Genomic DNA, 137,580 nt, shown 5'->3' on the forward strand with positions numbered 1-137,580 from the left:
CGTGGTATTGCAAGTAGCCGCACGTCTGTGTATAACGCACCCGGTAATGGTCAGTGCGAGCGTTACAATGGAATTGTTTGGTCTGCAATCAAGTTAGCTTTAAAGTCTCGAAAATTGGATACTCGTCAGTGGGAGTTAGTGCTTCCTGATGCTCTTCATTCAATCCGATCACTTCTTTGTACTGCGACCAATCAAACCCCACACGAACGTTTATTCAATTACAAACGTAAATCTTCGTTTGGAACGTCTGTGCCTACATGGTTGAGTAGTCCAGGATCTGCTTATCAGAAACGTCATGTCCGAAACAGCAAATACGATCCGTTAGTAGACGAGGTTAATGTGGTGCACACTACACCGAATTATGCCGTGGTCCGTTTGCCAAGTGGACGGGAAACAACTGTTTCTTTACGTGACATCGCTCCGAGAATGGAAAAAGAACCTGCTCTGAATGAAATAACTAACCCCAGCGGTATGAGTATTGGTCAAAGTACGAGTGTTGACAACGGCCCTACCGAAGAGCACCCAAATGCTTTAGACGAACCGGCAGATCAACCCTCCAATAATCCTCTGCCGGCATGCTCCGAAGGATTTATTCAAGAACCGCGTCGATCTACTACAGTTCGAAGCAGCAGCCTTCCAGTGTAGTCCGGGAACATCGTGAATCTGGGGTGGTAAAAGGATAGACCCTCGGCCCCAGAAGCTCAGACGACGACGACAGTTCGAAAAGGAGTAGATCGATATGGAGTTGTACCTTATATGTAAATGCTTAGTTATACTTCTGTAATTCTGTATATGCTCTCATTTTGTTGTAGGGAAGAATGTCGTAAAATTGCGTACTATTATTGCTACTGTGTTTCCTTTACTTTGCTTCTGGCTGATTAATTGCTGCGTGACTCCGCTTACTCGATGAGTTGCCACTCACATTGTAGTGCAGTGGCTGGGAAGCTTGCATGCTGTTTAGTTTGAGCGCGTCTTTTTATTATCGTTATTTTATGTTCCATAGAGTTAAGTTTACAACCAGTTAATTAAAGCCTTACAAAGGTCAAAGTAAATTAATGTGTTTTAGTGCACCCATGTATTTACATGCAAACTTGCACCCATGTTTTAGTGCACACCGAGAACGCACAAGATCTTGAAGACTTAATCATCAAAGTGAAAAAGGAAAGTAAAAGGGCTGGATTGAAACTCAACATCAAAAAAACAAAAATTATAACAACTTACTGGTAAAGCAGATAACATAAACATCAAGATCGAAAATCAAGAAATTGAAACAGTGAATGAATTCATATTTTTTGGCTCAAAAATAAGCTGGGATTCTAATAACTCACCAGAGATAAGGAGAAGAATAGCGCTGGGAAGAAATGCATTTGTTGGAATGAATAGCATTTGGAAGAGCAAGGATATAAAATTAGAAACAAAAAAGAAGTTGATCAAAACTATAATATTCCCAATTGCAACTTACGGATGCGAAACATGGACAATGAACAAAACAGACAGAAGAAAGATTGACGCATTTGAATTGTGGTGTTGGAGAAGGTTACTGCGTGTTCCTTGGACAGCCAAAATAACAAATGAGAAAATTCTTGAACAAATTAAACCGGACATATCCCTAGAAGCTAGAATCGTCAGGCAGAAACTTTCATATTTTGGCCACATAATGAGAAGCAAATCAATGGAAAAAGACATCATGCTTGGTTTGGTGAGCGGAGGAAGAGGAAGGGGGCGCCCGAAAACAAGATGGCTTGACACGATTGTAAATGACAGTGGCATGGGAGTGCATGAATTGAAGGAGGCTGCGTGGGATCGAGAGATGTGGAGAAAGATGACGTATAGAGTGACCGAAAGTCGTAAACGACTGAACGGATGATGATGATGCACCCATGTAGATGCAAGCAAGATTTCTCATATCAAACTTTTCTGAGCCGTTTCCGAAGCAGCACATTAAATGGAAAATAAAACAATAAATACAATTAACACTACAAAAGTGTTCAATGCCAAGCAAAAAGCCAAGTAGAACAAACTACATCAAATATAGTTATTACTTTTTAAAACCTCTACTACAGCCTGTTTTACCCTAAAAGGGCGATCATCAGAAGGTCCTTATTCAAATAGGAAAATATGTTTGTTACTAGAGCTTAATCATCTGCGTGCGAGTCATAAAATAATGATGGTTGTTTGTCTTTGCACGTTTTTTTCGTCATATTAATAGTTTCACTTTCTTATCGTTCTATTTTTCTAAGAATAAGCAAAGTTTGTTTGACCGATGGACCGAGCTTTAATGACGTCAGGCTTGTCTGTGGTTATGATTATTGAATTTGCTCAACCCAGGAAAATGGTCCAGCAGCAAGTAGCCTTAGGATATGGGTAAGAGAGGGGTGGGAACGAATTTAAAAAGCGCAACGATGTATAGGTCCACATTACCCTGACCTTTCAAATACACCGTGAGTAAAGTTACTTTTCTGTGTTTTAAGGGGGGGAGGGGGGCAATCGCTCCAATCACCCTCCATCTCCTGGATTTGCCACTGGCTCAACTAAGCTTTCAATAAAAGCATCGTGCATTACATTATTGATAAGTTAAATTGTTTTTTTACAATTAACAGTACAGCGCTTTAGGGACATACAGACAAGTGATTAAAATTGACATTTGCTGTCCGCCCACTGGCTTGAAAAACAAGCAATGTGATGATGACGTAGCAACCTGCGTTCGATACAACTCCATACATGAAGTGCTACCAGTGGTGTAGCGTGAAAATATTTCTTGGGTGTTCGCTTTTTCAGTAAACTTTAAGCATGTAGTCTACTTTTGTTAAAACAAAAAACGAAACAGTGGAGCTGCTCAGTTGATTCGCACCCAGGGATTATTTAAATTACAAGCAGACTAAAGTTTTCTGGAAAGAGAAAACACCCAAAAAATGGTCACGCCATACCGCTGAGTGCTGCTTGATATTTGCGACAAGCAATTAGAGTACTTCCTATTTTGAAGCACAGTTATGGCCTTTTTTGGTGACCACAATACTTTCCAGCATTTTTGTCATAAATATCACAAATATCAAAATTTTCAAAGCAAAATTGTGTTGTCAGAAAAAAGAGCATCATTATTTCGCCACGCTAGCTTTCCAATATTTAATGACTAAATAGACAAAAACTCTGAAGCTTTAAATGATTTAGTCACAACTGAGAGCAAGGATGGAGTAAAAGAAACTGTTTTCAATTGGTAGCAGCAAAGCTGATGTAAACAACAGGTGAAAAAACGAAAAAGCGAAGTACGAAAATTCTATACATTGCATCGATAACAAAAAAAAAAGAGACGAGGAAAAAGCAAAGTACTTTGCTGGAAACGTTCGAACTTGGTTTATTATATTGTAAACATAACCAAAAGCCAGAAGAGATTGTAAACATATCAGTGACTGACCTAGAAAGACAACTTTAGGAAGGCAAAGCAACGGTAGAAGGGAAAAATATCGTTCAATACGAATTATACCATTATTAATACGAAAATTATACGAAATGTTATTGAAATGTTAAACCATAATTAAAAAAGGTTGGGAACCCCTGCTCTACAAGTATGCGAAACTGCCAGAATTAATCTTTCAAAGAAGCTTTCCCAATCCGAGGATAATAATCAAATCAAGCAACTAAATCAAGGCAAAGCGTCGTATAGCGTAAAAGATACAATGCACGTATGACGAAGCTTTTTGTTCAACGTTACAAACCGTGGTCAGCACGAAAAAATAAAGGAAGAAGTCGTGTAACAATTAGGATGAAACTGTTACTTCAAAGGTTACAAATGATGTTCAGATTGATCCTCTAATCTTTTATTTACAGAAAATCGTAAACCATACCATTACTTTGTCAAATAAAACATATTTATATATTTTTCAAGACCTTCACAATGAAGTATTACATTTTCTACACTTTATTGATGGTCATCTGCGGTCATTATGGTTCAGAATCTATCACTGGTAAGAACAGCAATAACGTACCTAAAGGTTTGGTTTGTGACGCGTCAGGTACGCTTAAATGACACAATGACCAATATACGGTATAAGCGGTAATTGACAACGGGCTAGAACAACTCGCTCTTTTTTTCAGAACTAGTTAGCCAGTTTCAATAAGTTTTTCTTCCCGCCTAAAACCTTTAGCTAGCTTGCAAATTGTTAAAAAACAAAAGCTTAAAGTGCTTAGTTATTATTTCACCCAGCACTATTACATTTTTTATATATCTATCCCATCGCCACCTTGTTACGTACCCTTGGTAAAATGTTTGACAATGGTCATGATCGTAGCAAAACTTTTTTGATCAGATTTCAAATCCAATAATTTAGCAGAACATCAAATCTATTGTTTTTTAAAAGGTAACTTTTTGTAGCATTAAGGTAACTTTTTAACTAATTAATTTTGTAAATTAAGGTAACTTTTTGTAGCATTAACAAGTTTGATCAGGAAGATGCGGTTAAAAAATAATGATAAAAGGATGAAAACAAATGACAGCTTAAAACAATTATACAGTTTATACAAAGTATGTTTTAAGTGTGTGTTGATTGATTGTGGGTGTCTTTTCCAACGCTCTGAAGAAGTGTCTTCGGAAACATAATCCTGGCATAAGCCGTGAACTGCTGGCGCACGATTAGTGAGATTAAAATAAAGTTTAAGAAGTTTCGATCTTATGTTGGTTTTGTCAAACCATGGCCACCTAAAGATAGCTACCTAAACTCCAGGTGGCCATAATCAAACGCACACCAAAGTTTCTATTTAACGTTTTGCTTTTCTTTAGAAAAAGTGGAAACATTTCCGAATGGTTTGGATACACAAGCAATGAAAATTGATATTGTAGCTACAACACCACTTTCAACTAGACCTCTTTCTACAACAGCAAATACTTTTGAATCTACAGTCTCTGCGACAATGGCAGCAAAGTATCCTATAACTACAAGGCCTTCAACTACTGCAGAAACAACTACAGCTGATAAGAAACCTAAAAAAACAAACGTCAGTGGATTAAATTACTTTCATTATTTATTTAGAATAGGCTAGTTATCTTTAAAATTAGTAAGTATGGTAGAATTTTAGCAGTGAGTTTTATCTTGTCTTACTCCAAACGTATAAAAAAAAGCAGCAGCAAGTGATTTAAGGTTATTAGAAATAAAAATACTCATACGTTTTTTGGCTTGCGTTAAAATTAAATTTCGCTTCGTAAAACCATTGCACCCAAAGCGTTTGGAAGTAAACACTTGCTGTAACCTACAATAGCAAGGAGCAAAGAAAAGTGAAAGCAATCTTCCTGACAAGTTCAAGTAATAGCCATTACACCATCTTACAGATCCATATCAACATAGTACAGTGCAACGGTGGGCGAACTGCGGCTTGCGAGCAGCATACGTATCTCCGACATATTTTTGTGGCTCTCCTAGCTGTAGTAATATCTCAAATAGAGAAAGTGCTGTTACCTCATAACTTAAAAGTTTATATCAGACACGTCTCAAACAGTTTTAAGTTTTCGAAACAAAGTCAAAGTTTTTTAAAGAAACATAATGTTAAAAACATTTTATCATTTTCCTTGTGTCAGAATTAGAACCAACGCTCTGCTGAAGAGGCAAGTTCAGATCCAAAATGGCAAAAATACAAAACTAAATTGCATGGAGTTACAAGCCAGATTTGCAAGAGCTGAAGCCATGCTACTGATACTGTGTTACGGTAGTTGTTTCAGAACGCTTGCATTTTACCTAATTTACTGACACTACACATTTTGCGGCTTGAGGGTGTTAGTAGTTTTCGGCTAGTAACTCTTTTAATGAACAAGCTTACCCACTTCCTGGTAAGCTATAGTGATAACTTTGCCTAGCTAAAATAATGCTGCCATAACAGCATTTAATTTCAGCAGATGCATGAACCAAATAGCATTTGAGCAACTACTGTATACCTTTCCAAAACAAAACTTCGTTATTAAGTTTTTCATCAAATCTTTTTATGATTGAACTAGAGATTTAAATAATGATCCAAAGGAATGCGTGATGTGGTAAGATATTTAAAACAAAAGTACTGTATCAACTTAAATCAGAAAAATTTGTTTTAGTGATGCAGCTTTCGCCACACAAGTGTTGCTTCTTCAGTATATTCTTATTCAAATAGAATGATAATTATATTCTGTCTAATGATAATTACAATGATAATTATATAATATATTTAAACAATAAATGCTATTAATGCTACAAAAAGTTCTCAATGCCAAGCAAAAAAGCTAAGCAGAGCAAATTATACATCAAATATAGTTACTACTTTCTAGAACCTCTACAGCCTTTTTCACCCTAAAAGGGGGATCATCAGAAGGTCCTTATTAAAATGAAATCTTCAAGTAGTCTATTTAAATAAAACTATACTGAAGAAGCCACTCTTGTGTGGCAAAAACGCTATCAATAAAACAAGTATTTCTGATTTAGTGTGATACTGTCTACTTCGACTGGTATATCTGGCTGCAATGCTGCTCACGTGAAACCCTTTAAACTCACAAAAACCGAGTTGAAGAGCATTGGTGTAAGACAACGCAACAGTGTTATATTTGCTTCAAATTAGCAAACGGTATGCTATTTCAATCATAAACGTTTTATGTTGAAAATGTTTGAATTTGATTTACATTGCCTAACTTGAAATTTAACTAACACGTCGATTCCTTACTCTACAAAAATCAATCGTTCTTAATCATTGCTACTGACGTTACCTGACGTCAAGCCGACGATTTTGACATTGTTAATGATGTTACTGACGTCATCAATCAAACAGACGCTTCAGTTATTTGTTAATTATTTTGGGAAGGAAGAAAAGTGGTTTCCCAAGCCCCATCCTCTCAGTGACATCTGCAAGTAAGCAATTGAGAAATGAAATGTGCCAATAAAGAGCCTACACTCGGATGACACAGCTGCAGGAGGCAATGGAAAGCAGAAGTAATGTTTCTGACAAGTTTAGATGCCCCACCATCCTGCAGCTCAACATAGAAAGCTAGGTAACAAGTGAGATCAAAGTTGTGAAGCAGCTTGCCCAATGCCCATACCATCCAGGCACTCGTCACCCTTTTCCAGGAGACCCACTCTGACTACAACATCGTCAATATCTACAGGCCCCCACTCTTGTGAATGTTGCCATCATCTCTTCTAATGTTCTCCTTCCCCAGTCTATACGCTTGACACTTCAACTGCCAGCACACTGACTCAGGCAACAACATAAACAGCGATGGAGAACTGCTAGCTGACTGGGCCACTACAAACCATTTTGTCCTCCTACTCAACCCAAAGGTATCAGCCAATTTTCATTCAGGCCACTAGGAAACAGGGAGAAACCCTGATTTGACCTTCTCGAGTTTCTTTACGCCAAGGTTAAACGCCCAGCTCAAGATCACGCGGCGCTGGTTCAACTCTCAGGGTGTGCGCTTGAGCAACGCATTTCAAGACAGCTCTTCATTCAGCGGCACCTAGTGAATGGAATAATTCCCCGGCAACAATACTTCAACAATCGGAAAACTTCACTTTGCTAATCTCGGTATCCGGCCCTGTGTCAAGAGCCTCTACAAGTATGCAAAACTACCAGGAATAACCAATCAAGGTTTTTCCAAGGTTGAGGATAAAGATTCAAAACCAAATCAACCAAAGTCTTTGCTTCTTCAAACGAGCGCTCCGTTGACTGAAATCAACGCTCATACGTGCCAGCTGCTCAAATTCTGTTTGATTAAGTTGATAAACAAAACATCTCTATGGCTAATAGGACGGACCATAAAAGGAAATGTGAATGGCAGTCAAATACCATCAGACTCCGTTTGTCCATCACAACGCCGACATACGCCCCATCAACCTGCCCCTTTCTAGACAGGCATGGGTGCTCCTTAATCGTGTACTCTCGGGCGTCGGGATTTATCAATCAACCATGCTCCAGTTGGGAATGGTCTCTTCTTCTTTTTGCAAATGTGGTCCTGTGGAACAGACCATGAACCACATCATCAACGACTGTACCATCTTCGGCCCACTTGGAGGAGTGGGGACTGTGTGTCCTAGATAATGGAACTTGAGACTGGCTACTCTTTAGTAACAGTTCAGTGTAGTCCAGGAATATCGTGTACCTGCTGTGGCAAAATAATAGACCCTCGGCTCCAGAAGTCTATACGAAGAAGGAGTTGTTTGTTCTTTCGCTTATTGCAGCGGTACTCAAATTAAGATCAGCAGACCAATTGGGGTTCATAGAGGTTATTGAAATTTTAAAGGGTCCACAATTTCGAAATTGTATGCAGTTATCCACAACGGCCACCACAAAAACTTTAAACAGTTATTATGTTATGAACGAGTCTAGTTCGTTATAATGCAATTAATTATTGTCTTTTGAGCTTATATTAGGCTACAGTCTAGCTGAGAGCTAAAAATCCAGTTGAAACAATAGGAACGGCTAAGGTTTTTGCGTTTATTGTATAACCTACATATTAGTAAATGCTTTGTTAGCCTGTTGTTAATGTTCAGGGTTAATTGTATTACTGATTAATAACTAGGCTTAGGGTATAATTATGAAAGTATAATTATTTTCAATTGATGGCTATCAATGGAAAAATGAACAGATTTAGCGCTTTTTTAAATAAAAAATTCTTCTCTCTTGTATCTATAAATCTGGGCACCTGTTGGGTGCCTGGTGCTTGTCAGGTGACCTATAAAATATCACAAATTGCCTAGTGTGATCGTCAATGGAAACCAGGCCTTTTATACAATGTGGTGGTTTGTACAACGGGAAGTTCTAAATTATGTGGGGTGTCCTCTGGCTTTTGTTTGTCGTTTTACTAGCTGCCTTTCCAGGTTTTGTTCCCTTTCCTTTCTAGGGGCTAGGTGCTTCTCGGGTTTGAAAAGAGTGAACAAAATATGCCTGGCCCCATGGCGTTTGATTAATATTATTTTGAAAAAACATTGACAACCCTGTCAGAAACCAACCGGTATTCAAAAGATTGTTATTTAAATTTTTAATTGTTATTTTTCATTCCAGCCTGTTTTGTAAACTCTTTTACAGGAACTTGCTTACTCTGTCGCCATGGCTTGAGGTGCGCCCTTCACATCACACGACCACTATTCAATTGAAATGTCATTTTTGACTTTAGTATGGTATACAAAATACACCATTAATACAATACGTCGTATCAATGTAATATTGCAATGGACTGTAAACTAAATTGCGTTTTTTTGTATTCGTCTTGTTGAACTGTTGTAATTACTTGACGATAATGTTCATGTATTTCTTGAATTTTGTATACTAGTATATTGTTGGAAATCGTGGCAGAACACCAGTTTAAGATTAAGACTTGCAGCTTTTGAATTTAATTTTATGTAACCATTTATTTAAAATAGAATTTTTATGCGTGTTGATAATATCGGAATTTGCTTTATTTCTTCATTTTATGTAATTTTCAAATTTTCTTTTTTACATGTTCTAGCTCAGGGATTCCCAACCTGGAGGCCATGGCCCTTTAGTCGGCCATGAGCCTTTTTCAGGGGGGCCATGGAAAAATTTGAAAAATGATATTTTTCTAATTTATCATCTCTGTCCACTCCAACACTATATAACAAAAGAAATAAATTAAAATTTACTAAAAATACTAGTACATTTTTCCCAAATCTCCATGAAATGGTCTTTACCGGTTGCTGTATAGGCTTAAACAAGTTTTTTTAATTAAAAAGACGTTTCTTAATTTTTCCAAAAGGTTGAAAAAAATAAGGGAGCCATTGATTTTTTAAAATTTTCAAAGGGGGCCCACGGTGTAAAAAAAGGTTGGGAGCTCCTGTTCCAGCTGAAGATGCTATTACTATAGCGAAATTGATTCTTAATAAATTACACTAAGAGGTTAGATTGTTGTGCAAATGCCAGCATTTGATAAATGCGAAATAGCAGTATCACTCATACAATAAAAACTATCAACACTACAAAAATAGTGCTCGATGCCAAACAATAATGCCAAGCAAACTAAAGTAAAGCAAATGTAGTTACATCTTGGAAACTTTGCATACCAGAGGCAGTCAATGCTTGGAATCAAGTTCGACAATGAAAGAAAAAGAATTGATACTCTCCTGAAAACCCAGTCTGTTTCAAACTTGCTGGAAACTAACTTAGATGTCTAATTCGATGAATTAGAGCAAATTGTCAATAATTATAATTCTGATCTAATTTGGTAAAAACTTATTCACTCTAATTGTAGTTCTAATCTAATCTCTGGTTTTGCAAACAATTCTAGTTTGTCCAACAGTATTTTTCAGAAAATGAAAGGAAACTGCGTTCTTATCAACCTCATGGATGGAAAATGCAACAAAACAATCAATATGAAATTATTATGCTGTCATTCCATCGCTTAAGAAAATTACAATTATAGCCCCTAAGTCATACTGCCTTTAACTAAGTCATATTTCCTTTGCACTTGGTACGCTAAATGTTTTTAGTCAATGTGCATTTCCTCTTCGTATGATGCTACTATTTACCAATTTTCTATTTGTGGCTGTATGGGGCTGTGATCTTTTCAAGGGCTCGGTAACTTGAAGAAACCATTAAGTATAGTGCGCTTTTTATAGAAATGTATTGAAATGATTGGCCCAAAAATCTCACTAATATCGGGCCCAAATTATCCTTCCCATGGCCCCAAATTGTCCTTTCCATGGCCCCGAATTATGCTTCTCATGACCCTACATGATCAAATTTTACCTACAACTTTGATTAGTTAACTATATACCAGCAATGGGAATTAAAGCCGCGACAAGTGACGCTTCTGAAAGTTAGTACAAGAAGGGCAGACAGACAAAACTAAGATAGACTTTCATCTTGCTCACATTGAGGCTTATTTACCAGAAACGCTTTGCTTCCACTGCGTCATGATGGAGCAGTTCCAAACAACACACGTTTGTTTCGACTGAAAATTATTTTTCTTGATTTCATTTGTGATGAACTTTTTTGTTGAAGATTTTTCTTTCGACTCAAAAAAGGTGGTTTCAAACAACCTTACCTCTTATCAACAGTATCACTATGAATCAGAACACATTACTAACGATTGCACCATATTCAAGTCACCTAATGGAGTGGAAGGTCTGTATGTCTTGAATGATGAAACTAAAGACTATAGCTACTCTGCAGTAGCCTTCCAGCGTAGTCCGGGAACATCGTGAATCAAGTGGTAAAATGATAGGCACTGGGCACCAGAGGCTCACACGATGACGATTATGAGGTATGCCAGCTGCATAATCAAGTGGTGAAAGCACTGACTCGACGTTCGAAAGGGCGCAGGTTCTACACCGCTAAAGAGCACCTGTCTGTGTCTTTGGTAGGACATTTAAAGACACTAACTAAAGGTGGACACGAAGATTGGCTCCCTTGCCTTCCAGTCCACGTAGTATAAATTTTGATTGGTTAGTTTTTGAATCTTATTCCTCGTACTGACAAAACCCTGATAGGTTATTCCTGGTAGTTTCGCACACTTGTAGACTGCAGAGGCTTTTGACGTAGGGTCGGTTACAGAAATTAGCAGAGCGAAGTTTATGGTTGTTGAAATGTTGTTACCAGAGAATTATTCCATCCATTAGGTGCCGCTGAATGGAAAGCAGTCGTTAGAATTCTTCAAACGCACACACCGAGAGTCGAACCAGTGGCGCTTGATCACGTGCTAACCAATTGAGCTATTCAGGCGGACTAATCTTAAATCTAAAATCTTCAACACTCCTGCTACGACTCAGGTTTTGATTGACAAGTAGCCACTTTAACATAAAATAAGTTGCTGCGTTAAAGTGGGTATTTGATTGACAAATGGTGTTTGAAAGGAAAGTAATAGGCAGTGCCGGTCTTAGGGTATTTCGGGCCCTGTGCGAAATATTCTTTGCGGCCCAAATGAGAATGATCCAATTCAGTAGCGTAGCTAGGTATTTTGAAAGGGAGGAAGGTTTGACGCCGTCGGGCGAAACCTGACGGCGTGTTCGCTGAAGGCGGCACCCAGCGGCGGGGGTCTGAAAGGGCCTTCCCCAGAAAATTTGTAAAAATTACTTTGAATTTGATGCATTCTGAGAGCATGTTCAACAAAAATTTGGGTATGGAAAGTGGAATGGAAAAAATTTGTTTTTTTCCCATTGGAAATGACAAAATTTAACTTACTGCATTTTCTGAGTAAATTGCGGGCCCCCTAATTTGCGGGTCCTGTGCGATCGCACGGTTTGCACGCCCCAAAGACCGGCACTGCTAATAGGTTACCATGGTCGATATTTGTAGAGGAACCAACTCACATCACATAACGCTTTATTTCTAATGTTTGTTACGTCAGTATTTCGCAAGCATATCCTACAAAAGTTGTGATACATTCACGGTAACAAAGCGATATGCAAACTGTAAACAATGAATATCCTGTGAAGGTATCTCACGACTATCGTCTTTCTTAATGTTATTATTAAGACATAAAGCTTGTTATTACTAATACGGAGTTAATAAAAATTTTCTTTTTGGCGGAAGTTATTCCGCTAAAGCAACAGCAGCGAAAACATCGAGCTCTTACATTTGATGAAAGTTTGGTAAAGAGCTTAGCCTACCTTGGTGTGCAGCAAACATACAAATCTGTCCTTTTTTCTTATCAGAACACAATGATGTGTCAGAAACTTTGATATATAGTTTTTAGTTTATTTTTTGTGAGATTAGAATTAATATGCTGAATCATAGATTTGATTATCTCATTGTTTTATTTCCTTGTACATCAAAAAATCAGGGCTCGTTTGGCACGAGCTAACTATAGGCCCATGTTTGAAAACAACTTCGTTATGTTCATTTTGTACCCATTGAAATATAATACAAAAAGTAAGAGATAATTCAGTTTGTTTTAATTCCTGACCATCATAGCAAAAACACTATATGCCTAACATATAGAGGAGGATTAGAAAAAGGTAGAAGCGACAAACTGCAAACGTTCCAACGCGTTTCAGACCGAGTAAAATGATCAGTTTAAACTTTTTGCATGGTCCAAACACTTTGTATAGACTACAGGTAAGAAGAAAATAAGCCGTTGTGCTCCGGTGTTTTGTTTGTAGAAAACAGAACAGTTTGTTGATGGTTGGACAAGTTTAAATAAAAAATTCCTTTTTCTTTTTCAAAATATTATTTGCAATAGGTTTTGTTGCTTGATTGAGGGAAGACAGTTGTAAGTTTGACTGGAAACAGTTTACAATGAAACTCCATGTCATATGTACTTTCTTACTGGTTATGCATATGTACAGCGGTGCAGAAGCCTTAAATGGTAAGTTTTAATAGTAAGACTGTTTAAAAGGAGTTTTTTAGTTAACTTATATAGGTTTTTTCAAAATCAATATTTTTATTGTTATTTGCTTTTGATCATGATAGTGTACTTTTTACACTTAAAGCTTCAATAGTTGAAAAACCAAATATAGCCTAAGATATAAGTGGTCTACTTTCATTTCGTAATAATGACAATACGCAATACAGGCTGTAGCCTGTAGCTGAGTTGCAAGAACAATGGTTAGACGTTCGAAAGGGCGCTGGTTCGACACCGATCCAGAGCATATGCTTTTGGCAACACACTTAAAGGCATACCATCGATTGCGAAGTGACGTCCCCTTGACTACAGCATAGCTCCTACAGGGTGACCCAAAAAAACGGCCCCAAATCTAATTAGGCCCCGTTTCTTAGTGTTTTGTCCGAATGAAATGAAACTTTGGTTATAACTAGTTTATTATGTTGAAAACATCACATCAAAACACTAAGGTCTTTGGCCTTTTTTTCTTTGTTCTACAGCATGTGTTCTAGATGGCCTCCATTTACCTCCGTGCATTTGTTGAGGCGCAGCATGAAGTTGTCCATGACGTTCTTACAGATTGACTTGGGAATGGCTTTCATGTCCTCCCTGATGGCTTCCTTGAGTTCCGTGATGGTTCTGGGTTCCCTGCGTACACTGTCCTTAAGATAGCCCCAAAGGAAAAAATCTGGGGGGTTTAGGTCCGGGCTATGGGGTGCCCACTCAAAATCAGTCTTGAGACTGATCACTCGGCTTCCGAAGTTCTCTTTCAGCCAATCTCGGGACTGGTTTGAGGTGTGAGAACTTGCCCCGTCTTGCTGGAACCCGAACTTGCTCATGAGCGACGGGTAGAGGGTCTGGAGCTCACTCTTGAAGGTTATGAGGACCTCCACATACCGCTCCTTGTTGACTGTCACTGCTGTGCCAGATTCTTCGATGAAGATTGGTCCGATGATGCCTCTGACTGAGATTACAGCCCACACTGTGCACTGAGGAGAGTGCAGAAGCTTGGTGGCTACTTCAGTGGGTCTGGAGGACCCCCAGAAGACATTTGTCTTGGAGTTCGCTTTTCCGTCAAGATGGAAGTGGGCTTCACCTGAGGTCCAAAGGAGGTTAAGGCAGCCTGGTGTCCCCTCGATCTTCTCGAGCATCTTGACTGCCATAGCGCTCCTCTGCTTCTTGTCTGAGGCTGTAAGGATCTGCATCGTCTGTATTCTGTATGGGTGGCAAGCCCTGATTCGTTCACCAGCACTATCCTGCAAGTCTCACAGGACATACCGAGAGACTGACTTCGTTTACGCACAGAGCGTTTCGGACTCTGCTGGAGAGACTCCCTCACACTTTCGACCAACTCGGCTGTCCGCTTCTTGGGACGTCCCGAGTGGCCTGGACGGTTCTCACTGGCAGTGTTGAGGTTCTCCACGGTCCCATACTTCTCGAAGTGGTCCACCCAGTTCTGAATTCTGCGTTTGGATGGAGCATTTTCACATTCGAACTGATGCATGAAATTGTGCTGGGTTTTCTTAAACGAGCTTGTTTTGCAGTAAAATTTAACACAGTGTATTCTTTGTCCCAACTCCCACTGGGGTCTTGGTGTACTTACGGTCGTTGATTCTGCCATGCCCTATAAAATAAGGGCAATCGGTGAAGAAATAAAGGAGATATGGCATAAAGTGTACGCGAGGCCCGTTTTTTTGGGTCACCCTATTTCTTCTCCTGGTTATGAGCAGTAAGCTGCTCGAGAGAGAAATGCCTACGGCCCTTATTATGGCTAAGGCCTACTGAACTGAATAATGACAAAACAGAATACCCTTTCTTTTTTAATGAAGTAAAACTGAGATAAATTGAAACTTTCTTGTTTTCTCAGTTTGTTTCTCATGTCGAACAACCAAAGTGATTATTTAAAAAATAAAATAGTGCAGCATCTTCCAAAGTTTTCAATTGAAATTCAACAAGAGAAGCTTGGTCGTTTCGATTGATTTGCTTCACTTAGTATTTTTGATGTTTTACCGATTCTTGATGCTTTGGTGGGGTATACATTATCAACAATTTTTCAAAAAAATTATTACGTAGACAACAAATCAGTCCTTTTATTCTTTAATTGAAAGTCTGGAACAACATTTTTGTGCCAGAGGTCTTAATGCATACTGTCGTATTCTAAAATCAGGGCTAAAATTAATATTTCCGACCCCCCTTATTTATACAGTACGTTAATTTAACAACTAGTTACAAGAGCAATATTTTTTTGCTTTACCAGCTTACAAGTACAAGCTTTACAAGTTACAAATTCTTGAGGTTGGGTTAACATACAGTAGCCTACTATACTGTAGCCTACAAAAATGGGGTCACTTTAAAAGAGTATCATAGGCATACAAAGAGTAACATAATCAAATTTAACATAATCACTAATCAGGTTTATTTTAAACATTTACAGAATACAAAAAGTACATTGAAATAAATTACTCGTCTTCGTGTGTTTAGGGTACAACAAACTCACTGTCAAGCTCTGTCAGTTAAAAGAGAGTGTATGAATTGCAACTAACGAAACTTTTCTTGCTTATTATCAGATGAGTTTTTCGAGGCCATTAGAAAAGCTTTGGTTCTTCGAGGATTAATGAGGCCAAGGTCTACTACACCTGGGATGCCTGCGCGGGTAACTATAAAAACAAAAGCAATTCTACTGCATCACAATCAGGGATTGATAGAAGTGCTACTATGAAGGGTCCCTGTCTGACAATACTGCATGTTATTGCAAATCAAGATTGAATGATTACATTGGTAATGACTAGGGCGATTTTTTAGTAACCTAAAAAATTCAAAAAAGTGACTTTATTTTTGCAAAAAAGTAACCAAAAAGTAACTTTATTCAACGAAAACAAGAAAACGAAAGAAAAAGAAGCAATTCAACATAAAAAAAACATTTAAATTAGCTTCAATTTGTGCTCAAATTATAGTTGCACATTCAAATTACACATATGTAATGTTTTACATTCTCTGGCAGAAAGTTTCTGTCAATCAAACACTTTAGCTGTTGCAGGGAAAACAAGTGGTTAAATATAGTTAACACAATTTGTTTCATCGAAAAAAATTACTTTACGAGTTTTCGGGAATACACGCGATACCTAAAATCCGTAACATGGTAGAAGATATATTAAAAGTCTTGGCATTAGGCCTACATAGAATGTAAATTCATCTCTCCAGTAGCAATAAAAGATAAATAAACAAGGAAATTAGGCAAAAAAGTATGCAAAATAAAGTGACCTAACAAATGAAAAGTAACCTAAAACCACAAAAAGTGACTTTTGGTAACTTTATTACTTCTTAAATATTGACCCCACAACCATGAAATTTCGGTTCTACATGTCTTTTGTTAATTGGTACAACTAAAAGAAAAGTAACTTTAGTAGTAAAAAAATCACCCTAGCAATGACGTAAATGTGACCACAAGACCATTTTATGATGTGGGGTAATCGTAATCGGTAATGGTAATAATTTAACTCATCGATTATATTGTTTCACGTAAGTTTTCTGCAAACCAGAGTTTATGAAAATAAACACAAGAATCATCATCAAAGTTTTATTTCAGGACAAACCTTTATGGCCAGGTCTAAATTAAATCCATTTGATCTTAATGGAAGTGATTCCTTCTTCTACTAATTTGATTTTCTCTGAAAGGCAAACCGTCTAATCTATTTCCGGCCTAAATTGTATTTTCCAGTTGAGGACTAAAATATAGTTATTAATATTATTATTATTATAGTTATTTTCAGAATTATTCCATTGTAATATTTATTATTTGTTTTTTCAGTTGTATCGACTTTGTCAGTTGTATTGCTTGAGAAACTCAAGCGGAAGATACACAGTGTCACCGCGTTGTGGACGTATCACTCATACACCTCGCAGAAGTAGGCAAAAACTAAACTTTGTTGGTGGTGGGAAAGTTACTCGAATGAATGAAGTTATATAAGATAATTTTACTATAACTGAAAATTAAACAAAACTGTTCTTTAGGTTAGGGAACGTTCAAATATTACGTAACGCTTTTTTTCCGAATTTTTGACCCCCCCTCCCCCATGTAACGCCAACGTAACGCTTTTTTCAATCCCCCCCTCCCCCATGTAACGCTTTTTCACTACGAATTCAGCACAAAAAACTACCATTCCGTGGTCGAAAGCGTTACGTAACGTTTTGCTTGAACCCCCTCCCCACGATGTGACGCTAACGTAACGTTTTGCATAAACCCCCCCTCCCCCTCGAAGGCGTTACGTAATATTTGAACGTTCCCTTAGGGTTAATTATATTAATAGTAGTGGTGGGGAATTTTTTGATAAATGGAAATCATTGATCTTGGCGAGGAATCAAAGATATTTGACATATTTATGATATTATACACGTTTACGTATTAGTCTACCAAGGGATGGAATTACAAAAAGAAATCGTCTTTCAGCAGTTTAAATTGGTATTTATTTGTTCTTAAAATGTGCTTTACTTATAAAACAAAACAGTGGTTTTTAGTAGGTTTACCATTAGAAAAGGGAGCTTTACTTGTTAGAGTTACATTAAGTTTTTTCAGCGTGCTGTGCGATTTGTTTTTCAGGGGCCTGCATAATGTGTCGTGTTGCATGGGAGTGTACACTTTTCGTACACAGAGCATCTCCTTTCTCATAATGCTAATTCTACAGAAATCAAAACGCTTTCGTCGACTTTACTATTCATGCTTCTATAGTCTTTAGCTCAAAACCCAACAGAGTGTATTCAACTTTTTTCTCAGTGATTGATTCCATTCATTCAAAACGATCATCAATCCAAAGAGCTGCTACTTTTCTAAAAGAAACGAAGATTTTAGAAAAACTAGTCGTATAGTGTATGTTTGAAATTTAGTGCTTAGATTTTCTAACATTGTTTTGAACCTGTGCATTCACTTTCCTTTTTAAACGTTCCACGGACCCCTCTTAGGTCAGTAGATCCCAAGTTGAAACCCCTTTGACTTAATATATACAGTACATCTACTGTATTACATTATACCTGGTATTGCCATGTTACAGCTGTTTTCAACCTTGCAGTTGCTAGAAGTGTTTTCTGGAGTATTTTTAACATTATATAAAGACAAAAGAGAATAGTTGAAAGTAACTTGCTGAAAACTTTGTTCAATTTTTGTGTTGTTTTTAAGGTAACTTTGTGTGTCGTTGTGCCATTGGCGTGCTTCCGTTTGCGCGATGTTCAGCAACGAGATATTATTCAACTTGTAAACGTGTGACAATTCGGATAGTATGTATACTGTATGTATTTGTTCAGCAGTAGCGCTACGTTTCTTTGTTTCGTAAAGCCTCCAATACATTTATCAATCTGTTTCTCTTTCATGTTGCACCATAATGTTAGCTTGTGCGTCTTGCTAGTGCTATGGTTTTCAAACTATGCGTCCGGACGCACTGAGCCCCTGATGCGATGTTTGAAACTTCAAAGGACTTTGTACAAAGGTTCAGTTTCCTAACTACAAAAATTCTTATTCTGTACAAAAAGCTAATTCTTTTCATAAGGATTTGTATGTTCAACTTAATTGTTTTTAGGCAGCAGGTTGTTAACCAATGCTTAATTTAGAAATGTAAACGTTAGTCAGGAGTCTATTAACCCATATCCTCCTACCGTCAGTTTAAACTGACAGCGCATTTAGATGGTTTCTAGATTACAAACCGTTTTGTCGAAACCCAGTTAGTATGTTATGAGGTTCGTAAGGTCTGTACCTAACACTATAGTACATTTAGTGAAATTCTGTTTATCCTTCGACTGGATATAACGGATCAAATTTCCAAAATGGATATTTTTTGTTGTTCGTAATTATACCGGTGTCAATTTTTACTGGATCGCGTTATAATGACATAAACCATGAAATTAGATAGAACTAACATTGTTGTATCCATATTTTGCATACTTAGAAAAAATTAATTGTTTGTTTAAGTTTTGTACCATTTCCGCTTCCGTCAGTTTAAACTGACGCTAGGGGCAGAAGGGAGCATGTAAATTGTAAATGATAATTGTAAAAAGGGAGCATGTAAATTGTAAATGATTTTACAAATTATGAGCAGAATAGTTGAGTTTAGGGGTTATTTTGCAAACATTTTGATTCTCAAGCAAAACGTTGATATATTAGCAAATGAAAACTTAATCTAGGTCAATTGGTGAACATAATATGGTATAACTGTTTCATTTTGAAGTTAAAAGCAGTGATATATCATACATCTTTTGATTTCATACAGCATAGCAATGGCGAAACATTTGCATGATAGCAACAAATTGACAGTTTTTGAAGCATTGGAAGCTCTTGAAAGGTTAGAAACTGATGAAGAATCAATATCAGAAGTCGTGTCTAAAGAAAATTTAGTTATATTTCCTCCTGAAGATGATGGCATGGATACAGATGAAGATGATGGTGGTGAAATAGATTGTATTCCAGACAATCTATGTGGTAGACAGTTGTTGGCTAATGCTGAATTGGATCTCGTACTCTTCCAGATGGAATCAAATAAGTATGCCAGGCAAAAAGGCAATCACACATTTACAATGACGTTAAAAAAGTTGAAATCATTTATAGCGATCCCTCTGTTAAGCGGATATAATCAAATGTCACGACAAGAGATGTATTGGCAGAGGCGAAAGGATTCCAACAACCAAATGGTAACTGAACTGATGACAAAAAATGAATTTGAAGAATGTAAGCAATTTCTTCATCTCTCTGACAAACAGCAATTAGACAAAAGTGACAAATTTTCCAAACTCCGGCCATTCTTTGCTGCAGTGAACAAACAATGCCTTGCAAACTACAAACCTGAACAACATGTGAGTGTGGATGAAAGCATGGTACCATACTTTGGGAAACATGGCGCAAAACAATACATTCATGGAAAGTCTATAAAGTTTGGCCATGAGCTGTGGGTGCTAGCGAAGCCGTTAGACTACTGCGTACAATTCCGCCCTTATGCAGGAAAAGACTCCCAGCTGGAAGAGTACGAGGATATTGGATTTGGAATGGGTGCTGCAGTAGTAGCTCATTTGATGCAACATCTACCTCCACAAAGCGAGTCCAGTTCCAACTATCATGTGGTTATGGACAACGTTTTCACAAGTCCGGGACTTCTGCGATACCTTCGTGAAAAGTCTATTGCAACTACAGGAACAGCCAGAGTTAACCGCATGGAAAATCCTCCCCTCAAGGGAGTTAATGAAGTTGACAAGTTACACAGAGGTACCTCGGATGTTGCTGTGGAGACATCACATAACATTGCTGCTATCCGATGGAAAGACAGAAAAGTAGTAAATGTTCTGTCAACCTTTGCAGGAAAAGACCCACTGCAAAAAGCGAAGCGATATAGTAAGCAAGAGAGAAAAAAGATTGATATTCAGCAGCCAAATGTAATACACGTTTACAACCAACACATGGGTGGTGTTGACCGTTTGGATCAAAATGTTTCAAAGTATATGATCAACTTGAGAAGCAAAAAATGGTGGTGGCCATTATTTCGTTTTTGTATTGATATGGCAGTCAACAATGCTTTTCAAATATATCGCCATTGCAAAACCGATGCTGGTCAAATTCGTTTAGATGCTCTGGGCTTCAGAAGAGCAGTTGTTGAAAGTTACCACCAGCTTTATCGAAAAGATGTTTCAGATATACTGTTTCCAGACCCAGGGCATCTCCGCAACCCCATATAAAATACAGCACTGCCCAACACTGGATCATAAAAGGGAAGCAACGCCGCTGCGCCAAACCAGGATGTTCTGGAATATCCCTTTGATTTTGGGAAACCTGCAATGTTGGCCTACATCCACAGTGTTTTAAGGAGTACCACGTGAAATAGATGATGCCAGAATTGGGCTCTTTCAGCTGAACTCAAGCCGGGTGAACATGTGAGACGAAATGGTTTCAAGCCAATATAAAGTACATTTTTACGATAAATCAATATCGCCAGACGTTGAATCAACCAAGAACATTCCTATCTTTTGATACTGTGACATTTATTTCATTCGTTAACATGTAGTGATATCTTGACTTTTTTGTCCTTTTCCATTATTGCTTTGGTTGAATACGCATTAGACTAAACACTGACCGAGAAAACGTTTTCGTATTTATTTTATATGCCCCCTCCTGCTCCTAACGTCAGTTTAAACTGACAGGCCAAAAATTGTTGATAATTGTCCCCACCAATTTTTTTTTTCAAAAATATTGTTCAATTTGGTTAAGATACCTTAAAAATAATATACATACAAAAAATTGCAAAAAAATTTTGATTCAGGAGGATATGGGTTACTCATGGTTTTACCATGATTGTAATTACAACAAAAAATTTATTACAGATAAAAAGAGTGAGAAATTCTTTGTAAAAGCCACAAAAATTCTGTTAATTTTTGACACAATTCATAGAAAAATAAAAATGGGCATACAGATCACTGATTTTTGAACCTTGGGTCCACATTAAGCTTATAACATAAATTCGTCACCACATTCCTCCATGGTTATAAGTGGTCGCGAATTCAACGAATTCTAACTTTTCTGGAAACAACCAGAAAGCTTGATTGACATGTAAAATAAACTATTTTGTGTTTACCGGAAGCCATAACTCTGGCTTAGACTGTTAACGATAAATATCTGCTAAAAGGAAACGTTTCCACATAGTTTGAGATGGCTAAGATCTGATTAAAATCCTTGTAAGTTTAAAAATAGACTTCATAATTTTCAGAAAAAAAAACTACTCAGCGGGTTTTTCCAGAGTACATGAGTTGTTTGCTACTGTTATTTGCTTTTTTGCTGTAATGCCCGGGGAAAATTTCCATGTTAATCTCTAACTTCCAGTTCAGAATCTACGATCTCACTTTGTTTGTGTGGTAACTCTAGTTTCAACAATATCTTAAAAAGGCGCAGATACAAAAAGCAATAAAACTAGTACAAAAATTGGTATGAAAAGTACAGTAAAATTACATGAATAAGAGAGCAAGCTTTGGATTTGCAGTTTGTATCATAACGTAAATTGCAGCGGATCTAAAACAGAATTTGGGTTGCAAGAGTTCCAGGTCTCTACGACTATGCTTTAAAGTCTTTAACTATCTAAGACTTTTGTGATTAAGGTTCCAAAAAAGCTTTCTTAGTCCGAGAATAATGATAGTCCATCTACAATCTAATCCAAAGAACGAAAATTCTAAGAAAAAATGAAAATGTAAAAATTATAGCCCTAAAAGGCAAATAGCTCAGTAAAGAGATTAGTTAGAGGGTTGGATCTTTACAAAATTTTGACAATGTTTGCTTGAATTTGGTCCGATCTTATAGTCCAGTAATGTTGTATTTTTGTTGAAGGTTCCCGTGTGTGTTTGACCATACAGACAGGCTACATCAAATCAAAACTACATTTATGTACAAGTTGGTGTTTACAAGGTTTGCAAAAAAATAAAGTTTTTCCATAGCTATAGAAGGATATAAATAGTTTAGCCTATGTGAATATATAGGTTATATACTTTTGATAAAAGTTTGTGTAGTGCTTCAGTACAGTTTTACAAACACGTCTTAGTAGTTAGGCTACCACCTTTCTTTACAGTCTTTACTGACCACCGGAATAAGTTAATCTGATTGTTAACCGTATCAGCGAACAAAACAATGTATGTTACTTTGGAATATCGCATGGTTTTCTTAGTTTTTGAGAAGCTTGTGACCCAATCCCATTCCTTAAGCCATTAATTTAAACAAGTCTCCCACAAGTCAGCAGTTGTAAATTGAGCAAATGGCAGTTAAGCAAGTAACAACTGAGCTAGGTCGGCTGCATAGCCGAGTGGTGAGAGCCTTGGAACGGCAATCGTAAGGGCGCCGGTTCGACACCCGCTCAAGAGCATGCGGCTGTGTCTTTGGCAGGACACTTAAAGGCATGCCTGAAGGTGGACACGAAGATTGGCTTCCTTGCCTTCCCGTCCACTTAATCTAAATCTTCAATCACCGGGTGTAAGCCTGGATACGACAAAACTGAGCTAGCAACATTTCAGCAAGTGGCTGAAGTTGGTAATTGATGAAACTGAGCAAGTTAGACCTGAGAAAGCTGAAAACTGGCATGTAAAAAGTCAGCAAATTCAGTTTAGCAAGCAATGACCAAGCAAGTCCGGATTGGGCATTGAACAAGCTTGAAGTACTTGCTGAGTTGTCTGCCGACCAATTTCAACACGCGTGTCTTAGGCAACAGGTTACGAGCGAGGAAAGCGGAATGATTAAATAAGCGTTATTTTGAAAAAAAAAACATAACAAAGTTGCATTAGTAGGGAGATAGCCCAACAGTGCCCAGTTTTTCTGAGTATTTGAAATTTTTCCTCAAAAGCTTGTCAATAATATTGATTTTTCTACGCTATGTCTTAGTAGCCTACTATCTTTTCACTATTTATTGATAGTTTAATGTAAATTCTACGATAAGTAGTATTTGCATAATGGTATAATATAAAAATGCTTAAAAAAAGTGGGCACTGCAGGACACGAATGCCTAACACTGCCCATGTAGGGTTCCCACAGTGCCCACTTCCTGTAAACACATTGAAGAACACTGTAACAATTCCAATATTGTCGAAACCGATCTTTCTTTTTGTGAGCAGTCTACTAACTACTAACTAGCATGAAAAGCCGGAAGCATTTCTTTCCAGAAGTTTTATTTGCGTTCCAACATTTCGGTATTTTTTTATTGTATTTTACAGCAAGTTCGAATGCCAGTATGAGTATTCTAGCTATCTTGATCGTGTAGCTAAAGTGATGCTTTGCTGCATCTTGAAGATATTCACAAAGCTCCATCTCTTCTTCGTTGGAGAATATTCTGTTAACAGTATCCTATAGGCCAGTGGTTCCCAACCTTTTTTGGTGTCGGGGCCAAATTTCAAACTTCAGACTACGTATGGAGCCGCATGAAAACACTCAAGTAATTATAACGAAAATTTTAAAGCATGAAAGCATGTACCAACGAATAGCAACACCAACAAGAAAAATAACACAAATCAATTTAATGTCCAACTTGGCATTGGCTTTGAGCTTTAACAAGTTTGTCAAAGCGAGGCGCAATTGCAGAGGATGCAGTAGCTGCTTGAGGTGGTGATCGGTCAACCGATTGCGATATTTATTTTTGAGTGTGATCATTTTGCTGAAAAGTGCTTCACATACGTAAGTTGATCCAACTACAGAGGCGTTTTTCTGGGCATTGGTTTTCAAGTTGGGATACTTTCCCTCTGGAACTCAACTCCAAAATTCAAGTAGGCCTTTATTTTGAAATAATTGTTTGAGCTCGATATTTGCCTAGCAACTCCAATTGAAAATTATCAGGAGCAGTGGCCACATTAACTGCAATAGGATTTGCAAACATGTTCATCATTGGAAAATATTAACGGAATGAATTTATTTTGATGAGTTCAACCGCCGCATTAACATTAACGGTAACGGGAAATGTGTTGTAATACCACCTGCAAGCTGCGTTTTCCAAAGACAAAGCTTGTTAACAAAAGCAATTGCTGTACAAATTGTGACAAAACTTGCTATTGCCTTGTAGAGTTCGATTTAGAGTAGAAAGGTGTGTAGTGAATCTAGTGATATCAACAAAAAACGCCAAATCAGCAATCCAAACTTTATCGCCAAGCTGAAAACTGTTAAACCGCGTGCTTTATGCTAATTGGTATTGGTTGCAAATTATTGGGCTTGTTTTTGTGTTAATTTGCCTGTTTTGGGCTTGTTTTTTAGATTCACTTGCTTGTTTTCAAAAAACAACCTGGCATCACTGTGTAAAATGAAAGGTTCACTGACAGTGCAATCTCTACGACACAACGACAATGCACTTTGTAAACAATTTTGACTTTGTAAACAATTTTGACAAGTCAAAAAATAGCCCTAATTATTATAAATACATTTTTTGTGGGATTTTCAGGGGTCAATGAGAGCCGCAAGAAGGCTAGCTTGGAGCCGCATGCGGCTCTAAGAGCCGCGGTTGGGAATCACTGCTATAGGCCTAGTTAGGTTGAAAGTTTTTCGGTGCTAAAGTTTCTAACTCATTGTTGGTGCACTTTTGTAAATAACGCCTCAGTGTCTACGAGGAATGTCCAATTCTTTGGAAACAGAATTGAGACTTTCTATTGGTACGGACTTCTTTGCAAGCTCTTTTCATGATTTTCGGAGAATTTTTGACCATCTTCTTAGCCATTTTTCTAATTAAGATCACTTTGCAACAATAGGCAATTAAGCTACAGGTATGCACTTATGTAGTCAAGGGAGAAAACTGAAAGTGGAGAACCGTAAAAACGTTTGATGATGTAGTTTTGATCAACCTAATACGGACCATATATCATACCGAGTTGTCAGTTGACAAATTTATTCTGCAAGGTTGTAACAGTGCCCATCCTGAGCACTGTTGGAACTATCGTTGGTGGGCACTGTTGGCACCGACACCATTTTGAACAAAGCAAGCTGTAACTTCCTAATTGCTGCAGTTATGTCTATAGCCAAAACGTAACATATAAGACTATAGCCTAGGCTACCTATTCACAATGGCAGTGCTAATTATCTGATATAGTTAATGAAGAGTTGACGAGCACGGTTTTCCTTTTTACGTAAAATAATAATAATTTCCTTCAAATTTGACATCCTTTTGCAGCTAGCTGCCTGTCTTTAGCTAAGCCTTCAAGTTGTGACTCGGATATCATTGGTCACGTGGCAATACTGTACCTCAAACTCGTTAAAGCGTTAAATCAGAATGCATTGTCGCCAAAAACAGAGGTTGAGCACTGTAGGACACGGGGCACTGTTGGAGGATCTCCCCTATTCCCATTTTCTTGTGTGTGTGTTTCTTTTTGCTTTTTTTGTTTGTTTGGAGAGGATGTAGCCTACATAACCCACTAACCCAGGGTTTCTTTTGATTTCGCTACTAACAGCAGAGCTATATCACTAAAAATTTTCAAATTGAATGCAAAATAAATTCTATAACAAGTTTAGGATTGCAATGAGTCGTTTCAATTCCATAGAACTTCAATCTTCATATTTTTATCTTGTGTCAACCGTATTGACCATTATAAATGATACTATCTCCTTTGAATCTTGAGTTTTTTGGCCAACCGTTACATGGAAAACATTAAAACATCGTCAGCCCCGTTAGCTCAGTGGTTACGCTCACGGCTCAAGATCAAGCGACGCTGGTTCGACTCTCGGGGTGTGCACTTGAGCAACGCACGTTAAGGACTGCTCCCCATTCATCGGAATAATGGATGGAATAATTTCCCGGCAACAACACTTCAACAATAGGAAAAACTTCACTCTGCCAATCTCGGTAACCGGCCCTGCGTCAAGAGAGCCTCTACAACATATGTGTCAAACTCCCGGCCCGCGATGCAAAATTTTTTGGCCCGCAGGATGCTAAATTCCTTTTTAACCTGGCCCCATCCTATGCTGCATCATAAACAACTTCAAGTTTTAATCAATAATAAACTTACGTAACTAAAATAAACAATAATGAAGTAATACGTGATTAAAACTTAATAAATGTTTAGTTTATAAGTACTGTACAGTGCATATTTGCACGAACCAAAATCTTCAATATGCTTCATCAAGTTAATGTTAAGACAACAATTTATTGTTTACGTAATAATCGATCGAAAGACATTCTGGGTAGATTCCATGGTTGCCATATTGATGAATTTATGGCCAAAATTCAGAAATCTGGCGATATTTGAAGACGTTTGCCTTCATATTTATGGTTTGGCGATTTAGCTCTTTTTTGGCGAATTTTGAGAACTGATTTGGCTAAATTAATTCCTTTTGGCGATTAATCAATATGCTAAAACGTGCTTGAATGCTCGGGAATTTTACACTTGCACCTAAAATTATGTCGTTAACTCACCTACTGACCTTTTTTTTATTTTAATTTTTTTTAGTCACACTAGCCAACAGTGTTGGAAAGACTTGATTTTTCTGCGTAATTTCCGTGGAGTTTAGGTAGTTTTATGTCTGAGTCGCAAAACTTTTTTCAACCAATATGCTCAAAATCGTTGGCCAAACCACCTATTATTGTTGCAAAGTCGGAAGTTCCTTGAAATATACTTTGCAATAAATATTGAACTATAGTCTGGCCTGCGACTTGTACTGACTTTTTAATTTTTGCCTGGGTGTATTTAAGTTTGACACCCCTGCTCTACAAGTATGCGAAACTACCAGGAATAACCTATCAAGGCTTTGTCAGTCCAAGGATAAAGATTCAAAACCAACCAACCAAACCAACCATCATCGGAACAGTAGACGCACAACTACATAGTTGCAATACTTGCAAGTTTAGTTTTGTAAACTCATCTTTCGTGATAGGTGAATTTACTCAAGTGTCAAAGTCTCCCAGACAATTATTACCAAAAGTTTAACCAGGGAATCGTGGAATAACAGGATGATCACCTCGGCTGCGATATCTGACAAGTGAAGGTAAAAGTGCTGCCAGATATTTTTTTTAATTTATGGAAAAAATATTTTTTTGGCATTTTTAAAGTAGTGGTCGACTATTAAAAAAAACTTGAAAAAAACTAAACAAACTAAAAAAAATTTAAAAATAACGTTAAAAAACTAACCTGGAGTTTAAAGTAGCACAAGAATGAGTTCAAGCAATTGGTAGTTGTGTTACTTTGCAATAAGAATGTGAATGTATGTACAAAACATAAATGTACAGTACAAAACATAAAAGCTTCATGTTTTAAGCGTTGAAGCCTATAATTATTTTTAAGGTAATAAGTTACGTTTAATGCCCAGGAGAGGTTAAGTTTGCAAAAGTTATGATAGTTTGATAAGTGAATGATAAAATCATTTTATATTAGTTTAAGAATAGTTTTTACTGACAAGTTTTGGATGACCACTGCTTTAAAAATGCCAAAATAATATATTTTTTAAATTTGAAAAATAACTGGCAACACTTTTGTTTCCACTTGTCAGATATCGCAGCCGGTTTGGCGATGTCTTACTTCTATGAATCTCTGAGTTTAACAAACAAGTTACAACATTATTGAGTCCTGTACAGGGTGAAATGGGATTGCAAAATTTACAGTTTAAGTATGACAAATTGTAGTTACTCGAAAAAGCAACAAATTGTATTGTGGTTTAGCTGACTTAATCCACACCAAACCATCGATAAATTAGCAAAACTGCAAGAGTAGCCTATGTTGGTTTCAATATCTTCAAGTTTTCAAAAAACAAGTTCTACTTTTACAGTTGCTATACAACTGTATTTCTAACTGCTATAGTGTACATTTTATATTAGCTTATGATTATTAGCTATAAAAAAAGTTGTGGGTTCCCTAACTTATTCAAAAAGAAATGATTTATTTCCGTGGTTTGTTCTGTAAAATAAATACGGAGATTTGAAGATGAAACGTATGTCTGAAACTATGCGCCACCTGTGCCAGTTTCTCTGAGATAGAACCAAGAGAGTGTGAATGGATACGTGAAAACGAACAGAAGTGTTGAAGTTCGGATAAGGATTTGTTACTTCTAGGAAGGACGGCTGTTTTAGGTTTGATTTAAACATTTTACAATGAAACTGCAACTTTTCTATATTTTCTTGGTGGTTTCCTGCGTTTACAGTGGCACAGAAGCCTTAAGTCGTAAGTGTTGATTTTTCGTAAAAAATAAGAGTTGTAATAGAAATTCTAACGTTTTTCAACTATTCTAACAAATAAATGTGTCATGTATCGTTTCCATCAGATTATCTTTTTGAAACTTGTTTGTTGCAATTTCTATTCTGCTGTAACTTTGTTGTGAGAGTGTAGTTTGAAATCTACCATGAATCCAGGGATACCTAAACATTCAGGGATGCGAAACTACAAATACGAGGCGCCAACTGAAGGTACGACGTTGTCGCGATAAAAGCCATTGCTTTTCTAAGCTATTTGCAAAGCTTTACAAAGCCTGCAGTTACCATATAAGCACAATGATGATTAACGTTTTGCAATATACAAGTGACTGACATCTTCTCTGTTTTATTTCCAACGTTTCGCATGTGTAAACGACTTGCATCTTCAGTTACGTTGTTAAAAAACAATTGTAAAATCAAGAAATATGTAAAGTTCTATGATAAAATAACGCCAGCACATTAAATACAACGCATATCGACCAAATAAATTAGTTATTTCTAACGTTATGCAAATGCAAACGATTTCTATCTTTTCAATTACTTTGTCAAAATTAACTGCAAACAACAAGGAATAAGTAGGAGCTTGCTAGTGTAATGTTACACAGACTTCGACAACTACAACATGACTCCGACACTAAGTCGATTAAACTTATAATTATAATGACGTAATAAATGTCAGAATGTAAAAAGAATGGTGCAACACTGTCAAGGAAGCCTATTTAAAGGCGACCAATTATGACGTCATGAAAAGCGCGCAAAGTAAAATGCGAGACACTGGTAAGGGCGAATTCCCACACAATTATGAGTGCAACGGTGCGGTTCCAATACATTACATCCCCCTTTGTCTGAAGAAAGAAAGGAACTATCTGACGATACACAAACAGATTAAAATTATAGAGGGGGGTACACTATTAACTGCAGATGCAATAACGAGGTCACGTTTACTACACAATTTTCCAGTGACTCAAAGTGAACAGCAAGCATTAAACTTATAGTTCGTATACTCTCGTTGTGCAAACTCCGACAACAGCACAAGTCTACATTGTATGCATGATGCACAACACGAAATCTCCACGTATCACTATACAAAACGATTCAAGTTACACAAACACCATATCTATCAGGCGGCTTCACTATCCGGCCAGAACGGGTAGTACACGGTGCTGGCATATTATTTTTACATGGCACATTGGGCTCGTCGTTAAAATCATCTACAGCAACATTTTCGTTAGCAAAAAGTTTTCATCAGCATTCAGCAATAACGTTTTCATCAGCAGCAACGCTTTTATCAGCAATAACGTTTTTATCAGCAATAACGTTTTTATCAGCAGCAACGCTTTCATCAGCAATAACGTTTTCATCAGCAGCAACAAGTAGCTGCATTTTTCTAGATTTGACTGCGGGTATAATGGCCTAGACGATCGGTGATTAGTTTTCCTACTATCACAAAAATTCGCAAATTCGAACGTTAACTCGACAATCTGCCTCCACTTTTTAAAATTATCTGCAACATTTCCTTGTTGGAAATTCATCTCTGACTTTGTTGCTTGCATCGAATCCATCTCTGACACCATGTAATGTTGCACAGACTTCGACAACTACAACATGACTCCGACACTAAGTCGATTGAACTTATAATTGTAATAATGTAATAAATGTCAGAATGTAAGAAGAAATAGCACAACACTGTCAAGGAAGCCTAAAGGCGACCAATTATGACGTCATGAAAAGGGGTCCACGTCTTTTAGGCGCAGACAGTTAGGCGCCTGTTAAATAGGCGCGCACACTGTGGCGTCTGGATATTTAGGTGCGGAGCACTGTGGCGTCCGTTCATTTAGGTGCTATTCCTAGTAAAGTTTGCAGATTGTATCAGCTTGGCATGTAGGGCAATGCTTTTCACATAAAATGTTACATTGGTCAGAAACATATGTTGCATTAAAAAACATTATGTTTTTCTGTTCAATACAACATTTTGTGTGAAAAGCATTGCCCTACATGCCAAGCTGATACAATCTGCAGACTTTACTAAGAATAGCACCTAAATGAACGGGCGCCACAGTGCTCCGCACCTACATATCCAGACGCCACAGTGTGCGCGCCTATTTGACTGGCGCCTAACTGTCTGCGCCTAAAAGACTTGCTCCCATGAAAAGCGCATAAAGCAAAACGCGAGACACTGGTAAGGGCAAATTCTCACACAAAATTAAGAGTGCAACGGTGCGGTTCCAATACATTACAACTAGTACCGGTAAAATAACCATAGACGTAGCAGGGGGGCTAAAGGGTCCGTGGCTTTCCTAAATTTCTAATTAATTTAAGTCATGATGCAGTTTTTGTACCACTGCCACTGGTAAGTTTTCGTACTTTCCGGGCCGTTTTCTCTGGTTCCTCACGTCCAGGTGCATTAAAACGTTTCAACTCATTTTTAGCAAAACAATTAAATGCTGTTTGAAGAATGAGTTCGAAATTTGAGTGGCCTGCAGAACACATCTGTTTGAATGCACCTCTGTAAACGTTCGACGCCTCCACTATCTTTTTCAGGGCTCGTATAAACACGGAGCGCTGGTTTGGTGCAGTCCACAACTTCTCTTTTGCATTATAATCAGATATCACTGCACTGTAATAGTGAACAGCCAATGTTGTTGCAGAAAAACAAAATTCTGTTGGGACAGACAGACCACCTCGATTGGCAATTTCAAACAATTTCACATGCTCTTCAGATTCACATGTTGGGGCTGGGCAGTCATCACTTTTTACCAACAGAACTTTACAGGGCGAACACCGTCGTCTTCGGGATATACTTCTTGCAATGTAGCCACTCACAAAATATGCCACATTTGCATCTGTCTCCGACAAATCATCAAGTGTTACCTCTGAGAAAAACCTCTCGAGCCAAGAAACAATGGAGCTGTCTGCATTAATAAGCTTTCCGCTTCCCAGAGAAATAGAGTCAAGCAAACATAATTTGGATGCAGCCAGTATGCCATGTTGTTGAAGCAAACTCAACTTGCGTATTTTCTTTTCTGCCTCAAGCAGTTGCTTTATGGACATAAAAAAGTTTCCTCCACTAACCTGGCGGTACCACCCGAAACGGCCTTCGATTGGATCAGAGGTAAATTTTCCCGGTAACACATACTTCAATCCAATCTTGTCGTGCAAGTACTGAGCAAGTTCAGGCATTGCAGACATGGTTTGAATGCATGCTAGGAATGTTTGGTCTGTAAGCCCAGAAGTGCCGGATTGCTGCCATTTCACTAAAATATCCTTTGCTGACTTAAGAAAGCGTAAATTTGCAGGTTTTTCTTCTTCCGTTGAAGTAAACTTCATTGGCATGCACATCTCATAATTTTTTGTCATGCCTGAAATATATATATAAAAGCTGTTAAAAATAGTGAAGGCTGGTTAGAGTTCTAAAGTAAAGGTTCCCTGTATACCAAGTGCAAGGCCGTGTGCATCTTTGCATCTTTTAGTCTCAAAATTCAAAACATAATCAGATTGATTTTTCAATGAGCTTCTAAACTTACTCTGTAAGTAACAACTAGGTCATTTGTACACAAAAATAATAAAATTCTAGGAAAAAATCCAAATGTTTTACTTCAATTGCAAAAAATCTTTGTGCAGTTTTCTAAAAAGTTGTGCATAAACTGTACAGAAAATATGCCCAGAGAAAACTAGTAACATGTGCCGACGTGCCGTAACGACTGGCTATATTTAAAAATATTAATCACACTTGGAAAATATATATACCTTTGAATGGTGTTTTGACAGACATCACCTTCCAAACATTGCAGATGAATTGGAGAAATTTGGCAGTTTCCTTAAAGCCCGGATTGGTGTCAGCATACATAAGAAGTCCATTTACGGTGGATTCACTAAACACACCTGCAAGCGAAAAACCAAAACTATATATATATATGAATTGCAACTGCTGCAATCAATTTCTGGATTATATATATATACAATAAATATATATCATAATGTAATTTTCTTATACAAACTAAAACAAGTTAGATGACTAAATAATGTGAAAATGTAGCCTGCATAGGGTTGAAGGATCAACTGAAGATCCCGTGACCATTTTCTGGGGGAGAGGGAAGTTAAGTTTGAGTCAACCTTTGTAGGGGCGATCATCACCACTCCAAAGCACCGGGGAGGATCTTCATTTGAGCCCTGCTTACAAAAGCTACTGTACTTACTTAAAGCGTGTAAAGGTGAGGTGCGTGCAATATTGCTTGGGTTAAGTGATGCCTTCTTCAGTGCAAATGCTACTTTCAGAGGTTTATGCTCTTCAAGAGTGTACAAGCGCTTTATATGTGCAAATTCAGCTGTGCATTGCTCTCCCAAAATATGTTCAGCACCAGAAATATGAGGAATGTGGAATCGCTTCTTATTCACAAAATTGTTAAAAATGTTTTTAAAGTTGTGGGTGAAGTCAAACAAGAGAAATAAACGCTCTCCATTCCTTGAAGGATGTGCAATGCTGTTTGAGAGCTTATTGCTTCCACATAAATCCATAAACAACTTCCTGAAAATGCATAACCCATTATAAATCACACATAAATTTTAGCATGTAATATTAAACCAGTTTCATTCAATAGACAAGATGTTTCAAAAAACGTGACAGCATTTCTTTCAATCAAGGTTGTTTCAGTTTTGTCAGCCAAAAAAAACTGGCGAAAAACACTTTGCAATAAACTTGTAACTTTTCTCCATATTGGGACTTTAGTGCAGAAATTGTTTGCATAAAAACTATTACATTTTAACCATTTGCAGTCCAATTTTTTTGCAAAAAATTTTCAGATATCATAAAACCGGTTGGACTTTGATTGAATGTGAAAACAATAGCCTAATGCTTTAGCATGTTATTATAAAATGATAATCAAGGTGGAACAACAACTCTGAACTGCATTTCTTCTATTTTCACATTTTTAAAAATTCTGTTTTATGGACGGGTTGTGAAAAACAATATTGAAATAGGATTAAAATATAATACGTGACAGGGTGTTTAAAAAAATTTGACACCATTTACCTTTGAAATGTATTGAAATCATTGTTGTAAAAAAACCCATAAACATAGGATTTTTCACAACCTTGATTTTAATATATACATATTAAAGGTTAATGGTGTTAAATTTTTGAAACACCATGTAATCCTATTAAATTTGCTATAGATAGTTGTCATCAAGCACATTATAAGCTTACCTGTTGCACACATGATTGTCAACAGATATAGCAACAACAAAGAAAATTTCATCTAGAGATTGCATCACTTTGTTAAAGAAGGTTCGAAGCAGCTGTGTACTTATCTTTTCAATTGGCACCAGGCACACAACATCTTTATATTTTTTACATACTGATTGCACCATAAATGTCAACACGGTTTTCGCTCGTTGGCCTTCCTCTGTTAATCCAATGAAAGCGCCATTGCAATATTCAACCCTTTGTGCAGTGTATACCTCATCAATAAGCAAGGTTACCATTTTTTCTCCTTCAGATAAGTCGACAGTTCGTTGCTTCAGGTATTGCAAATCTATAGATTTAGTCTCTACATTACAATCACTCGAAACTTGCTGGAGTCTTCTGACTGATGGCAGTATAAAAAACTCACTAAGCTTTTTGTATAGTGAGTTGCTAGTGAGCTGCCACAGAAACGACATGGTTAGTAACCTGGGTGAATACCGTCGGCCATTTTTATCTATGTACAACAACTGAAGTTGCTCGGACACAAATTGAATTAGGGGTAAACCTTCATCTTGGCTTTCGTTTTCTTCCAGGTTTGCTTTGCATTGCTCAAGCGCTGCAACAGCCGACTTGGCAAAAGTCTTACTATTGTTACCACTTGGTGATTCTATAAGGTTTTTGCAGAATGCCAGAATATTGCAAAGCTCTGATACTTTGCTTAATGAATCGGAGCTCATCAGATGCTGAAATGTTTCTTGTGGCACAGAAATAGAACATACAAATGCATGCACATCTAAAGTTTCCCCTACCACCAAAGATGCCATTAACTTAGGAGAAATGTGGCTGCCATTGTTATATGTTATAAAGTGGAATTCCAAAGAAGATTCTTTTAACAATTTGATATATCCAGAAGGAATAACCACTTCATTGAGTTTATCTTTTAAAGAACCCAAATCACAACAAGAGTCTTGCAACAAAAATTCTTCATTTTGATCTTGAAGTTTAGCTTTGTCTTTTTTCAGTCTTTCTGTGGCAGTTGCAGGTTGCAGCAGAAGTTGAGCGCCTTACTGGAGCCGGTTTTGTCAGATAGTGAGGCAGGCCAGCAAAAATGCGAGGCACAGCTGATGGCTTCAACCGTGGCTGATTAAGTTTCGCAGACTCTCTGCGTTGTTGGCGATCTAAGTGGCTATCGATTGATGTTGTTGCAAAATCATCTCCGTAGAAATGCTTACCACAAATTCTTGTGTGTGGTGTCACAGTTAAATTTTCCCTGGATACTGCTCTAATCCAAGCCTTACGCAATTCAGGATCTGCTGGAAATCGAAACATTGAAACTTTTTCTCCAGTTCTTTTAAACGCACGATTACCAACTTTGCACCCTGGAGCACAACAATAGTATCCCATATTGCATAAAAAATCTTATAATACTGGAGCAGAATTTCACCTTGAACTGTAATATTGTACAAGTAGAAAAGCTATAAATAAACAGAATTACTGTTTTAGGGAGTTACTGTACCGTACAATAGGGTAAGCAAAATTGTAATGTTGCAAAATTGTAATGTTGCAAAATTGTATGTTTTGGTTAATAAATAGGCTGTGGCTATATTTACACTATATAGTGTAATAATAGCCTTAATAGTGTTGCCAGATAAATAATTCTGCCCTAATTTGAAAAAAGTTTAAAGCTGTTGAAAACAAAAACTTGTATTTTGGAATTTTTTTAAGTCCTAGGCAAGATCAAAACCCTAATCTTATTTCTCACTCTAACCCTTACCTTAACCCTTCCTAACTTTAATCCTAACTCTGGCAACACCTGATTGTAACCATGGCATTAGGTGTGGAAAAATAGCCACTTCCTAATAAATAGCATTAATAATTTCTATTCTACAGCACATGACATAAATGTGTTTTGCAAAGAATGCAACCTATTTCGTCCCTGAACAATTCGTACTCTGATTTCGTCCTCTGAAATCGGGGTACGAAGTGTTCAAGGGACGAAATAGGTTGCACCCTTTTGCAAAGCTCTATATTTGGTTAGTTAGGCTATAGTATATAGGCCTACAGTATTACATAATGATTAAAATACAGTAGGCAATCATTTTTTAATACCAGATTAACCTCAATGTCTCTTTGCAAAATTGGACAGTTAGGCCTGACACCACTACACATCTGTTTTCATGTGCCACTTATCAGTAACTTTTAGAAAGGGTTAGGCTTCATGCATAAAAAGGTCAGTTAGAGTCAGGTAATCTACTCCTTCTTGAATAATACTAATTTTAACACTAACCACACAGTGAACACCCTTATGATATAAACCCATTGTAACATTAAAGTATATTTCTACTCACGGCTGCAATGTCTTTGTAAATTGGCTTTACAATTAAACTAAAATATACAGTAGCCCACAGATCAGGTTAATCACCGATAACCGTAGACTATTGATTTCCTGTGATCACTGACTGCTGAGTGCTTAGTACTGTGCTAATGTGCCATCACTCATCACTGCCATGTGTGAGTGACTGAGTGTACCGTCAGTTGGCGTCAAAAATGATCACTAGGGGCGTAGTTGCGCATCCCGTACTGTTAAGGTATCCCTGCATGAATCATTTTCAATATATAAATCGCTTTTTTTTGTCTGAAACTAATGTTTGCTTCAAATAAAGCAGGTGATATACTTTTTTAAAAAGTTTTGAAATTTAAAGATGTCCGTTTGTGCAAAGAAGCATACTTTCATTTCTAGAAGATTTAATCAAAATTAAGAGTCAAGACTCCTGAAGCTAACAATTTTTTGTATCATTTTTTCAGCTGAACTGTTAGAAGCAATCCGAAGAGCTTTAGTGATTCAAGGTCTACTCCCAGAGGAACCTACGACAACACCAAATACAACAGTGCCAACAACAACTACAACAGTAGCTACAACAACTACAACAGTGCCAACAACTACTACAACTGTAGCTACAACAACTCGGGGTGCTTCTTTGCCATCTGTAAGCAATCATTGGCAACTTTAAGTTAAGATGTTCTGCTTTTTCAAGCTGTCAGCACAAAGCAAATCACCCATGCAACATGTCAGCATACATTGTCGGCTGCATAGCTGAATTGTGAAGCCTTAGCACAACGCTTAAAAGGGCACCAGTTTGACACTGCTCAAGTCAAGAGCATGTGGTTATGTCTTTGGCAACACACTTTAAGGAATATCTGAAGATAAACACAAAGTTGATTTTTTTGCCTTCTTGTTTGGTTAATCTAAATCTTCAAACACCAGGTGTAAAAATGGACACAAAAAATGGGCATTGCGTGGTCTCACTGTGCCAACCCAGCCAGCAAAATCCGTCCTTTTTACATTGACTTAACGTCTATAGATGTTAGAAGCAATTATGCTAGCTGGGAATGAGATTCGACCCTGGTTGCCAAAAGGACAGAAAGGAGAGGAAACCAATCTTTGTGCCCACCTTCAAGCATGTCAATAAATATTGTCAAGACACAACCGCATGCTCTCAATCAGTGTCGAACCCACGCCCTTCGAGAGTCGTGCAGAGGCTCTCACCACTGGGCTACGCAGCCAATACGTGTGCATGACTAGCGTTTCAGTTATGCTGCCAGCAAAAATACCTCTGTGGAATTTTTCTTGCGTTATGGGCTTTGCAGATTTAGTAAAGATTTCTAGTAGCTTACCAAACTAAATGTTTGTTTTATTACTTTTGCAGATAGACAGGCTTTGTCGCAACTTATGCTTTAGAAGAAGCAATGAGGATTTTGCTTTGTTTTCTTCCGGGTGTGGAGAAATAAGCGATAATAGGCAGAGAGGTAAAAGTTTTTTGATTTCCTTCAGTGGTTGCCAACAATTGTGTTGACAAGACAAAATAAGATAATTATGTAAAACAATACAATACTAGCAAAATACAATACTATACACTACAACAAAACAATACAATACAATACAACAATACAACAATGCAATACAACAATGCAATACAACAATGCAATACAACAATGCAATACAACAATGCAATACAACAATGCAATGCAACAATGCAATACACCAATGCAATACAACAACGCAATACAACAATGCAAAACAACAATGCAATACAACAATACAATACAACAATGCAAAACAACAATACAATACAACAATGCAATATAAATAAAATTAAACAAAACTATTCTTTAGGTTATGATAAATTATTAACAGTTGTGGTGGGGAATTTTTGATAAATGACAATCATTGATCTTGGCGAGAAGTCAAAGATATTGACATGACATTGATATTGACAAAGATATTGACATCAATTATACACTTTTACCTATTAGACTACCAAGGGATGGAATTAGAAAAAGAAATCGTCTTCATCAGTTTAAATTGTTATTCATATGTTTTTAAAATGTGCTTTACTTATGAAATAAAACAAACAGTGGTTTTTGGTAGGTCTACCATTAGAAAAGGGAGCTTTACTTGTTAGAGCTACATTTAATTTTTTCTGCATGTTGTGCGATTTTTTTTTTCAGAGGCCTGCATAACGTGTCGTGTTACATTGGAGTGTAACCTTTTCATACACAGAGTATCTCCTTTCCAATAATGCTAATTCTACAGAAATCAAAACGCTTTCGTCGACTTCACTATTCATGCTTCTATAGTCTCTAGCACAAAACCCAACAGAGTGTATTCAACCTCTTTCGCAGTGATTGATTCAATTCAAAACGATCATCAATCCAAAGAATAAAAGAAATGAACATTTTTGAAAGACTCGTCGTATAGTGTATGTGTGAAATTTAGTGCTTAGATTTTCAAACTTGTGCATTCACTTTCCTTTATAAACGTTCCACGGACCCCCTTGGTGCAGTGGATTTCAATTTGAAACCCCTTTGACTTAATATATACAGTACATCTACTGCATTACATTATCCCTGGTATTGCCGTATTACAGCAGTTTTCAACCCTGCAGTTGCTAGAAGTATTTTCTGGAGTATTTCCGCCCCGATAGCTCACTTGGTTAGCACGTCACTTCTGGAACGAAGAAGATTCAAGATCAAGCTACGCTGGTTCGACTCTCGGGGTGTGCGCTTGAGCAACGCACGTTAAGGACTGCTCTTCATTCAGCGGCATCTAAGGGATGAAATAACTCCCCGGCAACAAGACTTCAACAATCGGAAACTTCACTCTGTCAATCTCGGTGACCGGCCTGGGTCAGTGATTCAAAGTTTCTACAAGTATGCGAAACTGCCAGGATTATGATCTGCAAGAAGCATTCCCAGTCCGAGGATAAACATTCAATCAATCAATCAACATTTATATTATAACAAAAAAGAATAGTTGAAAGTAACTTGTTGAAAACTTTGTTTAATTTTTGTGTTGTTTTCAAGATAACTTTGTGTGACGCTGTACCATTGGCGTGCTTGCGTTTGCGCGACGTTCAGCAACGAGGTATTATTCAACTTGTAAAAGTGTGACAATTCGGATAGTAACTGTATGTATTTGTTCAGCAGCAGCGCTACGTTTCTTTGTTTCGTAAAGCCTCCAATGCATTTACCAGTCTTAATCTTTCATGTTGCACCTTAGTGTTAGCTTGTTCGTCTTGCTAGTGCTATGGTTCTCAAACTATGCGTCCGGACGCCCTGATGTAATGTTTGAAATTTCAAAGGACCTTGTACAAAGGTTCGGTTTCCTAACTAAAACAATTCATATTCTGTATAAAAAGCTAGGCCTAATTCTTTTTATAAGGCTATGTTGAACTTAATTGTTTTAAGGCAGCAGGTTGTTAACCAATGCTTAACTTAGAAATGCAAACGTTAGTCAGGTGTCTATTAATACTCATGGTTTTACCATGATTGTAATTACAACAAAAAATTTATTACAGATAAAAAGAGTGAGAAATTCTTTGTAAAAGCCACAAAAATTCTGTTAATTTTAGATAAAATTTACAGAAAAATAAAAATGGGCATACAGATCATTGATTTTTGAACCTTGGGTCCACATTAAGCTTATAACATAAATTTGTCACCACATTTCTCCATGGTTATAGTGTTCGTGGTCGCGAATTCAACAAATTCTAACAAAACAATTTTCGAACAGCCCCATACCTCTTATCAACAGTATCACAATGAGGCATGTTAGCTGCATCGCCGATAAGTGAAAACACTCACTCGATGTTCGAAAAATCGTCGTTTCCACACTGCTCAAAAGCACGTGCCTGAGTCTTTGGCAGGACGCTTAAAAACACCGGATGAGGATGGATAAAAGACTGGCTCACTTGCATACCCGTCCATGTAAATTTTTAAAAACCAGGTGTAAGCCTGGATACGACGATTGTGAGTTATTTCATTGACAAGTGGTGTTTGAAAGGAAACCAATAAACGTCCATGGTAGAAATTTGTAGAGGAACCAAACTCATTTCACAAAACGCTTGCTTCTAATGTTTTTGCGTCAGTATTTCGCAAGCATAATATGCTAAAAAAGTTGTGATTCATTCACGGTAACAAAGCGATATGCAAACTGTAAACAATGAATATCCTGCAAAGGTATCTCACAGCTATCGTCTTTCTTAATGTTATTATTAAGACATAAAGCTTGTTATTACTAATACGAAGTTAATAAAAGCTCCGGAAGTTATCCCGCCAAAGAAACAGCAGCGAAAACATCGAACTCTTACATTTAATGAAGGTTTTATAAAGAGCGTAGGCTACCTTGGTGTGCTGCAAACATAGAAATCTGTCCTTTTTCCTCATCAGAACACAATGATGATGTCCGAAACTTTGATATATAGTTTTTAGTTTATTTTTTTGAGATGAGTATTAATATGCTGAATCATAGATTTGGTTATTTCATTGTTTTAGTTCCTTAAAGTGAGAGTTCATTCAGCTTGTGATTTCTGGCCATCATAACAAAAACATAGGCTATGCCTAACATATAGCGGAGGTTTAGAAAAAGGTAGAAGCGACAAACTGCAAATGTTCAGACGTGCTTGAGATCGAATGGGATAATCAGTTTAAAATTTTTGCACAGTCTCACACACTTTGTTTACACGTACAGGAGCAAGCAAGCATCCGGCATCTTGTTTATAGGAAACAGAATATATTGTTGATAGTTGGACAAGTTGATTGATTCAATCGTTATCCTCGGACTGAGAAACTTCTTTAAGAAGTTCATTCTGGCAGTTTCACATACTTGTAGAGGCTCGGTGACCGGAATCACTGACGCAGGCCATGTCACCGAGATTAGCAGAGAAAAGTTTCCGATTGTTGAAGTCTTGTTACCGGGATCTATTCCATCCATTAGATGCCAATAAATGGAAAGTAGTACTGAACGTGTGTTGCTCAAGCGCACACCCCAAGAGTCGAACTAGCGCTGTGCGCGAACAGGCTACTTGTTCACTTTTCTTTCTTCGGTCTCAGTTTTCAACGCCTTGCAAAATGAAGAAAAACAATATTTGTGCACTTTTGTTTTATTAATTCAGTTTCTTCTCTCTAGTGATAAGCAAAAAAAATAAATAACCGTCCTGTAACTCAACCAACTCAAAACTGATGAATTTTGCTCAACGTAGTCAAAAAATGAAACGTGTAACTTACAAAAAATGTGAGATCATCTGAAGGCAAGCGCGAGACTAATTTAGTTTCTCGCGCGGGCTTGCGGTGATCGAAGCCAAACGTCACACCAGCCCTCCCCCAGATGAACCATGTGATATGGCAAACAAAAATGGTGAATCGACAAAACATAAATGATGTACACAAAAAAATAATGCAATGTATAAGAAACCGACAATAACATAACTGATCTGCTCACTTAAACGATGTTCAAACTATCAACAGTTGCAGAAACCAATTCCTAACTACAATCTATGATAAGGAGTAAGCTGTGGGTTACTAAACTCAGACGGCAAAAATCGAATTCGACAATTGATAACAACTTCATGAGGCATTAGTAAGCTTGTATCTTTTGAAATTGATGCAAATCGAGCGAACTGAGAGCATGGTTTCACCTTTACAAGTGCGAACACAAAATATATCACGCAGACACAATAACAAAATGATTAGTTTGATCAGGGCTACAAGAAGCAAAACAATCTTAAATTAATAGTTAAACTAAACATCATGCCGGACAGACCATTTGCAGTGTTCAGCAACGTGTAATGAAGGGTTGCAAAGTGTGGATCTGGTGTGCTGTGTGTACAAAGGGCAAGTACGTAATCGACGCGAGTTGATGACTTGCGCCTACTATAGGAATTCCTCGTTCGAGGGAAACAATTGCAATTCCCTATCCCGAGCACGGTCGGGGTTACCAGGATCTCGAGTGAAGAGGCTCCGGCTGATCCGACCAGTGTAGGGCGCGTGCGCCCCCGAACATCTAAAGGCATCACAGACCTGTTATTGCTCATCTCGTGCGCTGAATGCCGCCTGTCCCTCTAAGAGCGCCGGCAATCGTTCTTTTGTGGCGCCGCCGCCGCAACGGCGTCGCCAGTCAGCGAGCGGCAGGGTATTTATCAGGTCAGAGTTTCGTTCGTTATCGGGGTTTACCAGACAAATTGATCCACCAACTAAGAACGGCCATGCAACTTTCCTGCAGAAAGAGAAATTATTATTCAGGATAACATACAAATAGATTAACGTTTGTATCTTGACGGCGGTACAGCCACGCGGCCAGCACGCGTTTGCACAAAAGCCTGCCAACTATCCTCTTCCAGAGAGCCTGGGATTGTTTGAGCATTGTTGCCGTCCTGCCCGTTGCTGACATTCCGCTCTGGTTCATCTGGTTCATCGGTTGGTTTATAAAAAACTTTCAGTCTGTCGACAGAAACTGACTTTTCTTTGCCGTTTATCGAAAGTATAAAATATTTTTCGTTGCGTTTGATTACTTCGTATGGTCCGCTGAATCGGGGACGTAGTGGGGCCTGTTGGTGGTCGTTTCTAACTACAACATACTTGCAAGTCCAGAGGTTTTTGTCCACATATGAAGTTACTTCACTGTGAACGCGAGGAGGTGTAGGGCGGATGCTGGCGAAGTATTCTTTTAGTTTGCGAACGAATTGGTGAGTATCCACAATCTGATTCGGGGATTCCCTAAATTCTTGAGGCAACTTCAGTGTTTCACCATAAACAAGTTCTGCAGGTGAGCATTCTAATTCTTCCTTCAGAGTGGTACGTATCGTTACTAGAACGAGAGGTAGATTTTGATGCCAAGTGTCTGGATTCTTTTGCATACGAAGGGCATCTTTAAGTCTTCTATGGACAATTTCGACGATTCCGTTGCTTTGAGGATGGAAGCTTGTTGACGTAATATGCTTTATTCCCAGGAATTTCATAGTGTCATGCCACAGTTGACTGATAAACTGGCCACCACGATCTGAGGTTATGGATGACGGCACCCCATAATATTGGATCCAGCCATGTAGAAATGCTTCGACGGTTGATTCCGCTGTAATGTCTTTCATCGGTGTAGCTGTGTACCAACGAGTGAATCGATCGATAACCGTAAGCAAGTATCGGTAACCGTTGCTGGGTGGAAGTGGACCAACAATATCGATATGAATATTGGAAAATCTACGAGACGGTAAGGTAAATTGTTGAAGCTTTGCTTTATTATGTCTAATGATTTTTCCTTTTTGACATGTGGGGCCTGTTTTAACCCAAAAGGCGATCTCTTTCTTCATGAGGTTCCATACAAATCGTTGTTGAATTAACGATCGAGTTGCGTTCACACCAGGATGTGATAGGTTATGAATCTTGTCGAAAACAAGTCTTTGAAAATCGAGAGGAATAATCGGTCTTACTTTTGGCATAGATGTATCGCAGATCAAGGCCACATCGCAGTTCTCAAGTGGAAATTCCTTCAGTTTCAGGTTGGACTTTTGTGGGTTGTTTAGCACTTCACGAATATAGGCGTCTTTTGTTTGAGCTTTCGCAATCGCAGCATAGTCAATTCCTTCCTGTCTACATATAACATTGTTAATTTCAATTCGTGACAGAGCGTCTGCAGTAAAATTAGCTTCTCCTTTTATATGCCGGACATCATTCGTGAACTCCGCAATGAAACTCATTTGTCGTGCGCGCCTTGCAATTATTGGGTCAGATCTGGAGTAAAATGCAGCGACTAGTGGCTTGTGGTCAGTGAATAAGGTGAACGTCTTACCTTCCACCAAGTGATAGAAGTGCTGCACGGATAAATAAGAAGCCAGAAGCTCCCTATCAAAAGTAGAGTACCTTTTTTGTGTGTCATCTAGTTTCCTGGAGAAGAAAGCAATTGGTTTCCAGGTTTCATCATGTTTTTGTTGTAGAACTCCACCTATGGCAACGTCACTTGCATCCACCTGAATACTTGTTGGCAAATTATTGTCAGGATACACTAGTAGTGCTGCATTTGCTAACAACTCTTTACTGTTTTCAAAACATTCTTTAGTTTCGTCAGACCAAGAAACAAGATCCTGGTTTTTGTTTTTGGGCTTCTTCAGCAAGTCGTATAACGGGAATAAATATTTTGACAAATTCTCCACAAATCTGTGATAGTAGTTAATAAATCCAAGATATGAACGCAATTGCTTACATTTTTGAGGACGAGGATAATCTTTGACCACCTTTACACGCTCTTCTAAGGGAAGAATTCCGTCCGGTGTTACGATATGTCCAAGAAAGTTGAGACGTTGCAAACCGAATTCCGACTTTGATGGATTAATGGCTACTCCAAATCGGTCTAAGCGTTGGAAAAGTTCTTCAAGATGACGTTTGTGATCTACTGCAGAAGAGGAAAATATTATTAAATCGTCTATGTAAGCCATTACATTGGTTAAGCCTTGCAAAACATGATCGATGAGTTGAAATGTAGCACCCGAGTTTTTAAGACCAAAGGGCATGGACAAGTATTCGAAAAGGCCGAACGGGGTTGTAACTGCAGTCATCGGAATAGATTCCTCCTCCAGCGGAATCTGATGGTATGCCTTAACCAGGTCGATCTTTGAAAATATTGTTGAGCCTTGTAACCTGTGAAACAAAGTTTGAATTTTTGGGACCGGATATTTGTCTTCTACTGTCATTTTGTTTAACTGTCTGTAATCACCACACATCCTGTAAGTAAACCCATTTTTGCTTGATTTAGGGACCATACGTAGAGGACTAGCAAAAGGTGAATCGGACCTTCGTATAATGCCGGCTTCCATCAGATCATCGATTTCCTTCTGAGCATGACGAAACTTCTCGGGAGTTAGAGGGCGTGGTCGAGCAGAACAGGGGTACCCACTAATCACTATTTTATGCTTAATTCTATGCTTCGGTGGGTCTTTGCGGTTTGGAGGTCTGGTTAGATCAGGGTACTTAGCCAAAATCTTCATAAAGTCGTTTTGTGGAACAAATGGTCGTGGAGCTTGAATGCTGCATATCATCTTTTCCACCAGATATCCGAAACACTGTTGCTCTTGATCTCTCAAGCATTTTCGATCGAAGTCCAGCGATAAGGAAAAGTGAGCCAAAAAATCCACACCAATAATATTATGGGACACATCTGCAATCATAAAAATCCATTTAAATGGTTTAGTAGTACCGATCTCTATTGTCATGGAACGGTACCCGTAGGTTGCGATGGGGGAACCATTGGCAGCCGCCAAAGTACGATCAGTGATTTTATACTTCCGCTCAGTTTTACTCGGTTTCACCACTGAAATTTCAGCACCCGTGTCGATAAGAAATAGAGTTCCGGTACGTTGATCTCGAACATGAGGAAGTGGGCTTCTGTCTTGATTCTCCACATCCGCCACTATTGACGTGGATTCCATCCGTTTCCCTGGTTAAATGCTCTTGGACGCCATTCGCATGGTGCTGTGCATCGGAATGCTCTATTGCCGAATCTCTGATGATAAAAACATAATTGATTAAGATTTTGCCTTCCTCGTGACTGAGGATGGTTGTGCTGGTTAAATCTAGGTGGGCGAAAATTGCTCGAGTCCGAATATCTATGATGAGGTGATTGGCATTCAGAGGTTGAAGGCTTATTAGAAGGTGAAGGTTGGTTTAGAAGAGTTTCCATTTTCTCCTCCAAGTGACTAAGACGAGCTTGAAGGGTTCTTCGTTCGTTTTTAGCTATGGATTCGCTCAAAGCCGTATTTCCTGTAGAAGCGGAGGAAATATTATGAATTCCGGGTGATGGAGAGATTACAACCATTTTATCCGCGGCTTCCGCTAGCTGTTCCACGGAGGATTCAGTCATGGTGCACAACGAGAGGCGAATGCTTTCTGGCATGCGTAGTATGAACATTTCTTTTAGCATGCGAGGGGAGATATCTTTTCGCGCTAGAGTTGCCTTTAAGTGTATTAATAAGTCTGAAGGCCGTCTGTCACCCAAGTGTGTTGGATTGAATAATTCTGCCACCCTGCTACTCATTGAGGGTTCAAACCTGTTTAACAAACGAGATTTAATGGAATCGTAGGTAGGCTCTTCAAACAGTAAATCCTGGATAACTAATAAAGGTTCCTCAGTTAGATGTGTTACTAATATATCTGCGCGGATATTTTCGTTTGTAATGTTCCAGAATTTTAGCCTGAGTTCCAATGCGGCAAACCAGATGGAAGGATGTTGTTTATTAAAATCTATTAAAATCTTTCTTCCTGGTTGGTAACTCAAGGAGGGAGTTTGTTGTTGAGATGCTACAGGTTGAAATTGGTCAAATGTGAATGGATCAGTAGCGGGATTGTTTGATTTGAAGGGAATCTTTTGAGTCAAAGGGGGATGCGAAAAATTGTAATCTGGTATGAGTGGTAGGTTACCTGGTGTTGTCGATTTTGATGAGTTGAAGTTACCGGACTGGTGGCGGTGGTTGGAAGGGTGGATGGACATCTGATCCTCCGGCTTGAAGTCCTTGAACCTACTAGGCACGTGCGGCGTAGTCCTTGCTTCTTGAAATGTTAAGTGCATATCATCGGCCAGCTCCTTGTCCATCTCGCTTCCCATTGTGAGTCTACCTCGAAGAATACTCGTGGGGTCGGTTATGTTGAGAGGCTTACTGCCAGGTAACTTTAAAAGTTTTGCTCGTGACCTAGTGACCATCTGATGTGACGCCGCCAGGGTTGCTGTTCCTTCCTTCCTGCCAGTATATCGTAATCGATCGCAATCCTGTTATAAACTGAACTGTCGGGGTCACCAATGTGCGCGAACGGGCTACTTGTTCACTTTTCTTTCTTCGGTCTCAGTTTTCAACGCCTTGCAAAATGAAGAAAAACAATATTTGTGCACTTTTGTTTTATTAATTCAGTTTCTTCTCTCTAGTGATAAGCAAAAAAAATAAATAACCGTCCTGTAACTCAACCAACTCAAAACTGATGAATTTTGCTCAACGTAGTCAAAAAATGAAACGTCTAACTTACAAAAAATGTGAGATCATCTGAAGGCAAGCGCGAGACTAATTTAGTTTCTCGCGCGGGCTTGCGGTGATCGAAGCCAAACGTCACAGCGCCACTTGATTTTGAAACTTCTTTATTAACCAAGTCAGGCGTTAACCAACTGAACTATCGGAGCGGAGTTCAAATAAAAATTGCCTTATTCAAAACATAAGTTGCAATAGGTTTTGTTGTTTGATTGAAGGAAGATAGTTGTAAGTTTGATTGGAAATATTTTACAATGAAACTCCGTCTAATAAGTACTTTCTTACTGGTTATGCAAATGTACAGCGGTACAGAAGCCTTAAATGGTAAGTGTTAATTGCATGACTGCTTAAATAAGAGCTGCCCAAAGTTTTTTGGCCACAAGCAACATTTGCCTATTTGCGAGTCTTGGCGGACAACATTAAATTTTTTACTCAATTTTTTAGTCAGTAACAATGCGTAAGCTGCATAGCCGAGTGGGAAGAACAACGGCTAGACGTTCGACAGGGCGCTGGTTCGACATCGATCCAGAGCATGGGTTTTTGGCAACACACTTAAACACATGTCATCGATTGCGGAGTGGCGTCCCTTCGCCTTTAGCACTTGTTTTCTCTCGTGATTATGAGCAGTAACCTGCTTTAGATAGAAGTGCCTATACAGCCCTTGTTAGGGCTATGACCTGCTGACTGCTGAACTACATAATAACAAAGCAGAGTATTATTTATTTTTTGATGAAATAAAACTATAATAAATCAACATTTTCTTACTTAGAACAACCAAAGTGATTATCTAATAAAATAGCGCAACATGTTCCAAAGTTTTAAAGTGAAATCTCTCAAGAGAAGCTTGATCGTTTTCATAGATTTGCTGGACTTTGAATTTTTGATATTTTACCGATTCTTGATGCTTTGATGGGATATTCACCATCAACAATTTTGCCAAGTCCATTTATACTTGATTCGACGTCTGCAACATTGAATAGTAATAGAAATAGTGGTTGTATTTACATAGCGCTGTATCCATCGCAGAATGCGTTGCTCCTCAGAGCTTTACGGCTGCATAGCCGAGTGGTGAGAGCCCTGGAACGGCAATCAAAAGTCGCCGGTTCGACACCACTCAAGAGCATGTGGCTGTGTCTCTGGCAGGACACTTGAAGGCATGCCTGAAGATGGATACGAAGATTGGCTTCCTTGCCTTCCCGTTCACTTAATCTAAATCAGGGGTGTCCAACCTTTTTGGCCAAAGGGCCACATGTAGTTTACGAATGATTGCGCGGGCCACTTGAGTATTTACTGCTAATTTGTAATCTTAAAAATGACTATCTGATAAATTCTAATTAAAACTCTCACACCCAAATTCTAATCTAAGGGTCGAATGCAGAAAGGTAGCTCAAAACTAGTTTTAAGCAAGCCGGGCTTAAATAGTGGCTTGAGCCTAGTTTTGCGCTGCAGAAACTATTCTTACTTTAAGCTTAGCTTAAAACTCGTTTCATTTCAGGTTTTGAGCCACCAATTTAAGTCGCCAAAAATGGCGACTTAACAGCGGCAGATCTTGACTTAAGCATTTTTGCAAACTGGATTTCAAAGGATTCCGGTGAAGTTGTGTGTTCGGTGGAAGTTCCTGGCCATGATGCGAAAATATTTGTAATGCGTAATTCTGCATCAACAATGCACTGGGTATTTATTGAGAAATAGTCTTTCCTGTTCCAGAAAATTTCAGCGTTTTCACCAATTGCATCTATCACACAAGGAAAATAGGCAATAGGCTACCATAAAACTTCTGTTTGGTATTTAGAATTTCTGCTGGCGATGATGGAAACTTTATGTATGTGTTTTTCTTTGCAACAATGTACGCTGAAACTTTTTTTACTGTACGCAGAGCCGTAGCCAGACTGCAGAGCAAGGGGGGCCCAAATTTTTTTAGGGGGGGGCGAAAAAATTTAAATGGGCAAAGTCATTATATCTGTAGCTGTTGCTCGAGAATGTTTGGATTTTGCCAGGGGGGCAAGGCCCCCCTGGCCCCCGGCTGGCTACGGGCCTGACTGTACGGCATACAGTCGTTTGGTGACATTGAATCAAGTCACCATCACTCAGTTTAAAATGTCCAGTTGCATAGAATCTTAAGGTAACAAGCAACTGTAGCATTGGTGAGAGGGATTGACTTCGCTCTGTGAAACTATCGGATAGTTGCTGGCACAGTTCTACTACAGCAGCTTTGCTAAATCTGTAGCGTGCATGAAGCTGGTCATCATCGTAATAATCAAATGGATTTTGTGCATCCCTAATCATCCTGCGTGATAAGTTAACCGTTGGTTCTTCATCTTCAATGAATCTTTCAAGCAAGTCTAATGTAGCCTATCCATAAAGTACCGTATGTTATTGCTAAAAAGTAAACCGTTTTTTGGTAAAAAATAAACAAACGTTTGTTATCCTCCTCTTGCTAGAAAACAAAATATTGGATGCATGATTAACCAATGCTTATCACTTCGGCAATTTTATGTTTTTGTTGTAAAAACTATTTCCGAAGTATAGGCTACCTGCAGAGGCTGTAGTACAGCATGCAGGTAAGCTATTTTATGGCTATACATTCAGTAAGATGAGGCTCTGCCTTTCTACAACCATTTTTTATCAACGAAGTTCTGTAGATATAAAAGAAAAAACTCTACAGTACTTGTACAAGTTGCTGTTTGTTCATACTTGCTAGTTGATTTTTTGGCTCTCATAAAGAATCATCTCTCTCTCGCCATTTTGTAGACTTCAATAATACTTTTAATTTTTATTAATAGCCTACCCCTCCCTATTTAGCCCCTTGACAAACCTCCAGATAGTTTTGGTTCACTGCTATTTTTTGGTTACAATGTTGTTAAAAAACAACTGCTACTTGTAGCCTACAAATTGTTGTCTACCACTACATGCTTGCTAGTTGCTGTCAACATGCTTTGTCAAAAATCACCATGGCAAGTCGCGTGACGTCACACTTTGCGCCAAATAGTGGCTTAAAACCAGTTTTATTATGAAGCGCAGCTCAAAGAGTGGCTTGGCCAAGCGACCTTGCAAATTAGTTTCTGCATCGCGCTCAAGTTTTAAACCGAGCTTGACTAAAACTCCGCTTGCCTGAGAAGAGCTTGGCGTTAAGCTAGGCTTATTTTGAGCTACCTTTCTGCATTCGACCCTTAGAAATGTGTTTGTACATTTTATGGGTTATATAAGAAGAGTGAAGTTGGTTTTAAAGTGGTTTAAGGTTTTTAGTTGAAAGCAAGCCAGCAGCAAAGCGTAAAAAATGTCAAATTGGCAATTGACCCTTCTGATGTTGCCGGAACAGTGGAGTTGCGCGACCCGTAATGTATTGTCCGGCTGTCCCAAGGTTCATCCACGAAAAACTTGCTCGCACAAGTAAGTGCTGCCGAATAATGATGCCACGAAAACTGCCAATCTATGAATCCTCTGATATTTTTGTTAAGAAACAATTATTTTTGTAAAATTCTACAATAGAAAGTTTTGAACTTTTCTCGGTAAAAGTAAGAAATATTGCTGATTGACTGACTCTTGAAGCACAAGTACTGTTGTGTGGAAAAGGGTGGACGTAACAATGTAGAAAATGTGATGCGTAACAATGTGCATTGTGATACAATAAAATTAACTTGAACAGTTGCGCACCCCATGCACTAGGGATTATAGAGTAGTAGAGAAAGAAAGCAAACAATAACTGCCAATTTATCGGAATGTAAGTTCGCCATAAATTACGTTGGCGACTGAGTTGATTATATAATATATGTCACTTCGACAAATATCACGCGGGCCACATGTGGCCCGCGGGCCACGGGTTGGACGCCCCTGATCTAAATCTTCAACCACCGGGTGTAAGCCTGGGTACGACAAACAAACAAGCGCTTTACAAAGTATAGACAGTGTCAATGCGGCCGTATAGAGGCGCAACTGAGTACATTATTCCCAGATCCATTGCTCAGTGCTAAGCAGGAATTAGCATTATTATCATTTTTAAAAAGTCTTTGATTTGACCCGACAAGGCATCGAACCCTTGCCCAACGATTCAGAGGCGGACGTACTAACCACTAAGCCACCGACCTGGTTTGAATAAAAAAAGATTGATTTTAGTCTAAGATAAGTTCTTATTTTGAGGATGAAAATTTGTGAGGAACAACTTTTGCTTTCGATTGCAAGCAATGCAACAATTTCATAAGGTAAGGCTGACTCCAACAAATGCAAACATAAGATCGGTTAAAAAAGTTCTATGAAAGGCAGCTAACAGTTAAAACTTTTCTATTTATTTTCAGCTGAGTTTTTGGGAGCGATTGGAAATATTTTTGCTTTTCATGGATTAATCGCGGAAAGTCCTACAACAACTACAACAACAGCTGCAACAACAACAACAACAGCTAGGTCATCAGCGCAGGTAACTATAAAAACAAAAGCAGCGCTATTTCATCACAATCAGGAATTCATAGAAGCTTTACTATGAATCCCTGTCTGATAATGCTGCATGTTGTTGTAAATCAAGATTGAATGATTCGATTGCTAATGACGTAAATATAGCAGAAAGCCCATTCTATGACATGGATTAATCGCATTCGGTACGTTAGTCCCAATCATTACAATATTTCGCGTAATGTTTCGGTGAGCTGTTAACTGACTCAAGGTGTAAAGCAGTGGTTCTCAACGGGGGCGGTACCGCCCCCCGGGGGGCGTTTTGATTTTGCAGGGGGGCGGTATGATTACCTCGGCTTAAGGGGGGCGTTCTGGTTTAACCCATCTACCGACCAGCGTAACGATTTCGTCACATCATTGTAAATGGATAATTTACTCTACATGCTCGCACTATAGCCAAACAATTTCTCTTACACCATCGTCGTATTTATTTGACCAATCGTTTTGTTTACAAACGCTATCTATTTAAAATTTAAATTCAGTAATTTTTCAGTATATCACAAAATCTGGTGAGTTCCATCATGACGCAACCACTACTACCAGTATACTGTTTAATCTTTCTTTATTACAAAACGGATAAGGCGTTGGTTTTCCAATTATGCAAACCTGCTTCGACTCCCGGCTTATGCTGGTTGTTGACAAAGGGAACGTTCAAATATTACGTAACGCCTTCGAAGGGAAGGGGGGGGAGGGTTTATGCAAAGCGTTACGTTAGCGTCACATCGGGGGGAGGGGGTTCAAGCAAAACGTTACGTAACGCTTTCGAGTACGGAATGGTAGTTTTTTGTGCTGAATTCCTAGTGAAAAAGCGTTACATGGGGGAGGGGGGGATTGAAAAAATCGTTACGTTGGCGTTACATGGGGGAGGGGGCGGGGTCAAAAATTCGGAAAAAAAGCGTTACGTAATATTTGAACGTTCCCAAACACTGCTCACCTCTACCCACAGCAGGGTGTAATAAATTGGGTGGGCGTAGTTGCTGAAGTAAAGGCGGCCTAGAGAAAGGAACTGGCCACTCTACTCTCGTTAGTGCCGAAGGCTTAATACAATGAGAACCTTATCTTCTCATCCTCCGATGCTTGAATCAAGTATGGGACCCACCTTTACCTTTTATTACAAAAATACACGGAAAATCAGCAGAGCTCTATTGGCATTTGCATTTCGCTCTACTACTGTAGAGCATCATTAGTGCCTTATTCAAATAGAATACTGTTCATGCTCACAAAAATATATTTGCTTTTTTAATTAATCGTTTTTGTTGGGGGCGGTTAAATTTCGCCAGTTTATAAAGGGGGCGTTGGGCCAAAAAAGGTTGAGAAACACTGGTGTAAAGTGTTGTCCGTCGTCAAGCCATAAGCTTTGCAGAGTTTTATTAAAATAAACACAAGGTAGGTTGTCATCATCCTTAAGGCTAAAATTCGAGACAGGATCTTTGGGCTAACTTGGCTAACCATTTACCAAGCCAACTTTGATTTAAATACTTTTGATCTTCAAAGAAGTGATATTAGATTTTTCTAACAACTGATTATTATTGTTGGAAGTGAAAATATCTGAGGCCTATTTTGGACCAAAATTCTATTTTCTAATTTCGATCTAAAATATAGTAGGCCATTGCTAACTTCGCGTAATCATCCTCATTATAATGACCGGCTCGTTGGCTTACTCACTAGTGGTTAATGTGTCGGTCTCTGACTTAGTAGGCATAGGCTCGATCGATACCCTATCGGTGTCAGCCTGGTTGGCACTTAACAATGGAATGGATTTACTCAGTTGCGCCTCCATACTGCTGCACTGACACTGTTTCTTTGCAAAGCGCTAAGTAACAACGCATATATGCCACGGATATGAACGCCATATAAAAACACACATTTTTAACTGGTACAATATAAATTTATTTCAGCTGAAGGAAATCTGTAGGTTGTTCTGTTTGAGAAGCACAAATGGAGACTTCACGATGTCGTCGGGTTGCGGAGATTTCATCGATGAAAGTTTGCAAAGTAAAACAAAAATATTGTTGGTGGTGGTGGTGAAATTAAGCGACAAAAGCTGCATAAGATAATTTTGATTTAGCTTATGATTCAACAAAACTGCTTTTGAGGTCACAGTTATAGCCTAAATAGTTGTGACTGTAACTTTCTGGTAAATGGCGACCACTGAGCTGGCATTCCAGTCAAAGATATTTTCATAACTTAATTGTGATGTTTTAAACGTTTACGCATTATAGGCTACCAACAGATGGAATAGGAAACAACAACGGTAATTATCTCCAGCGGTTCAAATTTTTAATTGTTTGTTCTTGTTTTTAAAATATGTTCAGGGGCGTAGTCAAGGGGAAAAGGGGGCAATTGCTTCTCTCCCCAAAATATTTTAACTAAAATTGTTTCGCTCTGTTACAGCATCACTACCATTAATTTAAGCAGAAAGTACTATTAGAATGCCAAATTTTAAGTTTTTTTTTAAGGGAGGCCCCTCAGATTCCTTTGTGAGTGCTCCGCCTTCACTGACTCGTTGCTTGCATGTGCATAAATACTTATTTGCCCCTTCCCGACATTTTAAGCTGCTTACGCTCCTGAATATGTTTTACTTGATATACTTGATATACTTGATACTTGATATACTTGATACTTGATATTTACATGTTGTGCGAACTGTTTTTCAGGAATCTGCAGAACCTGTCGTATTGAACGAAAGTGTCGCATTCATATACCACGACCGATTTCAGTATTTAATTTCGATTAATGCTAAATCTATAGAAATAAAAATAGCATCTTCTATAATCTATATTCTCTTAATAAGGCGGTTCCAATCTTTTACGGAGTGACTCATGCGTTTTAAACAATCCAACCAAAAAACTGCTACATTTCTGAGCAGATAGGACATTTTTGAAAGATTTGCCTGTATGTGTATGTAAGATGTGCAACATGTAAGTGTGAATTTTAATACTTAAATTGTATAACCTTTTCTAAAAACCAAACCATTCAAGCCTCTTTTTAAACGTTCCACGGACCCCTCTTGGGTCAGTAGACCCCAAGTTGAAACCCCTTTGACTGAATATACACAGTACATCTACTGCATTACATTTTATCTGGTATTGACATATTATAGCTGTTTTCAACATTGCAGTTGCAAGAAGTGTTTTCTGAAGAATTTTTAACATTTATACAATGGAAAAGGAGAATAGTTGAAATTAACCTGTTCAAGACTTTGTTCAATTTTTGTGTTGATAACTTTGTGTGACGCTATACCATTGGCTCCCTCACCGGGATGCGAGTGTGGCGCCACAGACCAGACAGTAGATCATGTCGTCCATGACTGCCCAATCCATCAACCACCACATGGAACGCTTGGACTGAAGACCCTGGATGACGAGACTGTAGAGTGGCTGATGACATCATGCCCAAACATATAGTCCCGAAGAACAGCTCATACGACGAAGAAGAATTGGCGTGGTTCTCGTACGTACTCTGTATTGTCACATGTCAACAACTAAAGCAAATGTTCAAACCTATCACACAAATAAACCACAAACGACGTTTGAATGTCGTAGTTAATCAATCATACTGCAAATTCATAAAAGTTTCATAGACCCCCTGAAAGCGCTCCAAGGGCCCCCGATTGAGAACCGCTGGCTTAAAGTTTCTGTTCTAGTAACTGACTGAAGAGTTGTATAAAATTTTAAAGAAATAAAATTTCAAACTTTGTTGTTTTTGTTTTTAACTGTCTATCTGGATGTAGGCTAAGGTTATAGCCTTGTCTGTCAACCTTGATTCTTCACACGATTTGGTAGCATCTGGACAAGCATTTTCCACTTTTTTTCAGTTCCTGGTTTCTATAGGAAAGTAAAATTATGGTCTCATGAGGTTGGTTTTTGTAGTACCTTTGATATTTTGCAAACCAACTTAACCAAAAGGTATCCATTGAGTTCAGGTCATAGGCGTAGCCAGGAGGGCGAAAGGGGCCATGCCCCTCCCAAAAATTTTCAAAGTTTGGATTCCGAAGTTGAACCTTTTGTTGAAAATATAATGTGATTTGTATAAATTTATATCGTTTTCCAAGACATCTAGCTATTAATACTCCCCCAGGACTTGTTTTAGACACACAGAAAGACACCAATAAATTTTGCAAATCGTAAATCGCGCAAAGTTTACGCGATTTACGCTTCTTTTAACTAATCTGTGGAAGCAATTTCAGAATCGCTTACTCTGTTGGGTTTTTGTGTAGTTGAATTTTTCGTGTTCTCTAATTTTAGCCGCAGTTTTTGCCCGTGCGTGTGTAACAGCTACCTTTAATTAGTTAATAGCTGTTTATCTGCTAATAACTTTCATACAAATATTACCCTGAAAGTGTTTCCAGAAAGCGCTATAATCCATTATTTGAGTGTAATTTTGCAACAATTTTCCGGGGGAGCATGCCCCTGGACCCCTCTAGAATACGCGTGCCTTCGGCACGCTCTAACCCCCCACCACCTTTTATGCTTCCCTTGCTTAACCCACCAGGATACGCCACTGCACAGTGCACATCAGGTGTCGATGTCTTAAATCAAACACTTTGTCGTTCTCTTCAATTCATCAAGTATTTGGCCCTTCCCAAATTTTTTTCTGGATACGCCACTGGTTCAGGCAGGAGGTTTCCTGGTCAATGAAAACGTATATCTTGATTTTATTTTAAGAAAAAAATTCATATGCTAGACGAATGACATGAAGCGACAGTTTGCTCAAATAAACCTTACTTTCCTTAAAAACATTTTGCACGTCATCTGATCAATTCTGTGTAGCAAGCTAAGTTCCTCATTTCCTCACTTACAGTAGGGGTAATGGTCCAACACCTTAAAAGCAAAAAAATCCATATTTTTATTTGTGTGGTTCACCGTTTGTTAAAGTGCAATAGATGCAACCTCTTTTCCTTAATATTGAAAAGTTTGGGTGTTCATCAGGACAATTCTTTTCCTTACATATTATTCCAGATTTGCTTTGCCATCTCTGCACGAAGAAATGCATTTGATCTAAAATAAAAACTTTTGGTTGTGTTTTTTGTCCAGTCCGAACGTTATTGCTTTATTTTTAATGAAAAGCTGTTTCTTCAAGGTTTTTAAACTGTTTTTTTTTAGACGTCTGGAAATCTACCACTCAAAGTAGCAGCACTTGCTTGCACCCAGTAATGAGAGTAAGCTAGAACGGTTCGGAAACATCGTTCCAGTAAAATTAAGTCTTGTTAGATCGAAAGCTACTCGTTTTTGAAACAAACTTTCTGTTTTTGACAAGAACAAGGTCGTCTTTTGATGACGCTAATCGTGTTCTTTCACACTTTGACAAGAAGAGCCCATTCCTGTTTGTTTTATAATTTTTCGAGATTTCTACTTTTGGCGCACTCTGACTTAGTTCGCAATATTTATGTGAGTATTTTGTATGTTCAGCAAGTAAACGGTTATAAAATGGCCACTTGTCCACAGTCACATCAAAGAATAAATTTTCTAGCAATAGTTGCAACGTTCATCTGATGAATGCGAAAGTAAAAGCATATACGTTGATTTATTGCTTCACTGACGTTTCGCGCACTATGACAATATGCGCATCCTCAGAGCGAATGACCTACAGAATATTGCTATAGTGCGCGAAACGTCAGAGAAGCAATGAAGCAATTGCAGTAATTCTCCATATTTTCACTGTACAGTACAATACGTATTTGACTAACTTCGCGTTTAAAAAAAATCGGTTAACTTTTTAAAGAAAACCCTGTTTGTAAACAAAGATTTTATGTTTTTTTTGTTTAACTTTTTTTTATTAATTGCAAAGAAAGTGAGGTCAACTTTTCAAAATCTGATAAATATAGTTCAGTTTAATGATGGTCATTTTTTTGTGCATACCCTTTCTTCTCTGTTTTCACACTAAATGAGGCTACTTATAGTTTTGTGCAAATTAAACTGCTTTTTTTCCACTCAACAAAATTTAACTTTTTTTGTATTTGCACATCTGGATACTTTAAAGTCACGTAACAAGCAACATTTGCTAGATGTTTTTGAAAGAAAACCATATAGTCTCATTTTGTTTTTGGTACCGGCCAAGACTACTTTCGTTAACACTAGAACGGCCGAGGTTTCGAAATCGACATTTTTAGAAATTTAGTTCACTATTTTGGGCCTTAATTGTTATCGTAACGTTTTCAAACTTTCAGTAGCTTCCCAATAAGCTATGCTTAAATTTCATAGTTCAGTATTATTTTTCTAAAAAATCTTTTTATGTTATCTACAATGTGCGGATATACCTCCAACGGCCGAGGTGTCGAAATCGACACCTCATACAAATTTAATAAAATTTGTAAAGTATAAAAGATTTTCTGTGTGAAAAAAAACTATTTCAATAGTTTTCTCAATTACTTATAGCGTTTCTCGTGGTATAATTGTCCAACGCTCGGCTTGATGTGTGTTATCGCTCGACTTGATTTTAGGTCATCCTACTGAGTTTAAAAATACCTTCCACAAATCTATCAGCGATTTGCAACAGATAAGTTTATTCATATTCGAGAGCCACTGGAAGGACTTGTTGCTAATTGCATCAACAATTACACTCCGGATTGGAGCCTACCAATCGATGAAAAGCTATTTCCAATGGAAAACAGATGTCCTTTTATCGTGTTCATGCCAAACAAACCAGACAAGTTTGGCATGAAATTGTGGGTATTAGCCGAGGTTCATTCAAAATACGTATGCAATACCGTACCGCACATATCGTACCTCGGAACTATTGAAAGAAAGTAACGAAATGGGAGGCTTCTCCCCAACGATGTAGTTATTAAGATCACCACCAATTTACACAGACAAAGCGGGTACAACGTCACAACTGTTAACTTCTTTACTAGGGTAAACCTTGCTGGTTTGCTACATAGGAAAGAAATATAACCATTGTTGGAACTGTTCGAGCTAACAGTAAAGGACTGACAAAGGAGATAACCAAGGGTGATTTTTTGGTGACAAGGGTGACAGAAAGATTTTTCAGTAAATTCTTCTACACTTCAACGAACAGCTGCATGCTTGTAAACTATCAGTGCAAAAGAAATGCACGTGTCCTTTCCACTATGCATGACAGCCCCAGTATTGATGCAACAGAGAAAAAGAAACCTCTGTGATCCATTTTATTAGTAGCAGTTGATGTGTTTGACCAAATGGCAAGAAAATACATTACACATGCAGCAAGCAAAAGATGGCCTCTTGCAATTTAGACAAATATGCTAGATGTTGCAGCTTTGAGCTCTTGGATTATATTTAGAAAACATTCCGGCAGCAACATCAGCCGACGTGATTTTATCCTCCAGATTGAGAGCTTGAGAACTGCTCATGTGCTGAAACGAAAGCCGACACTGCAGAGAGAAGAAGAGCAGGGACCACCATCTAGAAAACGCGGAAAATGTGCTGGATATTATTGCAAAAACAATACAGTTACCATTTGCGGCCACTGTCGAAAAGTGGGGAGTGTGATAATGGTGACTGGAAAGTTATAGAGTGCAAAGGCTGCACTGCGTAAAGTGTTTATTGGTTTGTTTGATTTTTTTTTCTCCTGAATAAGAAAACTTTGTGCTATTTTTATGATAATTATGTCTTCGCTCTGTTGAATTTTTAGATCATCGTACAGAGTCAAGATACAGATAGGCCTACAGTCAAGCTTCGAACTGATCAAAACTTGATAGCATACGTCATAATTTTCGTCTAAAACCAACAAATGAACACCGCAAATAGGTGACAAAACTAACAAGTACTTCAGATAGTTTTATCACTGTAAAATAAAACGAACTCTTACTGTTAATTTTGCGAAAAAATAAAGTTTTTGTGAAAAGCGTCGATTTCGACACCAGCGGCCATTGGAGGTAGGCTATACTTTTTTTCGGCCGTTCTAGTGTTAAGCAATGCAAAAAATTAATCCTCTCAAAAATGAAACAACTAAAATAATCAGACTGTTGCTATAGGTAGTTGTTGCAACAAAGTATACAACCCTTGGCTTCCAGCAGCATATTATACTTGATAACCTATTGTGTGGGTTCATGGCTTTCAGGTAGCCAGCACGGTAAAATATACCAAGGTAGTTTGAGTGATATTTACTTAAACAATTACCTTGTACTTTATTTTTTTGTTTTTATTCTTATTTTATTGCTATTGCTTACCAAAACACTTTGCGTCGGAATTAAATGATTGTATTTCGAAGAGCTCAACTAAATGTACCTACAAGGATGAAATGAAATCTACACACTCTGTATGCAAACGAGGAAGGAAAAGCGGACTGGCTTGCACAATGGAACTAGCAACTGCAGTCGCACGTAAATCGTAACAAAGTGAAATGTGATGTTGAATGTCTGACCACGATCAGGAAATCAAGACGATTAGGAAGTCTTTGTGAAGCCGTTCAATGATGGAAGACATTTCTTGAGGTTCAATGAAAAGATACCTCACAGGACATCAAGTTTATAAAAAACTTTAATAATCTTTTTAGAAAATAATGTTACTTGCAGTTTTGTCAGAGAACGCTTTACACTCATAAAGTGAAAGACTAAGAGCACTGAACTAATAGAATGAGGTTTGGAAAGTTGAATAAACATATTTTTTTTAACCTAGATTAGTTTTTATCAAACTGCACAAGCCAGCAGCTGACTGGATGGCGAAGGTCTTTCGCTACTCCTGAGCATACTTTAGCGATTCTCTATGTTAGTGAATTGTATTTTATTGTGATAAAAGCATATTGCGTAACATTATAGAATCTGAGTGACAAATAAAGTTATTCCTTTCCCTCACGCTCTCTCTCGCTCCTCCCTCACAATCGATAAAACATATTTTTACGCCACGTGTTCCCAGGTTGAACTCTGGTTTGCCGTACTACATGAAGGCACTACGTCTATGTTACGTTTCATAAAGTTTATTCAAGGTCCATCATTGTAACCAGTATAAGATATTCTTGCGCTGTCAATATGAAGATAGTAATGATAATGTTGATTGTGACGTACAGCTACGTCAGCTACTATGACACGGTTGATGCTATGATTGTCCCAGGTGAGAAAATCAATGTTGTATTTTTTCATAATAATAACGAAGTGGTATGGAGTCCAAATGGTTGGGACGTCTGGTTAATTTTATCAAAAAATAAAGAGCCGAAAATGTAGATACTATACAGTACTCATGTTCAGCAAACGTTTCGAAAACTATATTGTCGTCATCTTCAGTGCTATAAATGTGTGCATCTTGTGGCATTGAAGATGAAGACAGTATAGTTTTCGAAACATTTGCTGAACATGAGGTTAAAATGATAACAAAACATATTTTTTATGATTAAAATCTGAAACTGTTACAGTTCAACTTTTTCTTAAATGAGACAATTTTTAACGTTTTTTTAACAGATTCTCTGAGCAACAGTATGAACGAAAAACTTGTTGTCAGTAGATCAAAAAGGTCTCGAGTAAGTTGGAAAAGTTTAACTACTGTATATGTGTGTTGTGTTGTTTGGTTTTGAATCTTTATCCTCGGACTGACAAAACCTTTATAGGTTATTCCTGGTAGTTTCGCATACTTGCAGAGGCTCTTGACACAGGGCCGGTTACCGAAATTGGCAGAGTGAAGTTTTCCGATTGTTCGTGTTGTTGCTAGGGAATTATTCCATTCACTAGGTGCCGCTGAATGGAGAGCAGTCCTTTAAATGCGTTGCTCAAGCGCACACCCCGAGAGTCAAACTTGCGCCGCGTGATCTTGAGCCGGGCGCGTAACCAGCACTGAGCTAACGGGGCGTGTGTATACAGTAGTTTGACTTGATTTGAACAAATGCCTGCACGTAGCATCCAGACTGCAAAATCCGTCTTTTTTACACTGAGTAAAAATGATGATTTCAACTGTCTGGGATTGCGCAAATGCGAAAAGACCTGTCGAGACCGAGGCTACACCAAGACCGAGGCTACACCAGGACAACACAGCAACAGTGGGCGAAGGAAAATGGAGCGAACACTTTTGACAACACAGACAACCAGTGGCGTATATTCAGGGTGTTCAAGGTGTGCACTGCACACCCCAAGAAATCCAGAAAAAAAGAAAATTTCCATCGGTTGTCGATGTTCTTTACTTTCATGATATTCTAACATCTTGCTGCATGCTGATTGCTTTCTTTTCAATTGCAAAACTCGTCCCCTTCTAATTTTAATACTCCAACGTTTGAGGTCATTGCCTTTAATTTTTTTCGGTCATTGCCTTTAAGCTGGGTGTGCACTGACAGCTTGGCGAGTGCTATTTAAAATAAACAATTAAGAAAAATGACGTCACAAGGCAGCGAAAACAGCAATGGTTTTAGGTCAGCCAGGCTGTGCACTAGGGTGGCTCATTTTCCTTGATGTTCTTTAAAATTTTTGTCAGTTTGGAAAAATGTTCCATTTTGCTCACTGATATTTGTAAACCAAAAATTTTTGTTGGGTTTTGACCTTTGACCCTGGTTCACCCAAGGAGAAATTCTGAATTTTTCTGAAAAATTAGTAAATTTCGAAGTGGTTTAGAAGTATCTCAAAAGAGGATTTCTCAAAATTTGACCACGTGATTTTGACGTCACTTCCTCTGTTAACTTCCACGTGGAACATCTTCACCCTACTCCAAGTCTGAGAGTCACTAATAGCGCATGCTTTTAGTGTCATTTTAGTTGATTTTACAGCCTTTTTGCAGTCAGTGAATCTATAACGTCGTAGACCAACAAAAAAATTTGGCATAAAAGATGAGAGTCATTTTAGAGTATTTCAGGGCCCCTGATTCCGAAAATGCACTTAGTTTTTTCGAATTGCGTCTAGTTTTCGAGATATTCGACAATGAAAATATTTTTGAAATCGTTTCTCAAAAGCATTCAATTAGCAAATTACTTATTTTCAGCCCTGTTTACCATTATGATGTCATAATTGCACTTGTCTAGTTCAATTGGTTCATATTGCACGAAAGTTCAAAACGCAAGCAAAGGTTGAAATGAACTGTGTTTAACGTAAGGGAGACATAATACTCAATGAAAACAGTTGTGACTCAGTAGGCCTACATCACAAGAAAAATATTCCGAAAGTCATGTGTTTATGAATGCAGCTTTATATTGAAAAGGTAGGCCTACTGAAATGGATACTTGTAGGCTACAAATGAAGTTTTATTCCAAGCCTTTGCTAAGGCCAAGTCTTTGCTGCAAGAAGTTTTTTTCTGGTCTATAGGCTAAATAAATGGCATATAGGCTAATAAAATATGCCATTGACAAGTAGGATGCTGTACAAACAACCCAGATATGTTTTGCTGCATGAAGCAACGCAGAGGACCAACACATTTTGCGATAGATACAGCGCTATATAAAAACAAGCATTATTATTATTACTTTGACATGAAGCTGGGTGATCAAGATAAGTCCTGGGTTCCTCCTAAAGTATGCAAACATTGCACTCAAACCCGTTTCTGGGCTCAAGGCTAAGAAGTTCAGAGTGCCATGACATGAAGAGAGCCGTGGAATCACCATGAAAATTGATACTTCTGCACGGTGAGGATGTTCGAAGGAAGTTGGAACATCATGTTTACATGGAGTGTGCAAGGCAGTCATTGCATGGACGTTGCTATTTCTGTTTTTTGTTTGCCCTCTCTATAGTTTCAAGTGGTGATTTGCTTGAAACAATAGGAAAACGGGCATGACTGAGAGTAACCTCAATACCTTCAGTAATGTTTTGTAGCAAGGTCAAGTTTTTTTCTCAAAACCATTTCTACCACCTACTGTGGTAGTTAAAGATTTAGTTATCAAAAGTGGTAGCTGCAATCTTGGCTCCTCATCTCGATCAACATGGCATTCTTGACTCCAAGGCCAAGATTACGTTCTTCCGCAGCAAGGATAAATGCAGCTACTTTACTGAAGAACATAACTTTGTATTCTGTAATTATATAAATGGCCTTCGTACCTTGATGGGTGTTGCTCAGGAGGCCAATCATAATAAAGAGTTGCGTTTGTTCATCGATAGCTTTGTTTTGTTCATTTGTCTAGTTTGTTAAGCAAAACAATTAAACAATGTATGCATTTTGTTTGTACTTAGTAGCTTACTTATTAAGTCTGAGACTGTTGAAATGAACAAATATATTAATGCAAAACGCAAGTTATATATTCTACATCTTGTATCCTCAGGCTTACTTCGCATCATATTTTGATTGTTACTAGGCCAGTAAACGTTAAATAGCTGTTTGTTTGGGTTGTAATCAACGTGATTGGTTCCAAATAGCGTTTATACAACTCAGAAATGTGCCTGGGATTACTTCCAGTTTTGTCTATGTAGTAAACGACACGACCTTAAATCTATAGGGGCTCAAAATTGCGAAAAAAATGTTTTTGCTGTAACTCAAAAACTAAAGCCAATTCGAGAAAACTTAGTGCATTTTTAGAATTAGGGGCCTCGAAATACCTTAAAATGACTCTCACATGTCTTTATATAAAAAAAAGTTTTGTTGGCCTGTGAAAATCGATAAACATCGTCAAATGATTCAAGAAACTGAAAGCAGTAGATATTTACTACGTGAAGAGTGCACAAAGAAAATCATGTCTGAAATGTGGTAGAATTCGACATTTTGAGAGTAATACATGTGTCAGTGTTCATGGAATTGATAATTAAACTACTTTGCTTGCTACAAGTTTGTGTTACTGCCTCTTATTGTGTCCATTAAGATGCTAGAGTGCATTAGAAGATAGCGAGTGAGCAGTTTCAGGGATAAGCGAAAATTCGATATTTTGAGAAAAATTCAAACCAGGTGAACCAGGGTCAAACGTTAATATTTTTTTGTAAAATTTGGTGTAGGAGATACCTTTACCAAAAGGAACAATATTCCAAACTGACGAAAAATTTAAAAGAAAAAAATTTTTTTTTGGAGATTTTGCGCCAGCCTACTGTGCACTCGCTGATCTGCACACCTTGGCGCGTCATTGGGGGAATCCCAGGCAATAGCAAGTTTTAGCTTGTTGGATTAGAGTTTGAGGTGATCAGCGCTGGAAACAACTTTTGCTAGAACTGAAGCAAAAGCAAGCTTTCTACGACGATGTAATTCAAAAATTTATTGCACAAACAAGAAGAATCGAATTATGCTATAGATGAATTTTCCTTCTGTAGTCGAGGTGTTAAACATTTTCGTTTTTACTTTATCGAGTTGCTTTGCTATTGTTTTTTGTTTTAACTTTCACCTGTTTGTTTTTAATTCGCTTGTACATTTCTCAAGGTGTTGCGACCGTGCCTAATCCTTGCATGAAGTAAATCATTTCCATCTCGAGCACGCTTTAACTTTCGCGTTTTTTTCAGACTCCTGCTGTGTTATGGCAAGTAATATTGTTCGTTTTGATGGTCGGAAATAAAAAGTGAACTGAAGTATGTGACTTTAGAAATGCAACTAAATGTTTGATATTATTAAGTCTTTCCTTCAATGCGCTGTCAAATAAATATCTATTTTGTATTCTTCTCCATTCCGACAACATTATTTTTGTCAGTTCTGTTCATGTTCAGAATTTGTGCTGAAAATGCTCTCTGAACGCACCAAATTCAATGTTAATTTTAAAAATTTTCTAGGGGAGGCCCCCCAGACCCCCCGCTGTTGCTTTGCCGTCACTGAACACCCTGTCAAAGTGGTCACGGTACGCCACTGCAGACAACAACCGCTATCTCTCAGCTACACACAAAAACATTATGGTGCCAACTTAGTTTAGTTAAAACTTAAAATAATGGAATTAGATATGAACAGCACAACCAGAAAAACCATTGGGTAATCCCCAGTGACGTAGCTACAAAGACAAATTTAGTGGGGCAAAAGCAATTGTAGGGGGAGGCATACGTTTTTATATTAAATATTGAGTTTGCTTAAAAATAGAGGTATGGAAGGCAGCGAACTTTGTATGAAACATTATTCAATATTCAATTTTGGTAAAGAGGTTCGGCTTTGCTAATAAAATCATGCAATCCTCGCCTCAATACGCAGTTGTTTGCCCCACGTGCTTCTTGTTTACTCAACGTCTTTTCTTAATTCATCATATGATGCATGCTGGCCTCGCGGAATTAACCGCCATGTGATGTGCCTTTCTCCTCTGCTTTGCCATTTCATTCTTAGGCATTTCGTTTTCAATTCATTGTGCAGATTAGTTATTTATTTCAATGAAGATGTAAAATCAGTTATTTTTTCGTTACTTGAAAAGAGCAAACATGTGTATGGCCGAAAACGTTCGTAGTTTATAGTTTATGTTCAGTTTAATATATAATGGTAAATGCCGTATGGTTGCTTGGTTTTATCTGTTTATTATTCAATATGTAATACAATATCCATAGCATTAAAACCCCATTTAGGGAAAGAAACAAAAAAATTGGTGGCGCAATTGCTCCCCTAACGCCCCCGCTACATCCTTGGTAATCATAGCTGGCTACAAAGTTTCTTATATGTGAAGACGGTGAAGTTTGAGTAATTTGTAAAGTAATGAGTAATTTTTGAAACAATTATCATTTGAATTCTGTACAACGTAGATTCAATAAAAAAAGTGAGTCCCAATACATGTCCAAGCATCGGAGGATGAGAAGATAAGGTTCTCATAGTACCAAGCTTTCGGCACTAACTAGAGTAGGGTTGCCAGTTCCTTTCTCTCGGCCGCCTTCCCTTCAGTAACTACGCCCACCCAATTTATTACTCCCTGGGTAGAGGTGAGCGGTGTTTTTCAACAACCAGCTTAAGCCGGGAGTCGAACCAGGATTGCATGATTGGAAAGCGAGCGCCTTATCCGCTGCGCCATCCCACAGCTAGATAAATAAATAGATGTAATTGATTAAATAAATAATGTAATTGTGGCATCTCAACATTTCTTGTTTTAGCCGAAAGAATTTTGTGACGATTTCTGCAGAACAGATAGAAGAGGAAGACGCGTTCATCCGGGACATTGTGGTGAAGTTTATGGCCGATTTTCAAAAAGTAAGTTAGCGTTTTTACATTTTTTTGTCATCACGTGGTAAAGTTTAAAGCTTGTGTCTGGAGTCAAGACCAGGGGTCACCAAAATTTTTTCTCTGAGGGCCGGACTGCTGCGAGATTAACAGTTGCGGGCCGGATGCAAATTGCGAAAAGATTTAGGCTACAACTATTTAGAATCTTCATTGACTTGAATTGAGCACAATAAATAACAAAGTCAGGAATGGAGTAGCGATTAAAGTTGTGATGAAAATCGAAAGGTTGCTGGAAAAGTTATCCCCTGCTGTGATACACTACAGGGCATCATGCTCTTGAAAAAACCTTACACTGATGAAACATTGGTGTTTTGAACAACAAAGTTTGTGATGTCATCAGAAGAAACAATATGGAAAAATCATTAGCAGGTTGCGTGTAGCTCAACAGCAACATCAGTCCTTTACAAAAACTTTGGTAACTATTTCCCTTAACGGTTGTAGTGCAGCTGTTATTTCCGCAGCACGTGACGGGCCGGATGAAATCAGTTCGCGGGCCGGTTCCGGCCCGCGGGCCGTAGTTTGGTGACCCCTGGTCTAGACAAATTGTTAAGTTTTTATCATACTTAGCTTTAAGTAATAATGAAACTTGGGTGGCCAGTCCCGTTCTTTTGGCCACCTTTACTTCAGCTACTACCTCCACTGAACTTATTATACCCTCGATAGTGGTAAGCGATGTGTTTAATACCTAGGCTATGTAGGAAATCTGTCACGATTTTTTTCTATCTCTTACCAGGAAAAAAACTTGGAAAGGTTCAATGACGTAGTTTAATGGGTTAAACCGAAAAGCAGTCAATTAAATTCACGGATAGTTCCACTAGTGAAATGATATATATGAAAACGCTTGAAGGACTCCAACGAATGGTTCACCACTTCCAGCAATTAATCAAAGTAACAGTAAACAGCAATAGATTCCAACGCTTGCGACTTTTGATCGAGTTTAACGTGATCCACTCACAGCTTCTCATACGATTCTAATTTCAATCAGAAATTATACTGTATTAGCATCAACTTTGCTTTACTCGTATTCAATACTTCAACTCTCGATCACCAATAATCCTTGCGTCTATTAACAGCTGCTACTACTACAACAATAATCTCTCATCACCAACTCATAATAATAACCAACTCATCATAATTTCATCATAATAAACATTACGCAAATTACACCACTATTTATAGAAGGTTTCTCGGTATAGCAACTTCGAGAAGGTTACGCAATGTTACATCACTCATTGTTCTGTCAAGTTGCATTAAATGTAAACAAGCAGAAGCTCAAAGAAGTTCAAAGAATGTCACGTAGGGTAGAGGATTCTTACATAATACATATTTCGCAATCGGACATCTACTAGTAAACATCCTTATGACATCATGACAAACGATATTTAGTGATTGAGAAAACAACAGAATCTTCGACGTCGCATCTTACAGAATGGTCCAGAACTACGTTACATAACCAAGATTCGCAATCAGAGGTTACTTCAGGTCATAACCGATAATAACACATCGCACCAGAATTTTACAATCAAAACAATACGCTCGTTGAAGACACAAAGCAGTCCATCGCGAGGCATTGCACATTGATAATGACATACGCCCCCCCCTTAGAATATTGTTGCAAACAATATAACAACACAATCAACACAATACACATTACAAAACAACTAGTTACTCGATAAATCAATTCTCATAAGTTATCTTCAACGACTCATTAGTCCATCGTTGCATAAACTACCAAGGACGGCGTTTTTCAAAACAATAATTACGTTTTCTGCGAAAGTTTCCAACGTCCTCAACAACTTCAGTGCATCGGCGAGCGAGATGACCCATCTTCTTACATCGGAAACACTTCCTCTCCGGACAGTCCTTGGCCAGATGACCTTCTCTGTGACTGTTGTAGCAAGCCTTTTCATCACAAGGGCAGCTCCTGGCTATGTGTCCAATCTCCCCACATCGGTAGCAATGGTTGTCACGGCAACGTCTGTTTTCTGAATGTCCGCCGTCAGCAACGCATTCCCTGGCGAGGTGTCCGCGTCTACCGCATCTATAGCAAACTCCAAATGGTCGTCGCCTGCCCCCTCTCCTCGGTTCTTCGCGCTCGTAGCATCCGCGATCGTGAGATCGTTGCTGATTATCTGCAGAACAATCTCGAGCAAAGTGACCATTCTTGCCACAAGAATAACAAGTAACTTCAGAATCTCTCTCAGTAACATTTCCGATTATAAGATCAACTAAAGGGTTTTGTAAACATAACGCTTTCACAGTCCCACTACAATAGGCTACGGAGTTTCGATATATATCCTCGCTAACGGTCCTTGGATTGAAGTGTTATTTATCGACATCACAATGCCAGTTTTTCTCGTTAATTGACTTTCTTTAACCAAATCTCTCCTCACCATTATACCCGTAGAACCAGAATCACGTAAAACTTTTACCTTTTTGTTTCCAACTGTTCCATTCACTACTGGCAGGTAATCTTCAGGTATTATTTCTTCGTAAGCATCTTCTTTAGTCTTCTTTCCCGTTTTCTTCAACTGACTATCTTCATCCGGTCTCTCATCCTCAAGCGTGGGTTCATGAATCATTAACACACAACCGCCTCGATAAACCTCTGTCTTTTCCCATTCTTTCCAGACTGATTGGAAAGAGAAAACGATTTGTCCTCGCATTCCTTCGCTTCGTGTCCTTGCTTACTGCAACGATTGCACCACTTCCTTGATTCCTGATGATTTCTGTTAGTCTTCCTCCGGCAGTTAACAGATTTATGACTTAAGCCATTACAATTAAAACAACGTACTTCTCTTGGAACAGCACCTCCTTCAAAATTATCTGTTTGCTCCTCGTCATTATCGAACGACAACGTCTCTTCGGTCGACAACTTCTCATCATGAGCAACTAAATACTGTTCCGCCACACTGGCTATGTCTTCTAAAGTCTTTGGACTTCTCTCCATTAAATAAACATACAGATCTTTTGAACATGAATCTGTGAATTGTTCCTTAACTATAAGGTTTGCCAATCCGTCCAATGATTGATCGGCCCCCGAAAGTTCAAACCATTTTAACAAAAGGTTTCCTAAACGTTCAATAAATCGACCTGGGCTTTCGTGTCGTTCAGGCTTTGCCTCACGGAATCTTTGACGGTAGCCATGCTCGGTAAAATTGTATCGCTTTAACAGAGCTAACTTCAATCTGTCGTAGTCCATAGCCTCTTCTTGTGAAAGTCTTGAATATACGTCAAGAGCTTGTCCCGATAATAACATGCTTAGCTGGGTAGCCCACATCGACTTCTCGGACGTCGACTTCTCGACTTCGTCAGCTTCAAATTGTGCTCGCTTCTTCTCAGCTTCAAGTTGTGCTCGCTTCTCCTCAGCTTCACGCTGTGCTCGATTTTCTTCAGCTTCAAGTTTTGCTTTCCTTATTTCACGAGCAGCTCTTCTTTCTTCTCTTTCGTCAGCTTCTTGCTGAACTTTTTGGTCCATTATCTTGTGATACTCTTCTATCACAAACTGAGACTTCTCATTGCCACTCAGCCCCATTCGTTCAGCCATGCTCCCTAAGTCTTCAATCATCTCATTTTTGACAGTATCCCCCATTTTGATAACTTGTTGTTGATTTATTATTCTTTCGGTATTCTTCGGTAATCTTCGGTTATCCCGGACGAGCCCCCAGAATGTCACGATTTCTTTCTATCTCTTACCAGGAAAAATACTTGGAAAGATTCAATGACGTAGTTTAATGGGTTATAACCGAAAAGCAGTCAATTAAATTCACGGATAGTTCCACTAGTGAAATGATATATATGAAAACGCTTGAAGGACTCCAACGAATGGTTCACCACTTCCAGCAATTAATCAAACTAACAGTAAACAGCAATAGATTCCAACGCTTGCGACTTTTGATCGAGTTTAACGTGATCCACTCACAGCTTCTCATACGATTCTAATTTCAATCAGAAATTATACTGTATTAGCATCAACTTTGCTTTACTCGTATTCAATACTTCAACTCTCGATCAACAATAATCCTTGCGTCTATTAATAGCTGCTACTACTACAACAATAATCTCTCATCACCAACTCATAATAATAACCAACTCATCATAATTTCATCATAATAAACATTACGCAAATTACACCACTATTTATAGAAGGTTTCTCGGTATAGCAACTTCGAGAAGGTTACGCAATGTTACATCACTCATTGTTCTGTCAAGTTGCATTAAATGTAAACAAGCAGAAGCTCAAAGAAGTTCAAAGAATGTCACGTAGGGTAGAGGATTCTTACATAATAAATATTTCGCAATCGGACATCTACTAGTAAACATCCTTATGACATCATGACAAACGATATTTAGTGATTGAGAAAACAACAGAATCTTCGACGTCGCATCTTACAGAATGGTCCAGAACTACGTTACATAACCACGATTCGCAATCAGAGGTTACTTCAGGTCATAACCGATAATAACACATCGCACCAGAATTTTACAATCAAAACAATATGCTCGTTGAAGACACAAAGCAGTCCATCGCGAGGCATTGCACATTAATTGTGACAGAATCGAACTAGGATCACATGATTGAATCACACCTTGCCTGGTCAATGGCAGTGATGGGCATTATCGGCGATAATTCATCGGCGATAATTATCGGCGATAAATTTTTATCGCTTATCGTTATCGCCAAAGGCAATATTTGATTATCGCCGATAATTAATCGCCGAAAAAAATTTATTTTGGATCAACACACAAGTGGAAAGATCATGAAAAGTAATATTTTTACTAGCCACCTAGTTAATGAAACTAAAATTAAAACCAGTTCTTCTTCAATGCCTGAAGTGTGTGTGCACAGGTCGTTATCAGGAGAGGGGGCACGCCCCCCTGCAGCGACGGCCTTGACAACACAATAATTATTAGAGTTGCAAATTGCAATGCAATGAAATGCATGCAACAAGTTTCTTGTTGGTTTGCTGCAATGGGCAATCGCGAGTGAATTTTACAATTAAAATGTAAGCGCACAGGCGGCACAACTTCCTTTGAAGCGAAGCGAAAGAAATTGGTAAGTGGTTTGTGAAAGTGTCGCAATACAAGGCCGCTTTTACATCGGAAACATGGTCTTTCACGCCACCTCACGATCAACTATTTTATTCTTGTGTTTTATTTTTTCGTTGGAAGTGTTAGTTTTTAGTAATTGTGGTAAAAAAATAAAATCTCTCTCGTCAAAACATGAAACTTACTGTTTTAAGCGTATTAAATCTTTAGATGATTAGATTAACTAAAATTGCAAGAACTTGCCTTGAGAAGTGCGGTTACGTCACAAACTCAGATTAAAAGACAAAATTCACACACAATAACAACACAAGATCGGTTATAGACTGTAAGATCGATTTTTTTCTAACTTGGCGATATAACTTTAATTAAAAAATAATAACCGAATGCATAAGTGCCATTCAACTTAAAAAGTTAACCCATTTGTGCCGAAAGTGAAAGTACTTAAAAAAATTTTCGGAAAATTTAAATATTGCATAATTATGACCTAAAAAACATATCACAATTATTTTTTTCCTAATTGTGTTTGTACTTTTTGAGAAAAAAGCCGTCCTATATATAAGACGCTAGGCAAATCCGTTATCAAATTTCACAAGTTTCTTGTGCGTAATGCTTAAGCGTTATTACATTTTACTTATCGCTCAAAGTGATAAATGGGAAATGTCTTGTTCATGTCTTGTCATCGAGCATTTTATTGAAATGAAAGTTCAAAAAATATGAAGATGAAAATTAGCAAAGTAACACAACATCACTGAAACAACTCATTGCGGAATATGATATTGCTTGAAGCATTTAACATGCAGACCGACATCACATTTTTTTGCATCTTGTAGTAGTTTTTGCATGACAATAGGCGGATCGAGTTGCGTGGTAAAATTATGCTAAATACATTATAACCTTTCTCATTTACTGTAGCCTACCTATGCGACATAGCCTACCTCAATCAAATATTTTTATTCCCACTAATACAGTGCCTACATTGTAATTCTTATCTCAACAACTCAGCGTTCTGCCATTGCTTTAATGATGGTGTTCACAAAGAAAACAAAAAAAAAATTATCTGAAATTATCAGTAAATTACGATAATTATGTTATTGTTCTTAAACAAACACGACTAATTTGACAAGCTTGATGGATTTCACAGTATGCACATTTTTACTACCAATAACGCTTATGATTACTAATAAATTTTCAAGCATTTTGCGTTTTTGGGAATTTTTTCAATTATTGCTGACTTTGCTGTAAACAGCCCTTTAAGCAGAAAACAAAATACAAAGTTTGGAATTTTTTATGGTATTTTCATTTGATTTAATTATTTTGCCTACTGCACGTAAGCGGCAGTGTAACTCAATTGATAAAAGCATCCAACTGGTATCTGAAGGTATAATTATAAGCACGGCGGTTACCTCAGTGGTTTGATTCTGGATCAAGAGGTTGAAGATTCGATACCCACTGCCGCTATTGCGATTCTATTTATGCATAACTTACAAAAAGTTTTGTCCCTTTACAGTATATTATGTTCGATTTTTCGGCATGTTGATGAAAGCAGTTCGTGCTGCATGGGATGGGGCAGCGCTAATCAAGAAAAAAAAAATTATCGTTATCGGACATTATCGGCGATAATTTATCGTTTATCGTTATCGCTTAACTTTTTTTTGATTTATCGTTTATCGTTATCGCTTTAGGCATTTTTCGTTTATCGATTATCGTTATCGCTTAACTGAAAAATGAGTTATCGCGCCCAACACTGCTTACTGGTCATGTTGTGCAACTGTTTTCTTGCAATATTGGGACATTATTTGTTTTTCAGGGGCTTGCAAATTCTGTCGCGTTAAATACAACTGTGGGCTTTACATAATCCAATTTGTGTTTGACGTCAACAAATAAATGAACAAAGACAAATATTTCCTCTAGTTTACTATTCTGTATGACGATTTCAACCTTTTCATCGGAGTGAAATGGCGGTTATTGCATTTCGTTTTTCTTGATGTTCTTTTCTAGCACTGCTCTAATTGCAACGTTCATCTGATGAATGTGAAAGTAAAACTATAATAATTAGTGGTAGAAAAGATAGTAATCCTGATGAACAACCATACTGTTCAGTGTTCAGTTTTTTGATGTTCCTCTGAATCACATTAAGATTTGCCTTCGTTTGCGGTAAATTAAATATTGTAGACGACTGCTTTGCTTTTATCCAAACTCGTGAGTTTCAAAATTGTATGTTGGAATAATCAACCAGAAAGATTTATGAAAGCAACAAACAAAATAAAATGTTCATTATATCGTTTAGCTTTAGACGATGATTATTTTTTTTCTATGATTATTAAGTTATTTATATGGTGTTTATTATTTAGATGATGTTTATTATTTTTGCTATTGAACATGAGTGACCGATTATTGTTTGACGTATTTATACGTATGAAAAAGAATGGAATCGGACATTTTGTAGTATCCAGGATTACGCCCGGTGGTTGATGATTTAGATTAAGCGAACGAGAAGGCAAGGAAGCCGAACTTCAAGCATGCTTTTCAGTGTCATGCCATAGACACAACCACATGCTCTTGAGCGGTGTTGAACCGACACCCTTTCGAACGTTGAGCCACTGCTTTCACCACTCAGTAGCTGACTTTGGAGATTAAGCCCAGAAAGGATGAATGGATGGACATTTGTTTTGTGTCGCATCCAAGCGTAGAAATAAAACATACAGTGTGCAACTGTGCATCCAATGAGAGAGTGCGAAAAGACCGTTGCCCTATGGCCCTATGAAGGCTACAGGGATAACAACTTATTAATTATTACCAGTATTTGTTTCTGCCTGCACACACAAAAGATACAAAATCTACGATCTTGAAAAGGAGTTTATTTGAAATATATTTCTGAACAGCTTTTCTCATCAAAGATATCAAGCCATTATTATTAAGCTCAAACATCAAAACATATTTATTTTTGCGTAAAAATACGAAAATAATATTATGTTTTGGCTGTTTGGATATATCATTATAATAGGCTAGCTATGATACGGATGCCCACGATTTGGTTTGGCTTTATCCTCGAACTGACAAAGCCTTGGTTGGTTATTCCTGGTAGTTTTGCATAGTTGTGGAGGCTTTTGACGCAGGCCCGGTCACCGAGATTGACAGAGTGAAGGTTTCCGATTGTTGAAGTGTTCTTGCCGGGGAATTATTCCATTCACTAGGTGCCGCTAAATGGAGAGCAGTCCTTAGAATACGTTGCTCAATCGCACACCCCGAGAGTCGAACAAGCGCCACTTGATCTTGAAGCTTTTTCGTTGACAAAGTCACGCGCTAACCAACTGAGCCATCGGACCGGACATTTGCTCGGGCTGTATTAAAGGCATACTAAATAAAATTTTCAAACGGTAATTAAGCATTGAAATGCGTAAACTGAACATTCAAGAATACATTTAAAAAAAAATTACCGAAAAAAAAATGTTTTCAATGGCGCTGGCAAGGCCCAAAGTCCAATGTTTCATTTATTTTTATTTTTTTTAAAATGACCTAAAAGTGCAAACACTGCTCGAGAATACGTCACGATAGACAGCAATAACAGAAGCTAGGTTACCGCGTCTGATGTTTCAACATCAGATCTGATGTGTTGAGCAAACTGTCTGATGTTTTGATGTTGAAATCTGATGTTTTGAAGTACATACATACATAGCCTACAGTTAAATCGCCCGCAGTAACAACTATTGCGCGATCAACTGATTGCTAGTCTTTTGTGACGTATAGACTGTACAGTCGCACGCTTTGCTGCTCACGCCCAGTCCCGTTTTGAAAGCACTGACAAAAGCACGCGCGCAATGGTGGTCAGACCGCAATCGGGCAAAGTTTTATTGAAAATCGTTTTATGGTAGCATGTTAAAACTCAAAGAACGTGTACAATCGCCAAGTCAGATTTTTCCTTTAGTATCCCTTTAATGACAGATCGGGTTTTTCCGCTCAACCATGCACCAATGGGGAATGGCCTCTTCCTCCTTCTGTGAGTGTGGTGCCGAGGAACAGACCGCAGACCACATCATCAATGACTGTTCCATCTTCAAGTCACCTAACGGAGTGGAAGGTCTGCGTGTCATGGATGATGAAACCAAAGACTGGCTGCTTTCTAGTAGCCTTCCAGTGTAGTCCGGGAACATCGTGAATCTGGGGTGGTAAAAGGATAGACCCTCGGCCCCAGAGGCTCACACGACGACGACGACGACGAACGACAGATAAGAAAATTGCCGTAATGTGGTTTCAAGCTCACGTAATCTGAATGCAATGTTTGTCGAATATTTACCAATTACTTAGGCGTAGATGTGATTCAAAACAAAAATATTTTAAAATGAAGGTAGATCTTGATGTACTTTGAGACAAAGTATTGCTTTTTTGTGATTTCGTTTCATTTCGATTTAATTTACCAGCAAAACAGTTTTGTTTTGCTTACTTACAGTAGTTTGAACACGTTTTAACTTTTGCTAAAGGCACCTAACTTGCTTTTTGAAATATTTAGTTTCAGTTGTCCTAAGAGCAGCCTTTTGCAATATTTACAAAAACAGACAAGTTTTTGCACGGCAGGCCTAATGAAATGCAAAACATAAACAAAGAACATCCTGAAAGCAAAGCTAAGGATGCGATTTGCATCAAGGAAACTGATTCGTTACATGTACAGCAGTGAAGAATCCATTAGTTTCCTAAATTTGGTAATTTCATTTTTTCAAGCAATATTTTGAATACGAGTTCATTAACCAAGCAAGAAAGGATAAGTTTCTATGTAACAGCATTTCTTGGCAGAAACTTTTTAGCTGACACAGAAAACTAACTCTGTTTTTAGATTAAAAGTTGTCGATTAAAAATATCAACAGCTATTTCACGAAAAAAAAAAGTATTTCGTTCAAAACCAGGGAGGCTACAGTACTTATAGATTTTGCAAGATGTTTACTTGTCAGTTCGTACAGGGACGATGGGAAAGCTTCAAAATTTTAAACTTTTTTGTGAGCCTATTGGACAAATAGATCAGTGGTCTTTTATCAGTGTGCGCAAAACATTTAATTCTTTCTGGACAAACTATTGCTATGCGGTAAAAATCGTTTGGCCAATAACATAGTATCAAACGAAGTTTGTAGCTTATGCGTTCTGGTTCATATCAGTTGCGTTTATTTTTTTTCTGCTGGCGAATAAATAAAAATAGCCCACACAAAACACAATAAACACAAATAATTCGCACTACGCGGATGGCAGCGAAAGACTAAAAAGTCACCAAAGTCAATTACCATCAAGTTCAAGTGCAACAAGTCAGTGTCAGTGTAACTTATTGATTGGTTGTGAGAATCACTATCATTGAAGTGAGAAAACCGGCTTTGAGAGCCTACTCCTGGCGTTTTCTCATACTTGCAGAGGAGCTTTATTAAGCCTCTGATGCAGGTCCGATCACCTAAAACGACAGAGTGCATTTAGCACTTTTTGAAGAGTTTGTGTCTGTGTATTATTCCATCCAATAAGTGCAGCACTGCCGCTGAATGAAGAGCAGTCCTTAAAATAGGTTGCTCAAACGTACATCCCGAGAGTCGAACCAGCATCGCTTGATCTTGCTGCTTCATTATTGATATAGTCGGACCCTTCCAACTGAGTTATCGCGGCGGCTTATTATACAACAATAGTTTACAGTTGACACTCAATAGCAACAAAAAATAATATTTTTGAAGAATTGATGCAAAGATGTTTGCTTGTGTTTTACTGTGGTCTCATCGTGAGCTTAAAGTTGAAAGCTGAATTGAAAAACGCAATGGTTCTAAACTTTAATTGTTGTAGACACAGCTATAAAAGCATTACATTGTAATTTTTCTGGAAACACCCAGAAAGCTTGATTGACATTTAAAATAAAGTATTTTGTGTTTACCGGAAGCCATAATTTTAGTCAGACTGTTAGCGATAAATATCTGCTAAAAGGAAACGTGTCCGCGTTGTTTGAGATGGCCAAGATCTGGTGAAAATCCTTGTAAGTTTAAAAATAGATTTCACAAACCTTTCAAAAAACACTACTCAGGGTTTTTTCCGGAGTAGGCTAAATGAGTCGTTAGCTACAGTTGTTTGCTTCAGGGCCGGATTAAGGGTTTATGGGGCCCTGGGCTGAGCTGAAAGTGGGGGCCCTTATCAAGTGACATTTTTCGCTAAAAGTTAATGGTGGAGTGGGGCTACGACACGGGCCCAGTTGCATGTATCTGTGGCACCGAGCCCCAAACAGCGGACCAGTGGCGTAGCCAGAAACAATTTTGGGGGGGGGGGCAAATATTTGATGAGTTGAAGAGAACAACAAAGTGTTTGATTTAAAGCCATCGCCACTTGATGTGCAGTGGCGTATCCTGGTGGGTTGAAGCAATAAAAGTGGAAGGGGGGTTAGAGCGTGCCGACGGCAGGCGTATTCTAGGGGGGTCCGGGGGCATGCTCCCCCGGAAAAATTTTGAAAAATTACACTCAAATACTGGATTATAGCGCTCTCTGAAAACACTTTTAGGGTAATATTTGTATGAAATTTATTAGCAGATAAACAGCTATTAACTTATTAAAGATAGCTCTTACACACGAACGGGCAAAAACTGCGGCTAAAATTAGAGAACACTAAAAACTCAGCTACACAAAAATTCAATAACTACACAAAAACCCAACAGAGTAAGCCATTGTGAAATTGCTTCCACAGATTAGTTCAAAGAAACGTAAATCGCGTAAATTTTGCGCGATTTACGATTTGCATAATTTATTGGTGTCTTTCTGTGTGTCTAAAACAAGTCCTTGAGGGTGTTAATAGCCAGATGTCTTGGAAAACGATATAAATTTCTACAAACTTTATTATATTTTCAACAAAGGGCTCAACTTCGGAATTCAAACTTGGAAAATTGGGGGGGGGGGCATGGCCCCTTTCGCCCCCCTGGCTACGCCTATGCAGCGGATCACCTTCTTGTTTGCCCTCGGCTTGCCACCCGCTGCAGTAGGTGGAACCTGTCAGTGTATAACTCCGTTGCGGAAGAATGTGTCAATCTGTGGTGTATCAACGAACTTTAGAAGACGCGATAGAAGAAGAACTGCATAATATCTAACTGACCATTTTGTATCAGATAATGTCTTCAAAACAGGCAAACCATCTAGGAATTTTCAATGGACTTGTCAACGATGAGTAGACGAGACGAGCCATGAATAAAGGCTTTGCAACAATTCAAAAAGCTCAGCGGCAGAACGGCATGTTTCTACAGGACATTTACCGATTAAACTAAGTGAATGTGCTGTGCAAGGGACATAATGAGCTACACTACATTTCTCGCGCAGAAGAGCTTGAAGACCGTTATACTTGCCACTCATATTGGCAGCATTATCATAACTTTGACCCGTAATCCGTATCATTTTCGGATATGAAAGTATCAAATAAATATGTTTTTTGTTAAAAAAAGAAAGAAAAATTGAATAACTAGGGCTGGGCAGGGGTGCTGCAGCACCGCAGCACATATGGGTGTGCCGCCCTTGCTTGTTTGAGATACGAATTAAAGCAGTAATCTCCAGCTGTGCAACTAAAAAATTAGTAGATTTTTTTCTTTGAGGTGGGGGCCCCCAAAAGTGGGGGCCCTGGGCTTCAGCCCAGTCCGCCCCCCCTTTAATCCGGCACTGGTTTGCTTTTAGCTGTAATGCCCGGGGAAAATTTCCATGTTAATCTCTAACTTCCAGTTCAGAATCTATGATCTCACTTTGTTTGTGTGGTAACTCTAGTTTCAACAATATCTTAAAAAGGCGCAGATACAAAAAACAATAAAACTAGTACAAAAGTTAGTATGAAAAGTACAGTAAAATTACATGAATAAGAGAGCAAGCTTTGGATTTGCAGTTTGTATCATAACGTAAATTGTAGCAGATCTAGAACATAATTGGGGTTGCAACTATATTTTAAAGTCTTTAATTATCTAAGAATTTTATGAGCTTTAAAAAAGCTTTCTTAGTCCGAGAATAAGGATAGTCTACCTAATCTAATCCAAAGAAAGGAAAATTCTAAGAAAAAATGAAAATGTAAAAATTATAGCCCAAAGAGGCAAATAGCTCAGCAAAGAGATTAGAGGGTTGGATCTTTAGAAAATTTTGACAACTTTTGCTTGATTTTGGTCTCATTTTATAGTCCAGTAATGTTGGTTTTTGTTTTTTTGTTGAAGGTTCCCGTGTGTGTTTGACCATATAGATTATAGACTACATCAAATCAAAACTACATTTATGTAGCCTACAAGTTAGTGTTACAAGGTTTGCGAAAAATAAAGTTTTTCCATGGCTATAGAAGGATATAAATAGTTTAGCCTATGTGAATATAAATAGGCTATATACTTTTGATAAAAGTTTCTGTTGTGTTTCAGTAAAATTTTAAAAATCCGTCTCAGTTGTTGCCATCTCCCTTTACAGTCTATAGTAGGCTATAACCAATAAGTGACATTTTATATTATCCACTGACGACCGGAATAAGTTAATCTGATTGTAAACCGTATCAGCTAGCAAAACAATGTGTGTTGCTTTGAAATGTCGCATGCTTTTCTTAGTTTTTGAGAAGCTTGTGACCCAACCCCATTCCATAACCCGTGAATTAAAAAAAGTCTCCTACGTAGATTTTATCACAATCAATCAATAAATTACACTTACACTGACTTGTTGCACTTGAACTTGGTGGCAACTAACTTTGGCGAATTTTTCACGTCATAGAAAACGTAGCTTATGATTGGTTGGCGGTGCATTCTAGTCAATTGCAGTGGCAGAATTTTTCCTTGTTAAAGTGGTTACCATATCTGACAAGTTAAGGTAAAAGTGTTGCCAGATAGTTTTTAAAAGAAGTATATTTTTGGCATTTTTGAAGTAGTGATCGTCCAAATCTTGTCCGTTAAAAACTAACCTGAAGTTTAAAGTAGCACAAGAATGAGTTAAATCAATTGGCAGTTGTTTTACTTTGCAATAAGAATGTGAATTTATGCACAAAACATAAATGTACAATACAAAACATAAAAAGCTTCATGTTTTAAGCGTTGAAGCCTATAATTATTTTTCAAGTAATACTGTATTTTTTGTGCCCAGGAGAGGTTAAATTTGCAAAAGTTATGATAGTTTGCTAAGTGAAAATACAATCGTTTTATCTTACTTTTAGAATAGTTGTTTACTGACAAGTTTTGGATGACCACTGCTTTAAAAATGCCAAATGATATTTTTTCTAAAATTTTGAAAAATATCTGGCACTTTTGTTTCCACTTGCCAGATATCGCAGCCGATTTGGCGATGTCCCACTTCTATGAATCCCTGAGTTTAACAAACAAGTTTCGAACAACATTGAGTCCTGTACAGGGTGAAATGAGATTACGAAATTTAAAGACTAAGTATGACAAATTGTAGCTAGCCGAAAAAGCAACAAATTGTATTGTAGTTTAGCTGATTTAATCCACACCAAACCGTCGATAAAGTAGCAAAATTGCAAAGGTATGTTGGTTTCAAAATCTTCAAGTTTTCAACAATAAGTTCTACTTTTATAGTTACTATACAACTGTCTTCCTAGCTACGATAGTGTACAACTGTACATTTTATATTATGATTATTAGTTGTGAAAAAGTCGTGGCTTCACTAACTTATTCAAGAAGAAATTATTTATTTTCGTGGCTTGTTCAGCAAAATAAATACAGAGATTAAAAGATGAAACGTAAACGATGAACCAAGAGAGTGTAGATGCCTACGTGAAGACGAACAGAAGTGTTGAGGTTTGGATAAGGATTTGTTATTTCTATGAAGGACGGTTGCTGTAGGTTTGATTTAAACATTTTACAATGAAATTGCAACTTTTCTATATTTTCTTGGTGGTTTCCTGCGTTTACAGTGGCACAAAAGCCTTAAGTCGTAAGTGATGATTTTTCGTAAAAAAAAACAAGAGTTGTAATAGGAATTTCAACGTTTTAAATATGTCAAGTATCGTTTCCTCAGATGTTTTTGAAACTTTTTCATTGCAATTTCTATTCTGCTGTAACTTTGTTGTGATAGCCTATTGTAGTTTGAAATCTACCATGAATCATTTTCAATAAATAAATCGTCATTTTTTTATCATAAACTAATGTTGACTTTCACATAAAGAAGATGATATACTTTTTTACAAAGTTTTGAAATTTAAAGATGTCAGTTTGTGCAAAGAATCATACTTTCATTTTTAGAAGATTTAATCATAACTAAGCGTAAAAACTCCTGAAGCTAACGACTTTTGCATTATTTTATCAGCTGAATTGTTGGAAGCAATCCGAAGAGCTTTAGTGATTCAGGGTCTACTCCCAGATGAACCTACGACAACAACAACTACAACAGTGCCAACAACAACTACAACTGTAGCTACAACAACTCGGTCTGCTTCTTTACTTACTGTAAGCAATCATTAGCAACTTTATTTTAAGATGTTCTGCTTTTTCAAGCTGTCAGCACAAAACAAATCACCCATGCACCATGTCAGCGTACATTGTCGGCTGCATAGCTGAATGGTGAAAGCCCTAGTACAACGCTTAATAGGGCACCAGTTTGACACTTCTCAAGAGCATGTGGTTATGTCTTTGGCAACACACTTTAAGGAATACCTGAAGATAAACATAAAGTTCATTTTTAGCCTTCTTGTTTGCTTAATGGAAATCTTAAAAACACCAAGTGTAAAAGCGGACACAAAAAATGGGCATTATGCGGTCTCACTGTGGAAACCCAGGCAGGAAAATCGGTCTTTTTTACATTGATTTAACCTCTATAGATGTTGAGAAAGAAGAGAAAACCAATATTTGTGACCACCTTCAAGCATGTTATTAAATATCGCAGACACAGCCGCATGCTCTCGATCAGTGTCGAACCCACGTCCTTCGAGAGTCGTGCAGAGGCTCTCACCAGTGGGCTACGCACTACGCAGCCAATACGTGTGAGTGACTAGCATTTCCGTTATGCTGCCAGCAAAAACATATCTATGGATTATTTTTTGCGCTATGGAATTTGCAGATTTAGTAAAAGATTTCTAGTAGCCTACCAAACCAAACGTTTATTTTATTACTTTTGCAGATAGAAATGCTTTGCCGCAACTTATGCTTGAGAAGAAGCAATGGGGATTTTGCTTTGACTCTTCCGGGTGTGGAGAAATAAGCGATAATAGGCAGAGAGGTAAAAGTTTTTTGATTTCCTTCAGCCGTTTCCCACAACTGTGCTGACAAGACAAAATAAGATAATTAACAATACAATGTAGTACAACAATACAATACAACAATAGGGTGTCAAGCTTACACCTCCGTAGTGTGTCAGGGAACACTGTCAGTAGGCCGGGTGCTAGCGACAAAGATGAAGGAAAGGAGTCAAATGCTGGGTGCCTTGATTTCGATTGGAAAAAATACTTATTTTCCGGAGTCTCATCTTAGATTTAAAAATGTTAAAAAAAGGATATACTTTGACAAAATTCTAAGTTAGAACTAAATTTAATAGGCTGCTATTGCCAACAGCTGTTTGAATTTTAACGAATATGAATTATGAAATAATAATTACTGGAGTTGTCAGATTTTTCATTCTTTTTATTTGTGTTCTATTTTTCAGAGCTTTGCATAACTTGTCGAGTTACCAACAGATGTCGTCTGTTCATTCCGCGCCCAGATCGAATACCACCAGGAGGGATTCAATAAAAATTACAAGAAGCAAAGGTTCAAGAAGAAATTTATCAAAAACATTCAATCTTGGGATTTGATTAATCAGATCCAATGCAACCATCAGATCAAATCCAATTAGATCCAGATCAGATTAATCAGATCCAATACAGTATTGGACACTATTTGAAGAGTACTCTTCAATTTGCTATGGAGATACTCAGACACTCAAGTACAGAATTTCATTTTCGTAAATGATTGCTAAAACATCTTTAAATGCAGCTGCACAAGTTTGTGTGAAACACTCTATAGCTTCCTGTGGCAACGTCGCGCAGCTGTTGGTTTTGATGGCAGCAATTCTTTCTTCATCATCATTAGGAGGCAATGAAGCGCCAAGTTTCTATGTTGTGAGACTTTTCCATTGCACCTTTTTAATCAAGTTTTGACCAGGCTTTCATATCATTAGTCCAAATTCTTGGATGTCGGTCCCTGTTTCGTTTTCCATTCATTTTTCCTTCTAGTAATTGTCTTTGAATGAAATAGTAATATCCTGGTCGGAAACTCAATGCAAGTCATATGGCCAAAATATTTCAATTTTCTTGTTTCAATTGTTTGTAAAATTTCCGTGTTGGTTTGCAATCTAACTGGTACACCTTCATCTGTGATTTTATCCTTCCATAAAATATTTAGCATTTTTCTATAAATCTACATTTCAAATGCCTCAAGCCGTTTAACCATTTGTGATGACAATGTTCATGTTTCTGCCTTGTCAAGTAAAGTAATTCAGATATAGCATTTCATAATTCGTTTAGAGTGTTGATGTGAATTTTGCGGTTGTTAATTTTTTGTTATCATGCTATAAATTCAACAAATTAAATTATATCTAAAACTTGCTTGAGATGGTTTTTCTAGAGTGAAAATTTGCAACATAAATATCCGTATGTAGGATATCAGAGAGCAGGGTTGGGTGAAACATTTCCTTAACTCGCTGAGAATTTCTGTTGAACTAACGTTATGCTATGTCAGAAGTAGTAACCAATTAAAGCCTGTCGATTGTGAGCAATTTCTACGTCACAAATATATCCATGCCTCGTTTGTATTTGGTTATGCAAGTCTAGCATCCTGTTTACAAATAAAAAAAATTTGTTTATAAATTTAAAGTTTTGATTGAATGGAACCTTTGCCTTCGGACCGAAAAAGCTTCTTTCAATGCTTAATCGTGGCAGCTTCGCGTAGGCACTTGCAAAGGCTTTGAATTACTGACGCTGGCCCATTCATTGAAATTGACAGAGTGAAGTTTCCGATTGTTGAAGTCTTGTTGTCTGTGAGTTATTTCCCCCACTAGGTGCCGCTGAATGGAAAGCAATCTTCAAGTACGTTGCTCAATCGCACATCCCGAGAGTCAAATCAGCGCGACTTTTGTAGTTTCTTTGTTCGTGATGTTAACGTCAGCACTAATACCTTTTGAAGACATTATTCAAGTCATCGGAGAGCATACAAATAGTCTAATTATCTGATGCCAAAAGAATATTAGCCTGATGCAAAAGATTTTCCAAGTACATTCGTGTGTCATCCCGGTGACGCTTACATTACAACAAGAATGCTTACAACAAGACGCATTACAACAAGAATGCTTTCTTCTTCTTCATCATGTGTTACCTGGCCGTAGCCCAGAGCATCAGGCAAGCTCTTGCTTTGTCGTTGAACTCGGCTAAATCCTGGGAAGAGCATCTTGCTTTTAAAACAGAGAATTCGAGGAGATGTTGCATCGTTTGCTCCTGTCCATATTTGTAACTTGTGCTTTCCAAAAAATATTCCCCGTGTCGCATCAACGTCTTACATCTTCCAATACCTGTTCTTAAACGGTTGAGGCATCGCCAATATAGGCTAACACTTGTTTCTACTTTTGCAAGCTACCGGAGAGTGGTTAAAAAGCAAACTTTTTCTTGTTTCGTCCAAGTTACTTTGTCGCTGGGTCACTCAAAGTCCTTACTATATCATAAACAAGTTACCACTATAAGTTACTAAGTAAGTACCACAATTCCGCCCCGTTAGCTCAGTGGTTACGCGTAGCCTACTCACTTTAACACCGTAGGCTACACAAGATCACACGGCGCTGGTTCGACTCTCGAGGTGTGCGCTTGAGCAACGCATTTCAGGACAGCTCTCCATTCATCGGCATCTAGTGAATGGAATAATTCCCCAGCAACAACACTTCAACAATCGGAAACTTCACTCTGTCAATCTCGGTAACCGGCCCTGCGTCAAGAGCCTCTACAAGTATTAGGCCTACCATATTTTCATCGTCTAAAAAGAGGACACGTTTCGTCAGCAAGTATAATTTTACGCTTGAAAAATCTTTTAGGCCCTACATCATTTACATTATTAGATCATTACAGTATAGGCCTTAAGACAACAAATGATTTTATATTATTAAGAGTTATCAAAAAAGTGAAAAAATACCTAAATTTTAGACAGTTTCAGTCACAGCAATGATCTCAAAAAATCTGCGAAATGTGACAAATCAGGCACGATCTCCAGGTAGCGAAGCCTTAACTTTTTTCAATTAGGATTGTTAAGCCTTAACGAAATTGTTAAATTATTTGCAAGAAATATGACTAAAACAGTACGCTGCACATAACCGTCACGATGCTAAAAACGGCGTGAACTAAAAAGCTGTTCCTTTCCTTACAAAGCTGTACCCTATCCATGCCACGATTTCTTTTACTGTAGGTTAGGTGTCACACACATTGCACTTTTAGACATTTGTTTCAAGTAACAAACGAATCAAACTGAGTTGGTAATCAGCAACGTCTCCAAGCTTTGTATCAATATAAAACGTATGTAGGTAAAAAAAAAACTTTTGTGGAAGTATGAGCATGGCCTTTAAAATGTCGTTTAATATCTTATAGTGAACCAGTCAATGATCGTTCAATAGCAGTTCCATAAAATGCGCCAATTTCTTGTAGAACTTATAAATCAACATGCTGCATTGGTGGGCCTATACAAAATGTTTAGAAAACAAATAACCTACAAGCCGTCGCTGAAACGTCATCAAGCAATATAATCCCGTTGAAAATATCAGCATGAAAACCCAAACTGTCAAAAAAGAGGACATTTGAGCATTTTTTAGTGTCCTCGGAGGACAATTAATTTTTCTTGAAAAAAGAGGACAAATCCTCTTAAAAGAGGACGTATGGTAGCCCTAACAAGTATGCGAAACTACCAGGAATAACTTATCAAGGCTTTGTAAGTCCAAGGATAAAGACTCAAAAACCAACCAATCACTTTACGCAAATGCATGGCTTACCTAACTGCAATCTGAGGAGGTCAAAATTTAGAAACATGGAAACATATGGTTACCGGTTTATCAAATGATGAATGTAGCCTAAGCTGCGGATGTGATGAGTTGTTGCAACCATTATGCAAAATCGAAATATGACAGGCTGACAAAAACAACTAAACTGGATATGTAGAAAAGGTAGCCTACTTCTGATTATAATCATATTAACAAAACATGTAGCCTACTAAATTCGGACACATTTCACACTTTCAAGCTAGAGGACTATAAAGCTTTCTAGTAACAAATAGTCAGATAAATATATTACGATTGCTATCATGCAGGCCAATACGTTTACAAGCAGAGGGATCAATATAATAAGAATCGTTCGAAGAGAGTGTAGCACCACGAAAATGGAAGATCACTTTTAACAAATTTAGCCTACTGTTTCTTATAGACAATTTTTTATGGCTTAAGAACTTATATTTTCGAGGCTATTTATCTAAGTCAAAAGTTGATAGTGTATGACAAAGATTTTAAATCTGAACCCGGAGTAAGTTTACTCTTAGGATATGAATTAGACTTGGGCCTACTTTGGAATTGCATCAATTCTGCAAAAAAAAATTACATATCTTCTTTATAAACCGCATAATTTTTTTAAACCACAGTTAAGTAAATATGTTTGGTTTTTGTAGATTTGAAACATTGACTATAGCCTACAGTAGAGTAGGCCTATGTTTTCTACTGCAATTTTATGTACGGAAAGAGTTTAGGTTAATTACACTGTTCTTATTTTTCATACAACCGTTGATTACTCTCAACTTCGACAGATCTGGTTTTAGCTTAGGCCTTAATCTGGAATTTAAATACGGATCCAAATTAGATGTAGGATTATCTCTTAAGCATACGAATCCTTTGAGCAAAATTTTGGCAATTAAAAAGTTATCAGGACACTGGTGTGACCTATATAAAAACAAAAGCAATTCTACTGCATCACAATCAGGGATTGATAGAAGTGCTACTATGGATCCCTGTCTGACAATACTGCATGTCATTGCAAATCAAGATTGAATGATTACATTGGTAAAGATTAGGGCGATTTTTTGTAACCTAAAAAATTCCAAAAAAAGTGACTTTATTTTTGCAATAAAGTAACTAAAAAGTAAATTTATTCAACGAAAACAAGAAAGCGAAAGAAAATGAAGCAATTCAACATAACAAAAACATTTAAATTAGCTTCAATTTGTGCTCAAGTTATAGTTGCACATTCAAATTACACATACGTAAAGCTTTACATTCTCTGGCAGAAAGTTTCTGTCAATCAAACACTTTAGCTGTTGCAGGGAAAACAAGTGGTTAAATATAGTTAACACAATTTGTTTCATCGAAAAAAATTACTTTACGAGTTTTCGGGAATACACGCGATACCAAAAATCCGTACCATACTATGGACCATAGTAGAAGATATATTAAAAGTCTTGGCATTAGGCCTACACAGAATGTAAATTCATCTCTCCAGTAGCAATGAAAGATAAATAAACAAGGGAATTGGCAAAAAGTGTGCAAAATAAAGTGACCTAACAAATAAAAAGTAACATAAAAACACAAAAAGTGACTTATGGTAACTTTATAACTTCTTAAATATTGACCCCACAACCATGAAATTTCGGTCCTACATTTCTTTTGTTAATTGGTACAACTAAAAAAAAAAGTAACTTTAGTAACAAAAAATCGTTTTAGTAATGACGTAAATATGAACGCAAGACCATTCTATGACATGGGGTAATGGTAATCGGTAGGGGTAATAATCTAACTCATCGATTATATTGCCTCACGTAAGTTTTCTGCAAACCAGAGTTTATGAAAATAAACACAAGTATCATTATCAAAGTTTTATTTCGAGACAGACCTTTTTGGCCAGGTCTAAATTAAATCAATTTGATCTTAATGGAAGTGATTCCTTCTTTTACTAATTTGATTTTCTCTGAAAGGCAAACCGTCTGATCTAACTTATTTCCGGCCTAAATTGTATTTTCCAGTTGAGGACTAAAATATAGTTATTAATATTATTATACTTATTTTCAGCATTATTCCATTGTAATATTTATTATTTGTTTTTTCAGTTGTATCGACATTGTCAGTTGTATTGCTTGAGAAACTCAAGCGGAAGCTATACAGTATCACCGCGTTGTGGACGGATTACTTATACACCTCATAGAAGTAGGCAAAAACTAAACTTTGTTAGTGGTGAAAAGTTAATCGAATGAAGTTATATGAGATTGATTGATTGAATCTTTATCCTCGGACTGGGAAAGCTTCTTGCAGAGCTTAATCCTGGCAGTTTCGCATACTCGTAGAGGCTTTAAATCACTGACGCAGGCCCGGTAACCGAGATTGACAGAATGAAGTTTCCGATTGTGGAAGTCTTGTTGCTGGGGAATTATTCCATCCATTAGAAGCCGCTGAATGGAGAGCAGTCCTTAACGTACGTTGCTCAAGCGCACACCTGAAGAGTCGAACCTAGCGCCGCTTGATTTTGAAGCTTCTTCGTTCCAGAAGTCACGCGCTAACCAACCGAACTATCGGGGCGAACGAGATAGTTTTAATTTTAGCATAACTGATAATTTTAGTATAACTGAAAATTAAACAAAACTGTTCTTTAGGTTATGATTTATTAATAGTCGTGGTGGGGATTTTTTGATAAATGGCAATCATTGATCTTGGCGAGGAATCAAAGATATTTGACATATTTATGATATTATACACGTTTACGTATTAGTCTACCAAGGGATGGAATTACAAAAAGAAATCGTCTCTCAGCAGTTTAAATTGTTATTTATTTGTTCTTAAAATGTGCTTTACTTATAAAACAAAACAGTGGTTTTTAGTAGGTTTACCATTAAAAAAGGGAGCTTTGCTTAATTGTTAGAGTTACATTAAGTTTTTTTCAGCATGCTGTGCGATTTGTTTTTCAGGGGCCTGCATACTGTGTCGTGTTGCATGGGAGTGTACACTTTTCGTACACAGAGCATCTCCTTTCTCATAATGCTAATTCTACAGAAATCAAAACGCTTTCGTCGACTTCACTATTCATGCTTCTACAGTCTTTAGCTCAAAACCCAACAGAGTGTATTCAACCTTTTTTCGCAGTGATTGATTCAATTCAAAACGATCATCAAATCAAAGAACTATTACAATTCTAAGAGAAACGACATTTTTGAAAGACTAGTCGTATAGTGTATGTGTGTACCCCTTGTGGGTCAGTAGACTCCAAGTTGAAACCCCTTTGACATATACAGTATATCTACTGCATTACATTATACCTGTTATTGCCATATTACAACTGTTTTCAACCTTGCAGTTGCTGGAAGTGTTTTCTGGAGTATTTTTAACATTTATATAATAGACTAAAGAGAATAGTTGAAAGTAACTTGCTGAAAACTTTGTTTAATTTTTGTGTTGTTTTTAAGATAACTTTGTGTGACGCTGTACCATTGGTGTGCTTCCGTTTGCGCGATGTTCAGCAACGAGATATTATTCGACTTGTGAAAGTGTGACAATTCGTATAGATAGCCTGTGTACTGTATGTGTTTGCTCAGTAGTAGCGCAAAATTTCTTTGTTTCGTAAAGCCTCCAATACATTTATCAATCTGTTTCTCTTTCATGTTGCACCATAATGTTAGCTTGTGCGTCTTGCTTGTGCTGTGGTTTTCAAACTATGCGTCCGGAGGCCCTGATGCGTTGTTTGAAATTCAAAGGACCTCGTACAAAGTTTCGGCTTCCTAACTAAAAAATTCTTATTCTGTATAAAAATTATTCTGATTATTGCAACTAATTCATCTACAGTATTTTAAACTGTTAGGTTTGGTGGCCGTGCTTAAATTTACTTTCATTGACGTATCATTTAAATTTACATCGCATGCACGTTTTAAACTTCTTTGGTTTTGCCGCCGTTTCCTTTTGTTGGTTTTATTCACGTAAACTGTTGGTAACTTTATCATTGCTGTGAAGAAAGGCGTTCTTCCCGGCTATCAGCACAAGGCTGATTACTCACTAGCACAGCGAGCAGCAGTAACGCTTCGCTAACCAGAACGGTGTAGCTTCCTGTAAGAGCTAATCCTTCCAACTAAGAGCTAATCCGGTGTAGGCTCTTTCTTTCCACAAAGATAAGAGTTAAACTGACTGGTAAAGCGGCGGTCGATTACTCAAGTGGCAAGAATACGGTGCGATACTGATAAGCCCAGCCTCATGGGCGAAACACGTGTCTATCGCTGTCTATTCGATGCTACAATCGGCTGCCAAAATAACTTAAACGTTTATCATTGCTGTTGTTTTCCGACAAAGAAAAATAAATTGAATTGAATTGAATTGAATGTATGTTCAACTTAATTGGTTTAAGGCAGCAGGTTGCTTACCAATGTTTACTGGTTGCTTACCAATGGTTGCCAATGGTTGCTTATCCAATGCTTATCCAATACCAATGGTTGCTTACCAATGTTTAACAGCAGGTTGCTTACCAAATAGTAATGCTTAATTTAGAAATCCAAACGTTAGTCAGGAGTCTATTAATACTCATGGTTTTACCATGATTGTGATTACAACGAAAAATTTATTACAAATAAAAAGAGTGAGAAGTTTTTTGTAAAAGCCACAAAAATTCTGTTAATTTTTGATACAATTTGCAGGAAAATAAAAATGGGCATACAGATCATTGATTTTTGGAACTTGAGTCCACACGCTTGTAACATAAATTCGTCTCCACATTTCGCTATGGTTATAAGTGGTCGCGAAGTCAACAAACTCTAACAAAACAATTTTCAAAACAAATTTCGAACAGCCCCATACCTCTTATCAACAGTATCATTTTGAGCCATGTCAGCTGCAAGGCCGATTGGCGAGATCTCTGGCTCGACGTTGATTCTACACCGCTCAAAAGCACGTGCGTATGTCTTTGGCAGGACGTTTAAAGACACTGGATGAGGGTGGATACGAAGACTGGCTCCCTTGCATTTCCGCCTACTTAATGTAAATTTTCAACCACCGGGTGAAGCCTGGATACGACGATTATAAGTTATTTCATTGACAAGTGGTGTGTGAAGGGAAGCCAATAGACGTCCATGATAGAAATTTGCAGAGCAACCAAACTCACTTCACAAAGCGCTTGCTTCTAATGTTTTTTTTTGCGTCAGTACTTCGCAAGCATATCCTAAAAAAGTTGCGATCAATTCACGGTAACAAAGCGATATGCAAACTGTAAACAATGAATATCCTGCAAAGGTATCTCACAGCTATCGTCTTTCTTAATGTTATTATTAAGACATAAAGCTTATTATTATTAATACAAAGTTAGTAAAAGCTCCGGAAGTTATCCCGCCAAAGAAGCAGCAGCGAAAACATTGAACTCTTACATTTGATGAAAGTTTGGTAAAGAGCGTATAGCCTACCTTGTTGTGCCGCAAACATACAAATTTATCCTTTGTCCTCATCAGAACACATTAATGTGTCTGAAACTTTGATATATAGTTTTTAGTTTATCTTTTTTGTGAGATGCAAATTAATATGCTGAATCATAGATTTGATTATCTCATTGTTTTAACTCCTTAGTCATCAGAAAATCAGGGCTCGTTTGGCATGAGCTAACTATAGGCTCATGTTTGAAAACAACTTCGTTATGTTCATTCTCTACCCATTGAAATATAATACAAAAAGTAAGAGCTAATTCAGTTTGTTTTAATTCCTGACCATCATAGCAAAAACACTATACGTCTAACATATAGCAGAGGTTTAGAAAAAGGTAGAAGCGACAAAATGCAACCGTTCCAACGCGTTTGAGACCGAATAGAATGATCAGTTTAAACTTTTTGCACGGTCATAACACTTTGTATACATGTAAGGAGCAAACAAGTCATTGTGCTCCGGGATTTTGTTCTTAGAAAACAGAATTGAAGTAGGCTAAACTTGTAATTCACTTGTACAACAACCTTGCAAAGGCTTTAATAAAATAGAAAGCAACTACATCTGCAAATAGAAGGATACATAAATTACTGCTTCCGAACGTACATAATGCTGCAACAACAGAACTGAATGAATGAACGAATGAAGAAAACGTAGAACCCAGGCGTGTAGAAAACAAGGCAATAATTAACTGAGTAGAAAGATTGAGGGACAAAGCGCCGTGCTCAGAAACACACGACAAGAATATATTGTTGAAGCTTAGATAAGTTTAAATAAAAATTTATTTTTGCTTTTTCAAAATACTAGTTGCAATAAGTTTTGAGGTTTTGTTGTTTGATTGAAGGAACATAGTTGTAAATTTGATTGGAAACAGTTTACAATGAAACTCCATCTCATATGTGCTTTCTTTCTGGTTATGCACATGTACAGCGGTACAGAAGCTTTAAATGGTAAGTGTTAATTGTAGGTCTGTTTAAAGGACAATTTTGGATATAAAGGCTTCCTTTTTTCAAAATAATATTTCTATTGTTATTTATTTTTTACCGTGATATTGCATTTTTTACAGCTAAAGCTTCCATAGTGAAAAACCAAACATAGATTAAGTTGCCTACATTCATTTCATAATAATAACAATGCGTAGGCTAATACAGGCTGCATAGCCAACGTTCAAAAGGACGCTGGTTCGACACCGATCCAGAGAATATGCTTTTGGCAACACACTTAAAGGCGGTTATAGGCAAATTGTTCGTAAGCAATTGTTCGTAAAGCAATTGTTCGTAAACAATTGTTCGTAAAACAATTGTTAGTAAACTGTTTTTCGTAAAATGAAATCCGTAAAACAATTCTTCGTAAAGCATTTCTTCGTATAGGCTACATCAAATTTTAACTGCATGCACGAAAAAATGCTTTAGGAGAATTGTTTTACGAAGAATTAATTTTACGAACAATTTCAGAAACCACTTATAGTTTTACGAACAATTGCTTACGAACAATTGCTTTACACCTTTACGAACAATTGCTTACGAACAATTTGTCAGACACCCTTAAAGGCATGCCGTCGATAGCGCAGTGGCGTCCCCTTGAATACAGCATAGCTCTTATTTCTTCTGGCTATGAGCAGTAAGCTGCTCGAGAGAGAAATGCCTACGGCATTTATTATGGCTTATTATGGCTGGCCTACTGAACTCAATAATGACAAAACAGAATATCTTTTCTTTTTCAATGAAGTAAAACTGAGATAAATTAAAATTTTCCGGTTTTCTCAGTTTGTTTCTCAATTCGAAAACAACCAAAGTGATTATCTAAAAAATAAAATAGTGCAGCATCTTCCAAAGTTTTCAACTGAAATTCCACAAGAGAAGCTTGGTCGTTTCTATTGATTTGCTGCACTTTGTATTTTTGATGTTTTACCGATTCTTGATGCTTTGGTGGGATATTCATTATCAACAATTTAAAAAAAATCATTACCTAGACACAGAGATGTACGTATACGCCGAAAATTCTACGTCGCATACATGCGGCGTAGAATTTTGTTTACGCTAACGTTTGCGGCCACATTTTTTTGGATAGTTTGCGCTTGAGGATACGCCGTAAAGTTTTCGCGTTTGTTTAGCGCTTAGCGTCAACGCATACTTTTTAATGTCTTTTTTTCGCTACAACACGCCAATACTTTCCAGCGCTGCCAGGGCCGTAGCCAGACCGCAAAGCAAGGGGGGGGGGCAACTTTTTTTTATGGGGGGTCGAAAAAATTTAAATGATTTTAGCATTTTAACCTCTTAAATACCGGTATCCACAAAAATTGCAATATATCAGATTAGTGTTAAGGCCAACACTGGTCTCATAATTTATCTGCTAGTTAAATCACGGCAACCATGTTACAATGACCAACATAACACAGCAATTGTTGATTTGTTGTATAAAGAGTGGTACTTTGTTATGAGCAAATATTTTAACTAGCTCGAAGAAGCTAGTGCCGAAGATTTTGATATATAACCTATGATTACATTCCGCCTATACACCCGCGAGCTCAGTAGCTTCGCCAGGAATTTTGAAACGTGGCGGTTTTGACGGCCAGCGGGCGAAGCCCGACGTCGACACCCAGCAGTGGGGGTCTGGGGGGCTTCCGCCAGAAATTTTTGAAAAATTACTTTGAAATTGGTGCATTCTGAGAGCATTTTCAACAAAAATTTGAGTATGAATATTACTGTAAAATGATGCTGTCCGGTGGCATAGCAAAAGGATAAAATCATGTTTTCTTAGGCATTTTTCGGTAATAAAGCTAAGTCTGAGTTTTCTTGTGCTAATTCTTGGCTGAGATATTTGAATATTTGGTATTGGCAAAACTCGCTCATTTAGTGCAGTTTCGTTTAAAATTAAGCAAACTTTGTTTTACAGACATAGAGACTGAAAGCATCATTTTAAATATCGTGACGTCACACGCGTGCCAAAGAGGGGCGTTGTAACCCCCAATCCCCCCCCCCCCCTTGGCTACGCCACTGCATGAGCTAGTCTATTGCAATTGCAGTCGCGGATGTTTGGATGTAAACCGTCTCACAAACAAGTCTAAATCGATAGAATTCGATACAGAATGTTCAAAGGCCATAAGCACCAAGTTTGCCTGTCTTGGTTGTAACATGCTCCGTCTAGTGGGAGCGTCAACCCTTGCTAACAATGAGAATCCCCACTCACAAACGGCAGTGCTAGATCCAAATGTAGCAATATCTGCTAATCATTATAATTGTAGCTGTTGCTCGAGAATGTTGGGATTTTGCCAGGGAGGGATAATTTTTTTCTGGGCGGGCGAAGCCCCCACTGGCCCCCGGCTGGCTACGGGCCTGAGCGCTGCAGTGGAAAGAATGTTTCCAATGGGCAAAGACATATTGCAACCAAACACACAGCAAAATGTCAGATGAACACTTTCGGATGCTTGTGTTTCTTCGTGGAAATTCAAAATAAAACTTGTTTGTTTGAAGTGGTTTATACCGTGTGAATGTTTGGCACCTAGCAAACAAAATTAGTTTGCGCTAGTGTATGCGCTGACGCTGACGCCGCCAACTTTTTTAACAAGTTGCGTTGACGCATACGGCGTATGGCTTTTCGAACGTTTGCGTCTACGCTGACGGCGTCAATATTTTTTTGTATGCGCGTACATCACTGCCTAAACAACTAATCACTCCTTTTATGCTTTAATTTAAAGTCTGGATCAACATTTTTGTGCCAGAGTACTTAATATACTGTATACTGTTGTATCCTAAACTCAGGGCTATAATTGATATTAAAATTACCCTCCCCTCTTATTTATAGGCTACCTTAATTTAACGGCTGGAGCAATGTTTTTTGCTTTACAAGCTATAAGTTACAACAAATTCTTAAGGTTGGGCCAACTTACTATACAGTAGCCTACAAACATGGAGTCACTTAAAAGAGTATCATAGGCATACGAAGAGTAACATGATCAGATTAACATAATCAGGTTCATTTTTAACATTTGCAGGACACAAAATTTACATTGAAATAAATTACTCGTCTTCGTGTGTTTATGGTACAACAAGACAAACTCACTGTCGAAGCTCTATCACTTAAAAGAGAGTGTATGAATGGCACTTAACGAAACTTTTCTTGCTTATTTTCAGATGAGTTTTTGGCAGCGATAAGAAAAGCTTTGGTTCTTCGAGGATTGATCAGACCAAAGCCTACTTTGCCTGCGCGGGTAACTATAAAAACGAAAGTAATTATATAGCATCACAATCAGGAATTGATTGAGGTGCTACTATGTGTGTCAATACTGCATGTTATTGCAAATCAAGATTGAATGAGTAGATCGCTAATGACGGAAATATGCCCATTCCTATTTTCTGATATTGGGTAATCGTAATCGGTGATGGAAATCTCACTCATCGATAGCATTGTCTCACGTAAGCTTTCTGCAAACCTGAGTTTATGAAAATAAACACAAGCATCATCATCAAAGTTTTATTTGAGGACAGACTTTTATGGCCAGGTCCAAATTAAATCCATTTAATCTTAATGGAAGTGATTCCTTCTTTTACTCAGTTGATTTTCTCTGAAAGGCAAACCGTTTGATCTATTTCCGGCCTAAATTGTACTTTCCAGTTGAGGACTGAAATATAGCCTAGTTATTATTATTATAGTTATTATCATCATTATTCCTTAAAGTAGTTATATATATTTTTTTCAGTTCTATCAGCTTTGTCCGATGTATTGCCGGAGAAACTCAAGCGGAAGCTACGCAGTGCCACCGCGTTGTGGGCTTATTAGGCATACACTTCATAAAAGTAGGCAGAAACTACTTTGCTTTGGTTTGTATCTTTATTCTCGGACTGACTAAGCCTTGATAGGTTATTCCTGGTAGTTTCGCATACTCGTAGAGGCTTTTGACGCAGGGCCGGTTACCGGAGATTGACAGAGTGAAGTTTCCGATTGTTGAAGTTTGTTGCCGGGGAATTATTCCATTCACTAGGTGCCGCTGAATGGAGAGCAGTCATTATAATATAATGCGTTGCTCAAGCGCACACCCCGGGAAGCGAACCAGCGCCGCTTGACCTTGAAGCTTCTTTGTCCACGAAGTCACGCGCTGAGCGCTGGCCAATTGAGCTATCGCAGCGGACTTTGTTGGCGGTGGACAATTTAATTTAATGAAGTTATATAAGAGAATTTTAGTATAACTAAAAATTAAACAAAACTGTTCTTTAGGTTATAATTAAATTATTATTAATAGTTGTGGTGGGGAATTTTTTGATAAATGGCAAGCATTGATCTTGGCGAGGAATCAAAGATATTTGACATATTTCTGATACTTTGCACATTTATGTATTAGCCTACCAAGGGATGGAATTAGAAATAGAAATCGTCTTACAGCAGTTTAACCTATCTGTAGCGATACGGGGTTTTATGAAGACGCCCTACCCTAGTAGGCCTAGTGAAATATTTCACAGAAGGAAATATGCTAGAAATGTAAAATTTCTTGACTTTTAGTTTTTATTCTTTGCGAATTTTCTAAACCTATACTGGTCATTTTTCTATCTTCCTGCCCTTCACAATAAACATTTCGTCTCAGGTGGCTAGACATTTTCATGCAATGCTAGTTATATATATGATAATGTTAGTGCAATATAAATGTTAGAGCAATTACTTTGAATTGTAAAAGCGCCCAAAAATGCCTTATATTTATGAGCAAAAGTAATTTTTTGCTTAGTTTAGCATTGCTCTATTCTATGTTATAATTCAAAAATTTCAATTTTGAAGCTATTTTGGGGAAATTACATAAAAATCGACTTTCTAACATTTTTTTTCATCTTAAACACTTTATTTCAATAAATTTGTTGGATAAAAATTTAATTTTTATACGCACAATACACATGGCTATTATCTTGTAAAATATTTTGGATCTATAATTTTCATAGCTCCCGTTATAGCGTTTAATTAGCACAGGGCTAAGATAGCCCGTGACGTACTTTCCGCGTACGAAAACAGTTCGTACTAAGATAGAGTTAAATTTTTATTCATTTGTTTTTGTTTTTAAAATGTGCTTTACTTATGAATTAAAACAAACAGTGGTTTTTGGTAGGTCTACCATTAGAAAAAGGAGCTTTACTTGTTAGAGCTACATTTACATTTTTTTGTATGTTGTGCGATTTGTTTTTCAGGGGCCTGCAAAAAGTGTCGTCTTCAATTCCAGTGCAACCTTTTCATACACAGGTTCAAACAAAGGGCATCTTTCAAATAATGCTAATTCATCAGAAGTAAAAACGCCTTCGTCGACTTCACTGTTCATGCTTCTATAGTCTCTAGCTCAAAACCCAACATAGTGTATTCACATTTTTTTGCAATGATTGTTCCATTCATTCAAAACGATCATCAAACCAAAGAACTATTACAATTCTAAGAGAAACGAACATTTTTGAAAGACTAGTCGTATAGTGTATGTGTGTACCCCTTGTGGGTCAGTAGACTCCAAGTTGAAACCCCTTTGACTTACTATATACGGTACATCTATACTGCATTACATTATACTTGGAATTTCCATATTAAACCTGTTTTCAACCTTGCAGTTGCAAGAAAAACTTTTTTTGGAGTGTTTTTAACATGTATGTTGTAAAAAAAGAGAATGATTGAAAGTAACTTGATCAAAGTTAAAAGTAACTTGCTGAAGACTTTGTTTAATTTTTGTGTTGTTTTTAAAATAACTTTGTGTGACGCTGTAGCCTACCATATTGGCGTACTTCCGTTTGTGCGATGTTCTGCAACAAGATATTATTCAACTTGTGAAAGTGTGACAATTCGTATAGTATGTACTGTATGTGTTTGCTCAGCAGTAGCGCTACGTTTCTTTGTTTCGTAAAGCCTTCAATACATTTATCAATCTGTTTCTCTTTCATGTTGCACCATAATGTTAGCTTGTGCGTCTTCCTAGTGCTATGGTTTTCAAACTATGCGTCCAGACGCACTGATGCGTTGTTTGAAATTTCAAAGGACCTCATACAAAGGTTCGGTTTCCTAAATAAAAAAACTTGTATTCTGTATAATAAGCTATCCCTGTTTATAAGGCTATGTATGTTCAGTTTAATTATTTTAAGCATCCCTGATTTTAAGGCAGCAGATTGCTAATCAATGCTTAATTTAGAAATGCAAACGTTAGGCAGCAGTTTATTGATATTCATGGTTTTACCATGACAGTGACTACAACAAAAATTTATTACAGATAAAAAGAGTGAGAAAAGACTTTGTAAAGGCCACAAAAATTCTGTTGATTTTAATTGATAAAATTTACAGAAAAACAGCAATTGGCATACAGATCATTGATTTTTGGACCTTGGGTCCACATTAAGCTTGTAACATAATTTTTTCATCATAACATCACGTCATAACTTTGTGACCACATTTCACTATGGTCATAAGTGCGTCGCGAATTCAACAAATTCTAACAAAACAATTTTCATAACAAATTTCGAACAGCCCCATACCTCTTATCAACAGCGTCACTATAAGGCATCTCAGCTGCAAGGCCGATTGGTGAGAACACTCGCTCAACGTTCGAAAGAGCTCCGATGTTACACCGCTCAAAAGCAGGTGCCTGTGTCTTTGGCAGGACGTATAAAGACGCTGAATGAGGGTGGATACGAAGACTGGCTCCCTTGCATTCCCGTCTACTTAATGTAAATTTTCAACAACCTGGTGTAAGTCTAGATACGACGATTATGAGTTATTTCATTGACAAGTGGTTTGAAAGGAAACTAATAGACGTCCATGGTAGAAATTTGCAGAGCAACCAAACTCACTTCACAAAACGCTTTGTTTCTGATGTTTCTTACGTCAGTATTTCGCAAGCATATCCTAAAAATGCTGTGATCCATTCACGGTAACAAAGCGATATGCAAACTGTAAATAATGAATATCCTGCAAAGGTATCCTACGACTATCGTCTTTCTTAATGTTATTATTAAGACATAAAGCTTGTTATCATTAATACAAAGTTAATAAAAGTTCCGGAAGTTATCCCGCCAACAGCGGTGAAAACACCGAACTCTTACGTTTGAAGAAGGTTTGTTAAAGAGCGTAGTGCCGTAGCGTACCTTGGTGTGCCGCAAACATACAAATCTATCATTTTTCCTCATCAGAGCACAATGATGTGTCCAAAACTTTGATATCTAGTTTTTATTTTTATTTTTTTGTGAGATTAGAATTAATATGCTAAATCATAGATTTGGTTATTTCATTGTTTTATTTCCTTAAAGTAAGAGATCATTCAGCTTGTTGTGATTTCTGACCATCATAGCAAAAACACTATATGCCTAACATAAGTGGAGGCTTAGAAAAAGGTAGAAGCGACAAACTGCTTTCAAACGCTTTTCAAACATTCAGACGTGCTTGAAACCGAATAGGATAGCAAGTTCAGAATTTTTGCACAGTCTCAAACACCTTGTTTACACGTACAGGAGCAAACAAGCATCCGGTAGCCTATCTTGTATGTCAAAAACAGACTATGTTGTTGATGGTTGGAAAAGTTGATTGATTGAATCTTTATCCTCGGACTGAGAAAGCTTCTTTGAGAACTTCATCCTGGTAGTTTCGCATACTTGTAGAGGCTCGGTGAACGGAATCACTGACTCAGACCATGTTACCGAGATTAGCAGAGTAAAGTTTCCGATTGTTGAAGTATTGTTGCCGGGGATCTATTCCATCCATTAGATGCCAATAAATGGAAAGTAGTACTGAACGTGTGTTGCTCAAGCGCACACCCCGAGAGTCGAACTAGCGCCACTTGATTTTGATACTTTTTCGTTAACGAAGTCAGGCGTTAACCAACTGAACTATCGGGGCGGAGTTCAAATAAAAATTTCCTTTTTCTTTTTCAAAATATTAGTTGCAATAGGTTTTGTTGTTTGATTGAAGGAAGGTAGTTGTAAGTTTGATTGGAAACAGTTTACAATGAAACTCCATCTCATATGTACGTTATTTCTGGTTATGCATATGTACAGCGGTACAGAAGCCTTAAATGGTAAGTGTTAATTGTATGACTTCTTAAAGACATGCTATCGATTGCGCAGTGGCGTCCCTTCGACTTTAGCACTTGTTTTCTCTCGTGATGATGAGCAGTAAGCTGCTCTAGATAGAAATGCCTACGACCCTTAGTAGGGCTATTGTGGTTACATATTTATTTTAGGTAACTTATAAAAATGTGGTAATATTTATTATTTAGGTTATTTAAGTGTAAGGATAGTTTATATTTAAGTATGAGAATGGTTTGTTTATAAGTTGAATTAAGATGAAGGCTGTCTGACTGCCTGATGAAATTTCTATTTATCTAATTTATCTAGTTTGGCTATCTGACTCCATGAACTAATTTCCATACAATTGTTATTCGAATTATAATTTTAAGTTATCAGAAGGTGTTAGTATAATATTGTAGGTCTCTAACACAATTTGAATTTAAACATTACAGAATAGTGAAATTGCAGAACAGGGAAACATTATTACGAATTATTACATTTTAAGTAAACAAACAATTTAATGTTTTCTGAGAGCTGAACTGGTCTAACTGAGCTGGTTTGATGTGATCAAGCTCTTTGTCTAATTGAGCTGGTTTGATGTGTTAGAGCTAGTCCGATTTGATAGAGCTCTTTGTCTAATTGAGCTGGTTTGATGTGTTAGAGCTAGTCCGATTTGATAGAGCTCTTTGTCTAATTGAGCTGGTTTGATGTGATAGAGCTCTTTGTCTAATAGAGCTGGTCCGATTTGATAGAGCTCTTTGTCTAATAGAGCTGGTCCGATTTGATAGAGCTCTCGTCAAAGGACGAACAAACCATTTTATTGTGTGCGCCCTTTTTTCTATTTTCTTTGGGAGCAATTGCATGGAAAATTACAGAAACTTTAGTAAAAGGCAGGAAAACTTATATGTTGAAATAATGGATCGCTACACTATGGCCTGCTGAACTGGATAATAACAAAACAGCATATTATTTCTATTTTAATGAAATAAAACTAAAATAAATCAACACTTTCTTACTTAAAACAACCAAAGTAATTATCTAATAAAAGAATGAAACATGTTTCAAAGCTTTCAACTGAAATCCCTCAAGAGAAGCTTAATCGTTATCCTGGATTTGCTGGACTATGAATTTTTGATGTTTTACCGATTCTTGATGCTTTGGTGGGATATTCACCATCAACAATTTTGCCAAGTCCATTTATACTTTGATTTGACGTCTGTAACATTGAATAATAATAAAATAAATGTTTGTGTTTATGTGGCGCTGTATCCATCGCAGAATGCGTTGCTCCTCAGCGCTTTACGGCTGCATAGCCAGGTGGTGAGAGGTGCGCCGGTTCGACACCGCTCAAGAGCATGCGGCTGTGTCTCTGGCAAGACACAAAGGCATGCTTGAAGGTGGACACGAAGATTGGCTTCCTTGCCTTCCCGTCTACTCAATCTAAATCTTCAACCACCGGGTGTAAGCCTGGATACGACAAACAAACAAGCGCTTTACAAAGTAGACAGCGTCAATGTAGCCGTATAGAGGCACAACTGAGTACATTATTACCCGAACCCATCCATTGTTTAGTGCTAAGCAGGAATTAGCATTATTATCATTTTTAAAAGTCGTTGACTTGACCCAACAAGGTATCGAACCCATGCCCAACGATTCAGAGGCGGACGTACTCACCACTAAGCCACCGACCTGGTTTGAATAAAAAAAAGATTGATTTAAGTCTAGGATAAGTTCTTATTTTGAGAATGAAAATTTGTGAGAAACAACTTTTGCTTTCGATTGCAAGCAATGCAACAATTTCATAAGGTAAGGCTAACTCCCACAAATGCAAACATAAGAAGACAAGCTAACTAGACAAGCTAGACAATAAAGGCAGCTAACGGTAAAAACTTTACTATTTATTTTCAGCTGAGTTTTTGGGAGCAATTGGAAATATTTTTGCTTTTCATGGATTAATCGCGGGAAGTCCTACAACAACTACAACAACAACTACAACAACAGCTGCAACAACAACAACAACAGCTAGGTCATCAGCGCAGGTAACTATAAATACAAAAGCAGCGCTACTTCATCACAATCAGGGATTCATAGAAGCTTTACTATGAATCCCTGTCTGATAATGCTGCATGTTATTCTAAATCAAGATTGAATGATTCGATTGGTAGTGACGTAAATATAGCAGAAAGCCCATTCTATGACATGGACTTATCGCAATCGGTGCGTTAGTTCCAATCATTACAATATTTCGCGTAAGGTTTCGGTGAGCTGTTAACTGACTCAAGGTTTAAAGCAGGGGTGACGAACCTTTTTGCGGTAGCGGGCCACTTTGTCAATTACACATGAGTTATCGGGCCACACAACTTTTTAATCGTAACCTACTACAAATCGGCTGCCGAGAAAACCCACATAGTTGAAATTATTTTACGCAGAATCGAAACATACAACAGTAAAAAATAAAAACAAATCAACTTGAGCAAAAAGGATAGAGCAACAGTAGCCTACTTGCACTTATAATGAAGACAGTTTAATTTTTGAAGCGTTTGCTTTCGTATAAGTATGATTTCTTCTTTTTTGGCTCTATCCTTTTTGCTCAAGTTGACTAAATGTTTCGACTATTATGCTCCGAAACAACAAATCAGTTAATGAAATTTATTTTTCAAGCAACAAACAAATGCACATCCGAATAATACAGCTGAAGCTATCTAATGCAGCATTGAAGCATAAAATATTAAAAAATAACGTTGAAGCATTGAATTTTTTTGCTTAGTGGGATTTTTGGAAAGTTTTTTGCTTGACTAAGCGTTCAATATTAGGTCGAACAGACGATGTGGCAACTCTCAACTGCATACTAAGATTTTCATCTGTCAGCCTCGACCTGTAACGACTTTTTGTCAAGTGCATTTTAGAAAAGAACTGTTCGCATAGGTACGTGCTGCCGAAAACAGACGACCATTTGAGAGCGTGAGCGGCAAGAAAATAGCAAAGGAAAGGTGTGCCAGTGGCGAAAAACAGCTTTGAGATGTTATTTGTCTTTAATGCATGAGCGATTGGCAAATTGTTTTGCGGGCCTCACAAAATTCTTTGACGGGCCGCAGGTTCGTCACCTCTGGTTTAAAGTGTTGTCCGTCGTCAAGCCATAAGCTTCGTAGAGTTTTATTAAAATAAACACAGGTAGGTTGTCATCATCCTTAAGGTTAAAATTCGAGACAGGATCTTTGGGTCAGGTCCAAGTCAACTTTGGTTTAAATACTTTTGATCTTCATAAAACTAGTATTTGATTTCTCTAACAACTGATTACTGCTGGAAGTAAAAATATCAGGGGCCTATTTTGGGTCAAAATTCCATTTTCTAATTTCGATCTAAAATATAGTAGGCCATTGCTAACTTCGCGTAATCATCCTCATTATAATGACCGGCTCGTTGGCTTAGTCACTAGTGGTTAATGTGTCGGTCTCTGACTTGGTAGGCATAGGTTCGATTCCCTATCGGTGTCGGGTTATGCCAAAAACTTTTAAGTGGTAGTGAATCTCATTCCTGGTTGGCACTTGACAATGGAATGGATTTACTCAGCTGCGCCTCTACACGGCTGCACTGACACTGTCTGCATTGCAAAGCGCTATGGAGCAGCGCCATATATGCCACGGATATGAACGCCATATAAAAACGCACATTTTTAACTGCTACAATATAAATTTATTTCAGCTGAATGAAATCTGTATGTCGTTCTGTTTGAGAAGCACAAATGGAGACTTCACGATGTCGTCGGGTTGCGGAGATTTCATCGATAAAAGTTTGCAAAGTAAAACAAAAATATTGCTGGTGGTGGTGAAGTTAAGCGACAAAAGCCACATAAGATAATTTTGGTTTAGCTTATGCTATGATTTAACAAAACTGCTTTTGAGGTCACAGTTATAGCCTAAATAGTTGTGACTGTAACTTTCTGGTAAAAGGCGACCACTGAGCTGGCCTTCCAGTCAAAGATATCTTACATAACTTAGTTGTGATGTTTTAAATGTTTACGCATTACCAACGGATGGAATAAGAAAAAACACCGGTAATTATCTCCAGCGGTTCAAGTTTTTATTTGTTTGTTCTTTTTTTTTAAATATGTTCAGGGGCGTAGTCAAGGGGAAAAGGGGGCACTAGCTTCCATCCCCAAAATAGTTTAAATAAATATTTCGCTCTGTTACAGCATCATTTTACAAAGTTTTATCAGTAATTTAAGCTAAAAGTACTATAAGAATGCCCAATTTTAAGTTGTTTTTTTTTTAATTTTTTAAGGGAAGCCCTTCAGATGTCTTGTGGGTGCTCCGCCTTCACTGACTCGTTGCCGGGATCATTTGCATGTGCATAAATACTTATTTTTCCCCTCCCGACATTTCAAGCTGGTTTCGCCCCTGAATATGTTATACTTGATTTCGTTAATATTTACATGTTGTGCGAACTGTTTTTCAGGAATTTGCAGAACCTGTCGTATTGAACGAAAGTGCCGCATTCATATACCACGACCGATTTTACGACTTAATTTCGATTAATGCTAAATCTACAGAAATAAAAAAAGCATCTTCTATATTCTTTTAATAAGGCGGTTCCAATGTTTTTCGGGGTGACTCATCCGCTTTAAACAATCCAACCAAAGAACTGCCACATTTCTGAGAAGATAAAACATGTTTGAAAGATTTGCCTGTATGTGTATGTAAGATGTGCAACGTGTACGTGTGAATTTTAGTGTTTGAATTGTAGGCTATAACCTTTTCCTAAAACTAAAGCATTCAAGCCTCTTTTTAAACGTTCCACGGACCTCTCATGGGTCAGTGGACCCCAAGTTGAAACCCCTTTGACTTAATATATACAGTACATCTACTGCATTACATTCTACCTGGTATTGCCACATTACAGCAGTTTTCAACCTTGCAGTTGCTAGAAGTGTTTTCTGGAGTATTTTTAACATTTATATAATAAAAAAAGAGAATAGTTGAAATTAACTTGTTGAAGACTTTGTTCAATTTTTGTGTTGTTTGATAACTGTGTGTGACGCTTTCCCATTGGCGTGGTTCTCGTCGCGCGACACCCATCAGAGTGATATTCACTCGCGAGACATTATGCAATTGTAAATATGCAAGCCTAACAATTCTGATCTACACCACTTTAGTTCACTAAGCCTTCTAAATCATCATTAATCTGCTTTTCTTTCGTGTAACATCACGTGTCTGCTTTTTTAAACGTTTTTTCATTTTCTTGCTTGGTTTATACAACTGCGTTGAGAAGAATCGTGAAAGCCGACGTTTGTTTTAAAATAAAGCATTAAAAATTGTTTTTGCATTGGAAAATAGTTGGCCTTCACGTATGTTATTAAATAGGCGGTGGATATATTTATACTGCGTAAATAGTGTAAATATAGCCTCAATAACGTTGCCAGGTAAGGAATCCTGCCCGAATTGGTAAAAAGTTTAAAGCTGTTGAAAACAAAAACTTGTATTTTGGAATTTTGTCCTGGGCAAAGACCAAAACCTTATTCTTATTTCTAACTCTAACTCTTACCTTATCCCTTCCTAAATTTAACCCTAACTCTGGCAACACTTGATTGCAACCATGGCAACAAGTGGATAAAATAGCCACCTCTTATTAAATAACATCTAAAAATTTCCATAAAAAAAAACGTGTATGCGATCGCAAGTAGAAATGCAAAGCCAGGGCAGTGCCGGTCTTAGGGTTTTTCGGGCCCTGTGCGGAATATGCTTTTGCGGGCCCCAATGACAATAATCCAATTCAGTGGCGTAGCTAGGTACTTTGAAAGGGGGGCGGCGGCGGTGGCGGCGTGATCGCCAAAGACGACAACCAGTGGAGGGGGGTCTGGGGGGCCTCCCCCAGAAAATTTTAAAAAATTACTTTGAATTTGGGACATTCTGAGAGCATGTTCAACAAAAATTTAGGTATGAATATTAGGCTACTGTGAAATGGTGCTGTCCGGTGGCATAGCAAAAGGATAAGATCATGCTTTCTTTGGCACTTTTCGGAAATAAAGCTATGTCTCTACAGTATGCTGAGTCTGGATGCAACCTATTTCGTCCCCTGAAATCGTGTAACAAAATTAAATTTCGACTTATTTCGTCCCCTGAAAAGATCGAGAAATTTTGAAATGTTTGCGGCAACTCCGATCAGCGATTTCGGCTATGTCGTTTTTTTTTCTCGATCTTTTCAGGGTACGAAATATTCAGGCGACGAAATAGGTTGAATTCGTTGAGTCTCTATGTTTTCTTGTTGCGAATTCCTTTGTTGAATTTTTCCTTTGAAAATGACAAAATTACTGCATTTTCTGAGTAAATTGCGGGCCCCCTAATTTGCGGGCCCTGTGCGATCGCACGGTTTGCACATCCCAAAGACCGGCACTGGCCAGGGCAATCACTTCCAGTGATTATGGAATATAAGATAAATTACAAGTGATATGTGAAGAAAAGTGTCAACTTCCAGATACAGAAACTGTGTCTTGTTCTTATTCTTAGCATAGACTACATTGTTTTTTTTTTTACCTTAGAGAATGAAGAAATTTTTAATTTGACTCAAACGCTTGGTGGGTAATTTTTTAAAATTTCAGAAAGAAATCAAGAAATTGAACAACCTGTTTTATTTAAATGGATATCCTTTTCAATTTTTCAATAAAATCTTAAACACCTTCACTGAAACACCTCAAATGAATGACACGAAGCCACAGTTTTCTCAAATAAACCTTACTTTCTCTAAAAACATTTTGCACGTCATCTGATCAATTCTGTGTAGCAAGCTAAGTTCCTCATTTCCTCAATTAGTCCAGTCGTTGAAGGGTTTTACCTTGACTTAATTGGTGTAAAGCTGAAATTTTGTACATTGGTTCTGTTCATTGTGTACAATGACCAAAAAAAAATCCCCGTCAAAATTTTTTGGTGAAAAAAAGTTATCCGCTATTTTCGAAATTCCGCCATTTTTTTCAAAATGGCGGATATACAATTACTGAATTATTCAATTTTTATGAAATTATTGTTAGTGTTGGTGCTCATTTAAAAGTAAATTTTATACTGCAATTATTTCACACTGGCAAAGTTTTGGTCCACCGTGATTGCCGGAGGAAGTTTACGGATACACGGAAAAAGGGTTCAGAAAAAATGCCTGCAAAGAAATTACGGTCTGTGACAAGGAAATTCAAGCTTTTGAAGCCTCCAGTAGGCTATACTGCGTCAAAAGGGTGCTGATAGGATTAATGCTGCCAGTACTAATAGAGGGGACAATACTGTTGCGACAGCTGGTCGAAAAGTACACATAGTCTGTCGTAAACGTTGTACCAACCCAATCGATATACACTACAGCTTAAGACGAACAGAGAGGAAAGTGGGTCCTGCCTCACGGGGAAACAAAGTGTTCGAATTTTTGATGGCAATTTCCACAGTAAGAGTCATTGTTTGTTTTGTGGGACTGGAGTTCTCACGGACAGACCTGGCTTTAGTTTTGTTAAAACAGATGTTTTTGCAAGGACTATATTAGAGTGTTGTGAGAGACGTTCTGACAATTGGTCATGCGCCATGAAAGGTCGTATTGAATATTACGGTAGCGATTTGCATGCTGCAGACTGTTTATACCATCATTCTTGTAGTGTTAATTTTATATGTGGATTTAACGTACCCTTGCAATGTGGCAGAGTACCTGAGGCAAAACGTCTAAAATCTGGGCGACCTAAGGATGAGGAACAGGACCAGGCATTTCTAAAGATGTGTTCCCATCTTGAACGGAATGATGAAGAACAGTTAACGATATCAGACCTCAGATCTAAAATGAAGGAGTTTTTAGCAAATGATGATTGCCTTCCTTAAGGATCAAAATATCTGAAGACCCAATTATAGAAACAGTGTGGTGAATCTATTTATATAGCTGAAGGTCAGGGCCTTCATTGCATTGTCACTATGAGAGAGAAGACATCCGAAATCCTCCGATCTCATTACCTAAAAACAAGACATGAGGATGATGAAGAGTCACAAAAAAGAGAAATAATTAAAACTGCGGCAAGGCTCATCAATAATGGTGTTCCAACTATTAATGATCACTATCCAAGCACAGACGCACTCCTAAATAATAATAATAATCGTGTTTCATTTGCGCCCAAGGCGATACATAACATACAATGACACTGCGATCACAGATGTGATAGCCTACAACAGACGACAGGAGGCAGCGAAGTGACATATAGGCTTAGTCTTCGAGTCAGCTTCTCTCTTTATTTTGGGTTGCCATTAAGTGTCTGTGTCTAGACACAGCCGCGTGCTCTGGAGCGGTGTCGAACCCACATCCTTTCGAACGTCGCGCAGACGTTCTCACCACTTCGCTACGCAACCGACACTCAATCTCGGTCCTGAAGACGCAGAAGACATCCTGAAGCGCAGAAGGCATCCTGAAGCGCAGAATACATCACTGGCTGGTTATGTACCTTTTTCTCAGGATCAAACCCTGAGGAATATTGTGAATGGTGTTGTGGCCGAGGATGACGTTAATGTAGGCATAAACAAACGAAAAATGATCGACTTGATCAGTAAAACACTTCGGGGTAGTCAAAAGGCTGCAAAGTGATCAATGTCCCAGGGGATGCTGATGTTCCGATTGTGAAGGCTACTGTTGTTAATGTAGTGTCATACTCGACAACGTTGATTGAAGAAGACACAGATCTGTTGGTCCTGCTTCTTCATTATGCGCAACAAGCAAACAAAGATCTATATTTCCGTTCCGACAAGGAAAATGCTGACAAAGTGTATCAAATAAACGAACTGAAAATGGTGATGGGTGAAGAATTATGTTCCCAATTACTTTTTCTACATGCCTACACTGGATGTGACACAACATCAAGAATCTTTGGTGTTGGTAAGCAATTTGTCTTTCACAAGCTGGTAAAGGGTGCTGCTACTCTGAAAGACTGTGCCAATTACTTCCTTCTTCCAAAGCAGACAGTAGCATCCATTGTGAACAAAGATTGTCAAGCGATGGTTGTGATTTTTTGGGGCACGCGGACGGATTCCCTCTCGTCATTGCTACAGATTACTAATAAAAAAGTAGTCTCTTCCCAATCATTTGTGACGCCTACCAGAACGCCCAGAACGCCTACCACCTACTGAGTCATCGACAAAATTTCACTGTCTAAGGGTTTACTACCAAATAATGGTCTGGCTAGGACAGGAGGTGATATGGAAACTTACGGGTGGGGTTGGAAACTGGAAGGCAGTCAGTTTGTGACAACAGAGTCGGACATGGATGCTGACCCAGATTCCCTCTTATAGAACCCACAGCAACTGTACAACTGGCTGTAGCACTGCCAGGTGGAGCTGTAGGCAGAATAATCTACCCTGTACCGCATCATGTGGACAGTGCAACTTGATGCCTGTAACAATACGTACAATCAGTCATTACTGGATGAAGATGATGACCAGGACTAATTGATGGAGGTTTTTACGTAATTTAACGTGGAAAGTAACCGCTCACACATCATTGGCCAGTTGTTCAATTTTAAGTTATGTGTTATTTTTTCTTGCCTTCAACCGCACTACAGTATATAACCTTGTGAAGTTTTATTTTGAATGTTATTTGCTCTGAGGACGCGCGTTCTCATGGTGCGCGAAACGTCAGTGAAGCAATAAACCATCCTGTTTGTTGTAGCTTTTACTTTCAATTTCATCAGATGAACGTTGCAACTAGTACTAGAAGCGATAATTGTCCTAATGAACACCCAAACTTTTCAGTATTCAACTGAATGTAAATAATTAATTAAACTACCATTCAACGTTTTATAGGCAGAGAAAACTTTTTCTCAAACCGTAGAAAATTTCATTATCAGATCACCGCTTCAATGCGTGATGGAAATCTACAGATAAATCTGCATCAAGCATTGCAGAGTGCAAAAAACAGTGTTGCAGAACGCGTTTTCGAATATTAAATTCTCATCAGTGCAACTACGTTTATGAACGCAATAACAACGGTTAAATTTAAACTCAATACAATACATTACAAACATTATAAGGACATATTCTCAGTGTTCAATTGAATATTAATAAATCCAGAGACATCAGAAAATCACTTCCCGCATGTAATTCCAGACCGACATTACTCGCTTAACGCGTTCTGCAACACTGTTTTTTGCACTCTGCAATGCTTGATGCAGATTTATCTGTAGATTTCCATCACGCATTGAAGCGGTGATCTGATAATGAAATTTTCTACGGTTTGAGAAAAAGTTTTCTCTGCCTATAAAACGTTGAATGGTAGTTTAATTAATTATTTCTGAAAGTTCCTTGGTTTCATATTATCTGAATGTAAATAACTTAATAAGTGGTCTGCCATTCCTGTACTGCCAATCTTTCACGTTATTGGTTTTGTTTCATATAAGTCTTTCCATTAAACTAATGAGTTAATTTCATTTTGAATTGTTTTAATGAATTCTTTACCACCTTAAACTTAGGGATAGACGCCAGAATTAAAGCTCTAGCATGAATATTAAGTGAATTATTGTCATAACACTGTTTTGTCGGCCATCTTGAAAATGACAACTTTCCGGTGCTCTGATTCTCCTAGATTTTTAATATATTATTCTTGATGATAGCCTAAATAGGCCTACTAGAAAAAACCTTTTGGAAAACCTTTTGTAGAAATTTTTTTTTGTTTTTAAATTTTTGTTTGAAAAGTTTGTTTATCCGCCAATTTGAGAAAAAAATTGGCGGATTTTCAAAAAAGCGGATAACTTTTTTTTACCAAAAGATTTTCACGGGGATTTTTTTTTGGTCAATGTACATAATCAACAGAAGCAATGTGCAAAGTTTCAGCTTTACACCAATTAAGTCAAGGTTCGACCCTTTTTTTCGCTTCAACGACTGGACTAAATTAGGGGCATAGTGGTCCAACACATTCAAAGAAAAAAAAACAATCCATATTTTTATTGGTGTGATCCACCGTTTGGTTAAAATGTAATAAATGCAAACCCTTTTTTTTACATATAATTTCAGATTTGCTTTGCCATGTCTACACGAAGAAATGCATTTGATCTAAAATAAAAACGTTTGGTTGTGTTTTTTGTCCAGTCCGAACGTTATTGCTTTATTTTTCGTGAGAAGCTGTTTTTTCAAGGTTTTTTCAACTGTTTTTTTTAGACCTATGAAAATCTACGACTCAAAGTAGCAGCACTTGCTTGCACTCAGTAGTGAAAGTAAGCCAGAAGGATCCGAAAACATCGTTCCGACAAAATTAAGTCTTGTTAGCAGGGTATGGGATGGAATGGAAGACGTTTTTTTCCATCTTCCATCCTGAGATTTTTTTCCATTCCATCTCCATTCCATCTTCCATTCCATCTTCCATTCCATCTTCCATTCCATCTTCCATTCCATCTTCCATTCCATCTTCCATTCCATCTTCCATTCCATCTTCCATTCCATCTTCCATTGCATCTTCCATTCCATCTTGCATTCCATCTTCCATTCCATCTTCCATTCCATCTTCCATTCCATCTTCCATTCCATCTTCCATTCCATCTTCCATTCCATCTTCCATTCCATCTTCCATTCCATCTTCCATTCCATCTTCCATTCCATCTTCCATTCCATCTTCCATTCCATCTTCCATTCCATCTTCCATTCCATCTTCCATTCCATCTTCCATTCCATCTTCCATTCCATCTTCCATTCCATCTTCCATTCCATCTTCCATTCCATCTTCCATTCCATCTTCCATTCCATCTTCCATTCCATCTTCCATTCCATCTTCCATTCCATCTTCCATTCCATCTTCCATTCCATCTTCCATTCCATCTTCCATTCCATCTTCCATTCCATCTTCCATTCCATCTTCCATTCCATCTTCCATTCCATCTTCCATTCCATCTTCCATTCCATCTTCCATTCCATCTTCCATTCCATCTTCCGTTCCATCTTCCATTCCATCTTCCATTCCATCTTCCATTCCATCTTCCATTCCATCTTCCATTCCATCTTCCATTCCATCTTCCATTCCATCTTCCATTCCATCTTCCATTCCATCTTCCATTCCATCTTCCATTCCATCTTCCATTCCATCTTCCATTCCATCTTCCATTCCATCTTCCATTCCATCTTCCATTCCATCTTCCATTCCATCTTCCATTCCATCTTCCATTCCATCTTCCATTCCATCTTCCATTCCATCTTCCATTCCATCTTCCATTCCATCTTCCATTCCATCTTCCATTCCACCCTCCATTCCATCTTCCATTGCATCTTCCATTCCATCTTCCATTCCATCTTCCATTCCATCTTCCATTCCATCTTCCATTCCATCTTCCATTCCATCTTCCATTCCATCCTCCATTCCATCCTCCATTCCATCCTCCATTCCATCCTCCATTCCATCCTCCATTCCATCCTCCATTCCATCCTCCATTCCATCCTCCATTCCATCCTCCATTCCATCCTCCATTCCATCCTCCATTCCATCCTCCATTCCATCCTCCATTCCATCCTCCATTCCATCCTCCATTCCATCCTCCATTCCATCCTCCATTCCATCCTCCATTCCATCCTCCATTCCATCCTCCATTCCATCCTCCATTCCATCCTCCATTCCATCTTCCATTCCATCCTCCATTCCATCCTCCATTCCATCCTCCATTCCATCCTCCATTCCATCCTCCATTCCATCCTCCATTCCATCCTCCATTCCATCCTCCATTCCATCCTCCATTCCATCCTCCATTCCATCCTCCATTCCATCATCCATTCCATCCTCCATTCCATCCTCCATTCCATCCTCCATTCCATCCTCCATTCCATCCTCCATTCCATCCTCCATTCCATCCTCCATTCCATCCTCCATTCCATCCTCCATTCCATCCTCCATTCCATCCTCCATTCCATCCTCCATTCCATCCTCCATTCCATTCTCCATTCCATCCTCCATTCCATCTTCTATTTCATCTTCCATTCCATCTTCACATTTAGTGGTCTCCGCGTTGAATAATAAGTTATGCCACAAATAAACCTAAAAACCATAGGCTCAATTTAAGCTAAAAATTTAACAGCATTATTTTCTTAAGGAATACGTACCGTTTGAATTATTGTTTGGACGTGCTGTTCGAATTATTTCAGCAAGCAACGTAATATTTTGCATGTCTTGATAAAGCGGTACAAAGTTAATGATGGAATTGGGATGGAATGATGGAAGATTGTTTTCCAACCCATCATCAAGATCTTCCATTCCTTTCCATCCTTGACATTTTTCATCTTCCATCCCAAAATCTGTTTTCCATTCCATTCCATCCCATCCCATTCCCTGCTTGTTAGATCGAAAGCTACTCGTTTTTGAAACAACCTTTCTGTTCTTGACAAGAACAACGTCGTCTATTGATTTCGCTTATCGTGTTCTTTGAAACTTTGACGAGAAGGGCCTATTCCTTTTTGTTCTCTAATTTTTAGAGATTTCTACTTATGCCCTACTCTGACTTAGCTCGCAATATTTGTGAATATTTTGTATATGTTCAGCAAGTAAACGGTTATAAAAAGGTCAATTGTCTACAGCCACATCAAAGAATAAATTTTCTAGCAGTAGTTGCAATGTTCATCTGATGAATGCGAAAGTAAAAGGATATACGTTGATTTATTGCTTCACTGACGTTTCGCGCACCATGACAATGAGCATCCTCAGAGCGAATGACGTACAGAACATAGCTATAGTGCGCGAAGCGTCAGTGAAGCAATGAAGCAAAAATAAAACTCTCAAAAACGAAACAACTAAAATAATCAGACTATTGCTATAGGAAGTTGTTGCAACAAAGTTATCAACGCTTGGCTTGCAGCATATAATACTTGATAACCTGTTGTTTGGTTCATGGCTTTCAGATAACCAGCATGGTTAAATATGCCAAAGTATTTTGAATGATATTTACTTAATTAGATGGTACTTTATTTTTTGATTTTCTTCTTATTTTATTGCTTACCAAAACACTTTGCGTCGGAATTAAATGATTGTATTTCGAAGAGCTCAACTAAATGTACCTACAAGGCTGAAATGAAATCTACACACTCTGAATGCAAACGAGGAAGGAAAAGCGGACTGGCTTGCACAATGGAACTAACAACTGAAGTCGCACGAAAATCGTAACAAAGTAGAATGTGATGTTGAATGTCTGGCCACGATCAGGAAATCAAGACGATTGGGAAGTCTTTGTGAAGCCGTTCAATGAATCGAAGACATTACTTCAGGTTCAATGAAGAGAGGCCTTCACAGGACATGGCAGGACATCATGTTTATAAAAACTTTAATAATCTTTTTAGAAAATATTGTTAGGCTACTTGTAGTTTTGTCAGAAAACGCTTTACACTCATAAAGACTAAAAGACTAAGAGCACCGAACCAATAGAATGAGGTTAGGATAGTTGGATAAACATATTTTTTTTAACTTAGATTAGCTTTATCAAACTGCACAAGCCAGCAGCTGACTGGATGGCGAAGGTCTTTCGCTGCTCCTGAGCATACTTATGCGATTCTCTATGTTAGTGAATAAGCTTATTGCGTAATATTACAGAATCTGACTGACAAATAAAGTTATTTCTCTCTCGCTGCCTCCCTCACAATCGACAAAACATATTCTTACGCCACGTGTTCCCAGGTTGAACTCTGGTTTGCACGTATTACGTGAAGGCACTACATCTACGTTACATTTGATAAAGTTTATACAAGATCCATCATTGTAGCCTAACCAGTAGGCTATAAGATATTCTTGCTCTGTCAATATGAAGATGGTAATGGCAATGTTGGTTGTGACGTGCTTTTACGTCAGCTATTATGACACGGCTGATGCTATGACTGTCCCAGGAGAGAAAAATCAATATTGTATTTTATCATATAACGAAGTAGTATGGAAAATGGTTGGGGCGTCTGGTTAATCTTATCAAAAAATAAAGAGCCCAAAACGTAGATACAAAACTCATGCTCAGTAAACGTTTCGAAAACTATACTGTCTTCATCTTCATATTTATAGCTTTGAAGATGAAGACAGCATAGTTTTGAAAACATTTGCTTGCTGAACATGAGTTTAGTATGATAACAAAACATATTTTTTATGATTAAAATTTGAAACTCTTGCAGTTCAACTTTTTCTTAAATTAGACAAGTTTTAACGTTTTTTTTAACAGATTCTCTGAGCAACAGTATGAACGAAAAACCTGTTGTCAGTAGATCAAAAAGATTTCGAGTAAGTTGGAAAAGTTTAACTGTGTGAATGTATAGTTTGACTTGATTTGAACAACCGCCTGTACGTGGCATCCCAGAAAGCAAAACCTGTCATTTTTATGTTGATTCAACGTCTACAGACGTTAAATCAATGTAAATCAATGATGAATTTAGCTGTCTAGGATTGTGCAAATGCAAAACAAAACCTGCCAAAACCGAGGCTACACCAGGACAACACAGCAACAGTGGGCGAAGGAAAATGGAGACAGCCGCTATTCCTCAGCTCCACACAAAAACATTGTGGTGCCAACTTAGCTTAGTTGAAACTTAAAATAATAGAGGTAGATACGCACAGCACAATAAGAGCAACCATTGGGTAATGGGTATGCACCGGTGGTGCAGCTAGAAAGACAAATTTATTAGGGTAAAAGCAATTCTAAGGAGAGTCATACGTTTTAATATTTGATATAGAGTTTGTTTAGAAATAGAGTTATTGAAGGCAGCGAACTATGTATGAAATATTATTCAGTATGTAATACAATATCATTAAAATTCCATTTAGGGGGAGAAACAAAAATTTGGAGGCGCAATTGCTCCCCTAACCCCTCCCCCCCCAGCTACGCCCTTGCTAATTATAGCTGGCTACAAAGTTTCTTATGTGAAGCCGGTAAAGTTTGAGTAATTTGTAAAGCAAAGAGTAATTTTTGAAGCAATTAATATTTCAATACTGTACAATGTAGATTCAATAAAAAAAGGGAGTCCCATACTTGATCCAAGCATCGGAGGATGAGAAGATAAGGTTCTCATTATACTAAGCTTTCGGCAATAACGAGAGTAGGGTGGCCAGTTCTTGCTCTCGGCCGCCTTTCCTTCAGCAACTGCGCCCACCCAATTTATTACTCCCTGGGTAGAGGTGAGCAGTATTTTTCAACAACCAGCTTAAGCCGGGAGTGGAACCAGGATTGCATGATTGGAAAGCGAGCGCCTTATCCGCTGCGCCATCCCACCGCTAGATAAATAAATAGATGTAATTGATTCAATAGATAATGTAATTGTGGCATCTCAACATTTCTTGTTTTAGCCGAAAGAATTTTGTGACAATTTCTGCAGAATAGATAGAAGAGGAAGACGCGTTCATCCGGGACGTTGTGGTGAAGTTTCTGGCCCAGTTTCGAACTGTAAGTTAGTTTTTTTACACTTTTTTTGTCACCATGTAGTAAAGTTTCAAGGTGGTAAAGTTTAAAACTTGTGGCTAGACAAAAGGTTTTTATCATACTTAGCTTTCAGTGCTAACGAAAATTGGGTGGTCAGTCCCATTGTTTTGGCCACCTTCACTTCAGCTACTTCCTACACCGAACTCATTATACCCTCGCTAGTGGTAAGCGGTGTTTTTAATACTTGGTTATGACGGGAATCCAACTAAGATCACGTGATTGAATCACATCTTGCCTCGTCACGTTGTGCAACTGTTTTCTTGCAATATTAGGATATTGTTTGTTTTTCAGGGGCTTGCAAATTCTGTCGCATTGAACACAACTGCTGGCGTTACGTATCCCGACTTGTGTTTGACGTCAACAAATAAATGAACAAAAACAAATATTTCTTCTTGTTTACCCTATACTCTGTATGACGATTCCAACCTTTTCATCGGAGAGAAATGGCGGTTATTGCATTTCGTTTTTCTTGATGTTCTTTTCTAGCACTGCTCTAATTGCAACGTTCATCTGATGAGCGTGAAAGTAAAACTGTAGTAATCAGTGGTAGAAAAGATAATAATCCTGATGAACATCCAAACTTTTCAGTATTCAGATTCTTAATGTTCCTCAGCATCACATTATGATTTTCCTTCGTTAGCGGTAAATTAAATATTGTAGACAACTGCTTTGCTTTTATCTAAACTCGTGAGTTTCAAAATTGTATGTTTTAAACTGCTAATAATTTTCATAAATCTTTCTGGTAGATTATAATCAACCAGAAAGATTTATGAAAGCAACAAACAAAATAACATGTTGATTATACGTTTAGACGGTGATTATTATGTGTTTATTATTTAGATGATGTTCATTAGTTTTACTATTGAACATGCGTGACCGATTATTGTTTTGACGTATTTATACGTACGTAAAAGAAGGGAATTGGACGTTTTGTCGTATCCAAGATTACGCCCGGTGATTGAAGATTTAGATTAAGTGGACGAGAAGGCAAGGAAGCCAAGTTTTAGGCATGCCTTTAAGTGTCATGCCAATGAAACAGCCGCACGCTATTTTACGGTGTCGAACCGGTGCCCTTTCGAACGTCGAGCCAGTGCTTTCACCACTCAGTTAAGTAGCTGACTTTGGAGATTAAGCCCAGAAAGATCAATGGATGAACAGTCGTTTTGTGTCGCATCCAAACATAAAAACAAAACATAGAGCGTGCATCCAATGAGAGAGTGCGAAAGACCGTTGCCTTATGAAGGCTACAGAGATAATAGCATATTAATTATTATCAGTGTTTATTTCAAATCGTTCTAAATTAAGTATAGGCTACTGCTGTGTGCACGGAGCAGATTCTTTCTGTTTACACACACAAAAGATGGTAAATTTACGATCCTGAAAGGGAGTTCATTTGAAATTTATTTCTTAACAGCTTTTCTCATCAAAGATATCAAGCCATTATTAAACTCAATCATCAAAACATATTTATTTTCGCATAGAAATACGAAAATAATATTAGCCTATGTTTTGGCTATTTGATATATATCATTACAATAGGCTAGCTATGATACGGGTGTCCACGATTTGGTTTGGCTTTATCCTCGATCTGACAAAGCCTTGGTTTGTTATTTCTGATAGTTTTGCATAGTTGTAGAGGCTTTTGACGCAGGCCCGGTCACCGAGACTGATAGAGTGAAGTTTTCCGATTGTTGTTGAGTCTTGTTGCCGGGGAATTATTCCATCCATTAAGTGCCGCTGAATGGAGAGCAGTCCTGAGACTGCATTGCTCAAGCACACACCTCGAGGGTGGAACTAGCGCCACCTGATCTTGAAACTTTTTCGTTTACGAAGTCACGCGTTGTAACCAACCGAGCTATCGGACCGGACATTTGCTCTGGTTGTATTAACAACAGATAAGAAAATTGCAGCAATGTGGTTTCGAGCTCACGTAATCTGAGTGCAATGTTTGTCGAATATTCACCAACTACTTAGGCTTAGATGTTATTCAAAACAAGAATATTTTAAAATGAAGGTAGATCTTGATTTACTTTGAGACAAAGTATTTGCTTATTGTGTGATTTCGTTCTATTTCGATTTAAGTTTCCAGCAAAACAGTTTTGTTTTGCTCAAATAAATTTGTTACAAACATCTTATGGTTACTTACAGTAGTTTGAACACGTTTTAACCATGGCGTACTCAACAATTGAGTACGCCATGGTTTTAACCTTTGCTAAAGCCGCCTAACTTGCTTTTTGAAATATTTATTTTCAGTTTTCCTAAGAGCAGCTTTTGCAATGTTTACAAAAACAGACAAGTCTTTATAAGACAGGCCCAATCAAATGAAAAATATAAACAATGAACATCCTGTAAGCAAACTTAAGGATGCGATATGCATTGAGGAAACTAATTCGTTACATGTACAGCAGTGAAGAATCAATTAGCTTCTTACATTTGGTGATTTCATGTTTTCAAGCAATATTTTAAATATGAGTTCATAAGTTAAGCAAGAAAGGATAAGTTTCTACGTAGCAGCATTTCATGGCGGAAACTTTTTAGCTGACACAGGAAGCTCTATTCTTAGAACAAAAGTTGTCGATTAACATTACCAACAGCTATTTCACGAACTTTAAACTTTTTGTGAGCCTGTTGGACAATAGGATCAGTGGTCTTTTATCAGTGTGCCGCAAAAAATCGATTCTTACAGGATAAACTATTGCCATGCGGTAAAAATCTTTTGGTCAATAACATAGTGTTGTACAGTAGCTTGTGCGTTCTGGTTCAATTCAGTTCTGTTCATTTTTATTTTTCCGCTGGCGAATAAACAAAAATACACAAAACACAATAAACACAAATAATTCGCACAACGTGGATGGCAGCGAAAAACCAAAAGGTCACCAAAGTCAGTTACCACCAAGTTTAAGTGCAATAAGTCAGTGTTAGTGTAACTTATTGATTGGTTGTGAGAATTTTCATCATTGGAGTGAGAAAACTTTGGCTTTGATAGCCTACTCCTGGCGTTTTCTCATACTTGCAGAAGGCCTTTATTAAACCACTGATGCAGACCCGGTTACCAAGAACTACAGAGTGCATTTACCACTTCTTGAAGAGTTTGTGTCTGTGTATTATTCCATCCAGTAAGTGCCACACTGCCGCTGAATGGAGAGTAGTCCTTAAAATGGGTCCCTCAAACATAGACCCGGAGCGTCGAACCAGCACCGCTTGGTCTTGCTGCTTCTTTATTGATATAGTCGGACGTTTAACCAACAGAGTTATCGCGGCGACTTATTATACAACAATAGTTTACAGTTGACACTCAATAACAACAAAAAAGAATATTATTGAAGAATTGGTGCAAAGCAGTTTACTTGTGTTTTACTGTGATCCCATTGTGAGCTTAAAGTTGAAAGCTGAATTGAAAAACGTGATGGTTCTAAGCTTTAATTGTTGTAGACACAGCGATAAAAACCTTTACATTGCAATTTTTCTGAAAACACCCAGAAAGCTTGATTGACTTTTAAAATAAACTGTTTTGTTTTTACCGGAAGCCATAACTTTAGTCAGACTGTTAACGATAAATATCTGCTAAAAGGAAACGTTTCCACATAATTTGAGATGGTCAAGATCTGATTAAAATCCTTGTAAGTTTAAAAATAAAATTGGCATAACTTTTAAAAAAAACTACTCAGCGGGTTTTTCCGGAGTAGGCTACATGAGTCGTTGGCTGGAGTTGTTTGCTTTTAGCTGTAATGCCCGGGGAAATTTCCATGTTAATCTCTAACTTCCAGTTTAGAATCTATGATCTCACTTTGTTTGTGTGGTAGTCTAACTCTAGTTTCAAAAATATCTTTAAAAAGCACAGATACAAAAACAATAAAACTAGCACAAAAATTAGTATGAAAAGTACAGTAAAGTTACATGAGCACTAGAGCAAGGTTTGGATTTGCAATTTGTATCATAACGTAAATTGTAGCGGATCAAAAACAGAATTTGGGGTGCAAGAGTTCCAGGTCCCCACAACTATGCTTTAAAGTCTTCAACTATCTAAGAGTTTTTTGATTAAGCTTCCAAAAAGCTTTCTTAGTCGGAGAATAAGGATAGACTACCTACAATCTAATACAAAGAACGAAAATTCTAAGAAAAAATGAAAATTTAAAAATTATAGCCCAGAAAATTTTGACAAGTTTTGTTTGATTTTGGTCCCATTTTATAGTCCACTGAAATGTGCCTGCTGAATTGAAGTACTTGCTGAATTGTCGCATGCCGAGTGGTATGACGACCAATTTAAACACAGGCAACAGGTTAGGAGCTAGGAAAAGGGAGCGATTGAATAAGCGTTATTTTGCAAAAGCATAGAAAAGTTATATTAGTTTTCTCATTTTTTTTGGAGAGGATGTACAATTGTACATGCTGACCAATGTCTTTTTGGATTTGCTACTAATAGCAGACCTATGTCACTAAAAGTTTTCAAATTGAAAGCAAAATAAATTTTATCAAAAGTTTAGGATTGCAATGAGTCGTTTGCATTCCGTAGAACTTCCAACTTCCAGTTATTATCAACTTGTATCAACCGTATTGAATCATGTATCAACCATTAATGTATCAACTGTAATGTATCAACCATTATAAATCATACCATTTCCTTTGAATCGTGAGTTTTTTGGACAACCGTTACATGGAAGTGCATGGTCAGTGCATGGTTACGCGCCCGTTTCAAGATCACGCGACGCTGGTTCGACTCTCGGGGTATGCGCTTGAGCAACGCACTTTCATGACTGCTCTCAGCGGCACCTAGTGAATGCTCTCAGGACTGCAATTCAGCAGGCTACAATTTTAGCGGCTGCTCTCAGGACTGCAATTCAGTGGCACCTAGTGAATTAAATAATTTCCTGGCAACAACACTTCAACAATCGGAAAACTTCACTCTGCCAATCTTGGTCCCCGGTACTGCGTCAAGAGCCTCTACAAGTATGCGAAACTACCAGGAATAACCTACCTATCAAGGCTTTGCCAGTCCGAGGATAAACATTCAAAAACCAAGCAAGAGTAGCTATATTGGTTTCAACATCTTCAAGTTTTCAACAAGTTCTACTTTTACAGTTGCTATACAACTGTATTCCTAACTGCAATAATGTACATTTTATATTATGATTATTAGTTGTAAAAAACAGTCATGGGTTCACTAACTTATTCAAATAGAAATTATTTATTTTTGTGGTTTGTTCAGTAAAACAAATACATTGATCAGAAGATGAAACGCATGCGCTATCTATGCCAGTTTCGCTGAGATAGAACCAAGAGACGAAGAGAGTGTGAACGCATATGTGAAAACTAACAGAAGTGTTGAAGTTCGGATAGGATTTGTTACTTCTATGAAGGACGGCTGCTTTAGGTTTGATTTAAACATTTTACAATGAAACTGCAACTTTTCTATATTTTCTTGGTGGTTTCCTGCGTTTACAGTGGCACGGAAGCCTTAACTCGTAAGTGTTGATTTTTATAAGAGTTGTAATAGAAATTCCAACGATTTTCAACTATTCTAACAAATAAATGTGTCAAGTATCGTTTCCATCAGATTATCTTTTTGAAACTTTTTTATTGCAATTTCTATTCTGCTGTAACTTTGTTGTGATACTGCAGTTTGAAATCTACCATAAATAATTTTCAAAAATTAAATCGTTATTTTTTGTCATAAACTAATGTTCGCTTTCACATAAATAGGTGATATACTTTTTTTACAAAGTTTTGAAATTTAAAGATGTCCGTTTGTGCAAAGAAGCATACTTCCTTTCTAGAAGATTTAATCAAAACTAAGCATAAAGATTCCTGTAGCTCACGACTTTTTGTGTCATCTTATCAGCTGAACTGTTGGAAGCAATCCGAAGAGCTTTAGTGATTCAAGGTCTACTCCCAGCGGAACCTACGACAACTACAAAAGTAGCTACAGCAACTACAACAGTGCCAACAACAACTACAATAGTAGCTACAACAACTACAACAGTGCCAACAACTACTACAACTGTAGCTACAACTCGGTCTGCTTCTTTGCCTTCTGTAAGCAATCATTCTTCTTCTTGTCGCACTTGATTCCAAGCATAAACTTCTTCTTGCATTTAAAAGTTTCCAAGATTCTTTGTTGTTTGCTGTGTGTAGGCTATTAGGTATATGTCGGTGTTGGTTTTCTCGGTTTGTTGGTTTAAGTAGGTTAATCTTTGTCTGCCTTGGTCACGCTTCCCTTCAATCTTGCCTGTGAGAGAGAAATGTTCTAATTTTCCTTTCCGCAGCAAGTTTCCAAAAATCGAAGTTGATTTTCTTTGATATTTTTTAGTAGATTCGTTGTTTGTTTGACTTGATTTAAAACATTTTGGTTGCTTTTTCTGTCAGTCCAGGAAATCCTCTGCATTTTTCGGATTGCCCACATTTCAAACCCATTTATTCTTTTATTAATTGGTTTGGTAATTGTCCAAGTTTCTGAATTATATTTAAAAATTGGATAAATGTAACCCTTTAAGCAATCATTACCAACTTTAATTTAAGATGTTCTGCTTTTTCAAGCTGTCAGCACAAAGCAAATCACCCATGCACAATGTCAGCGTACATTGTCGGCTGCATAGCTGAATGGTGAAAGCCCTAGTACAATGTTTAAAAGGACACCAGTTTGACACTATTCAAGAGCATGTGGTTATGTCTTTGGCAACACACGTTAAGGAATATCTGAAGATAAACACAAAGTTGATTTTTTGTCTTCTTGTTTGCTTAATCTACATCTTCAAACACCAGGTGTAAAGCATTGCGTGGTCTCACTGTGGCAACCCAGCCAGCAAAATCCGTCCTTTTTACATTGATTTAACGTCTATAGATGTTAGAAGCAATTATGCTAGCTGGGAATGAGATTCGACCCTGGTTGCCAAAAGGACAGAAAGGAGAGGAAACCAATCTTTGTGCCCACCTTCAACCATGTCAATAAATATCGCCAAGACACAGCCGCATGCTTTCAATCAGTGTCGAATCCACGCCCTTCGAGAGTCGTGCAGAGACTCTCACCACTGGGCTACGCAGCCAATACGTGTGAGTGACTAGCGTTTCGGTTATGCTGCCAGCAAAAATACATCTAAGGATTTTTTGCGCTATGAAATTTGCAGATTTAGTAAAAGATTTCTAGTAGCCTACCAAACAAAATATTTGTTTTATTACTGTTGCAGATAGAAATGCTTTGCCGCAACTTATGCTTGAGAAGAAGCAATGGAGATTTTGCTTTGTTCTCTTCCGGGTGTGGAGAAATAAGCGATAATAGGCAGAGAGGTAAAAGTTTTTTGATTTCCTTCAGCGGTTTCCCACAACTGTGCTGACAAGACAAAATAAGATAATTAACAATACAATACAACAATACAGTACAACAATACAGTACAACAATACAGTACAACAATACAGTACAACAATACAGTACAACAATACAGTACAACAATACAGTACAACAATACAGTACAACAATACAGTACAACAATACACTGTCAGTACAGGCCTATGGGCCGGGTGCTAGCGACAAAGATGAAGGATAGGAGTCAAATGCTAGGTGCCTTGATTTCGATTGGAGAAGATGCGTATTTTCAGTAGTCTCATCTTTGATTTAAAATGTTAAAATAAAGGATATACTTTGACAAAATTCTAAGTTAGAACAAAGTTTAATAGGCTGCTATTGCCAACAGCTGTTGGAATTTTAACTAATATGACTTATGAAATAGTAGTTACTAGAGATGCCAGATTTTTCATTTTTTTTATTTGTGTTTTTTCTTTTTCAGAGCTTTGCAAAACTTGTCGAGTTACCAACAGATGTCGTTTGTTTATTCCGCGCCCATTTCCACCACCACTAAGAGGGATTCAATAAAAATTACAAGAAACAAAGTTCAAGAAGAAAATTTATCAAACACATTCAATCTTGGGATTTGATTAATCAGATTCATCACAACCTACACTTCAAATTTGCTATGAAGATACTCAGACACCCAAGTACAAAATTTCAATTTCACAAATGATTGCTGAAACATCTTTCTGCATTAATAAATTGCAGCTTCATAAGTTTGTATGTAAAACTCTAGCTTCCTGTGGCAACGTCGAGGAGCTGTGGGTTTTGATGGCAAAAATTCTTTCTTCATCATCATTAAGTTCCTCTCGTGGAGGGTTGGAAGCAATGAAACGCCAAGTTTCTTGTTGTGAGACTTTTCTATTGCAGTTTCGTAATCAAGTTCTGACCAGGCTTTATTACCGTTAGTCCAAATTCTTGGTGGTCTGCCCCTATTTAGTTTTCCATTTATTTTTGCTTCTGGTAATTGTCTGGTCGGAAACTTATTGCGAATCATATCGCCAAAATAATTTAATTTTATTGTTTCAATTGCTTGTAAAATTTCCGTGTTGGTTTGCATTCTAAATGGTAAATCTTTGTGTGTGATTTTATTCTTCCATAAAATTTTAAGCATTTTTCCATAAATCTGTATTTCAAATGCCTCAAGCCGTTTTACCATTTGTGATGACAATGTCCATGTTTCTGCACTGTAAAGTAACGTAGTCCAGATATAAAATTCCATAATTTGTTTTGAGTGTTGATGTTAATTTTGCCGGTTGTTAATTATTTTGTTATTATGCTATAAATTCAGCAAATTAAATTATATCTAAAACTTGCTTGAGATGGTTTTTCTAGACTGAAAATTCGCAACATAAATATCCGTATGTAAAATGTTGGAGAGCAGGTTTGGGTGAAACATTTCCTCAACTTGCTGAGAATTTCTATTGAACTAACGTTATATCATGTATATCAGAAGTAGGCTAATAACCAATTAAAGCTTGTCGATTGTGAAAATTTGTTTGTAAATTAAATTTTTGATTGAAGGGCCCCTTTACCTTCGGACTGAAAAAACTTCTTTGAATGCTTAATCATGGCAGTCTCGAGTAGGTACTTGTAAAGGCCGTGAACCACTGACGCAGACCCAGTCATTGAGATCGACAAAGTAAAGTTTCCGATTGTAGAAGTGTTGTTGTCTTTGAATTATTCTACCCACTAAGTGCCGATGAATGGAAAGCAGCCTTCAAGTACATTGCTCAATCGCACATCCCGAGAGTCAAATCAGCGCCGCTCTTGTAGTTTCTTCGTTCGTGATATTAACGTCAGCACTAACACCTTTCGAAGACATTAATCAAGTCATCGGAGAGCACATAAATAGTATAATTATCTGACGCCAAAGAATATTAGCCTGAGGCAAAAGATTTTCCAAGTACATTCGTGTTTCATTCCAGCCAATTCGCCAATACTTTCAGGGTTCACGGTTTCAAGGAGGAAGGCCTTCTGTGGAAGACAACTCTATATTTTCCAGTGTCAGCCTGGCTGCCAGCTCCTCTTTCTACAGTTGGGCCTGCACATTGGAGGCGACCTCATCTTGACCCAGTGGGACAACTGAAGCAAGGAAACTTTTTTTGACTTCAATCGCCTGCGTGCTGGAGTTTGGCCATAAATAGTCGGTGTCTCAAATCCATGTCCTGACAAGATCTTTCTTTTCTGCTGGTCACGCTTCTTCTGATGTTGGGAGGAGCAATTCCAAACAGAATGTGTAGCGATGTGATGTTGGTTTGTTTGAGACAGCCTGTAATCAAACGGCAGCTTTGGTTCAACATGGGATCGATTTTCTTGGCATGTGCCGAGCGTTCCAAACTGGGCAGAAATATTCTGCAGCCGAATAGCATAAGGCTTAAGCAGTTAACCGCATTGTATCCGGATGGGCTTTGAGCTTTGATGCTTCGAGCTGGCGATGCATCTCAACCAAATCACCTTCCCGGGAGTCGACTTGTTCGTGACTCAGCGTTACTTGTTTATCAGACGTAGGTAGACACGTGACCTTCGACGTCAGAGTGCATTTTGTTCCGATTTTCTTTTTCCCTCATTGCACACAACCAGTCTTCAGCTCCTATAGCTCAGTTGGATGGAAGCCCGAGATTGTGAACGGTGAAACCGTAAGATCAAGCAAAGCTGGTTCAACTCTTTTGATGAAGGTTCATGCATCGCATTTCAAGAGCAGATCTCCATTCAGCGTCACCTAAAAGGTAAAAGTAGTCCCATACTTAAATTCCAGCATCTGCAGATAAGATAGTTATCATTATAGGCTACTTAGCTTTCGGCACTAAGGAGAGTAAGGTGGCCAGTTTCGTTCTTTCGGCCGCCTTTCCTTCAGTAATTATGCCCACCCAAATCATTACACCCTAGATAATTGGTGTGGGTGATTGTTTCAACAGCCATGTTAAGTCAGGTATCGAACCAGGTTTGCATTATTGGAAAACCAACGCTTATCCGTTGCGTCAACTCACAGCCATCAGCGCCATCTACCGGAGAGAATAATTCACAAAGATGGAAACGTCCGTTTGATCCTGTACGACAAGTGTTCATACCTGAGTCGGTTGCATAACCGCGGTGGCCGAGTGGTTAGCGCGTTGGTCTCGCAGTCGAGAGCCTGCATGTTCGACTCCAGCCACCCGCACTTGCTGTTGTTTCTCTGGCAAGAAACTTAACGATAATTGCCTCTACCTAGTGATCGATTTCGAGTAATGGGTAGTACAAAATTTAAGTCATAAGTAGAGTGGACAACCGGAAACAGACATTGTCGTCGGCTGCAGCGTGGGTCAGGTGTACGTCGGAAGGCGTACACCGATGCATAGCGCTCAAGTCCGCTTTCCCGCAATGCAGGATAAAGATAAACAAACAAAACAAACAAAACCGCGTAGTGAGAGCCTTGGTTCAAAGTTTAAAAGGCCACCAGTTTGACACGGCTCAAGAGCATGTGGCTATGTTTTTAGCAAGACACCTAAAGGCATGAATAATGGTAGACTAAAGGCATGAATAATGGTGTGCATGAATAATGGTGTGGCTATGTTTTTAGCAAGACACCTAAAGGCATGAATAATGGTAGACTAAAGGCATGAATAATGGTGTGGTTGCGATAAATGATAAAACGAAACCTTTCGCACATTTAGAGGTAGTCAACAGCTCCGGAAAACTTTCGTAAGTTTGAAACTAACGAAAGGGAATCTTCACAAAGTATTACTCAGGGAAGTTTTATTTATTATTTGTAATTATTAAGTAAACAATGTAATTCGGCTATATCTCTTTTTTCTCCAGTGTTGTTGTGTACATCGCTTTGAGTTGCAGCCTACCGTACGGGTCTTTCGCAGCTACAACGCCTAGGGGTATAATTAGCCATGATAACTTGATTAATTTCTAGTTAAGAATTCTTAATCTAGCACTCTTTGTGTGCGTACAGCAGTTTTAAGATGTTCAGCAGATGAAGAAATAGTTGAATTACTTTTGAACAGAATAGCACGCTTTACCTTTCCGCTGCTCATTTTAGATCTAGCCTACATCATAAACAGCTTCCAGTAAACAAACATACTTTTGACTAGAGTCAGTAGCGCCGGCAAAAAGTAGCCTACTATTAGACGCGAAATAAATTTAGGGCCAAGGAAAGTTAAAGAAAACTTCGCATGTATTAAGTTGCGTACACTGGCCTTTGCTTTGGTGTTCACTATTTTTCAACAGGTTTTAAATGCAGGTCACGTCCGCAATTTGCTCAATAGCTGTTGAGATCATAGCAAAATAAACTGATGTGATATAAAAAAAATCATTGTGCAAATCAAGCAAGAGTTTAAAACTTTCCAAAAGTTGCGAACACCCAAAAAACGGAAGCCGTAACCATTTGTTGTGGTGCATTTAATCAATCATTTCAATCATTTTATTTTTTTGTCATTAACGCGTCCGGGACGAAAAAGATACTAACTACAAAAATCGATATAGATCTACCAGCACGTTCATGAACGGGAAAAGATGGCAAAACCTTGAAAGGTTTAAAACGTGCCTGAATGAAAAATTTGTTTTGTTTTTGAGCCATTAAAATGTCAATGGTAGCCTACCGGGCCCAATGCAGCCTCTCGACCGGCCTTCCTGGAGTTATACTCAAATCTTCTTACTGCTTTCAATCAGTTTTCATGGATGATTCAACAAAGTTTTAACATACGTGAGATAACATTTCCTCGAATTCTACACCGATAGATTGAGAAGTAAAAATACGTTTCTACGAACGAAGGTTGTTGTGGAGTTGATTCTAAACATTTGCAATGAAACTTAGTCTTATTTTTACTTTTTTGGTAGTTTTTTGTACTCACAGCGCTACAGCAAACTTCCAAGGTAAGTATTCCACTACTGTATTTTCCAACTAACACAATAAAAAAGTATTGAATTGGCCTGATATTTCTACAAGATTTATAGCTTTGTTTTCACATGAGGTTAATAAGTCATTATCCGTATACAGTTTATTTTTGTTACACAAACAGACATTGTTTTTCAACACACAACTTTACCATTATTAAATATCAAGTAAACATATAATAAGAGTTTGCACTGCAACAGTCGAATCTTGTTGCAACCGTTGCATTTATTTTTTTTGTTTTGAAAAAGTACCGTAGCAATGTTTTGGCTGTTAAATGATTTAATTTATTTTATGGATGTCCTAACGCAGGATGGCACTGTCATATGTTGAGCAAAGAAAAGACAAGTTTTTTTTCATCCAAAGCTTAAGTGATCTCACAAAGCCACCCTAACACATTGCATTGTCAGCTATAGCAAACACTGAACGATTGTTGATCAAAATTTCTTTTTACAATAAGTCCAAAAAATCATTTGACTGCACAGAACTTTCTTGACTTGAGTGGGAATCGAATCTCCGTTAAGTTTGGACTGCGGTGTCCAGCATGTCCATCTTAAACTATTCTGCCGCGTCGTCTCAAGTCAATGAACTTGTTGTTGACTTCAATATTCAATGCATGGAGAATATCTGGATTTCCAAGTGCTCAGAGACAATGAATGAAGAGTCCAGATGCAAAACGATCAAACTACCAAAACCAATTTTTCGAGTAAACTGAAAATTAAGTTTGAGATTGATCGTTTTGTGGCTGAACTCTGCTATTTTAAAGCCTTATTTTGAGAGATATTGATCGTTTTGGAGCAAAAATGCTGGTACATAAAACTTTCGATTTTAACACAACGGGAGGTGGTAAAATCTAAAAATCACAAATAAGCTTAATGGAGTTTAATCGTTATGCACCTGTACTCTTCAAATACTAAACCACATTTTCTTATTAACAGCTGCACTAGCGGATATAATTCGACAGCTAGAGCTTCAAGGTCTATTACCAACAACGCTCGGCCAATTTTTCAGAAGCTCAGACGACGATGACAACCAACAATGCCTATGACCAGTGTTTTTTTTAAGGTGTTTTGGGGGACCGAAACGGTCCCCCAAATTTCTCCAACGGTTTCCCAAAATTTGGACCTGCAACTACAGTAGAAAAGTAATGGTTGTTTCTCGCTATGTCTTGTCGATAATACGAATATAGCCTACGATCAATAGTTCACGTCCGGAAAAAAGAATAAGTGGAGATACAGATAACAGCTGAATCAAAGAGTTATTCACAAAAGAAGTGCACCTTCGATACTCGTCAATGTTTATTTCTGATTTATGGCGCATAATGATCAGTTTTTACGTGTGGAAACATAACAAGCAGAAGCCAACAAGCACACTTTGTTTGATTGTGCAGCAAACTTGTTTGGCGGCCGTGTTGGGCAGGCTGTTTGGTCGCTGTCACAATCATTTAAGCTGTGCCTTGTCGAATAATTCATTTTATATTGCGTTGATTGTATGTTTTTATGGCTATTTTTTGGTATTTAAATGAAACGCTTGCGGTCTCTTAAAACTACTTAGCGGTCACCCAAACCAAACCTTAAAAAAAAACCTGCCTATGACCACAACAACGATAGTTATATTGCCTGAATTTGAAACATTCTATGTCTATCTATAGTCTATAATTAACAATAATATAAATATATTATTTAATCAAATGTAGTTATTATAGAATTCTATTTGAACAAGGACCTTCTGATGATCCTCATTTAGGTGAAACAGGTTGCCAAGGGTTTACTTTAGATAGTCATAACTATATTTGATTTAATTCGCTCTGCTTTGCTTTTTGCTTGGCATTGAGCACTTTTTGTAGTATTAATAGTTTTCATTGTTTAAATATATAATTATACACAGTATATAATTATAGTCTATCATTATAATAATTATAGACTATAATTATAATATAATTATAGAAACAGTCTATGTCTATCTATAGTCTATTTTTATGACAAATCTTATTAATGGTAAAGGTTTAGGTTACGAGATGCGTTGTATTTTAACTAATTCGTCAGTGGTTTAAAACCTCTACTAGGCCTATAGTATGCGAAACTGCCAAGAATAACCTATCAGGCTTTGTCAGTCCAAGGTGAAAGATTCAAAAGCCAATTATAATCATCGATGTTTTTTAGGCATCTGTGAAACTTGTCGCGTCAGAGGAAGGTGCCAAGTTGTTGACACAAGATTTCTTGCAAATCAAGGTCCGCGCCATCGGGCGCCAAGCGAGCCAGCGGGCCTGCAGCCAGAGGGCCAGCGGGCGCCATTAAATAAGAGAGAGGTTTTAGGCAAAAACATTATTTAAATTGGCATGGACATGAACAGAACTTGAACATAAACTCTGCATTCAATGTAAATGATGTTGGAATATTTGTATGCTTAGCCATGAATACGATGTGAGAAAAAAAACCCGAAAATAAAATATGTTAGCCTGCGTCCAAAAGTCCGAAATTTGAACACAGGCCGGTGGATTGAGGCACCACTCCTCTGACCACTACGCCATGCAAGTGAGACTTCCAGTGAACGCATCGAGTTTTGAACACGGGCTGGTGGAGTGCGGTACTAATCCACTGACTGATAGACTATCCAACTTATGTAGGCTACCGTCATAAAAAGTGGAACATGCATGAAAAAATTACGTGTGCAAAATTTCATCAGTTTGGGGGTGCATCTTCTGCCCCCGCAAGGGGGTCAAACTTTCAATTTTTTGAAAAAAAAGGCGAAATTTCACTTTCCGTTTTAACATAATTTTTTTTATAATTTTTCTACTGGCTAGTTATAAATTGTAAGTGGGATGTACCCAGAACTTTCCTATGTAAAGGCATGTTCGAAGCTTAAGGTTTACTACCCCCGCATCGACGACCAAAATGTTGAATTTTCACCAATTTGAGATGCTATTTTGTCATTGCTCAATAAACAAACTTGTCGCAAAAGGGCGAGATGGTGTTAACGCTGTACGCTTATTTATGTTCTGTCCACTAACTTTGCAGGTTGATACGAATGAGGTACGAACATCAGCAGTAGCCTACATATTTATGATAAAGAGTTACAAAAAAAATGAATAACCTTTTGAAGTCAAATTCTAGAGGTGGGCCTAAATTTCAGCGAAATTTGGACCAAATGAAAGAATCTGCAAAGTAAAAATATTTGAAATCGGTTGTTGTAGCCTAAGTGTTCCAATTTTCTGCAATGTACTTGCCTGCAGGAAAATCGTGTCCCTGTTACAGAACAACAGTTCCTTCTTGATCAAAGAACAACTCGCATAATGGTGATTGATAAACATGAATAATCGGCCACAAAAGCAAAGTGAGAAGGTCGAGAAAAACATGAGGCGTACAACTCAAATGGAAAGTAGGCCTATCATGTGCATAAATTTGCAAAGCATATATTTTGATGGCCGAAAAGATTAAACCATCAAACAAAATGAAATTGCTGGGTGACTTCGAAAACATTTTGCAGTTGAAGAACACCTTACTTTACTTGAGGAGCAAAGTTATCATTTCATTGGTCATTTTACTGCAGCCAACTGATCTAATGTGTCAAAAGCTACCGGGATTCTTGAGTATCTTGGATCCAATAAAATTAGCTACGATAATGTAATGGCAATTGGATGCGATGGAACCGCAATAAACAGGCGTCGTGATAAAGCTCCTGGAAATCATTTCCAAAAGCCACTTCAATGGTTAATATGCCTACTCCATAGTAATGAATTGCCTCTTAGGCATCTTATAAAAGATATGGCAATACTAGCAGACCTGATAGCTTCACTGGGCCCATTATAAAGCAGTATCTACTGCCACACAACTAGATGTTGTAAAATATAAAGCAGTTCCTGCACCAGAGATTGAAATTGATAAAAATGACCTCAGCACTGACCAAAAATATCTTCTACATATGCATAGAGCAGTGAAAAGTGGAAATATATCAATTCATTTCGCATATAGGAGTCCAGGTATGATGAACCACTCAAGATGGTTGAACACTGCCAATAGAATTCTACGCTTATATGTTGCATCTAACGCGTCAGCTGTATTGGTGGAAGGGTGTGGACTATATTATGAATGTTTATATTCCAGTATGGTTTGCCTTTATAAAGGAAAGCAATTTCACTAATGGCCAAAAACATTTCTTTAAAATTCTACACTCTGCTCAGAAGCTATCGAATAAACCCCCAATATCCTCAACAAAGTAATATAGAGGAATGCGTTTTATGCCATCCTGAAAACATTTTGATTGCAATCATATGTTATACCAAAGAGTATGTAAGGGAACTAGGATGGAGAAGAATTTTCAATTCAAGAATATTATCATCTCACACCACTCGTCAGCAAAAATTCACCCTGTCAATATTGCAGTTCAGTTCCGAACGTTACTTTGAGATGATAGACTGGCAAAATATTCCAGTTACGGAACCCCCAGCGATGCGTGGTGTTGACAGCAATGTGATAAAAGAGCACATCAAAACAAAGATGCCTTCACAACAGTTGTTTTCTACGTTTTCTCTGCCACACACAACAGATGCTCAACACATGTGGTGGACAGCGTTGAAAGAGATGGGTAGCCTACATTAAAGCAATATTACAATCAAGGAAAAAAATTTCCTAGGTTCCAGTCGAAACAAGATTTTATGATTCATTAGACTTCAGCCAGAACTAAATTTGAGCAATAATCTGGGGAACTGACTAAAAGACCTTGTGGTTTGTTGTATTTTTGACAGAATTTCGTTTTTTTTTGTTAACACAAGTTCTTTTTTATCGTTACATTGCTGTCAAACAAAATTTACTCTTGTATGTGGTTCTGTAGTACCGTAGCTTATTAAGTGAACGTTTAATGGTTTGTAAATGACAAATTTGTGTAAACAAAATCATGATAACAATTCACGTGGAACTGTACAGTAGGCTACATTCCATTTACGGAACCTGCAGATAATATTGTTTTTATTCTGAAGTAAATTATAGGTTGCGTTTTATAGCTGCAACTGATCAAACGTAGGCTACTATTGCTTTTAATTTAAGCAAGACAACGTCTTATAGTTTGTCAGTTCGTATCATCCTGCAAAGGTAGTGGACAGAACATAAATGAACGTACAGCGTTAACACCATCTCGCCCTTTTGTGACAAGTTTGTTTATTGAGCAATGACAAAATAGCATTTCAAATTGGTGAAAAGTCAGCACTTTGGTCGTCGATGCGGGGGCAGTAAACCTTAGCTTCGAACCATGGTGCCCTCTAGTAGAGGCCAGGTCATCGCGCGTACTTCAAACGTGACTGACGGCCTATTCTTAACTTAATCAGTTGTGAGGAAGATGTTTCATCTATAGTCTATACTTTATGCTAAGGTTCTAGTTTTACTGAACTTATTTTTTATATTTTCCTTAACTTGTTCACTAACTATGCATCTTTGCCAGAAAGTAGAAGTTTAGTTACAAACTTTATGAAAAGCTGAAGCAGTTACAGTTATGCAGCTTAGTTTAACAAAATTAGGTATAAGCTACAATGTTTTTGTTTCAAGGAGCTTTTATCTGTTCATGAAGTCATTGGTTACACAGAAAATTCACAACAAACTGCCATTACCAATCTATGTTTTCTTTAATAATAAGTTTCTGCCCAGTTTCCTTGTAGCATGTTGTGGGTAAAGTAGGCAGAAAATTGTATTTCTTCCAGGTTTATTAAAGTTAGCAAATAGAGTACGGTAGGCCTATTTAATAAATCTCCATTTATATGTTCAGTTGTATGCAATGTTACTCACTACTGGTAAGTTAGTTTAACAGCTTCAGTCAATTTTGAATGTTGATACTAAATGTTTACCTGTACTTTATATTACAAATTTTCATGTACCGTATTTTTTTGCTTGCCAGCAACATGTCTTCTGTCCACTCACCATTTTCTTATAGATAACATATCAATATTCACAAAAAAGTATTTCACTGATATTACATTTATTTTCTTAAATACCAGTACCAAAGCTAATCTTTGTAGAATGTAATGTTATTAATTTGTGTGGATTACCGTACTTACTGTATAGAGTTCCAACAAATCTTAACTAACTTAAATAGTAACTTTCAATAGGCTATACTGGTAGTACAACAATTTTTAATAGATTGACTGCCCAGTTTCAACAAATGTTTAGTTTTGTAGCATCTTCATTTAATACATGCATGATGGGGGATCTTTATTTGTTATGCCTTCATTTATTTCTCGAGATGTTTTGATTTTTGCAATACATACATCTTGAGAATTCATGATCTGCATGTCAGTAGAAAGTAGTTAACATGCATGGTTTGATATTATTTAGATTTACTAATCTGATTAATTTGCATGAAAGATAATTCCTCTGTTTTAAAAAATGCCTTTAAAGTGTTGCGTACCAAACTGCAATTCAAATTATAAGTCTACTGGGATTGTTGTGTCCATATATAAGTTACCACAGGATGAGGAAGACAGAAAGAAATGGATAGCCATGATACCGCGTTCAAATTTAGTAGTAACGAAACACACAGCGATTTGTCGCAAACATTGGCCAGATGATTGCAAGATAGTTGCTTGTCGTGGAAAACTGCGCCCCAGTGAACCCCCAAGTGTCTTTCCCAATATTCCAAGAAGCTGTTTGTCCTCACCTCCTCCCAAATGCAGAAAAACAATACAATCTTCTGTCAGTGTTCGAAGTGTTTTGCCAGATGAGATCGCAGAGTTTGAAAAGGCTGATATGCTTACATTGAATGAGGTTGAGAAGAAGTTACATGATTCAGAATTATTTGTGTACTGTGATGATGAAAGTAAAATTATTCAGTCAAAAAAAATGACGCAAGGTGTACCACATTTCATAAACAAAATAAAAAGTGATTTAACCTATGAATCATTTCACTGTGGATCCTCATGTACAGTTAACACACTTTCAGCAAACAGAGTCACTTCTTGCAATCGTTGGTCTACTCTTCATGAAATTATTCGATTTTTAAAACATAAAGAGCAAAACCACAAAACCCAAATCACTTTTGAGCAACTGAGTGCCATGGGAAAAGAGAAAGTTGGGGAAGCTATTTATTCACCAGATTCAGTCACTAGAGCATTTGAATATTTCGCATTGTCAAGATCATTATACAACCGATTTCGTGAAGATTACAAGCTCCCGAGTGTTAGTACACTAAAACGTATTACTTCGAAAGTGGATAACATAACTGATTTGGCTTTCTTAAAAAATGTTTTAGATGGTTTACCTGCGCGTCAACGTAACTGTGTTTTGTTGTGGGATGAAGTATATATTAAATCTATGATCACATACCATGGTGGCACACTATTCGGCAAAGCTGCAGATCATCCAGAATGCTTAGCAAAAACTGTTTTGGGGATGATGGTAAAGTGCTTGTTTGGTGGTCCGGAGTTCCTGGCAAAAGTTCTACCAGTGAGTAATTTGACATCAGATTTTTTAATCAGTCAAAGTGAACCTATTTTGCAATGTATCAATCAGTCTGGTGGAAACATTTTAGCAATTATTGCAGATGGGCATCAAACCAACCAAAAATGTTTTAGGAAACTTAACACGGTTAAGGGGAAACGATGGCTCAAAGATGAAGGAACATTTTTGCTGTATGATTATGTTCATGTTATGAAAT

General features: G+C 37.7%; 7 protein-coding genes and 1 long non-coding RNA gene across 11 annotated transcripts; 7 read left to right on the forward strand and 1 right to left on the reverse strand.

Annotated features, from left to right (window-relative positions):
• Positions 1-13,146: 13,146 nt before the first annotated feature.
• Positions 13,147-90,005, forward strand: LOC145777357 (uncharacterized). Of its 4 annotated transcripts, none has more exons than XM_082588719.1 (4): positions 13,147-13,267; positions 15,850-15,935; positions 88,969-89,065; positions 89,821-90,005. In XM_082588719.1, the coding sequence occupies exons 1-4, from the start codon at positions 13,198-13,200 to the stop codon at positions 89,889-89,891; spliced, it is 324 nt and encodes a 107-aa protein (XP_082444845.1). In that variant the 5' UTR covers positions 13,147-13,197; the 3' UTR covers positions 89,892-90,005. The 4 variants fall into 4 exon arrangements, with proteins under 4 accessions (XP_082444845.1, XP_082444843.1, XP_082444847.1 ...); XM_082588717.1 differs by lacking the exons at positions 88,969-89,065; positions 89,821-90,005 and adding exons at positions 17,091-17,187; positions 17,880-18,631; XM_082588721.1 differs by lacking the exons at positions 13,147-13,267; positions 15,850-15,935; positions 88,969-89,065 and adding exons at positions 81,707-81,814; positions 82,187-82,326; positions 82,997-83,095.
• LOC145776934 (uncharacterized) lies at positions 28,799-38,788 on the forward strand. Its single transcript, XM_082588176.1, has 4 exons — positions 28,799-28,906; positions 36,922-37,103; positions 37,824-37,923; positions 38,626-38,788. The coding sequence occupies exons 1-4, from the start codon at positions 28,837-28,839 to the stop codon at positions 38,694-38,696; spliced, it is 423 nt and encodes a 140-aa protein (XP_082444302.1). The 5' UTR covers positions 28,799-28,836; the 3' UTR covers positions 38,697-38,788.
• On the reverse strand, positions 31,205-32,687 carry LOC145777652 (uncharacterized). The gene is made up of 2 exons (XM_082589082.1): positions 32,683-32,687; positions 31,205-32,294 (listed from the first exon to the last, which is right to left on the reverse strand). Exon 2 carries the CDS (start codon positions 32,290-32,292, stop codon positions 31,255-31,257), a length of 1,038 nt encoding a protein of 345 aa, XP_082445208.1. The 5' UTR covers positions 32,293-32,294; positions 32,683-32,687; the 3' UTR covers positions 31,205-31,254.
• On the forward strand, positions 47,685-106,563 carry LOC145777356 (uncharacterized). The gene is made up of 5 exons (XM_082588716.1): positions 47,685-47,780; positions 51,749-51,867; positions 53,798-53,894; positions 54,557-54,928; positions 106,137-106,563. Exons 1-4 carry the CDS (start codon positions 47,711-47,713, stop codon positions 54,634-54,636), a joined length of 366 nt encoding a protein of 121 aa, XP_082444842.1. The 5' UTR covers positions 47,685-47,710; the 3' UTR covers positions 54,637-54,928; positions 106,137-106,563.
• Positions 93,127-99,161, forward strand: LOC145776603 (uncharacterized). Its single transcript, XM_082587833.1, has 4 exons — positions 93,127-93,249; positions 96,433-96,509; positions 96,999-97,095; positions 98,467-99,161. The coding sequence occupies exons 1-4, from the start codon at positions 93,180-93,182 to the stop codon at positions 98,544-98,546; spliced, it is 324 nt and encodes a 107-aa protein (XP_082443959.1). The 5' UTR covers positions 93,127-93,179; the 3' UTR covers positions 98,547-99,161.
• LOC145776819 (uncharacterized) lies at positions 101,224-105,168 on the forward strand. The gene is made up of 3 exons (XM_082588040.1): positions 101,224-101,318; positions 103,219-103,349; positions 105,013-105,168. The coding sequence occupies exons 1-3, from the start codon at positions 101,249-101,251 to the stop codon at positions 105,166-105,168; spliced, it is 357 nt and encodes a 118-aa protein (XP_082444166.1). The 5' UTR covers positions 101,224-101,248.
• A 9,861-nt stretch (positions 106,564-116,424) lies between the features above and the next one.
• On the forward strand, positions 116,425-118,702 carry LOC145776605 (uncharacterized). The gene is made up of 3 exons (XR_014290282.1): positions 116,425-116,532; positions 117,592-117,688; positions 118,016-118,702. It is a non-coding gene; the product is annotated as an uncharacterized LOC145776605 (long non-coding RNA).
• Positions 118,703-122,957: 4,255 nt separating this feature from the next.
• On the forward strand, positions 122,958-126,587 carry LOC145777755 (uncharacterized). Its single transcript, XM_082589200.1, has 4 exons — positions 122,958-123,186; positions 123,564-123,757; positions 124,906-125,005; positions 125,503-126,587. The coding sequence occupies exons 1-4, from the start codon at positions 123,117-123,119 to the stop codon at positions 125,586-125,588; spliced, it is 450 nt and encodes a 149-aa protein (XP_082445326.1). The 5' UTR covers positions 122,958-123,116; the 3' UTR covers positions 125,589-126,587.
• Positions 126,588-137,580: the final 10,993 nt, after the last annotated feature.

The sequence above is a fragment of the Aplidium turbinatum genome, chromosome 9 (assembly GCF_918807975.1).
Source record: "Aplidium turbinatum chromosome 9, kaAplTurb1.1, whole genome shotgun sequence".
Taxonomy (NCBI): Eukaryota; Metazoa; Chordata; class Ascidiacea; order Aplousobranchia; family Polyclinidae; genus Aplidium; species Aplidium turbinatum.

Excerpts from the sequence above, each read along its gene's own strand:
- LOC145777755 (XM_082589200.1), top strand. The coding sequence starts at position 123,117 with ATGAAACTGCAACTTTTCTATATTTTCTTGGTGGTTTCCTGCGTTTAC. Across the intron at positions 123,187-123,563 it reads TGGCACGGAAGCCTTAACTC|CTGAACTGTTGGAAGCAATC; the intron begins GTAAGTGTTGAT and ends TCATCTTATCAG. Across the intron at positions 123,758-124,905 it reads GGTCTGCTTCTTTGCCTTCT|ATAGAAATGCTTTGCCGCAA; the intron begins GTAAGCAATCAT and ends TTACTGTTGCAG.
- LOC145776934 (XM_082588176.1), top strand. The coding sequence starts at position 28,837 with ATGAAACTGCAACTTTTCTATATTTTCTTGGTGGTTTCCTGCGTTTAC. Across the intron at positions 37,104-37,823 it reads GGGGTGCTTCTTTGCCATCT|ATAGACAGGCTTTGTCGCAA; the intron begins GTAAGCAATCAT and ends TTACTTTTGCAG. Across the intron at positions 37,924-38,625 it reads AAGCGATAATAGGCAGAGAG|AGGCCTGCATAACGTGTCGT; the intron begins GTAAAAGTTTTT and ends TTTTTTTTTCAG.
- LOC145777356 (XM_082588716.1), top strand. The coding sequence starts at position 47,711 with ATGAAACTCCGTCTAATAAGTACTTTCTTACTGGTTATGCAAATGTAC. Across the intron at positions 47,781-51,748 it reads CGGTACAGAAGCCTTAAATG|CTGAGTTTTTGGGAGCGATT; the intron begins GTAAGTGTTAAT and ends ATTTATTTTCAG. Across the intron at positions 53,895-54,556 it reads CATCGATGAAAGTTTGCAAA|GAATCTGCAGAACCTGTCGT; the intron begins GTAAAACAAAAA and ends ACTGTTTTTCAG.
- LOC145776819 (XM_082588040.1), top strand. The coding sequence starts at position 101,249 with ATGAAACTCCATCTCATATGTACGTTATTTCTGGTTATGCATATGTAC. Across the intron at positions 101,319-103,218 it reads CGGTACAGAAGCCTTAAATG|CTGAGTTTTTGGGAGCAATT; the intron begins GTAAGTGTTAAT and ends ATTTATTTTCAG. Across the intron at positions 103,350-105,012 it reads CAGCTAGGTCATCAGCGCAG|CTGAATGAAATCTGTATGTC; the intron begins GTAACTATAAAT and ends AATTTATTTCAG.
- LOC145777652 (XM_082589082.1), bottom strand. The coding sequence starts at position 32,292 with ATGACAAAAAATTATGAGATGTGCATGCCAATGAAGTTTACTTCAACG.
- LOC145776603 (XM_082587833.1), top strand. The coding sequence starts at position 93,180 with ATGAAACTCCATCTCATATGTGCTTTCTTTCTGGTTATGCACATGTAC. Across the intron at positions 93,250-96,432 it reads CGGTACAGAAGCTTTAAATG|ATGAGTTTTTGGCAGCGATA; the intron begins GTAAGTGTTAAT and ends GCTTATTTTCAG. Across the intron at positions 96,510-96,998 it reads AGCCTACTTTGCCTGCGCGG|TTCTATCAGCTTTGTCCGAT; the intron begins GTAACTATAAAA and ends TATTTTTTTCAG.
- LOC145777357 (XM_082588719.1), top strand. The coding sequence starts at position 13,198 with ATGAAACTCCATGTCATATGTACTTTCTTACTGGTTATGCATATGTAC. Across the intron at positions 13,268-15,849 it reads CGGTGCAGAAGCCTTAAATG|ATGAGTTTTTCGAGGCCATT; the intron begins GTAAGTTTTAAT and ends GCTTATTATCAG. Across the intron at positions 15,936-88,968 it reads CACCTGGGATGCCTGCGCGG|TTGTATCGACATTGTCAGTT; the intron begins GTAACTATAAAA and ends TTGTTTTTTCAG.